Source organism: Clinocottus analis, unplaced genomic scaffold (genome assembly GCF_023055335.1).
Source record: "Clinocottus analis isolate CAN_PGR_092001 unplaced genomic scaffold, fCliAna1.0.p SCAF_12, whole genome shotgun sequence".
NCBI classification, from domain to species: Eukaryota; Metazoa; Chordata; class Actinopteri; order Perciformes; family Cottidae; genus Clinocottus; species Clinocottus analis.
The window spans coordinates 6626525-6770703 of record NW_027175843.1 but is presented as its reverse complement, the minus strand read 5'-3'; the positions used below and the strand labels follow the sequence as shown (position 1 = coordinate 6770703).

Below are 144179 nucleotides of genomic sequence, written 5' to 3'. Positions count from 1 at the left end.
CTGCACTTAAGTCACTCATAACAACTCCTACAATCAGAATGGCTTCTGTTGATTTCAGCTCTGCTTTCAACACAATCTACGTCATGAGACTGTTGGTAAATTTAGCACTCTGTGCTCGGGTTGCTGTGCTTGATTACCTCACTCTGTCATTGGTTATTAGTCTTCCTCACAAACAGGCTCCAGACAGCTATGGCGTTGAAACACCGGAGCCCCCCAGGGCTGTGAGCTCAGCCCCCTACGGTTTACACCAGAGAACTCTCTTGTGAAGTTTGCAGATGACACTGCGTCATTGTTCGGATTACACACTGCGATGACACTTCCCGTAGAGAGGAAATCAACAATGTTGCAGAGTGGTGCTCAGAGAACAATCTACTGCTCAACGTGAGTAAAATCAATGAGCTGATTGTTGATTTTAGAAACAAGGAAAGTGCGATCAATGGAGCTGAAGTGGAGCAAGTGAACTGTTTTTAGTTTAAAGGCAAAACCCACACAGACAAAACGTCTTCACCCTGCTGCTGTCTTACAAGAGATAGAGAAGAATCAGCTGCCGAACCATCAGACTTCATTCAAGATATCTTTATTGTCATATGCACAGAAAACAGACAGTTACTCCGTACAAAGAAACACTTTTTTTAATAGGTGATCCCTACACACACACAATTACAATAAATTTAAGGAAAAAGATTATAATTAGAATTAAGAATACAAAAAAACATTGCTATAAATCATAGCAGCTTCTTGAATGAAAACAATCCGACCTTGAAAAAAATCAAAGTCTAAAAGATGTTTTATTTAAAAAAAAAATCATCGGATACACCCGTCTGTGTTTAAAAATGTCATTTATGGGGTAACGTATCACGTAACATTGTGACATGTCACAATGTTACGTGATACGTTACCTCAAAAATGACATTTTTAAATCTGTTTGAACTCTGACTGTGTTCTGGAATTAAATCATGGCAGAATATCCTGAGATCGCTAAAAAGCTCTGAAAACCTGCTTCTATTTCCAACATCCTGTCTTTGTGAAGCAGGGTTTAAGTTAAGCAGTATACTGCATATAAAGGTTTAAGTTACGGAGTAGACAGGACGAGCCCCAGAGCCCCTAAAAATAGGGGCTCAGCTCTTCGTTGAAAATAGGCCAAATCATATTGATAGCATGAAGCTACACAGGATTACCGTCCCGTTTTGGAATTCTTAGAGCCTACTGAATGCACCAATAATGCCGCTGAAAAACCAAACTTTACCAAGACACGCACAACATTTCCATTTATGTCCTGCAAAAAAAGGAAAAATGGCTGAAATAAGATTCATCAGGCCTTGTTTATATTCTTCTGCTTCCTCTCATGCTGCGTTCACACCAAAAGAGTCGCAACACTTTTTCGCCTGAGTTTACTCACTCGCTTTTTCGCGGCGGACAGGGGTCGCGGCTTTACTCCACTAATTTGGCGTAATGGTGAGTTGGTATTTTTATGCATTTTATAATTGTCTTTATGCTAGTGATATCATTTAATTACATCATATTTATCGCCCACACTGTGAAGAAAATATTGTTGTGAAGACAAAACTGGTCTGTGGCGCAGGAATGGTTGGGGACCGCTGGAGTAACTGACTTCAGTTTCAACCGACAACCCAGAAGCGACCACTCAGGTCCTTATATCCAATCTTCAACATGTCACATCAGGCACAGTTGAGCCACGAGACAAAAGGCCATGAAGGAATTTGGAATCGGAAAGTGAGCAGGAAAGAGGGAGAAAGCCCTATTTTTCTCTGTATGGTTTTCATAAAGGCGAGCTCTCTGATTGCCTGCGTCAAAGTGACAGGGTCTTTTATGAGTACTTGGTGGGTCCCCGCCCTGGTTTGTGTAGCCGGGCAGTGATAGCAGTGCCCATTGTTGGGCTACGGGGAGGGGAGCGGCCCTGCGCTATTGAGTGGGGAGGGGCCCGGCCCCAGCTTGCCCGCCCTGTGCAGTGTGTTGGCTGAATAGGCAGCTAAGGTGTCCATGCCCCCCAGTGCCCTTCGGTGTGGGAAAGCTGCTGCAGGAAGCACCTGCAGCATCTCGACAGCGGCTGACACAGGATCGCGTGCTAGCTCGGGGTGCACAGGGCACAGACGGGTACAGGAGGAGTGCCGCACTCCCATGCCGTTTTAATATCTCCTGTCAGAGATCAAATGGATCATGCACCGTAACGTACAGTCAATGCCGCATTGTGCACGCTCGCGTCAGGTACACAGACATGGTATAAAGCACGCTGACCGTGCAATACGATGCTCTGTGCAGCGCAATACGTAAACACTTGCCACACATGCACTCACTTACACAATCACATCAGCTCACGTGCGAACATGATTTATGGGACATAATGCAACAAGCCTCTAATGGTTTACGAGGCGATCACACGCACGCATGTCAGATAAGATGATACTTGTTTTGAAACTCTTGGGAACCACATAAACTACATTGGTATTCCTCTTGTATTTTTTCTAATGTATCTGGTTTTAATAGATTTTCCTGTTTGTATTTGAACCGGACTTGCAATACATGTAAGTATTGAAAAATGATTGGCAATATTGCCTTTTCCTCATACATGTATGATGATACAATATAATGTAAAAGATATTTCTTTTTTTCCTTTTTTTTCAATTAGCACCTTAATTCCTGTAATTAAAACACTTCCTATTTTACAACTGAATGTTATACTCTAAAAACCCCAATAAAAATAGTAAAAAACAACAACATCTGGACTGCACAGTGACAGAAAACACATGTCAGCATAAATTGTCCCTAATCTTACCAATATGTCTCAATAAAGTAGTAACCAGGGTCAATATATTAACACTCTTTAATAGTGACTTTGGTGCAACAATCAGTCTCTTATTTATTGTCTGGCATGTCCCATGTGATGTGTCTGTGTTGCAACGCTGCCATTCCTGCCATTCCTCCCTGGAATGCACAAATAGGACCCCACAGAATGGGATCAAGACAGCAAAACAAGACAACATTCCTGAGGCAAGCTTTAATAAAAAAAAGACTGTGCTGCTTTATATACTGTAAGGTACATGGATGGGAAACATGTAATATACAGTGCCAGCAAAGTAAACAAGATTAAGAATTTCAACTTGAGGTTTTTAGCGCTGAAGGGTGTATATGCAGTTCTTTAACGTCTGACCTGCTCTTGGTGCAGATTTTTATTTTTATAAGCGGAAGAACGTTGTCTTTGTTTTCTTTTTTCTAATATTCCTTGCAAGCAACATCTATTCCTTGTTCTCCTCGCATTCCCAATGCAGACTGGAATATTTCAGTTGACATATTAAAATGTCTGCTGTTCAGAAAATGAATGCTTTCTGTACGTCAAACATGCTGAAAAGACCCCTGATTTCACTGATTGGTCGCTGCTGTTTCCCGGGACTGATAAGTGAGTGGCATGACAAGCAGCTTGAACTTACTTGTTTTCGGCGAAGGTGGGGAGGGGGAGCTCAACTGGGTTCACCACAGTGTGGCTGTTGTTCCAGCGCCCAAGGATTACAATTAACCAGCCACTCCTGTTGGGGCTTAATGACCGAACACTGCAAAAGCCAGCAGCAGGGACACTTCCTGAACAGCGCCGGGTTAGCCCTAATTGGTTCTGGCACAGCAATCCTTACTGCTTATCTCATAGCCAGCTGAGAAAAATCACCAGTGAAGTGTAAATGAAAACATGTTGATTGCATGAAATTCAGATTGAGCAACATTCCTGATCAAAAAGTCTTTTCTTCATGCTCGGTCACAGTTCCTTGATATTGTATTGTGCTGTTCTTCTCAACGTCAAAACGTTAGATTAATGATGTGATTTATCAGCTGCATGGCTATATTCCAGTCTTACTGGACAGATCACTCACTCCATATGCGTATATATGTGAAGGTTTGGAAATGAATAAATAGGAGGGAATCATGGAATCTCCTATTTTTATATAATAGGACCCAGTCAACACATGTCCAAGCTCACAGTCAGTGGAGCGGGGAGGGGGGGTTTGATGGGAGGTCCAGGGGATTTGGGTAAACCATCTGTTGACCAAAGCTTTTGGGAAAGAGCACTAATATGGATTTAGGATATTATTCTCTCTGCAGGTGGGATGGTCAAAACCCCTGTGGATTTCTCTGCGAGGAGGGGCGAGCCTTAAGAATAGAAAAAAAAAATAATTCAAAAGAGGAACAAGGCAAAATAGACGGAACAAAGATTCTGCATTATTAAGCTTTTCCCTAATCTCCACGACTCAATCGCAATCGAGTCAGGTATGAGGGTTCCACAATGGGACGGAGCAGAAAAGGGAAAAACTCATCAGAGGATCAATAAAACATTTCACCGCCAATATCTAGAAGTATTTGAGTTGGCATTTCCTTCCTCCAACATTCCTAGCACAGAACAGCCACAATAAGAGCGGGAGGACCTGGGTGGCTCGCCACATGAACTCAGACACCATGCAGGGTGGACTTAGGGTAAACCCAGACATTGACCTTGTGTCAGTTAGAGAAAGAGGGACTCTGGGAGTAAGAGCACACTCTGGCTCTCGAGCCGCCAGGGTTTATTCCAACAGCAGCCGTCTTTACTGGGCTTAACAGTGATTTGCCCCCTTTTGCTTACTTGTTTGTTTATCAGGATTGTACAATAGAGCCTTAAGCTGCCAGGTGCTTTCACTGTATCACTGGGGGAAGATGCACAGCTGCTCGAGTCCGCATCAGGACATTAAGAGGGCTATACCCTCTGTGGCAACAAGCAGGCTGGATGGCTGTTACAAGTTTTTAATAAAATTCTAATCTGCTTAAACCCCCAGACTAGAGTAAACTGACTTCTCTGTGACTGGCAAAACATTGATTCAGTCTGGAACCTGCAGTATACAGTCTATGCCAAAATAAACCATTCGAGGTATTTGACAAAAGTCTCTCCAGGAATTTTACTCAGTCTCTCGAGAATAATGCATATTGTATGATCCAGATTCTCAGTTTTTCAGGCCACATGATGCCCAACAACAGCAGCTGGACTTTGTATGTATTCAGGTTAGAAGTGCTTAGACGGGCAGTCAAAACATATTGAAGAATACGGTATATAACAAGCCCTGTTTCCTTTTATTATTGTGAGACAGATGTTCAGTTACTGAATGTATATTGACCGCTACAGCAACTTTGTTCCATCAAAACAGGCCTAGCCTTAAGTAGGTCTAAAGCACTGCATTTCTATGAATTCAAAACCACAGGAAAAGCACTGAGACGACAGAGGTGGACGTCCAGAGAAAGCGGTAGTGATGAGAGGAAGCTCTTTCTCAGCTCCCAGTCACTAAATTACAGCTTCCCTCTAATCCGGCTCTGATCCCCACCACTCCATTCCCCAATCTGAGATACTGAGTGAATTTATTCCAGGAAACGTCTATTTTGAGGAACAGATTGTGGCATCGCTGTTGACTCGGCGGTAATAGGGACAACTAACTCACTGTATTATGTTAGCTACTGTGTACATCAGCGAGCAACACATGTTGCCTTTCCTATCCGGACATGACATGTTTCAATGCAGAATGTCTTTCGCCCACATCTGCATAGAAACAGATGTCAAAACAAAGCTTTACTTAGGCAGCAGTGCTTTCAGTGTAATGCTAACATCAGGATGTTAACTTGCTCACATTGACACTGCTAGGCAGCTATGTTTACCATGTCGACTATCGTAGTTTGGTGTGTCAGAATGCTAACATTTGCTAATTTGCACAAAACACAAAGTACAGCTGAGGCTGATGAAATGATTTTATGCAATGTGATTTGGTTAAAATCCAAATTACAGGACAAATATAAGTAACACAACAGTGTTTAACACATTTGATGGCAAAAGCTTTCAGGATATTTTCCTTAAAACCCACATCTCAACATCATGGTGGCGCTACAGGAAAGGTCAGGGGAACCATGAAAAGTCCCAAACAAATTCGATTTCGATCCATCCAGTGAATATTTCACCAGCATTGGACCAGCTGGTGGCACGAGAGGAAGGGATCTCTAAAGTCAGTATGCCAGTTTGTAACAGTTGTAGATCATTTTATCTGCACCAAGGTGGTGGGACAGAGCAACTGATGGACCATTATTGCCATCCCTTGAGCCATAGTGCTAGTGTGATAAAATATACAGAAATAATCAAATAAAAACCTTGTTCCAATGTTGGTTATGTTCAGGGCTGGAGAAAGAAAGCTCTTAGACAGATTAATTATTCCATCATTAAGCCATTACATGTCCATCTCAGTCAAGTTATTTGTGGGGGGTCTTTGGAATTAATTCATGGTCAATAAAGACGACTTAAAGCCTGATTAGTGGACTTTGCCCCTATTAGATACAGGATCTGGCTGGGGTGATCCCATGCGTAAGGATATGTGAATCCGGCCACTTAAGGGGCTCTGTGGTTTTGGCTTGATTAGTTTCACGGATGTCCTTCCTGATGCTGTTGGGATATCCTGCTGCGTTCCAGTAAACTTAACATCCCTGCTCTTGTGCTGAAAGAAAAAAAAAAAAAAACATTTCCCAGCAAGCGGTATAATCAGAACAGATTATGATTAAACAACTTAGATTTGAAAAGATTTTGCAGCTCAACAGGATGAGATAACCTCTCGATATGATTCATTTGGAACTTTGGCAAATTACCAGATTTCTATTGAGGAAGGAAGAACAGTAGAACGCAAGCTTGATTAACGAAGAGAGGCGTGTTGATCAGGGACACATGGGACACAAGTCCTACCAAGCATGTAGCTCTCAACAAGTCAAGGAAATGCAATCCCTCAAACTGTAATTCAAAATAATAGGCCAGCTTCCTCCAGGAATGGTTCTTTTGATTGTTTAATTGTTTGCAGGCATGCGGGTGAACTAACTGGAATCTGGTTAGATTTTTCTCCCGGGGATTAATGAGGCGCACGTTGGGAGGAAACCCAAGAAGGGTTTTACTACCTGGACTAAGGAACAGCACAACAATAATTGGCATAATTTTCAACTGAAGCTTGCGGGAATTATGTTTGTGACTAATTTACTTTAATTTGTATCCACTCTTAATTATCAAGATAAATGCACTTTTTTTATTGGGACATGTAGACAGCACAGATTTAGCCTCTGCATTTAACCCATCCTAGCTTTAGGAGCAGTGGGCAGCTTATACTCAGGAAGAAGTTTGGGGGTCCGGTTCCTTGCTCAAGAGAACTTTGGTATTGCCTAGGAAGAAAATTGGCTCCAGCTACCAGTGCACCCTACGAGCTCGCTGCCACCATCCACTAAGACTTCCTCTTATTCAGATGCATTATATAATGATGCATTATATAATGCATCTGATTTGAACTGGACTTACTTATTTCCTTCTTTTACAACAAACCTTTTCAACTTGCGTGGACCCGGTTAGTGCCGGCTGCAGCCCTCACTAATGTCTTTCCATTGACTTTGCATGCAATCCTGCTGGATCTAAAATGTACTTTGCTCTCTGTCTGATCAGGCCTTCAGTCTGTTACCTTGTTCATTCTGTACACATGACATCCATTGTACTTCTGTCCATCCTGATAGAGGGATCCTCCTTTATTGCTCTCCCGAAGGTTTCTTGCCTTTTTCTCCCTGTGAAAGCGTTTTTCTGAACCGCTGTGAGGTCCCGGGACATAGGTCGTGAACAGATTGTAAAGCCCTCTCAGGTCAATTTTTAATTTGTGATTTTGGGCTATACAAAATAAATTGAATTGGATAGCTCTTTACAAGGACTGGAAATATATATATATATATATATATATATATATATATATATATATATATATATATATATATATATATATATATGTATATATATATATATGTATATATATATATATATATATATATATATATATATATATATACACTTTAATATTTAAAAAAGTAATTCCCCAAAAAACAACGAAATTAATTTCCTAAAACAAATTACATTTAATTGAATTGAATGATAAAGTATCTGAATGAAGAAAATAAGGTTGAATTGTATTTTAATTTACCATATTATGAAGTTGACTCTTGTCTGGTTAAAATCTAACCAGATACCAGTTAGTCAAAGTCACACAGTCCATGGTTCATATGATCTCTCTTATTTATAATGTGATAGGTTCCATGGAAGTTGGAGTCACAGCAATTAAAGTTAATCAATCCACCATTATCCGAACCTCTTATCCTGTTTTAGGGTCGAGAGGCGCTGGAGCCGATCCCAGCTGTCAATGGGCGAAGGCAGGGTACACCCAGGACAAGTCGCCAGTCCGTCGCAGGGAAGACATGGAGCAAACAACCATTCACGCTCACAATTGCCCGTAGGTGTGAACAAAAAGAAATTAAAGTGTTAATTGAAACTGCCTGGGAGGAATGCAGCCAAAACTGGAAAGCTTTACATACAGCACTACTGTCTTAGATCAAGCAAAAACTAATTTACATTACTATTCTTGAAACTGATGTATGATCGCTGGCCTTGGATTGGACTCGGTCATTTTGCAGCTGTGTTCAGCTACGTACAGCCACATGTTCTCAAAGAACAGAGTGACATCATGTTGCCGATTCAGCTCAGAACAGCACCTGCGATGAGGTTGCCCTCCTCTGAGCCATGAATAAAAACACCTGGACTACATCTGTTCTGAATAACATCAATGCACTGTGAATGGTGTCACTTGACTGCATCAGGTCAACATAAGGGTCAATGTACAGAATTCAAATTGGGGAACAAAGTTATAAAATGCCATGTAAACTATCCATTGTTTGCTTTGATAGGCCAGTTAAAGTTTTAGATGGAAACAATGAGGACGCATTCACACCAGCCCTGTGTCATCCGATTAAATATGCTGGAGTGTTAAACCCCTTTAGTGTGAATCATTTGGGTTGGTGTCAATGCGAGACGCGGTCCGCCCGTCGATTCTGGTGCAGTTTAATTCTTCTGTAAAAGCCATTCGACCCAATCACAGGAAGTGTACCCTTCATGTGTCATTTTATTGGTTTAACAAAAGATTTGCTTCCGTGAGTAGCAATCAAGTAATCGAATTTACACATTTGCTATTACTGAATTTGATGAATTAACTGTTTAACAGACCACAAATGAGAAAATAATTAGTTAGCTCGTGCATCGTCCCTCTACCTTACTCCCCAGGGCACTGGATTGATATATCTGTCTTATCATCATTTAACTGCAGGGAACTTTGGAACCTGTGATTGTTGGAGGGGGTCTCAGCTTCAATAGATCTGAGGTTTCCTAGGTTGAGCACGTAAATGAAAAAGAGATCCGGGCCCTGACAGATCCTTGGGGCACTCCACAGTGAACACCTGTTGAAAATAAACTGGCATCAGCAATACCAACACAGAACCACATGTCTTTTAGGTAGGACCCAAACCATTGTAGTGCCACTGACACCCACCCACCCTCAAGACAATCCAAGAGGATATTATGCTCAATTAGTGATGGTTGAAGAGATGTTTATCTGGAGTGGCCCGGGGGTCGTAAAGGGATGTCTGGGGGTGACTACTAGGGAGTCAAAAATAATTGCATTATGAAAACCCTCCAAATTAACTCAAAATGACTAAAGTGCTTCTTATGATATTCATGATAGCATGTGCTGATATAATAAGACCTGGATGTCTTTGGATGAAGAAGAAAGAAAAGTTTCTGACTAAATTTGTTTTGAAGAACATGAAGTAACTTAATAGTAACATGGATCACAACAGAGTAGGCAAACATTTAGGACACAGCTACAAAGTATTACCATCTTCAGGTCCCTGAGCTTTATAAAGCTTTACATAATATCATTAATACTATCATGAATAAAGCTCTGACCTGTATCTAAACCTGTGCAAGTGTTTGGGGTAATGGATCTATAACAAGCCATTCAAAGGACAGATGGGGCATTTTACAAAGAGGCAGGCTACCTTAAAATAATAATAATTTAAAAGTTACTTAAAGGTGAAGGCCAGTGTGAAATTGAGTTGACATTTAAATTTGTATTTACTTTACTAGAACATAACGTGTAGAATTTAAAATAATTTCAATCAATGATTGGAGGTTAAGCTGATACATAAGTTCTGTGTTTGTGTGTTGCAGGATACATTGGTTGGATATTGTATGTAGGCTATTTTTGGTTGCTTGTTATGTTATGTGGTGACTCACCATGTTTTTGTGAATACAACAAAGTTGTAACAGTGTATAATCGAACATAGAACATCACTCACAGGCATTTGCACTCTTACATTGAATTATTTACTCGTTGATTTAATTATTATTTGTGCATTGGGACATATATTACATGGAGTGAGTCATGTATTTGTCCATGAGGACATCACCTGGGATCTCGTTGTTCTCTGACAGGACGTGTTCACACACGTCAGCTATCCCCTGAGTTTTGGTTACGCCCATACAGCTCTATCTGGTGGAGTTTCCTTGCTTTGAGTTCTCTGGGAGTAAACAGTTTGTGGAAAAAAGACAGCAAAACACAGTGCTGGGAGATTATTTTGTTTTAGGATGAAATGAGAGCACTCAGCCCACAGGCCCCACATTCTGGTCAGGGAAAAATATGTCTAAACTGTAAATGCTGCTGCTTGACTACAGACAACCACACTTCCAAATAGACCAGGCTTCCACCTAGCAACAATGACCTAGAAGCATATTGCTATGAGCAAGTTTTTTGTGTACATACTGCTGAACTTAAGCCGACAGAAATGGCAAATGCCATCTTGACATTTTGCCATAAACTATAGCAGGGGCGGGCAATGCATTTTCCCAAGGGGCCACTTGAGAAATTGGGACCGGTGTGGAGGGCCGAATCAATAGGCTGAACTTTTTCTGCTCAATGTTAATTGTATTACTTCAATAGACAGTTAATTATATGTTTTTGAGCTACATGTTACAATAAGGCGATGAGAATAGTTTTTAACATACCTTTAAACTTTCACAAAATAAATACACCTACTGTTTATAACTTCAGGCTGCCTTCAGACATCTGGCCAGGGACAGCAGATGATAATGAGCCTTTTTGGCTAACTCTGCCTCAGTTACAGTTTTACTGTGCATTGTCTCTGCAAAATAAACACATGAATAAAATAAGATGTATGTTAAAGACCAACAACTGATTCACTTTGTACAAAAGCAAAAAGTATGTTTTATGTTTTCCAGTTCAGTTTTTCTTACTTAGTGAGAAAAAAACAGTCTGTGTTGGGCTTAAATAAGTGCATTGAAGTCTGGTTAAATGTCGGAGGTGAAGATGCGAAGGACATCTGACAGGTGATGATCAGTAAGAGGGGATCTGTATCTGGATTTGTTGAACTTCATCACTGAGAATGCTTGCTCACATCACAAAGAGAACCAACATCTTCTGAGCATGCCTCCTCATGTGTGGAAAGTTCTCTTCTTGAGAGAAGAGTAAAGATTCAGACGTGATACTGACTTTAAGTGCTCTGCCATAGAGTATCTGGCTGCCGGTCAATGAGTTCAAGCTGAACATCTCTGGGTGTGTGATCCACACTGCAGGTAAAGGGAGAAGAGATCGTGGGCCTACTGTCCGACTGTTTGGAAGTCTTGAAATCGCCTCGTAAACTCTCCATGCAGTGCTCCTAACGTGGATGAGTGCCCGTGGAGGTGATCAGCTGAGAGTGAGCCTTCCTTCAGTTTTGGCAAGTGGGTGAAAAATGTTCTCCAACTGGGCTGAAAGAAACTGCAGCTTTCTCATGAAAGCCTTCACCAAGTGTACATGTCGTGTACAAAAAGGTCTTTGCCTTGAAGCTTAATATTTAGTTAATTCAATAGTGCAGTCACATCAACAATAAATGTGAAATCTGCCATCCAGTCTGCATCTGAGAGCTCTGGGATGTCTTTACCTTTCTTTTCACAGAACTCTTTTCATCACTTTGTCCAGGCTGAGACATTTGACAGCTGTGTGGTAGCCAATGTCACGATGCTCAGTCTCACACTTCTCAAACTGTCTGTGATTTAATGCTTATGCCTTGATGAAGTTAACTATTTTAGTCACAATCAATAACATGGTTAACTTTTAGCACTGACTTAAACAACACCTCTTGATGTATAATGCAATGAAAAAAGAGCAATTTCTGGTCAAGGTTTGTTTCAGTCACTTTATTCTGCATTCGCTTCAGAAGTCCAACATTTTCCTCATCAGATTTAAACAACCATCAATTGTAACACCTGCCAGTTTGTCACAACACTCTGTGATGAACTCCCCTTCAAAAAATGTCTTACTGTTTTGGGGGATTTTGTGGGCTAGCACATGATTTGGGAAGCAGCTTAACTAGAAAACCATCAGCGGCCTGTGCACGCTCTGCATCAATCAACTTCTTGTATTTGTCTGTGTGTTTAGTCCCGTAGTGCCGATTCAAATTGTAATCCTAACACAGCGACAAGTTCTCCACAAACTAAGCACACAGCTTTACCTTTGACTTCAGTAAACAGATACCATGTGTCACGACCCGGGTCAATGAACGGGAGACACAGCGTTCCAAACAAAAGAGGATTTGTTAACAAACTAAGGCGGCTGGCAAAGCCCTAAAACAGCCAAAAATCTCGACAGACATAGACAAACATAGACCGCTGTCGCCTGTCAGGCGACATTCACGCAGCTACGGGGAGAGAGAGAGAGAGAGAGAGAGAGAGAGAGAGAGAGAGAGAGAGAGAGCTGGCCATCACCGAGGCGGAGCTTTATGCCTGGAGAGCACCGGGCCCAGGTGCTTCTCATCAGGGGGGAGGGGGGTCCTGCCGGAGACAGAGACAGACAGACAGACAGACAGACAGATAGACAGGCAGACAAACAAACTGACAGACAGACAACGACAGACTCGTGGACCGTCACACCAAGTTTTGTGAAAAAGTGTACATTCTGTATCAACCTTTAGTTTTCCCTCTTCTGACAGTAAGGCTGCGTAAGCCCGTGCACATACGTAAATCACCTTCAAAGTAAAAGCAGTGTCGTTATATTGCATTTATGGCATGCAGTTATTTATTTTTAATTTAATCTCTTACAGGCTGGACTGGGACAGCCATAAAATCCCCAGCTCTGGTTTACAGTCTGCTTTTTCATTGATGTCTTTCCCCACATGCCAACACAACACACACGATCGAAACAATCATGACATACTGCACAAGCCCAGTCGCCAGAAATTATATGATACATTTTTGCAACAGCCAAGTAAGTTGAAAGTGGACCTTTTTGGCATTCACTCGGCGCAAGTAATGTACTACAGCCAGCAAAAAGTAGTGCATTGTCGTAATAACTTCTCAACACTGCTGTGACACTTTTTGCACTTTTACTATCACTCTCCATCTTACATGTTTTAACAAATGTATTGTCAAAGTTTGCTGAGCGGCAATGGTAGGAGAGGGTGGACTTTGACCAATACAGCAGCTGAAACCTGCTACAAAATGGAAACATTTACGGTTAAAAATCTGGGTAAAGTAAAATTTGAGATATTGTATTATTAAATACAGTATACATGTTAAATTGTGAAAAGATTGGACTTTAATGTATTGAATTGTGGAGTAAGAACATAACAACTGTTTTTCACCATTTTGATTTCCAGGCATACACCAACACCACCTGCTGCTCAATTGAGTTGCACACTACCACAGCCTAGCAATCTATGCCTTCCTCAACTTCCTGAAATGCATTTAAAAGTATGACATGAAGAAGAGACGGATCCAGTTGTGAAGCGCTAACTTTATGGAGAGCTGAAGATCACAAACAGCTGCCCTGATGATTTTGGGTGGCTAAAAATCAAGTTGATCCAAACTATGCACTCACTTTTAATGCACATGTGCTGAGAAGAGGAAACTTCTCTCTGCTGACAACAAAAGTTATTGTGTCTTGACCTGGCTTTCAGCTCTGTCACTTTGTATATCACCCATCTTCACGTCTACTCCACCTGGCAAAGCAAATGCTTTCTGGAATTTGACTGCAACCTCTGTCTCAATAGGCAGGAATGGGTTTGAAACAAATGCAGCGATCCCGTCTATGACGTCTAACTCACCAAAACGTAGACTAAACTCTGCTGCCAGTTTGTCCAGGTGCAAACAGTACTGCTCAGGGTGACGTTCAGGTCAACCCTACAGACATCCTCAGATTTAAATAATTCTAATAATAAACACGAGAATATTTGTATCACTAACAAGTATGTTTCGCTTTTATAGTCATGATTCTACGAGGCATCATGAGATAAACAAAAGCACAACATGAACACTGCAAATGTGAGTGAATAAATAAGAAAGCACTAAACTCAGTCATGTGGCTATAGCCACAGCAGAATAGAATGGACACATCTACATTCTGCAACAGTATCTGCACCTCTGCACCGGTAAAGTTCAGTCTCAGTTTACTCGACCGGTGCTCGCTTTCCACTTTGACATGATTTTAATCAGTCTGAAGTTGCTTTCACGTTGCCTGTGAAGTGTGTCAATTGTGCACACGTCTCTTCAGTTGCATGTCTTTATAAGGAGCTACCGGGGCGTTTCTGCATGCAAATCCAGGTGCACGAGAACACATGTGCAATTTAAGAATCCTCATTCAGCAGAGCATAGATAAGAACACTTAAGCTGTGTAAGAACCCAAAGGATACACAAACAAGGACTTGACAATAAAACAGGAAACAAGACGAACCAACACCATGACAGGCACTGTGTCTGCAAAAACTACTTGAGGGCTGTCTGGGTGTAGTCATCCCCTGGCAGCTCTGGAGCATCCTGGGTAACTGCTGAATGAGACATATTAATAAGCTGAAGCACACAGTTCACCACCAACCACTTTGTGTTTGAATCAGTTTCTCCCCACTCAGCAACACACCCGCTGAGACACCAAGTCTGATTATTAGTATGAGAGTATGATGTGAGCTTTGTACAAAATTGTCAGACTTTCGAGGGAAGACCTGGTCCAGAAATGGTCTTCATCTGGTCCAGAAATGGTTTTCATCCCACTGTGGAGCGATAAGATTTAATATCTAGAGACCTAAATGAGTTTATTGGTGGTTTATTAGTAATCCATGACAACCCAGAAGAAGTCCAAGTTGAGGAAAGATTTCCAGTCATATATGCTCCTTGTGCCTCCATTACAGCAGCCACCTGCCTGACCTTCATTATCCTGCGTCACCATCATAATGAATGCCGATGAATACATCGCTTCCGCCGTACTGAGGGACCTCATGAGGGAGATGCGCATGGCCCAGGTTGAGCACCAAAAGCTCAGGATCAAGTCCAGGTTTATCCTTGTTAAGGTGTTCACAATGACTGACTAGAGGCTGAACAACTCCCTTCAGGGGTGGATGGTAGCCAAGCTGAAGGAATCTGCCAACTCCCCACCTAATAAAAAGCCAAGGGAGGAAGCCCAAGATCAGCTGTACAAGGACGTGCAGTCTGTGGAGGATGAGCTGGACCAAGTTGTCACCGACCATTCCAGAAACCACTATCTATCCCGCCTACAAGACAAAGACTTGGACACCTGATGACCTTCGTAGATGTCAACCCAGCAACCAAGATGCGTGCTGATTACGGACACTGTGTCGAGAACTGCAAAGAACACTTCAAAAGAGGCCTTTTGGTTTGCTTTTAATCATGGTTTCACTAGCCATTATAAGAAGATCCTACATTTGTATTTGTATTTCTTCATTCATTGATCTCTCGGATGTTTTTAGTTGTTTTCCCTTTTCATCATGTGTCCAGAAGAAGACACAACTTGTCTTTCTTTATTTTTCAGTAATTAAAATGATGCATGTTTCACAAGAGACAATTTGCTTTACATTTATTTATTGAGAAATGTATGTATGAAAAAGATCCAAATGAACCCAAAAAAATAATTAAGTTTCATATGAATTATCATAATCATCAAGCTACCAGTCGAGGAGGTGGAGTAGCAGCCATTTTTGACTCGTGCCTTTTAATCAACCCTAAATCATAAATTCAATTGAATCCTGAATTCATCCAATTATATGTGTTATAGTGTGCTGCACTGCAGCTCCTTATTTTAAATTTAGTCTGAATTTTCAGTTTTACCAAGTTGAGTTCTTAAAACAGATTTAGTAATTATTGTATTTTATTATTCATGCGGAGGTTGATATTACTGCGTTTAACACATTATTAGATTTGCTTGTTTTCTGTCAGACTGTAGAGAAAACCCACACACTGTTTTAATCACACCCTCAAACTTGTTCTACCTCATGGCATTGATGGTGAACATGGAACAGTCCTTCCACAGAACATTCTTTTATTTAATAGATTTAGACTTTTTACTACTGGATTACACACCATTTCACAATAGTGCTGCTGGATCACTAAAAGGCTCATGCTCCATCCTCCATCTCCCCCCCCACATTTTTTTTTAAACAGGTAGTTAGCTGTTTTAACCCTCAAACCTACCAAGTAAAGCAAATGGTGCAAAATCTTAAAAAGGATTTGTCATTCCACCAATTTGGAATAATCTCGGTTAGTCCGAATAGATAGTCTTAAATTGTATCCCATAATGCCATAGGAGAATATTACTTTGCTGAGTAATTTAAAGCCAGAACATTTTAATAATTAAAGCCACAATTAATCAATTGATTTATTCTCAAACATCGGGACCTAAGAAACAGTTGTAAAACCTGAACCATATTAAGAGTGCTGGACTCTCACCAGTTGCCAGCAATGATTTCTTAATCTAAACCACCTATAATCTCGTAGACCCCCATCTCGAGTAGACTGCTTAAAGGCGTTGTACCCTTAGGTAGCACCTCTTCACTCGTTATAATCTGTGTTTACTAGCAAGTTATGTGCCAAAATCATTTAAAATCATTCTGACCTACAAAGCCCGACTGAGTACCCTTTGACCCCAACAGAACTCTGCACTCCCAGAATGCATCTTTGTGGTTCCTTGAGTCTCCAATAGTAGGATGGGAGCCAGAGCTTTCAGCTATCAAGTTCCTTGGGAACCAGCTTCCAGTTTCAGTCTGTGTGTCAGTGGTACACATGATATCTATCGCTCTATCATTTCTGTCTATCAGGGGCTCTCTTTGAAGTATCTTCTCTTTATTTTACATATTAAATGTTTTTTGAGGGAAGTTGTTCCATATTTGATTTTGAGGGTCAAAGGACAGAGGATGTTGTAAAGTGTCCTCTGAGGCAATTTGGGATTTGTGGCATTGAGATGAAAAATAGATCTAGTAACACCATGGAGTGGGCTGCGAATATACTGCAAAATTAATTTTGTTAATTTACATATTTTAAAAAAGTAATAAGAATAATAATTTCAATGACAATGTAGAGACAAACATGTGTGCCACAGTTAGCTAGCTACTTTGCTCTCTAAGGCTATATAACACAAAATCTATGAATTTTTTAAAACAGAGTTATGAATGCTGTGCCAGTAAGTTTCAAATCATGTGGTGAGAAAATATAAATACATTAAATGTGTGTTGACAATAACAGGCAGAAATTGGGGTAAGCAAAATATTTAGTTTGGTCACTACCAGTGACAGTGCATACCTACAGCCCAGTTTGTTTTTAGAGCTGGGCAAAGTTGAAAAAATGTAATCGATTAATTGCAGGATTTTTCTGTGATTAACTGCGAATAATCACATCCTGCGCAAAATTCAATAATAAATGAAAAACTAGTGTATTGCACACTTTCATTTTGAAGTAATTAGTTGAAGCAATCAGGGTCCTTTGAGGAGCTACAGGTATGACGTAGTTCAGGTGATTGTGAGAGGACATAGAGAGACAAGTGTGTTTCAAAAGAACAATGGCAGCTCCTGAAAGAGTAAACGTAAAGGCTGCAACAGCATCAGCTCTATAAGAACTGGGGAGTATTTCTTCAGTAAGATCTCGCAATTGGCTGAAGTAAGAGGATGTTTTTTCCAAACAGTTTGCAAAGATGGCTTCTCAGATGGTTCTGTGTAACAGCTTACTGATATTTGGACTTTATTTTTTGTAAACACAAAAAAGTGTCTTGTTGCCACCTGAGCAGATTAACTCGCACCTGGAGAGAGGAAGGGTGGGATCCATGACACCTGCTCACACCTGGATATATTGTCCCATTATTAACAGCAAAGAGCACAGAGCATATTTCTTGAGTCAGCCATCAGATGAGATCCCCATCTCATCACATTGACAGAGCAGCGAGTAGGGTGGGCTACCAGATATTATGATGTCTAAATTCTCCACAAATCTACATATATATATATATATATATATATATATATATATATATTTGTGGAATCATGGGCTCTTTAGCACCTCTGACGCTAAGATGTCAGAACACTAAAATTGAAATAGAATATGTGTGAGTAAAGTGCAGTGCAACCTATAACAAAGCGATGTATGCAGGTGGCTCAACAAGTGGCTCAAACGCTGGCTCGCCGTACAAATCAAGGCTAATCATGTTCAAAAGCAAAGTGTGGAGCAGCGTTTTACATGTGTAAGATAACACTTCCCTCAAGCCACCAAAACAATGAGCATTTAGATTAGAACCCGGTGGGCAGGTGGCAATTTGCATGCTCGCCCTTGCCATCGGTGTATGAAAGGATGCGTGAATGTTGAAATGAAATATACAGCGCTTTCAGTGGTCACTATATAAATCGTCAATATGCCAAATACTTTCTGTACAGGCAACGTTTTACATTTGTTTTGCCTTCCCCTTTGTTTTGAATGTGCAAAGTCATAAACACAAGCTTGCTCACTTATACTCACTCTAAGCCTTCATTTATGACCGCAATCCATTTCCTCAGTGCAGATTTTCCCTCTGCTTTGAGCTATGTATTCTTAATACATCACTTCTAGTTTGGTGATTACAAAGAAAAGGCGTTTGTCTAAACAGCACGGGGCAGTACAGTTTGTTTTAAGGTGGAATAAAACAACTTAGGTCTTCATGTTTTTTAACAGCTGAGGAGGCTGATCCTGAACCCATGTTTAAAAGGATCTTGAGCTCTTCACAATCCTCTACCCTGCAAAATACTCTTCCCCCGCTCCTCCGCAGAGTTGCTTACAATAGGCCTTCATTCCTCGCATCTTCTTTTAAACACCAATAAAATCTTTTACATTTCCTCAGCAGGCAGTTAACATTGGGCTGACTACCGTGCATTCCCCCTGTGCTCTGCAGGATCTCTCCATGTCAAGTCCTAGTTTGGTTTTTCTATTGTTCTCTTCTTTAATTCATTTACAAAAGCTGTTATGAGCACACTTCCCGACTGCCTGAAAGTGTGCTGATCACACCAGTCCTCTCTACTGGTGTCTTCCTTGTTTCCTTGCCTCCATTCTATCTCTCCTTCCCAAATGTTCGGTCCCCTCTCTCCCTGGTCTGTTTTGCTGTTCTTTCCCTGGCTCAATGGCCTTTCTTTTCTGTATTTCGTCCTTTCCAAATCTAATTCCCATCCTTAGTTGTGTCTTTTTTTTCAGAGACATTAATTTCCTTATTCCTTTTCAACATTCTTGATTGGATGTGGTTGATCATCACCTCCAGTACAATCCTCCCTTCTTTCCTAAGTTTTCTCCTTTGATTCCTCCCTCCGCACCCACATGACCAACATCATGCGAAAACGCTTATGACAGTACGCTCTGCCAGCTCTGCAATGCAGACAGTTACGAGCCAGGAGTGAGGAACTGTTATAGCACTAAACCCCTCAGCAGGCCTCGTCTCATAACCCCAGTCAACTCTGGACAATTTATAGCTCAGTTACTCTGCCGGAACTTTTCCAAAAAACCCAAGAAACTTTTCTAGGACTCAAGGAACCTTAGCTGCACTTCGACCAAAGAAGCCAGGATATAGATTTAGCTTTTCATAGTTCCTGTCTTTGGGGGTCCGATGTTTCATTAGCCCAGGAACTATCGGGGTGGAGTTTGGTAAACACTTGAATGTGTTTCCACTGTAAAGCAGGAATACATGAGTGGACAACAGTTGCTTTTCTGGTGTTCCAAAATATAAATATAACAAAAAAAACTTTCCCAACCCCAGAATTTGGGCTTCACTTTCCAATGTTTTTTTTTTTCTAAAATCAGCATGAGCGAGGATAATGTTTGCAGGTGAAGTAGCACTTATTCATCAAATGCTTTAGTTCAATACAGCTTGTTGAAAAGAAAACAATAGACAGGACTGGAAAGGACTTCAATTATGGGTAACACACTTACACAACTACATGCTATTTAGCATTAGTTAAGTATGAGTAAACGCTTAATTCATCATTTATAAAGCATTGTTCCAACATGAACACTCATTAGTATCCAATTCATAAACACAGTTATAAATGTTATATTCTTGATTAATAAGTTTGACTATTATGCGTTTCACGGTTGGGTTTTCATACTTTATAAATGATGCATTCCCCATTTGTAAATTAAGAAATATATATTACAAACCAATTATTAAGGACTTAAAGATGATAAATGAGATAATTTATAAAGTGTTAGTAAATGATTAAAAGATGATTAAAAAGAAAATGTGACGTATTCAAGTATTTATTGACATTTTTAGATATTTTTAGATTTAGATATGTACGAATGGTTGGGGACATGTTAACATGTGCTTGATAAACGTGTTTTAAAACTGCTATTCATGATTCATTCAGGTAGTTACTAGTCGTTAGTTAAAGAGTGCTGAAGTGAGGGCTATCTAAATAAATCTAAAATATATATTTGTTCTATATATGATGTGGGTCTTCACACTGATAGATATGATGTAAGTGGCCACAAGTGATTTAGACAAAGATTGCTTTGTGAACGTGTTTTAATCCTGCAAATCATGATCAATTTAGCTTGGACTTGAAATATTGAATATAACAAAACTAAATTGAAATCCAATTCAACAGTGCAATCAAATATTTAACCGTCTAAATGATCACCAGGCCCGCCATGAATTTGACATTATCAGGTAAGAGATTGAACATTCTTTTACCTCGCAATTTGGGCCCAAGTTTTAAGTGTGTAAGCATCACTTAAATGCACAATTAACATAACGAGTTATACTTAATGTAATTGTTTAGTTCACACTTCTTCACTTGTCCGGGAACGTAAGCTGAAATGCATGAACAGAACTCTTAGTTATTTGGTTTGACACCAACCTGGTGCCCCTTACTTTCTGAAACTATTTGTTGAACAAACAGCTTCGGGATAATCTCCGTATTCTGTCACACTCTGTGCACCTGTGAGCCAGTGGTTGTGTTTTGCAGCATGCTTTGAAGGTAACTGGAATGTGACTTTTAAGCCCTTCAGCGAGGGAAAACCAAGCAGAGACGATGTCGAGACACAGTTGGCAAGTTAAATTGCTCCATATCACACCGATATACACACACATATATTTATGAGGCAGTTGTCCCTGGTTACAGAGTCGTTGCCATGTTTTATTTATCATGATCCTCACTCCATTTACAGCCCAGTTATGATAAAGACAACAATTAGTAAGGGTATAAAGGGTGTTAAGAGTGCAAGCATGGACAATAGTTTCCTCAATGACCCAGCAGAACTTGATACAGCACTGCTCCGAGGTGTGGGTGTTAACCACTACACACTGTGAGGCATTTCTAACATGAATGCAGCCTGCCATTAGCTTAGCAGTGAAGATAATACAACTTCCTCTTTCCACATGTTAGAACCTGACAGCCAATTGGAGCCATAAAAGTCCAGAAGGTTCCCATAGCCAGCAGTTCACACCAGGCAGACTGTTGTTAACGTTAATGAGGTGTGATGGCAGGCTGCTTGGTTGTCAAGGTCAAGGCTAGCGCTGCTGACAACACAGAGAAGAGGCCGAGCACCTCAACGCTGTTGTTAGAAAACAAGGAGGAAGCAGCGTTTAAGAACGCGACCAAGGACGCACACACTGTACTGTTCTGTGTCCATTTACACTCACAAACAGACAGACACACAGACATGATTCACTGACACGTTGAGGAGTAAAATGTTCTGGTTTTAAACAGAATGTTCTTGGACACTTTGATGATCAGAAAAACTACATCATAATTGTTTCTCGTTTATAAAAAAAATGTTTTGTTGCAAAGGATTATTTGTTTGAGTCAAAGGTAGATGTACGAAAATATAGCCACTCCTTGTTTTGTATACACAAGTTGTCAGTAACATTTTGTAATATTGTATTTAAGATATTATGTTTTCCACTTTGTGACGATATTCTCACCATTTGCACCCCAGGAGGCCGGCATAATAAATCACACATCATGTTACGCCTGTGTTTTTCCGATTTTTAAGAAGTTTGGCCTTCCACAACCAACCAAAGACAAAGTGGTAGTCAGGAGGATCTTTCACGTGGTCTCGGTCAACCCGTGCATCAACTTTGGAAAGTCCCACTCTGGAAGCAGGCTCCACCTGCAGCAACATGACCTGAGGCTCAACACTCACTTCCTGGTGAGCCAACACTTGTCCGCATTGCTGGGCCCGCTGGAAGGGATGGAGGCACAGTAGAATCAGAACCAGGTCTGCGCTTGGTAGACTCTCCGCCTCTGCTGCAGTAAAATGAAAGATGTTCTCAAGGGAATCTGCTCTGACTAGCTGCTAATAGCCAGCCACCATGAATATCCCTCACCATATGAATAAGAGTTTGGACTGTGAACCATGAAGTATTTCAACTGCTGTTTACAATACCTCCAGGGAGCTAACAGGCACACTTTCTGACACACCACACATACTCACACTAGCTATATATCCACGATGTAGAGAGGAATAGTGTGGGAGTTATGTGTATAAATACTCACACATCCTACACAGTCCAGGTTCTATACATGTTTCCTTTGTATTACACGCAGTCAGCAACAGGCAGAGTCTTATCTTTAGTCATGAAATACCCGCAGCAGATCCTGACATGGTCAGGTCACATATTTAACCTTTGACCCTAGCCCCGCCGCTGACAGGTCTACCAGGAGAAGCGACCGTGTTTGCTGCAGAAGGGAGGAGAGCGAGAGGCACACAGGCTAAGAGGGGTGGAGAAAGAGGGGATAACACGAAGTGAGTGTATGTGTTTATCTCAGACTCGGCCCAATGTAAACAGCTTGGATGCTGTCTGTCACCATAGCCCAGTAACATGGTTGTCCCATTTTAACTGTCCCATTTCCAGTTGTTATGAAAGTACTTGTAGGGGCTGGAGTTATGGAAGCACACCATGTATTGAAGTTGCACCCAACAGTTTTATAGTGCTCTGAGGAGAGTGAGGTAGTTTGCTGCTATACCTCTGTTTGTAAAGTAGAACAAACTGTGCATGGCTGTGTTGAGGTTTGCCAGAGGTCAGATAATCTCCAGACCAATGAGGTATGCTCTCATTCATCCCATTTGATGGTCCTTGAGCAAGGCACTAATCCCTGGTTCTTCAATTGCTGGTCACTATATACTTTATACGAGCACAGTGTCAAGTTTTATGGACCAGTTCTCAAATAGTCTGAATGTCGTACGTGAAAGACAACAACACTGACAAACAAGGTAAATCACACTTTGGCCTATATTAACACTAGAATGACTTGTGGATTCTGTGTGTCTATAAAATAAGGCCAACAAGCGACCAAATCCAGAGATGAATTTATTCCAATTCAATTTATTTTGTATCGCTCGAAATCACAATTTATCAATTTGCTTCAGAGGGCTTCACAAGCTGCATAGATATGAGTTTCTTTTCCGGGGCCCTAAATAACACACTCTATTTAAAAAGTGGACATTGTCGCTGTGACGTCACCAATTGGTTTGTGAACTGTGGTTTTTGTCATTGCCATTTAGTTTCTTGGTCGTTTTTTTGTCTCGTTTTTTTTTTAAATCACAAAGTGAAGTTTTTTGAAGTGATGACACACTGTGAAAGGGTTCAAATTCTTTGACAAAACCGCTTATAATTGCCTTAATGTTGTAATTGCAACCTGTCAATCACAACGTGGCCCTGCCTGAAAGCATACCCTGTTTATAATCTGTTTGATTCCAAATGGAGTATAATTTACTAAACAAATAACATGCTGTATTGAAGAAGACTTGAAACTAGAGATAGAAATACATAAACTCATGTTTACAAGATTTACTGAGGGAATACATTAAGAGAGCAGAGTCATTTTCTTATAGACTTCTATACAGCCAGAGAAGTCGCCCCCTGCTGCCGATTATAAATAATTCAGGTTTAATTCAGAATTTGCGTCACTTTTTAGAACTGTAGGCTGCCTCTTGGCGTCATTATAAATAATACAACTATGTGAATCACAAATAGCATGAATAATCAAACAATGCAGACGTGAATACATTCTGACAAACCCTAAAAGAATACACCAACCATTTTATTATTCAACTTCCATGTCATTGAATGGAACCAAAAGAATCGTTAAAATCGAACCAGCAAAGGCCAAGATGCTGACTTTAAGTCCCTCTAAGTCAAGCTCAGAAACGAGTGGATCCTAAAATCAACTCAAAATTTAAAAAATGTTAATCTGTTAAACACTTATTTCACATGAACAAACTATCTGGTGAAGATTTGTAGTTTCCAAGCCCTAAATGGAGTGAATTCTGCCAGCAGGTTCAGGGAGTCCGTTGCTACTACCACGTTGTTAAAGGGGATCACTGATCTTAGACATCAAAGTCTAAAGGTTTTGGGGAGGACTATGGAATATATGGGGGGACGTTTTACAAGACATTTTGTGGCTCCAGAGGGAGCTGCGTGAAATCTAATAGATTGCCTCCAATACATCTGCTTCTGCTGCTTAGATTCGCTTTTTGAAAAAAGCTTTCCAGGTAGAGCTAGGCAGTGTAGCCCACGTTAGCGAAAAATGGTTTCACCGGATGGAAATTTCCCAAATATTTTGCATGTAAAGCAGAGAAGGGGGACAACATCACAGTACCGCATATTATCACAAAGCAGGATGCTTGAACTTTCCTGTTCATCAAGATCGTTCATTTTGTCGAGAGGCGTGAAAACAAGGTTTATGTACCAAATATATTTAACCTTCATAACGTTACCATTTTATTATCATTGTTACTATTAACACCATACACCTTATCTCCTCTTCCTCACAACACATATGAAATTGTCTAAGTCTTCAGCCAAAATGTATTGAAAAAGGATAGATGTAACAATTTCTAAAATTCACAATATGTTGTATTGCGTCTGCTTTGTTGGCATTCAGCCGTTCAATATGATATTTTTACTGCGTTTATAGGATACAAAGGGAGGCCCCCTCCTCCTGCCTATCCACTCGCAGCTTCTACGTGTTTTATAAACCACCATACTTAGCATTTAGATGACGAGAAATTAGACGCAGGGAACACGGTAACTGCACATATATTCATTCGTCTGAACTCAGGTTACATGGTATGAGAAAAAAAAGCTCTGCATCTCTCTTCATCAACTTAAATCTCGCTCTGGTCACGGTGCCAAAGAATGTTCACTTGTTTACATGATCCATCATTCCTAAGTGATGAAACGTGTAAACCGAAACATTCTTTGGCAACTTTGTCGGTTTCAGGAGTAATATTATGGGAATATATTCTCCGTCAAGAGACTGCATGTTCCTTGAGATACAACAAAGTACTGCAGATGTAAAGTGATTACAAAGAAATATACCTACTTTAAAACTCCTAAATACCAGAAACAGCCTGCATGTCACATGTTTTACAGTAGCAACTGCTGTTATGATGTCCTGCTCAACGCCCCTTTGGGATGATTCATAGTTTCACCCTTTCATTTCCAGTGTTATGCAATTTATATATAGAGTGTATGCATATAGGAACATGACGATCACTACCGTAAAATGTGGGTTATAAGGCGCATCCTTTTACAGGTCTGCTCTACTAAATTTAAATAAAAAGTTGTATTTAATCATAAACAAGGCAGTTTACAAGCCGCTGATGATGCTGATATTGCTGCTACCGCTGCGTCCTCGCTGCCCGCGTCGGTGGTGCCGCTACATTGCAGACCTGTTTTCCATTGCGACCACTTGGGTGAGCGTGGTGGGATCGTGAATTGTGTCCACAAATCAGCCACACCGATATTTAAGCCGCACGAGCCAAAGTTGAGAAGAAAAAAAATAATAGCGGCTTATACCCCGAATATTACGGTACACCAAGGTCTGACTTACAAAGCACTTTACCAGAATATTAAAACTACTTTATTTGGAGATAAAATTGAGGGGACTTGAAATATAAAAAGTCCAAGGTGCACCAGGTGATGTTTACAATAAACAGTTGGGGTAATAATTCTACCTTTGCTTTTTCTTGAACATAAGTGGCTTTAAAACTTGTCTCGACAAGTTGCTGGCTTCACACGCTAACCTAACAGTGGACAAAACCCTGGTGGCTCTCTGACGTTCTTGCGGCTAGATAACAAACAAACAAAATACAACCCAAAACTCATAGTGGTTGTTGGATTTTTTAATTTTTTTTTAATCCATTGTCGGAAAATAGCTGTTTTACCCCATTTCACATCTTTAATCTAAGGCAATGCTAAGCTAAACATCTCTAAAGTGATCATCTTATCCAACTACGTTTTTCCAAACCTAAGATGCTGAACTGTTCCGGTCACAACCGAGTTATTTTGAAGCTTGACAGGATGGATTTACATGTGATCTCATGAGCCCTGGATTCTCGCATGATCTTGGGATATTGTGAAAACCCGACTGCTGTGCTCGGTCACCATTTTCCGTTACCACCTGAAGAAGCAAACAAGGTTATTTGCTGAAATACTGAGTCACAATGCACTGCTTGGATGAGTAACAGGGATGCATGGCCTAACGCCGTGTTCACACCAAACGTGGCGCAAATTATTCGCGCCAGTAGATTACATGCAAAGTCAACACACGATTGGTTGCGAAGACGCACATTTACCGCCGGGCAGCGCGAATGACACGTGTGAGATGGCGTGAATTGCGCGTTTGCGTCAGCCAGTCAGCGTTGTGAAGCTCAGCCTGTCATGAATCAAACTTTTGCCAGTCCTCCTGAAGTGCCGCTGATAGCGGCCGTCTTTCAGACGCTGTTGTGGGACTACGGATAATATAGGGCCGGCTGTAGCTCAGGGGATGTGTTGTCGGTTTGATCCCCAGTCCCCCCATAGTTCACACGTTGAAGTGTCTCTGAGCAAGACACCTAACCTCTGGTTGCTCCCCGGGCGCCTCACAGGGCAGCCCACTGCTCCTTAATCAAGGATGGGTCTAATGCAGAGAAGAATTTCCCCAAGGGGATTACAAAGTGCATGTTTCTTCTTCCTGAGATTTCCCCACTGAGGGACTAATAAAGGATTATCTTATCTTATATTATGAACCAAGACATGATGGAGTTTGATGTTCCAACATATGTGGAATTTACACAACAGGTATAAAGCAGAACTAGTGATTATTTCCATGGCGGATGGCAGAAACGGTAACGTAGCGATAAGCCAGACGCAGTTCCTAAAGGATTCGGTGAAATTCACCGAGCTGTGTGCGGCTGCGTGATGGTGTTATAAACCCAAACACGAGGGCGTTTGATGTTCTGACGTTTTTGTGACTTCCACAACAAGTATAAAGCAGAACTCGTGGTTATTTCTTCCGTAGTCAAGAGCAGAAAGGATTGTTCTTTTCACGGAGAGAAGCGACGGAGATATGAAAACATTCAAGCAATTAGCCACCCGGGAAAGTCTACTTATCCATCATTGAAGCAATTGAGAAGCTAATCAAAGCAACCGGCATCTGCAGAGGACTGGAGTGGAGTGCCATGCAGACTCAAACCGAGCTGAATGTCAACACAGTTCTTCCCCACTGCACATTCCAGCTTAAAGTCCAGGCAACAGTCAAAGGAGCCAGGCAATTACAGTGCCGCCGCCTGCGTCACTTTTTTGTTTACCTTTCGAAATGTTCAGAAGCCTCTGAGCCTTTTGAAGTCAGTTCCTTGTGTTCGGGGAGGAGGGGGCTTCTCATTCTCTCCAAGGGGAAGAAAGTAAGCATGAGTTATGTGTTCAGTTCCAGATGTGTTCCATGTTACCAACTCTGTTCTCACTTACTAACAGTGTCCTTTTTGTCACCTTTACAGAAGGATCAAATAATGGTCTCGCGTGCTTTTTTTTGTATATAACTTTTACTTCCAAATGAGATAAGATTTCTTAGTGTTCAGATTGACTTTAAAGCTGTACGGTTGGTAGTCTTCTTCAAAAACCTGTGTTTTTAAAATATTTTTCGGTTTCATAACATCTCAAAATCATAGAAGTAGGTTAGCAACATACCGATCCATGTTCCCTTCACCACAACAAATGTGGGTTGCAGTGTTCGCAGGTTCATCACGCTAGCCTATAGATGTCCCTCTCCCCGTCAATATCTCCCAGTTCATTGTGGGTGATCTTGGGGCTATCCTGGGACAGGCAGGCCATGTGAGTCCTAAAGCACATTTTGGATCTGCACTGGACGTCCTCACGCTAGGAGGCCTCCTGATGGGACGACCAAACCACCTACACTGGTATCTATCTACACAGAACACAAGATGAACCCAAGATCCTACCCTGATGTAGATAGAGATGTAGAGAGAGACGGAGAGAGTGACATAGAGAGACCAGAGAGAGACGGAAAGAATGACATAAAGAGTGACTTAGAGGGTGACGTAGAGAGACGTAGAGTGTGACGTAGGGAGTGATGTAGAGAATGACATAGAATGACGTAGTGAGAGACGTAGAGAGAGAGGTGGAGAGATGTAGAGAGTGATGTAGAGAAGTGACATAGAGAGACGTAGAGAGTGATGTAGAGAATGACGTAGAGAGAGACGTAGAGAGTGATGTAGAGAATGACGTAGAGAGAGAGACGTGGATAGACGAAGAGAGTAACATAGAGAATGAAGTAGAGTGGCATAGTAAATGACGTATAGAGAGACGTATGGGCTCTCTGACTCTAAATGGAGCATCATTTACTAAATGAACATCAAACTGTATTGAAGAAGACTTGGAACTAGAGATTGAGACGATAGACTCGTGTTTACAATGTGTACTGAGGTGATAAATCAAAAGAGAAGTACAGTAATTTTCTCATAGACTTCTATACAATCAGACTTCTTTTTGCAACAATGAGGAGTTGCCACCTGCTGCCAATTAGAAATAATTTGGGTTTAAGGCTGCCTCTTTTTGAAACTGGATGAGTCATCCCCTGCTGGTCAGTAGAGAGGATGCAGGTTTGAAGACATCCGCATTGGCATCACTTGGCAGAACCGGACGTTGCTACCTGGTAAATACATACAGTGAAAACTTTAGTGATGTCACAAAAAGCCTGAGGTGCCCTTGAAATGACGTTTCCCTACCGATGAGCAGCACAGTAACTGGACAAGAAAAGGAGACTTTCAAGTGGATCTGTTACTGAAACAAACACACTCTCTGTGCAGCGACTGAAACTGCCTGTCATAAAGGCTTTGTTGAGTTTAGGGCCTGTGGGAAGCCCCGGGCCCCCGACCAATTCAAGCAAGCTGCTCTCAGCCAGTGAAACCAGAGAAATGGCAATGCTCACGGGAGCAGGGATAGTGACTCAAAGACACCCATTCAGCAGCCAAACTCCCTTCCCAGGGGTGTATGCACTACAAGCACAACTACACAAGGATCACACACTCTCGGTTGTCACCTTAATGGAGGTATTATATTATATGAATAAATACATCATATATATATATATATATATATATATATATATATATATATATATATATATATATAGATATATGTATAAAATATTATATTTTAGTGTCTTTAATCATTCAGAAAAGCGCAATATCAAATTAAAGTATTATAATAATATATATCATCTATATTTGTCATTATAGCATGTGCGCTAAACAATCTCTGACTTGTATAGACACAGGATATGTATCCTGTGCTGACGTTACATTTCATTCAGCTGACACTTTTATCTAAAGCAACTTACATTTTTGCTCTGACACAGAAGTAGGGAGCAATTCAGGGTTAAGTTTCTTGCTCAAGGACGCAAAGACATGGACTAGCTGATTGAAAGACGGGCATGCTAACCACTGAGCCACAGTTGCCCCACAGCTGATCTGTGGCTTTTCCTCGAGGGCCTTTATGAGTTTGATACTGATGGTTCAAATTGAAATATCTTTAAAACTGAGGGAGAGAATCTCATAAAATATGCCACAGATACAGATTTTGGTACAGAGTGAAATATCTGAAACTGGGAAACAATTAGATTTATTGCCAACACATTTGGTACACACTTTTACAATCCGTGGACTGTAGGGGAACAGTTAGCAGGAAAGGTCATGCATATCCTCGTGACGACAATGGTGATTCCCTGAAAGAAACATTACTCCACATCAGTGCTAACGGTACTTTAAAGTTCAACAGGGTCCTTTTTAGATTTCAGTGTGTTATTTGATGTGTTCACAGGAGTTATTGGCATACAGGACTTTAAGCAGGGATGACAATCAGGAGTGAAAAAGCAAAGAAAGACTCCCCTTCGGGTTTTTTGAATGGGGTTTTACAGTCCATTTTAATCATGAGTATGAATAGGAAAAACCTTGAAGACACACCTTAATGCTACGAAAGTAATGTAAGGGGGCTCTTGAAGAGCCTTTTACATCCAAACTAACCTCGGGCCTATTAGATCCATAGGGTCTATTTGTTCTTATGTGGGCCTGCATTGTTCCTCCAGCTCCCTTTTGCTTGATATACAGAATATGAGTCCTATACAGAAAAGGTGGACTGTGTCAATAACAGAAAAGCTATTACACAGTTTAAACACATTCAAAGTTTAAGACGATACAACTCCTAAAGTTTCCTAAACCCTCAATTGTTCTATTACGATCCTATTTCTTGCCTCCATGCGTCCCTGTGGATCATAAGTGAACTATTGTTGGGCTTATTGCAAATCATGAAAACGTCTTTATGGTAATTATTACCATAATCTGGATGTTCACAGTAATTGAGTTGTTTGTGAATGTTCTGTGTGAAAATTGCCTTCAAGTCATGTGTGACTCATGTTTGCCTAAAATAACTCCACCGCCTGCTTCCCATCCCGCACAGCCCTTCCAACACAACATCACACACTAATCAATAGGAATATTAAGACCATTATCTGTGTGTGTGTATGTGCGTGTGTGTGTGTGTGTGTGTGTGTGCGTGTGTGTGTGTGTAAAAGTCCAAAGCCCAACTGCCCCATACTTCTCACAGTCCCTTAGCACACTTTTAGCACATTAAACAATTAGACTGAAAGGGCCGCCCTCCCCCTTTCGTGTCCCCCACATGTACAACAAAAGGACCACACATAAGGGAGTAAAAATGTGTTGCACATAACCATCCACAAATTAAAATGTGCAGATTAACTGTAGTCCACATGCCAAAACAGTCATACGGCACACAACTTGTGTTTAATTAAGTGTGCAGAGTGGTCAAAGGTTACAATGGGCCTTAGTGCATGCTATTAAGGCAGATCCTGCTATCCACACACACAAACACACAAGTATGGTAACACATGATCTATTAGACTATTTTAAAGAAAAAGGCGTATCTGTCTATTTAATGTGAATGCCTCTTTGAACACTATAAAATAAGCTCAACCGTCTCCCTCATGGGTCACTTGTGAGGCTCTCTTCGGGCCCCCCACCACCACACAGGCTCCAATGCAGCCTCACTGCCTGCACTGTCTTCATCTACACCCCTGAGTGTGTACATTAAATGTTAAGTGGGAACAGTGGGGGGGAGTAAGGGGGGCTACGCAGCAGCTGCCCAGAGAGTGAGGACCGTAGGAGAGGGAGGTGGAGGAATAAAGAGCACGGGAGGGAGGATGGAGAGAGGGAAACTCAAAACTGGAACAGGAGGAATTAAGGATAAGAGATGCAGTTGTCTACGGAGAAAAGCAGATGAGGCGGGAGGATTTTAATTACCTTCATATTTTTGTGAAAAAAAATAGATAGATTATTGAAGGAGCAATGTGTCTATGAATCTACTGTATAATACCAGCTGTGAGTGCCAGTGTTGTTTCCAGTTTGTGCTTATTTCGAGTGGAAATCTGAAATACATGTTGTATGACCAAATAACCAATTAATATGCCTCTTTTTTTTGCAGTGCGGATGGCTTCCGTGCCGCCGGTCCCACCAGCTGCCAGGAGTGTCACAGAGTTAGTGAGGCCTTGAGCCACTCAGATAATCAGCTTTATTAGTGCTGCCGCTAAAACCGATTTAAGAGCAGACTAGAGGGATCAGACGGGCCAGCTGTCCACACCAGCGCCTCGGCAGGCACCCTGGCCCCAGCCCACACAAAACACCAAAACAACAACGAGCCAACTGTGTGCCCTGCCAACTCAACTGTGTGAGCAGGCTTATTACCATATCTAAACACACTGGCTCAGAATGTACATAACAAAATATATAAAACACATTTCCAAAATATATGTTCATTGATACATTTGAGATTTATATGATATATTTCGAGATTGTAAAAATATTGAACGGTTATTATTAATCTAAAGTAGTATTTTTCATAATTCTATTTTTTGTGAGCTCCAGGTTGTCAAAGCACTGACCCATGACTTCTTCCCACAAGGCCAACTAACTCATCAGCGCAGTCAAAACAGCCTCACCCTCGTTAACAAGTCTATGACCCTGACAGTGACCCAGCGCCGGCCTCATGACCTCATGGTGTTTCCTCTTCACCTTTACAGTTCATCTCCCTACTGACCTCTGCTGCTAATTACAGAGCAGCGAAAAAGGAGGCTAACTCCATATTAGCTGGGGTGCAACACTCAGCTCCAGGCCAGACGTCAACATTACGTCACATTTCAGTCTGGGTTGAGAAGGAGACAGCGGGGAAGGACCGGCAAAGATAATCTGTTCTGGTCACATCCTTTACAGAGGGCCAGGTCTGGCCCATACAGACAGAGGTTTCAGGGGCAGATTAGCCAGGTAAAGAGAAAGTAATAAACAGGATGCGCTCCGATACCGGGTCAAATTACATAAATACACAATCACAAACAAATTACTCCATGGCTTTTTTGATATACTGTGCATTGAATGACATTTATTTGTACAATAATGCGAGCTCCAGATCCAGATCAACCATGTGCATATGAGGATCGCTTGGTGTAAAGCGGTTGGCACATGTTGAGCTAACAACTGGTTGATACGTACATTGTATACAATGCACTGGGCTGGGTCAAAAAGTGGCTGCTGACAAAAGAGCCCAACCTAAATATCAAACAATTTTCTTTGTTTAACTCTACAAAAAATTGAGAATGTGTTTCCCAGGGAAAGTAATGCTAGCCGGATCCATGAACGTTCTTTTAAAAGATCTTAGCCTGTAAATCCACTTACAACAACCTGCACGGTTATGTCAATCTTAGACAAATTTTTCTGATACTATTGTTCATGACTGGAGCTAAGTGGATAAATAATATTCTAATAAAAAAAAAAAGATTTTTTTTGTGGTCCTTTGTGTAGAAGAGTTTAGGAAAGTATGCAAAGTACTGATAGTTCAATCAATCAATCAAAACTAGCGTGGAATTCATGAAAGTCCTTTTAGGATAACAGGCAAAATAATATGTTTGTATATGAGGTGAAAACCAGACAAAACAAAGTAACTCTAAGCCTTAAATATCCTCATAATGCTAAATATGTTCACACCTAATAGATACATGTACGATCCATCAGGGAACCATTAGAATGTAAACCCCAGCAATGCCTGAGAGGAAGGCAGCGGTGTGGGGCATGAATGACCATTGTGTGTACGGCTTGTATTTCAGACATCTATGTGGGATTATATATGTACATGCCATGGTTTCATGTGTGTGTGTGTGAGCGGGATCTGAACGGCAGATTCTTCCAAACCAGGAGCAGATCTTACTTAATCTGCAGTTAACGCCTGTTTAAACAACCTCTATAAATGTTTAACGGCGCTGCCCATGTCCTATTGAATGGGAGGCATTTTACTTCATGCAAAAACAGGCCGCCAGGGGCCTCGAGGGCCCCCCTGACTTGCATTTAATGTGTTTAAGAAGGCAGCCATTATCAGCCTCACAATGACACAATTCACTGTGGCTGTGTGTCTGCTATCCCATTTGGTTTGGATCAGGGCCTCAGTCCTGCTGATGGCTATCTAGTTGGAAGAGTTAATCAAGAGCTAATGCCTGAAGAATTGATGCGTTCACGCTTTTTAGTCTAGACTGTGCAGACAATGTGTTTCCTCTGGTAATGTTTCAAGTGAAGGATTCAATAGAGCAGTCAGATGGGTGAGATTATGTTATGTTGACCTTTAGGATAGGATATATACTTTATTCATCTCCAAGGGGACATTTGGTTGTGGCAGCAGCAAACAAAGTTACATATAAGATATTTAAGAAAATTAAATAATAAAAGTGCACAAATGCAAAGTATATGACGTGTATAAATAAATAAATATTTACAATGAAAGCGGTGCTCGGGATGTTGATGTTGACGATTCATTTCACAGAGTATCTGGCCAGGGGTCATTTATTATATGTCTTATTGCAGTCTGCAGGAATGTTCTACTGTATCTGTCCTTGTGACAGCAGTAGGCGGTGGAGCGGGTGGTCCGGATTATCCAATTTGCACAATAATTTCTTTAGTGTCATCCTCTACCTGTACTCCGGTTTGCAGCCATCGATGGAGCCTTCTTCACCAGTTTACTGAGTCTGTTGGTGTCACCGGCTCCAATGCTGCTGCCCCAGCAGACTGTGGAGAAGAACAGACTGGTAGAACGTCTCCAACATCTTAATGCATACATTGTAGGATCGAGGTTTCCTCAAGAAAAAGAGTCAACTCATCCCCTTCTTGTAGACAGTTTTGATGTTGTCCTTCTCGTCCAGTGTGCTTATTTGGTGCAAGCTGAATTTACATTTTATTACAGACTTTGTGTTTTACATTTTTTACTCCATCACTACTCAGAACTAGTCGTTTTGCATGTTTGAAGTTCAAAGAAGCATACATTATCTAAGTAAAGACGTTAGAAGTGAGTAAATCTTTTTTTCTTTTACATAAGGGGAATAGTTTGACATTTGATGCTAATTCTTGTCAAGAGTTAGATGAGGCGACCTAGACAACTCTTATATCTGACTGCTAAATATGGAGCTATGGAGTCAAAATGCTGCAATGAATTGTATCCTCCATCCTCCATACACGGGAAGTATTTTATTTTCAGGTTTGGAAAAATGTATTAAAACAATGACCTGAAATATCTTAAATAGCTCAGCACTCACTCACACACACGTATCAAACTTAAAGGCACACATTAATAGTTTGTATGTCATCATCTTTGGAGACCTTATAGGAACAGTGGGAAAGCGTGCCCGCACTCACATACACAGCCAGCGGTGTGTGCAGATTGATGACGAGTGCGTTTAACAGGGCAGGACTCCCTCCACTCGGCGCTCTGGGGGAGCACAGTGATTCACTGTTTCTCTTATAAACGCTGCAGCACTCCTTAATGAGCCTCTGACATGCTGCATGTTTCTAGCGTGTTTTCCTTTGGCTCGGCGGCGACGGCTGCCTGATTGCTGCCCCCATTAGGAGGGCATTCAGCATTGACACCAGTGTGCGCCTTCAGCCAAACGCACTCAGGCATAACAAGCAATCAACCAAGGCTAGGTAATAAGGGGGTGTGCAGCACCTGCTGTGCGATTGGTGAAAAACAAGCACATCGTCACAGAGCCAAGAGGATATGAGTGAAGAATAAGAAAACCTTTTCCATGTTTATCTTCTTTCTTACAGTTCAGTGTTTTAATCCACAGTAGCATCTGTATGGATGGCCTCTCTCACATTTTGTGTATGTTCCATCACAAAAGAGGCCAGAAACGTCTCTGTAACCGGTTTATATCTCCCATGTGATTATTTATCCTCTCATTCCTGTGTGTTCCCTGCAGGCTCTGTCAGCACTTACCCATGCAAACACACTGAAGCCCGGGTATCAAAACATTGACTTCTATTTAATGCCACAGCAAGTACAAACAACAAATTAAGTGCAAATCCTCAGTCAGGAGAGTCGTATCAGGTAAGTCTATGAGACAATCTACTGGGATACTTTCACGTTCACCTTAAAGGCTTTCAGATTGGACTAGTTTTTCTAGCAAACACTTGGCTCAGACTGGACATGAAGCACACTCACCCCAGTTACGAGCTCAACATGCACATGCTGCTGCTCAAAGATTCTCCTAATCCATGGCCGTTGAAAAACACGTCCAAAACCCTCCTTGTGAAGTGTCCCAGTCATACACGCAGTCCAAAGACATGACCACACAGCTAGTCTAGAAGCCAATCCAGCCCAAAAGGCAAGTGGTGGCTGACTGACAGCTGCCAGCACAACAGCTGACACCCAATATATGCCTTGCCACCAGTTGCATCTGGACCAATGGGATGTGACGGCAACTGTCGCCGGGATTGACCCAGGACTCCACTCTGAGGACCACAGATCACAGTGTGCCCCAGTTTCCCACTTCTGCGTGACCAAATCCGTCTTCTAGGTGTGCCTGGACCTGCCGTGCAGAGCCGCCAGGCGCAAGGATGCTTTTCCAGACGTCATGCGACGCTCACACTCTCGCTCCTGGCAAGGCTGGATTATTCTTTAACCACATTGACCTCAGGACAAAGGCAGGGTGAGCGAGTTTGGAATCACTTCCTTACGAATAAAATCAATTCCCCCTTCACAAATTTTAAGTGCATGATGTATACTGTGCACAAATTGTGTTATATGCACATACACAAGTATTACTTCACTTTTGCTGGACACTTTTAACTAATGTGTGAAGCTTCTATCCTGCATGAAAAGACCATTTAAATGCATTTACTTTGTGCACATGTGACAAAAGGGGTCTTGTCAAAATGCTACCTGTGCTAATGCATAATAATCTGTCTGAGCATGTGCGTGTGTGTTATGAGGAGTCACTGACTAGAGGCAGAGACCGCTTAATAAGCATTAAGGAACGGGCAGTAGAGGGTTCTCTGGCTTAGCCTGCACAGCACATGAGCTAATCCACCTCCAACCCCCGCCAATTTTTGCAGGTTGGGCGATGTGGATTGGCTCTCATAACAGGCACACATCTAATTACATCCGACAGTACTCAATAAATAAAATGCTCTGACCAAAAAGGTAAAAAAACAAAAAAGGTATGTGTGGCCGATGCCGGACTATAATAAGCCCAATAAGTACCTGTTTACCTGTTTGCTCTCTGCCCATACACCTCAAGGAGCTGCTAGCTTGACAGCTGTGAGTTAACAATAGTCATGTTGGTTGTTTTACCTTCATGATGATCCTTTTTGGGGGAGTGGCTTTAAAAGAAGGCCTGAAGGTACTCAGTATTGCCGGCTTGGTAACTTTCTCGCTAGATTTATCCATTTTTTAATAAACTAGCATTGCTCACTACTTTCATGTTGGATCATTTTCTAAATCTAATTTACTCTTGCTGGCTTTTCAGGATTTCCAAACCCTAACTGTAAAACGCCCAAACCGACGTATCATTACGTGATCATCTTTGAATCTGAGTGTATCAGAAATATAATTTATCAATATAATGTATTTTACCGAGCCTGATAGTTTTGTTTATAATATAACTGCAAGCACTACAGGAGTTTAAGGACTGGTTCTATGTACATATGGGCAGGCCTGCTGGTTGGCTCAAGCCTGCTGTTTAGTCAATTATAAAATAATTAAGTTAAAAATAACTTAATCTGCTGAAAATAGCTTTTTATTATTATTTATAACTAATGTTACCATAGTGCAGCCCTTTAAAACCTCTCAAGTGTCCAGTTGAAAGTTTCCATTTAAAGCAGCCTACAGTCCCAACCTGAATGTCTGTTTGAGCTCATGGATACAGTACATGTAGGTGTGTATGGGTGCATACAATAAAAGTGTGTATGCATGAGTTGTCCGTGTGTGTAAACCTATACCTGCATATCCTCCAGGGGTAACACACACCTCCTTGATTCTTCTTTTTGAGGAGTCGGTGTACATTGAGATCTGAAATATGTGTTGTATCGTAACTAAAACATAGAAGAACAGTAGCTTGATAATTCACACGTTATTGATACTAAAAGAGGACACAAAGGAACAAGGAGGGGACTAATCACACTTTAGGTGATTGTAAGCTGGGCACAGTTTCACAACAAAGACATGTATGGCCTTTCACACCATCGGAAAATAGTCGAAGAATGTATGTAATGTTTTTGTCATACCAGTTGGCGAACATTTAAAATGTAACACTCTTTTATTGGCTCTGGGTAAACGAAAAGCCTTGTATCCATAATGGGTATTCGCGATCACATATACCAGGAGGGCCCCCCACGCTATTTTTCCACCAATCTCCACAAATGACTCCAATGAAGAAACAACGTAGCGCTGCCCCAGTATCACCAGCACACAGCTAATAGATAGCAGGTGAAGGATGAGAAAGAGAAACGTCAACACTGCAATCAAAGCTCCCCTTTGGCAGGACTCCAGACCTGCTTAGCTCTTCAAATCAAGTGGTGCTTTAGTGCTCTGCAAATGCCGACATGTGCATTGTGTGAGGAGGGAAGTCCAAGCCCATCATCTCGCTTTCAGTTCCAATTCATTTGCAACGCATTATTATGTAAAGTATATGCTTTGACTTTGTCACTCGCTGCAAGTAAACCCCCTAACTCAGTTCAACAAACGTTGAGCAGTGACGACAAAGAATTAGAGACTATACTGTGCGCGTTCCGAATGGTAAAACATGGCCTTACTGCACTGGTAGGTCTGGACCGAGACACCATATGCGCATGTGTGCGCATTGAATGTGAACTTTCAGATCGTGAGTGAGACCGGATGGCCAGGGCCCTGCGAAGCTTTCCTTTGATTGATTTTAGTTTAACACACAAATCGATAACGTTCCAACAAAAACGGTCTTGTTACATAAATAGATAGATATATAATTTATTAATCCCCAAGGGAAAATATATTGTCAGAGTAAGACATTGGCAAGACAATCCAATCCAGTAAAAGATTAAGCCCAAACAACTGATTACATCCATAAATACCTACGGACTGCTGTTGCATCATTTCAAATCAGTCGGCAACTGTGCCTCATTACTTATGTATTTTCTGTCATAACTCTACAATGTCCGCTGCACTCTGACCTTTCGATTGACACCTCACTTGACCCATTAGGAGCAGCAGGTCCTCTTCACAGCCTTAACAAACAACTGCGGTCAAGTCGGACAGTTTTCAGCTGCCTTCAAATATTACAGGAAGTCAGAAGAAATTACTTCCTGTTAGTTCTGATCTGTAGGCTACTTGTAGTTTACAGATCACGTTTAGATTTATTCTTTTGTGTTTATAAATATATATGTATGTATAAATGTGTGTGTAGCTGCATCCTTTGTTCTTTTTATGTCTGCCAGTGAAATACATTACTACTGGTTTTGATATGGAGGGTAGAGTTTCATGCAGATCGTATTGTGTTGTTTGAGTCACCTTAGCATGCTGTGAGTATAGGTACAAGTCTTTTTAGTCATGTATTGTCAATAACATTTAAACGATCTGTATAGCGGTCTCCAGCTCCAGTTTTTTATTTTGGGTCTATGGGTTATTTGGCGATTTAAATGCCTGTTTCAGGTTGGTAAGGAAGGAATGAAGAGTGAATGAGTTTGTTGGGATTAGGAGACCGTGTTGTTAGCTAGTGAGCAAGGACATGAATGTCTGTAAATGCGTATATGAGTGGGTTTGTCTCGGTTTGATTGTCCGGTGTGCTGCGCGCGGGAAAATGGCGCCACATTGGAACGTTATGAATGTTTATTGTGTCGTATGATTTAAGGAATGTGATTTACCATTTGCTGTAGGCTAAATAAACGGTTGATTCTGGAAAGTTGCAGCAGAGTGACCATACGTAAAAGTTGTGTTGTCGTCTGTGTGTCGTGTTTCAGAACCACCAAATCCGCACATCAGGTACCAATCCTGGTACCTGTGACATCAACACTGCTCAGTTCAGTTTCCATTTCCCTCAGTGGAGGAAGTGGACCTTTTTGAGGAACAGCTTAAAGATTCCTCCAACTGTCAGCTGAAGAAGAGTGTGGTACGTTTTTTGATTTATTAAGCATCTCAAGCAAATCTGATATAAAATCAATTAAGCTTCAGAGTGTTACCTTTAAAAAGAAACCAAAACCATGCATTTACTCCAAAACAAAGTATAGCTTACTTTGGGTATGCCTTGTATAGACATTTTAGGCAAATTTGACAGAGAATACCACGGCCCAAGAAGCATGCTGCTTGCCCATTCTGCTTGGTGGAGTCCGGCAGAATTGGCCCTACAGCACTGGTAGCTCTGGATCGAGAAATACATAATAATCAATAATTCAACCATGAGTGGTTTAAGCTTTTTTTCCAACCAAAAGAAAACGGGGTTGATTTCTTTTTTTAAAGTTTTGCTTTCTATGTCTTCTTTTCGGAGTATAAACTGTCAGGACAGCAAGTGGATCAATAGACTTGAAACAGCTTTGAGAAAGGCTGATGAAAAAAGAGTTGTACATCGCTTGTGGAATCACATCATCAAGTTAAGCTTACTGGGAACATTGACTGTTCAACTCAACTCAATTTATTTTGTACAGCCCAAAGTCACAAATTACAAATTATCCTCAGAGATCTTTACGATCTGTAATCCTCTGTCCCGGGACCTCACATCGGTTCAGGAAGAACTCCCCCTAAAAAACCTTTCACAAAAAAAGGGAAGAAACCTTCAGGAGTGCAAACCTGAGCCAGCCCTTAGTACAAGCACTATCACAGGGGGATTTACACGGAGCCAGTGCAGAGCAACTAAAACAGGAGTAATGTGATCTCTTTTCTTAGCTTTTTTGTACACCAGCTGCAGCATTCTGGATCAACTCGAGCAATTCAAGAGACCTCTCAGCTTGACGGTGTGTACAGACATTGGCATTGAACAATACAACCATCTAACTGAAGAAAACAGGTCTGTTCTTGGTAGAATTATAACATTGCCTTGCGTGGACATGATGAGTCTGCTGGCTCGGTGAACCCTGGCCCCTTTAGATGCATATTTGAGATTATGTGCGAGGGAGACTAAGGAACCATTAGGATGATTCTAAATGCACATTTAGCCATTATTCAAAACTAACTCTTGGATGTACAATTTGTACTCAACAGCTGGCAAATGCAAATACTATAGGAGGGGCAGGCCTGTGTGTGCCAGTGCAAACCAATGAGTCCAATGAGTCTGTGGCACACAGCAGAAAGTGTCCAAGTGATGCTATCTCATCCACATGTCAAATGACCTCTTTCCCATTCACAGTTGCCTGTTATTTAAAGTAGTTTGATTTGTTTCCCCCCCCCTCCCCCAGCTGCATTTCTTGAAGTCCCGCCCTACTCTTCCTCTAATTGGCTAGCACTCTTTGCCTTCTTTGCTAAATTGTAAAGTCAATTGCTGATGAATAAGATTGGTTGAAGGTTGGGAGGACACACAGACCACCCGTATTTTTAACTGTACACTGTACGTTGTACACTTCAGACAATCACTATTTATAGAACAATACGCTTCTTGGGATTCTAATTCTTTCAAAGGTTGCAAGATCAGACGACCCCAGCAGCTGGAGTCAACGTTAATGTCAGACATCAACAAGCAAACAAACAATATCAAAATCTAGACAATTCCCCGTGATGCCTCATATTGATCCATAAATCGATAAGATTCCAACAACAACGGTTTTGTTAGGTCGTAAAAAGGTCCAGACGATCCTGAAAAAAGAATTAGTCCAAAACACATGACTACATCCATAAACCATAAATAACCATGAATATCATGATGTCCGCTGAACTCTGACCTTTCGATTGAAACCTCACTTGAACCAACATGAGCTTCTTGTCCTCTTCACAGGCTACACTAGCCAATGAGAGTCCACGTTGAAGAAAAGTGTCTGCCCCTCTTCTTCCATATGGAGGCCGAGTCCACCGGGCCCGGGAGTTCAGATGACGGACGTTTCGTAAAACCAATGCAATGAAGCAAAAAACGCAATGCAACATGAAGGAGTGGAGATATGCAGAACATGGTCAGACTAAGTGAGGAGCAAACAACTGCTGACATATGCAGCTGTTTGTCATTGAATAACAATGTATAGCTGGGAATATAGTCATATACATATATACATATACTCATGAAGTTAATCAACATTGTAGTTCCAGAGATCCTGTAGGAAACGTCGCTTGACGTTTTTATCATTTCCTTGTCTGATAATGAGCGCTGCGTGCCTTGGGGTGCTCGGGGCTCAATAGGTTAATTTTAAATATGACACTGCATCACATATTTGCTCTCCAACGGATCTGCCATTTCATTCAATCCATACATAGGCAACATGTAACTTTCTCAAAAGGTAATTTTCTTATATAATCAGGACGTTGTGATTACATATGAGAGCACTATACAAGAAGGCTGCAATCTTTATGAAACCTTTATTAAAACTTGTTAGCATACCTGTCAAATTTGCCAAAAATGCTTATCCAGTACTACCCAAAGTAAGTTGCAAGCTGTACTTGAACCGTTTGGAGTGAATGCATGGTCTTGGTCTCTTTTGAAAGTTAAAACTCTGAAGCTTTTCTCCATCAATAGTCAAAATCACTGTTAAGTGCTGCTGACACTGAGTTATATAAGTTTGAACACACTAAAGTATCAGGTTTTTATTTCTGCCTGAACAACATTTTTTTTGCAAATAGATGCCTGCAGATGAGTGTGTATATATATATATATTTAAATTGCTGAAATACAGTAAAGCCTTGTGGGAAGAGTTCTATCCGAACAGAAAAAAATAAACTTACCGTTAAGATTATGGAACTACATAAACCCCGTAACCTCAAAAACACTCTTCGCACAGCCGTAACTTTTCACTATTTTGTTAATAAATACAATTTCCAAAGTCAGAAAAATCCTAATGCCGCCGGCCTGTCTTTTTCCTACGCCTTCGTATTTTCAAACTGCGACAGCTTTCGTGGTCGGCGGAGGTTTCTTCGAACACTTCACACATCTTAAGCAGAAATTTATCAGAATCAGAATTTAGAAACCGTTTATTTGTCAGGAATGTTTTCACAAACAATGCATTTACGTTGGTGGAAGGTGAAACATTAGACATGAGACGTTAGACGAGATAAACAACAGTCAATGCCAACAACAGTGCAATGTGTATTTAATCATTAAACTCTAAAAGGCATTGTTGGAAATTATTGCTTAGATCATGCTGGATGTTCATAGTAATGATCAAAATATGGTATAAACGTATCAGTATTATTATAAAAAAAAAATTCCACGAGTAGATTCTGAAAGAAATGATATAAAATCACACAGGTATTAGAACTCATTTGGGGTTCATATGACTACTTGAACAAACTTGGCATACTCAACCATACTGCTGAGTATGGCACACTTATTAAGGTGAACATTATCAAATGGCATTCAAGAGGTTACCGACTGCAGTAATGACAAGAACAGAGGAGATAATGCAGATGCAGTGTCATAATACATTAAATATCATTGTTTGAAAGTACAGATAAAAGCACCATTAGCATTGGAGCTTGTCAAAACTGCTGTCTTTAATAATTTAGCCCTGGGGCTTGATTAATACCAGATATTGATGTCTATCCCTGAACACCACAAGTCATACTAATTTCATATTGACATTTTTACCTCGTGGTGTTTAAGGAGACATCAAAATATCAAGAATTGTCTCTACGGACTGTCAACGCACAAATGTAGCCAGTAGCTGCGGAGATATCGTCCCCTGGACCAAAGTCACAAGACAATCCTCCCACCAGCAGAAGGGCAAAACATCCACCTCATAAACAATTCTCCAAGCACTGGTAAGGAGGACACCGTCACTGTTTCATCGTCAGGGTGCCGATGCCCTCCATTTAAGGACAGCAGCATCATTGCTATGAGGGAAAGAACAAAAGGACACGTGGTCTCATGCTCATGTGGACGGTTAACTCCAGCTTGGCAGATGAAATCCAGAACAACATTTTCATCTGCCTGTGCTCAGGTTACAATGTGTCCCCGTGCTCTCTGTAATCCACATGTTCGTCTGGAACATGTCCCGCCTTATGAAGCAGACTACTAAGCATCTACTTTGCTCATGGACCAGAGGACATACTGATTAACTGATAGGAGATGAAGGGGGAAAGTTGGTAAATGAGCGTGTGCGTACACAAATGTATAATGGAGCTTAGTGCGACGGATTCCACTCATTAGTCTCTTATGCTGTATTTTTAGAAAGAAGGCAAATCCTCTGTCCCTCTGTCATATCATGCGGGGTTATGGTGTGTGTGTGTGTGTGTGTGTGTGTGTGTGTGTGTGTGTGTGTGTGTGTGTGTGTGTTTTGGAGGCAAGCTCTGAGCTTCTGTGTCTGTATGTGTAGCAGTTTGTAATGGTATAAAATTCACTGATGTCATTCATGGGTAGAGAGTTTAGAGCACTGCAGAGATCACGCTGTCTAGACTCTGGTAGTGCTATAATGGGATTCAGCCAGATTACTGTGATTACACTTGTAGTTGTAATACGGGGCAGCTCTCTTCATTCACTGATGTGCGAGGTACTCATACTCATACTACATGCAGCGAGGATTTTGTCTTTTCTCCTTCTATTAAAAAAAAGGGAAAATTCCAGATGCAAGCATGTGACTGAAAGATCACAAGTTTAATGAGCTAGTTTAGTTTATTAAATGTATTTGTCAGGGACCATATACAACAACATTAATCTCATATAAGGAGAAGAGATGCATTGTAGCAGCCAATTACCTCTGTGTTTTTGGGGCGGTTTCATTGTCAGCAGTATAACGGAAAACGTAGCGACCCAATTATTATGAAACCTGGTGGGAGGGGGTAGCACGGGGCCAAGGGAGAATCCAATATATTTTGGAGCGGATACACAAATCAGTTTTCACTTTCTCGGAAAGACAGATGTGAGATAGGGCATGGCCTTGGCCGAGGTCATCGCATGTTCTCTCCCAAATTCTGTCTGCTGTCCCTGTTGTGCTCTGTGTCAAATTAATATAGTCAAGACTGGTTGCTCAAAAAACTAAATTTGACAATTTTTCTCAAGGAGAAAGATATGGAAGTATATATATATATTCAAACTGTTAGCTCGATCTATTCTTTCATGGCTTTAAAAGAAAAAGCAGACTGTGCAAAGACAGAGCTTCGAAGAATTCAAACATTTTTTGAAAACAGCCTGGGTGCATACAGTCATGGTCGGCTTTGTTTCTGACTAGTTATGTGTTTTATGCTTTAATATGCTGAGCATATCGCCATGGGGCACCTGTTTACCGGTACAATTACGTCATCATTTATAGTGTTTTGCTGAATATATGCACACCACTTGGCCATTCAAACAAATAAAAAATGATTACAGTGAAACAATCTTGCCCGCAGCAATCACACAGAAGATGACATCAACTCAGTTTCCTTTTAAAAAAAAAAAAAAAGTGTTGTTTGTCTGCTTTTGATCCTTTTACGCAAAAATAGAAATTGGTATTTGAAAAGACATATTGCTGTTGGTTTATTTTAATCAAATTATCTAAATGCCTTTGAGCCAAACAGGTGGCATCACGTCACCAACACATGATGCTCAGGAGCGCGACTTGAGGTGAATCCTGCCAAGCGAAGGAGTTTAGATTCTTAAAAGAGGACATCCAGCTTCCCATGACCCTCCTGCATGGATTCCCTCTCTAGCGCCTGCACAGACCAGGAAACCGGGGCTTAAGACAGTCGAGACGGTCACTTGGGCAATAAACGTGAAGTCCCAGATCAGTGCCCCAGTCTGGCTGATTCACCTCAGAGATGACCTATGCCATGCTGCGAGACCTGTTTAACTCCGTCTCAATAGCTCTGGCTTTGTTCCTTAAGGGGAACGGCAAGTCTTTGCCGTTCAAAGCAAAAGCTGAAACACACAGCACAGTGTACGTGGGCCTATAGGTAATGTGAGAGGAGGCTTGTGTTTGCTCTGTGGATATGTATCAGATACCAGGGACGCTTCAGTCACTGCATGCTGATCCCTTTCAGCTGTCAATCACGATGGGCCCTCAACATGTTTTTCACACCTACCAACTCTGAATGTAAAAAGTCAGTGTCCTGTATCGAGGACACTGAGTGACACAAAGCGTGGTCATTTGGGACTCTGACTTTAAGTGCCCTCTTGAAGCAAATCACCTTTGTGACATGTTCAGATACTAAAAGGTGTTTTTACAGTAGGTCTGAGACTGTCGACAACACAATGGCTGTTGTCTGTCATCATCACCCACCTGTATTAGAGAGACCTCCCTCCCCTGTCACTTGCAAGCTCGTCTAATGGTACATCAAAGCATCTTAACTTAATCGCCAAAGCTGCAGCCAGAGAACACAACAAAAGCGAGAAACAGTGGGGAAACTCCACAACCTCTGACCTTTTTTTCCCCTCATAAGACTTCCCGTGAGGAATCAAAGCGCTCAGATGTGGCACACATGAACCCCCAATTGCAGTGCCCAGCTCCCCTCCGGCCCCAGGAGCGTCGGGTGCATGGTTTAACTGTAGCTGCACAGCAGAAGAGGAGCCCCGCTGGGGTCAGATACTGGATCATATCGCAGGGAGAACAAGTGGATCCTCTGGAGACTACACCATGCAGATCTTCAGAGAGAAGTGGGAGGCAGGGAGTCTAAGTCCAGTTTCCGTGTCTGTCTCCACGCCCGAGGTTCCCAGACATTTGGTCATGTGTGGGGTGGGGGGGGGTCCTTCAGTTGAGAGGAAGCATCAAGCCGGCCAATCATCTACCGCGTAATATACCGCAGGCGGACTATAATAAAAACAGAGGGAGGAGGGCATGTCGGAAAAGAATGGCCTTGATCTCGTACATCTGCAGAGCGTTTAGGCAACACCATTATGACAGGTGTGTGAAAGCTCTGAGATGAAGTTCAGGCCGTAAAGGTAGACACTAACGGGAACGCAGAGCTACAAGAATCCACAGAGTGAAGGAAGCGGCGAGGTTTTACTGCTGTATGCAAATCATAAACATAAACCAGTGGTGGGAGGTTACTGGATACATTCACTGAAGCAATGGACCATTTAGAGACAGAGTTTATTCCATTGCATATTGGATTTTACATTTATATTTCACTGGTAAATATTGTTCTTAACTCACGATACATTTAACAATTATTTCCTCCTCAGAAAGTTACAAATTAATAAAATGTTATATAATGTCAAATATATAAAACAATTGAACATTCTATCAGGGCCATTTTACATAATGAGCACCGTTACTTTTCATACTGTATGTACATTTTGTTTTTTTACATTTAAGTAACAAGATTACTTCTACTGACTTAAAACAAAGTGTTGATATAATGAGGAATTATTATCTTTCCTTACGTGTACAATCTGAGTGTCTGGAACAATTAGTCTATTATTAGGTCAGAAGAAAATCATTTTTTAATATGTTTTTTTGACCATAACCCTGCAAAATGTACAATTTGTATTATGGATGTCTTACTGGTATACTCAAATAAGTATGATAAGAATACAGCATTTTATTATTATTATTTTACAATGAACACACATTAAGTTATTTTTCCAGAAAAAAGACAAAATATTTATTAGATTTGACTCACTTGCTACATTAATCTGTTTTCTATTACTGTAAATTGAGATTCTTTGGGTTTTGGATTGGTTGCTACCTAACAGTCAGTCTGATGTCATTGTGGGCCCGGGGAACTTGAAATATGGCAAAGCTTGGACGCGTTCAACCTTGTTGAGGAGACAGAAAGTAGACAACATCAAGAGATGAGGTCTCCAGTGGGACATGAACTGCGCACCTGGCAACAAGGCCTGTGTCCTGAACCCTGATGAGCTCATTGGGACTTCTGAACGTTTCCGTTTTTTGTACAGACCAAATAAAGAATTGATGAATTGAAAAACAATCCATTGTTCTGTGTCAAAAAAGAATGAAGAGTTCCAAAAGTCAGAATGAAGAATGTCTCGGCGGAGAAGTCACGGGGAAGTGAAGGAGTTACAAAAAGGTGGACCGAATGCAGACAACGTGGGAGCGAGATGGAGAGATGAGGGAGAGTTTATTCCTTCCCCCTCATCTGCTGTCCTTTTCTTCTCCTGTATCTAGATCTGGGCTGCATATCTTGGAGCGATCCCTCCCTGGGGTTCCTCAAACTGCCCCTCTGTGTTTGGGCGAGCTTGAAAGAGAGCTGATAGTATTCAAAGTACCACGACAAGCAAGTGACGCACGCGGTCGCTGGGTTTTATCTCGCCATCGGCAGCTGGGAGCGCGGCTCGAACGCCTGTCCCTGTCGGCTCACGTTTCGGCAGCGGCGGGCCCAGATGCAAGGCGGGCCACGAGAGGTGCTTCATAGGTCAGCGACTTGGTGATTTATGAAGTACCACGCAATAACAATGCACCACAGGGTGCCACCTGGTGTCACCTGAAGAGATGCATTGAAGGTCTTGAAATTTCATCAGCTGGATGTCTGTTAGACCTCCCGTAAGATGAACTACAAATCGTTAACTCTTGCAGAACACCTCCAGGGCCAGTCAGCTGATAACTTAATTATGTCAATGTGCCAAAGCGGTTGGTCTAATTTCAAACAGCCTGTTGGAGGCAGAGAACAACAGGATGTATGTTGTGCCTCAGACCAACCAGGGTGTTTTCCTGCATTGCTGTCAGGAAAACTGGCAAACGAAACCCACCACAAACTGAGCGGATGTCACCGAAACGGCCTTCGGTGAAGATGTGTGTCTAACTCTTTCTCGTTCCTATCAGCGCCTGAAATTGCTGGAGATTGTTGCAAGGAACTTCACATACAAGGCAGGGCAATGCTTCACATGATGCAGTTCTGATGAATAATGATTGGGTTTGTTTGATCTGCAGCAATTTTTCTCTTTCTAGACAAAAATACCACCTTTAGTCAGATTTGCTCTACTTCGAGAGTCTTTCTCGTTGAATGTGACCAAAGAGGTGGTTTATAAATACAGATGGTTGCTTAGTTGTATTCCCACAGTGGATGATTTCACAGAGGCTTTCAAGGACAGTGTGGTTTAGTGTTGGGAGTATGCTGGTTTGATGTCTGTGTGCAACATCGGGTTGGCTGTGTTTCCAAATGAATGCAGTCTAGGGTTGGTTAACAAGGATGGTTTACCAACGCGGCAACGTGGCCGAGAGGGCCCAGTCTCTCAAGGGCAACAGGTTTTCTGAGTACAACTTGTTTTAGACTCAGTGATTAATCGCAGTTTTGTTTGAATATGCACCTCTAAAGGCATTGATGGATTCTGACACAATGGGCCCCTGAGCCCAGGCATGTGGAAAGCCACCGTGCCTACACACAAGATCAGGACACCAAGATGAATTTCATGTTCATGCATATTTCATTCCTTTGTTTTAATTTTGCGTCTCTTCTTAGTCAAATTGTAGTCAAATTGTCTATATTTATTGTTTTTCCATCTCTTTGCAGCAGTTTTGCATTAAAGTTTACATCCCTCTGTGGTTCTTGTGTCTCCTTGTAGTTGTTTTGCAATCTATTTTTAAATGTTTCCATGTGGTTGATTTGTGTCTCTTTATGGTCGTTCTACATCTATTTTTAGTCGTTTTGCACCTCCCTGTGTTTGACTTTTCATGTCAATTTGCATGTCTTTGTAGTTGTTTTTCATCAATTTGTTTTTCATTTCTTTGGCTTTCTTTCAGTTGGTTTACAGTCATGTGTATGTTTGCGGTTGTTTGTATCTATTTTCTATAATGTAGCATCTTTTCGCGGTTGATTTACATCTGTGTAGTCATTGTGTTCCTCTTGTAAGTCATTTGGCGTGGTGTTTGTGGTCACTTATCATCTCTTTGTGATGGTTTCGTGTTTTTCAGGCAGGATCCCTGACCCCTTAGACGATCATAGAGAGGGCTGGGATGTGACGATAGCTCAACCATACATCAACCATACATCAAGTCGTATTGTTGTGAACATACGGGTCGGTTTCTAGGGGCTGTAGGCAAAATAAAGTGAAGCTGCCCGCTGTGTGCACTTAATGCATAAGACAACGGGGTACACCTCACAGACAGTAGAAACAACAGGGTCCAATGTGTAGGCTAATCCTGGCCATTCACACACCATCATCAGCAAAGAGTGAAATTGTGTCCTGATTGACGTCACAGACACAATTTAAAGACTCGACCCGTTTCAAGGATTTGTGAACAGAAATCCAACTTGAATCTGCTGCAACTGAATGACCGTAACTACTCACCTCCATTAGCGGAGCCGTTTCTTCAACGATGATCTCATCAAGGGAAAAAATACTGATGGAATCGGCCACATGTCACATCACAGGGACTCTCTGTAGAAAAGTACATATCCAAGGAGAGAGCCATCCAATGATTGATTTGGTGACTTTAAAATCACATTTAAGTTTCGGTTTATTTTATTATTCTTTGATTCACATGTTTTTATTGTTATGTCTGGCTTATGGCAATCAAATGCAAGGTTTTCTGTCTTCACTCATTTGGAAGAAGCATGTCCTTCATGCTGCCTCTGGCCAAAGTGAAGTTAGTCTGTGTCTCCTGGTTGGAAACAAATGAATATTGGCCTCTAAATGATCAAAGCTAAAAGCAGTTAAGAATTTCCATTCTTAAAAGTAAAAAAAAAAAAGAAACAAAAACAGATCACTGGTTCCTCCTAGTGTTCACTACAGGTACTTCACCTGGCACTTGCATACAACACTGGGTGAGAGTCTGAACTCAGCACAAACAGAGAGCACTTCACAGCTGGACCCACTGTTTTCTTTTATAGAAGTAATAAATGTGCTTTTACTAACGTGTGATTTTGTTTCTCCCTTTTTACCGTAACAGCGGGGAAAACTTTTTACTGGATCATTTGGAGACCTCACAGAACTCTCTCACTGATTCCTCCCCTGAGAGAAGCCGTTAATGTGTGATTAGTGGTCGTGGTGCGTGTTGACGTCTGGTGCTCTCCCATACGCTACCGTGACTCCCAAAAGCCAGACTGAGCCGTGAGTCAGAGAGGACGGGGTGCTCACTCTGCCAGCTGTGAGGCTACTGTATCTGCAGCCGTCTGCGGTCAGAACTACGTTCTCGCGGTCCCGGGAGGGCAGATGAAGGAAAGTCCCAAACGGAGTCATATCCGAGAGAAGCAGCCTCGTAATTCTTCCTGTGGACGAAAGGAAAATTAATCTGAAGTCTTAAAACTTCAAAATGACTTGTTCCCACCTGCTGGATCCTTAAAACCTCAAACAATGACAACTTCTTGACCACTTTTCCCAGTTAGGCCAACAAAGTGCCTGGACCGGATGTTATAGACCGGATCCTTTGAGGTTGACATGAGTCACTGAAAGGGGACAACACCCTCCCTCCCTCCCCTCTCTTTCGGTCCCCTCCCTCAGCTTTGAAGTGGTGGCAGATTGTGCACAAACAACATAAACCTTCCCCGCGACAAACGCTGTGATTTACCACCCAAGGCAAGGAAATGGCCAGTAAGACAGTTCCATTCAGTTTATAGGGCTGTTTTGTAGCCTTCGTGCCTCCGGACGGACGCTCTTTTGTGACGGCCACTTTGAGAATGCTGGAAATGAGGATTCCCAAAGCGAGCCTGAACAAATGTCTGGCCAGGCGCCTCACCGAGGCTTACAAGCCAAAGACAATTTTGTCCCAACAAAACTGCCGTGTGCTGTGCCAGTGCTGTGGTGAAGAGGTTCTCTTTCAGGCTCAGCATTCACACTTTACCTGTTATCCAACCACGCTGGACAGCTGGTTATGGTTATTGCACATATTTTGAGTCAACTACAACAAGAAGTAGAACTGAAGGATGCAGATATCATAATCTCACAAATAAGAATTTGATTGATTTGAAAAGTATACTGTTTTTGTTCTTATATATGCATACTATTTACATATTGATTTGAGAGCATAATAATTAGACATCACTAACTTTGTAAAACAGACGTGTCACATACACAGTTCTTTTTGGAAAGTAGGAGTACCCACCTACTTACTCAAGAACCACATTTTGGGTATTTGTACTTTACATGTGTACTTCTGTTTGGTGCTATAACATTTCAGAGGGATACATTTAACTTTAATTGTTCTAATGTTGCCCACTACATTTACGTACATTTATATTAGAAAGACTTGTCAGTGTAATGCAGTATCGTACTACAACCTCAATACAAAACTGAACTGAATACCTCTATGAAGCATTGTTGTATTGGATTGCAACACATTTTGTGATGTTAGTATTGGAAGTATATTTCTTTATACACAGATGTTGAAACAGCATGTGTCTTCATGAATATATTCATATGCTTGGTACCTGCTTACACTTATCAGTCACAATAAAGATGTATGTCAACGTTATTGCACAAAGTGTCTACTACATCATAGAAATGTTATGTATGTACAGTGAGATGATTTGGTGTGACGGGGTTGTTGCACAACTATTGTTTTCTGATATCAACGGTAAACCAAAGGGTGATGTCACTCTCACTTATGGTCTTGCATTACTATCAGCATGAAAGGTCCTGCACAGCCACACTTGGGTCAGTCAGGATGGAGCTCTGCTGGAACAACGTGAGCTCACCAAACCACAGAAACACAAAACAATGATTATCTTACCAGAACAGCAACAAAACCAATAGGACGAGGTCAGAGAGATGTCAATCAACCACAACGGGCTCTTCTCATCTCTCCTCTTATCAAATGCCTGTTGCCTGGACTCCTCTCCCCTCGTGCCGCATCCTTGCATCCTCTCTTGCATCTCCTGAGGGAAGGCTCGAAAGGCCCAAGTTTACTGAGCCGAGAGAGGGAGTCTAATTATGTGTGGGCGGACTATGGGTCTGTTGGGCCTTTAAACTCTCTAAATGTAGGATCTGACTAATTCATTGAAGAGGTTTGTAAACACATTAGCAAACAGGCAGGAATACACTTTTTTGTTCATCATTTTTATATAGAAGCAAAACTGTTTAAATATTTACATTGGAATAAATGTGTCATTTATATGGTAATAATTTTTAGGATTGAGCCTCAAGTGAGAAACAAGCTGTAATATTTCAAGTAATCACTAGAGGGCAGCATTTTCTAAGAAATCCATCCAGAGGATTCATCTCAATGGTAAATGGACTTGTACTTCTATAGCTCTTTTCTATTCTTTCCACCTCTCAAAGCACTGTAATACTCACATGTGATCATTCACAGACTGATGGCGTGGGCTACCATGCAAAATGCCACACAACTAATTCACAGGAACAAGGGAGCAAATTTGGGGTTATGTGTCTGACCCATTGACACGGACTCGCGGAGCCGGGGTTCCAACCGCCAATCTTCTGATTGAAGGACAATCCTGCTCGACGGTTTATCCATCGTCCCCTCTATGTATGAGACTAACCCCGACCTATAGCTAATGTGTTCTGTGATACTGGCTAAATGCATTCTTTTCTAAGATATTTGTCATACTTCGTTAAATCTAGCCCTATAGCATAATAAACAAAATAATACTTTAGTGACAGAAATAATGGTTACTTTGCCCTAATTTTGGTGCAAAGAGCCCCAGCTCCGCTAGCCCATGTCAATGTGTCCTTGGGCAAGACACTTAACCCCAATTTGCTCCTGTGGCGGTTCCTGCTGTGTGTGCATCTGTGTGAACGTTAGTTACTCCTGATGGGCAGGTGGAACCTTAGCCCCTCCCATCACTGTATGAATTAGTGTGAATGGGTTAATGATGACAAGGTGTGTGAAAGTGCTTTGAGTGGTCGGAAGACTAGAAAAGTACAGGTCCATTAACAACCAGAAGGGACTTGAGACTTAACCTGGCTCTAGCTCAAAGTCTTGAGACTTGTCTCAGCCTCTAGCGCAAAGACTTCAGACTTGACTTGGATTTACAAAATGTTCTTGTGATTATCTCTGACAAGTAAATATGAACTTATTCTAAAGGGTCACAAGTCAAAAAAAAGGAAAAAGGGGCCATATTTTAGTATAATATGTGTAAAGTAAACTTGAAGAAATGTCCATGAAGAAAGTAAACATATACATATGCGTAATTACTTTAACTATTCAGCACATGTCAAGTGTTTAATATATGTTAAGCTCCTGCCTGGACACTCACAGACGGGTGTGGGCCAGTTTGCTGCCCTGATGAGAAAACAGTGGTGTGCTGTCGAGGCCACAGTGAGTCTGGTTGAATGGACTGTCAGGGGCTCAGTGATGGGCCGATAAGAGGACAAAGTCTCCACTGTGCTCCAGCCTCACTTATCCACTCTACATGGATGTGAATGAAGTCAACCTTATTTATCCAGCCTGAAGAAGGAGAGGCCTTTATGTCGTGCAGATTGTAAAACCCTCTGAGGCAAAGTTGTGATTCAGGTCTTCGTGACTAAAACTGTACTTGTATAGCGCTTTTCTAGTCTTCCAACCACTCAAAGCGCCTTAACACTGCATGACATCATTCACCCGTTCACACACTGATGGGAGGGGCTAAGGTGCCACCTGCCCATCAGGAGTAACTAACAATTCATACACATTCACACTACAGACACAGCTACAGGAGCAATTTGAGGTTAAGTGTTTTGTTCAAGGACACATCGACATGGGCTAGCGGAGCCGGGGATCGAAACGCCGATTGAAGGACGACCCTGCTCACCACTGAGCCACAGCCACCCGCCATGGAGAAAGCCGGTTGCTCAAAACAGCTCAAAGGAACACACCACTACATGTTTTGGGTATGAATTGATATGTTTAGTTAGTCCAGATGGGCAGGTGGCACCTTGCATGGCAGCGCTACTGAAGCGCTTTGAGTGGTCGGAAGACTAGAAAAGAGAAATATAAGTACAGTGCATTTATTATTTAGCAAATATGATACAGTAAGGCCACTTCTGTGGACTGTGTTTCAGTAATAGTGAAGAATGCATTGTGACATCTAACAGCAAAATAAAGCTTAAGTACCTGAAAGATAGTAATACCTGTATCCTGCACTTTGCGAGATTATGAAAAGGTTTTTAATATATTTTTTTAGTCAGTAAAATTGTGTCATTATCTCTGTTCACTTAAAAAAAAATGCTTAAAAAAAGCAGCATTTCATTTATAGACCTGTATTAATCATTACACTATTTTGCATTGAAGGTCTGGAATAACCTCTGAAAAAAATATATGGAAACAGATGCCCGTAAAATGAGAAATACATTGATCCCCATAAACTAAATGAATACATACTCTCAATTATCCTAAACAACTAAATGAGCAAAGATACTTGTCTTGGTTACACATGTGCTGATACATTCATATCAACATGACTCAACAGTGCACTGCAGTATAATGATCATATTCAGATTGGTTTTGGATTATCCACTAAAATGGCCGATGAGTTCATTCAAACATCAGGTACCCCATAAACATGTGGATAAATAATGAGTTGCACCATCACAGCCTGCACATGTTATCCCAGAGGAATGCATGAGGTAATGTGATCACACCATCATCTTATGGCCTCCCTATCAAACTCCTCAATTTGAAACCCTTTTTTTTTCCCCTCCTCCTCCTGCCCCTGTGGACATTTTATTTAATTGTCAGCAATTATTTCTATTTCAATCAGAAAAGCTCATTAAAATTGCTGCTGGTAAGAACCAAAGAGAGGAGAGAGGAGCGGGAGAGGAGGCCAGCGAGCCTGACGCTGGCACCGGCCCTCTTCTGGAAGGATGTGCACACAGGCTCTTTCAGAGTGGCAAACCCAGACACCATGATGCAAGCGCACAGAGGGACAGTAGGTGGCAGCACCTGGGGGCCCGAGACCAAGCAGCCCGACCAGCCGTCCATCTGTGGGTTTCATTCTCTCCATCCGCCTGGTTTTGTCTGAGCAACGACCCGAGGTACTGTGTGAGGCCCTCATTTCATCACATAACTACATATTGTACGGTACTTTTAATTTGCTCATGTTTTTTTTCCGCTCATTTCATTCTAAGTTAATCTTCCACTCCACTAGACTCCATGTGGAAGTGTTTAACTTTTTGCGCCGAGACATTCATCACACAAAATATACATTTTATCAGATATGATCTGACCAACAAGGATACACTGATGCAATATCAATATTGATATGAGGTCGACTGACTCAAAACGCTGGCCTGGATACAAAGCCAAGGGGCTGATCTATTTAATTCAGTTCTATGTTGATATACTTTACACATTACATACTGCAGTTGTAATTGCTGTTTAAGTTTTGAACAATATGTTGCTGCATTTATAAAGATGTTTATATTTCACAGTAGTTCGCTAGTGTATATTTTTAAATCTTAATTAAAAATAAAAATGTACTTAATGTATATCTATTTATTTATTATTTACAATTTGTTTTACAAAGTTAGGAAAGCAATGTATAAATCAAACCTTAAAGAACGAACGGCCCGCTCCTTTCACACTGAGACACATGAAGAGAACACGGATCCGCTACAGGAACATGTTATTAACCCCTTATGACAATAATCCAGTAATATAATATATATATAACATGTGATATGTGCTCATACACTATTTTTATACTTTTGATAACAACTTAAAAATAATTTATACTGCGTCAGTTATGTTATTTAAATCTTTTGTAAATATATATTGTAATACATTTTCATGGGGTGATACAGTAGTTTGCTTGGTCAGAATATGTTGACGAAAAACAAGCCACTAGTTTATTATATTACATTTGTATTACATATTTATACATGATGTATTCCTGCCATTGCTTTTCCATACAAATGATGTTTAGTGTGCGTCGTGCAGCAATGATTCATCTATTTTGTGTCATGTGGAATGAACTATTTCAATATCATACAGGTGTGAAAAAATAAAAACAAAATAAGGTGAAAAATGAGGGTGATTAGCATATTAGCACATGAGGATCAGTCTCCTCCAGAAGACGGACAGGCCGGCCCACCCTGACAGGGTGAGATGCTTAAGGACCCATGGCAACATGTGGCCTGTCTGTTCTATTTCATCTATTGAAACTGCTGAGGCTGCAAAAGGGTCTTTTGACTGGAGTCCCCAAGGACCCACAATACATTACAATCAAATACAATGTTTTAAAACAAACACAGAAAACAATGATATGAAGTTATTAGAAACACATTGATTGACAACGTCGTGAGAAGTTGGAACGACAGAATAAAGCAGTGAGGTTCATTTTAGGACCTCTCTTTACTCCACTCTCCTTTCAAAATAACAATGAATTTAAAACAACAAAAAACGAGCATATAAATGCACAGCGTGGCACGAACAGGGTTGCTCTGGATGAAATCTAGATGAATGGCATCATAAATGCTGTTTGTCCACATCACATGATGAGAAAGCATGGGAATAAACAAAGCGTGAATTATGAAGATTGTTTTTTTTAAACCAACGGGCTGTAACTATAAGGTCTGGATGTGCTTGTTGGGGAATGTGCTGGGTGGTTCTGTTGGTCTCAGAGAGCCTTGATGATCTGTCCACCCACTCAATCACTCAAGAAAAACAACACAATTAGAGCTCCACGGGCACTTATTTTTTTTTTTTTTTTTAATCTACAAAGATCTTCATGCAACTCTTCGCGTCAACAGCAGCGTTTCCTGTCTGGAGCGGTGCAACGGATGCAAACGCGAAGCGGGATCATTCCCGTGAAGTGTGAGCCAACTTGTGTGAAGCAGAAAAAAAAGAAGAATCGAACAATAAATGAAACTTCATCTAACTTTTTGTTTTACCCCCACCAGTCTGCAACTGCTGGATAGAGTTAGCCCGGCCCATCTGGTGCAGCAAATGGCCCAACTCACCAGGGAGCAAGGGGAGTGAGAGAGAGGGGGGGGGGGATGTAAAGAGGGGGGAGGAGAGAGAGAGAGAGAGAGAGAGAGAGAGAGAGAGAGAGAGAGAGAGAGAGAAAGGGGGGGATTGAAAACAGATCAGCAGCCTGGAGATCTCAACACCACCGCATGTCTCTGCAACAACTGTCGAGTGAAGCCAAACCGCTTTCTACTTCCAAACTTTTACGCGAGCGAGCGAGAGAGGGAAAGAGAAAATCCTACAACGACAACAACGCGTGAACGCATCATGTTAGTTTACTGAAAAGCGCGAAAAGCACGCACGCGCCAGCGCACCTCTCGGGAGAAGATGGATTGTAAGAAAAAGTTGGACTCGACTTGCGCCGCGCACTGAAGTGTCTCTCCGGGACGGAGAGGTGGTGGTAATGCCGGCCGAACTTTGAGCGTCTCCACAACTTTTGGTTATTGTTTCTAAGTCGGTTCATGGAGTCCGGGGAGGCTCGTCTGCCAGCCCGGTCCTAGTTTACGGGAAGCAGACTCCAGGGCAAAGTTTTTCTCGGACAAAAAAATATATATAACTATATAAAGAGGGAGCGCGAGAGCCTCGGGAGGTTTCGGAGTGAAAAAAGAGAGAGAGAAAGCTGCAAAAAAGGTAAGGCCACTTTTGCGGTGATGCTGACAGCAGCGCTTTGCTTTGCGCGGTGTGCTCCTCTGCTCTTATCTTCACTTTGAGTGTATTTATCTGTGTTTTACCGCTGGACTTCCTCTCCTTTTCCTCTCTCTCTCTCTCTCTCTCTCTCTCTCTCTCTCTCTCTCTCTCTCTCTCTCTCTCTCTCTCTCTCTCTTTTCTTTCTTCTTCTTTTTTCCCCCTGTCGCCCTGCGTGTCAGCGGCGGACGGAGGGCTTAATGTGGCTACTCCACATCTCATTTGCACTTTGAACTTATCTGACACAGGAATCCCAAAAATGTTTCTTCCTGCAACCTGACCCATCACGGGAGGAGATGTGATCGAGAAGCTCGGCGCCGATCCCTCCCGCATTCAGCTTTTAATAGTTCAACACTTGTTCTAATTGTTTTCCACTCAAGTCTCCAGACAGAGACTCTGCTGTAGGGTTCCACCTAAAGATGAAAAGCTATGAAAATAATAACGAGGAACGCTTTTCAAGCATCACGAAAACCACGTCACCTTTGTGAGACTTGAATGGAAAACTAATAAAACAATTAGGCGTTTGGAGCCCTTCACTTTGTTTTAATCTCTTAATGCCACAAAGCAAAGGAACACACAGATCAGGCGTAACGTGTGTGGAATGCAGTAGCAGTGGGGACATGGCCTGTGACAGGCTGTGGGAGATGTGTACTTATTGTTGAAAGATTCAAAGTTTGCTGTTTGCTCTGCAGCCTGAGCAGTCAACAAACACTTGACGCCTTTGTGGGGCCCTTAAGCAGCGATATTTGCTGTTGGCTTTTCCTCCCATCTAACAGCGCTGCTAATGATCTCCAAACTCATGTGTGCACTCTCGAGTCCCACTTTTTTCTGTTAGTTCTTTTGGCCTACATATAAATGAAGAAAGAAAGTGTTTTCTTAAAGCTTTTCCCAAATAATTCTTTCCTTGGATGACTTTTTTCTTTTCCTTCTGATGAGGAAAAAGTTGAAACAGGATTTGGGTTTAAGACTGAGAAGAGCATGTTTTCAAAAAGGAGAGTTAGGATAGAATTCAAGTTAATTTAAAAGTTTCAAATATATATATATATATATATATATATATATATATATATATATATATATATATGTATATATATATATATATATATATATATATATATATATATATATATTTTAAATCCTCCCAGAATACGCTTCATGTGTGTTTTCCGCTTCACATGATGACAACCCCGGTCGGGGCCGAGGTGATTTGCATGAGAAAAAAAAAGAAAAAGTTTTAGTGCATTTGGCCATTGTGAGGAATGAAGAGTTCCAACAGTTAGGGCCGACGGAGAGTGAAAGGAGCGAAGAATGGATGAGCCTATTCAGCTCATTCAGCCTCAGTTCAGGGGGAGACCCATAGTGGCCATGTCACTTTCATCTCCACAGCCCGGCCCCTGCTCTGTTGTATGTCCGCTGCGTTAGCCCCGTTTCACACACCGCCTCTGAGCACAGGCCCCACTTTATTGATCTGCCTCCCTTTTTTTGCTTCTTTTCTGGAAGTCCGCAGAAAATTGAATGAACCAAATACTGGAAAAGGAGTGAACGTGTGTGTGTGTGTGTGTGTGTGTGTGTGTGTTGGAAGGGTATAGGCCAAGGAGGAGGAGTTGAGGGGGTTGGGATTGGGGGGGTACAGCTCTTTTTTGAAAGCAAATACCGATGAAGTCTAGCGTACAGGGACAGAGAGGAGGGTTGGAGGAGCGGGTGAAGAGGGTGAAGTCTGAGTGACTCTGAGGAGGGGGAGGAGCACACCCCACCACCCTCCTCCTCCTCCTCCTCCTCCTCCTCCTCCTCGTCCTCCTCCCTACACCACAACCATCCACTCCTGCTGAGTAAACCCAGAAAAGTTGGAGAAAAAAGAAAGAGCGAAGACCTTTGACCCCGACCCACTGCACCCCTCGTTCCCCTGATCTGAGCCGCCGTGTGCTGAACCCATGAAGCCGTTTGGCAGCCCGTCCCATCATGACGGCAGAGAACCCGGGGTGGTTGCCTCTGTGGTTCGGCTGAAAAATGTTTGCACTGGAGTTTAGTGGCTGTAGATGAAGAGGAGATGTGGCCTTTTCCCTTGATACCACTGTGTAAACCTGCCCCTAGACGTACTGTAGTTATTTATTATTAATCTAATAGGGAAGTCTTCTCATCAACGTGTGCTGTCATGTGGTTTCTGTGGATATTTGGTGACAGTCGGTTGTGTTAGTGCGCCACCCTTCTTCTCATTTTGTCTCATTTGTTTTAGTTAGCTCATTTCTTACGTTAATAATGGAGTTTTTTTGTGTTTTTTTTAAAACATAGATTCCTAGGTGGTTGAGTAGTATAACTATAGTTATCACAAGTTTTTCTAAATCTGAAAAAGCTGCAACATGTCTTGTGGCTGCAGTGCAGTGCATTCTGGTCGACTGAGGATGAAATAAGATAATCTCTGCTTGTATCATGATGAATTAACCCGTCGGTCAGCGTCTGGAACCTACTCACTCTTTCGCTTCAGCCAACTCCAGAGTAAAGCCGTCTTCTTCATGAGGATGGATGGGTCAAACCAACACAGGACGTTTTACCCAGGAGACCGCTGATGGTGTCCCTTGTGAAACCAGCTCAACGCTGACTTACATTACCGTCATTTTGTGACGTAACTGTTACGCCAGTTAAGTCACAGATTAGCAGTTATTTTACGCAACAATTTGAACACAAGCACTTATTTGAACCCATAACCACGTAGTTTTGTTGGGAAAGTAAACCTAAAAACTCCTTCAATTATATGTTTATCTTGAAAAGACGTTGAGCAATAAGGAGCAGAAACTTGGCCACGAGAGCGGTCGATGTGACGGTTTGAAGCGCCGGTCTTTGTCGAGTTGGGAGTGAGAATGCCATGCGGCGAACACATGCAGGTGTGAAATGGCAAATGTTGCTCTTTGATTCCGATTTATCAAATATGGATGAATAAAACTGCGAAATTCTGCTTCAGTTCTATCAAGAATGTCTTGCAGGAAACCGGAAAGATATTTTCTCCCGCAGTCATATCAGTATTCACAACTGAGAATCTGTGAGCAGCAAATGTTTGATGTTTCTTACTGAATAATTCACTTTAACAAATACTAAGCCATGGATCTGAATATCATTTTAGAATCCGTGATCAGAGCGGGACTTTGTGGTCTGTCGTGGTGTCTCCTTCACACAGAGGAGGGGTGTGTCGCGGTTTGAAACCGACCCATGTGCAGGGATCAATTGATGAGACTTTAATGGCCATTTAGGGGGCTGTAAAAGGCAGCTATGTGTCGGGCGATGCCACAGCCATCTCTCACAGTCAGCCTCCACTTCAGACGGAGGGAGGAGTGGAAGAGCTGGAGAAAGAGAGAGAGATGGCTGCTCACACTCATCTGTAGAGCCCTTCACTGAATCCCATCTCCTTTGCCTTTGGCACGGGGGACGGCGCCGGACAATCCCCGCTTGTTTTAGCGTCCGTTGTTTCACTCCCCTCGAGGCATCCTGTTCATTCTCCCTCAAGTGTGTGAGGTTAAATAGGCTCACATCATATCTGGGTTGGGGTTGCACTTTTCCAACCCCCCTACTTGCCCTCCCTCCCCACTTTACACTACAGCAGCTATGAGTGGGCACTCCAAATCCCAGAACAGAAAGTGAGGTCACGCTGAATTGTCCCGCTGCCGCCAAAAGAACACGTTCGTGCCGCAAGGCCCCTAAAAACACACGACGGGCACAGAGCCCGATGTGCATTTAACAAGCTATTTTAACGGCTGTACGGTAAAATAACTGACAAGCTCATTACAGGCCGATCGACCTCATCAATCACTGCGGAGTTGCAGCGGAAAGTGGTTGTCTCAGGACAACTGTACTTCCAAGTCGTGCAGCAGGGTCATAACAACCGGAGCCTCTGTACTTCTCAATCTGTAGAAGAAGAGGAAGCACAAGCACCTCAGCCGGCTCCAATATCTCCGAAAGGGAGGAGAGCTTAAGCAGATTGAGTCTTGTATACAGTGTACTCCGTGTGATGCATGACGTGTCATCATCAGCACGCCACACAGAGATCTTCCCGTTGCATTCTGGCCGAACTCTTCACACACTCCCGGACTCGCATACTGACTCATCGGAAACCAAGTTTCCCAAAAGCATTTCAGCAGGAACCTCATCATTGTCTATCGGCTTACAAAAGGAACAATGGCGGTGGCGGCTCAGGGGTCTTCAGGGGGAACCCGGCCCAGGTCACAGGAGGTCACTTCATTTGTAGAGGGGGGGAGAAGCTAATTTCATTATCTCAACACAAGATAAACTCCACACACAATGGAAAGGGACAGGTTTTTTTTTTTTTTAACCCTAACTCGTCTTTTTACACATCACTTCTCACAGTTGTAGAGCTTCATTTATTAGTAGATTCATGTTGCAGCTGTTTTAACAATCTTTGCTGATATTCCGTCGTCACCATAGTCAACGTTTCACCATTTTCTTTTATTTAATAGACCAAACTAATAATTGATTGGTCAAGAAAATACTTGACAGGTTTATTGATAATGGAGACAAGAGCGGGTTGCAGCTCTACTTAGTTTACTCTTTTGCTTTGACAAAGTTTCATATCACAATTATCACGACCAAAATCACAGATTCAGTTTATTTGATAGCACACATATCTTGTTTTAGCAAACATCCTCTTCAGGTAAAACAATGAAACAATAAATAAAATCATAAGATCCACCTGCATGAATAAATAATTAATATAAATGATTTGAATAAATAACAAAGACACATACGTTTTTTCTGTCCTAAATTAAAATCATGCTCTATTTTGCACCTCTTTACTATGATAGCAAGCTCAATCAAGTAAACAGAGCAAACAGTTATGATATGATTGATTTTCTTTCCTTATTTAAGCTGAATAGTAGTTTGGAATCTGTAGTTTGTGTTGATCCTGTTGGCCCAGGATCAGCATACATAGGATCATTACTGGATGGCCAATCTCTCAGAACCTGCACCTTTCAGTCTTTTAGACGTAACTCAATCAAACTTCAGTCTGACTCATCTTTTAAATAACTTTCTAGTTTCAAGTTGGGAAAAACTAATTCCAGTCAGATGTGAAGCAAAAACCAGAAAACAGGGTGTGCTCCTGTCACATGAAGCCATCTTTGTTTGTATTGACTCCTTCATGTTTGCATTGTATAGATAGATAGATAGATAGATAGATGGATAGATGGATAGATAGATAGATAGATAGATAGATAGATAGATAGATAGATAGAAGGGGAAATTTGTTGTCAGAGTAGTGCCCAACACTTTAAAGACAACAAATGGAATAAACTAAAGACACAAAATAAAATGAAATACAAGAACAGGGAGGACAGATGAAATAAAAATAATATATATATGCACAATAGAATAGTGTGTTTTCTTACTTTACAGCAGGCGTACATGATCCGCCTACAGTTGCCCAGCATCCTGTGAGTTTGAATGTTTCATGCTCTTTAACAAAATGAATGAAAGTGACTAAGACTGAAGGTGACTTAAATGAACTGCCTGGCTGGCGGTTGTAAAAAGCTGATCAGCTGTTAGCAGACTGTACTGAGAAGAATCACAAGTCCCCGCCCCCACCCCCTTACTGTATCATTAACCCTTCCTCATCAAACACCCCAACAGGCTCTGCAATGCGACTGTGAGCTCTGGAGATAGAGTAACACAGGCCCGCAGACAATGGCATATTGTCTGCGATGTTTGCCGCGGGCCTTAATCTGATGCAGAGGCCGGGTCTGTGCTGAGGCCACTGACAAAAACATGCAGCCAGCACAGAAATAAATGAGAGAGAGGAGGGAGGCGGGATCTGTTTGTGCGCCTAACTCTGAGGGTTTGTGTTGGGAGGGGAGAGGGTAAGGAGTTATGATTTACGCTAGGCCCTCCCATAGCTACAAAGTCAACGCAGCCTCAAGGGCAAGGGCGGCTGGGCTTCCTTTCTTACGTTTCCACATGATGGGAGATATTAGATTCCAAAATTGTGCTGACTCAGTGCCAGGCCACAGTCTCCTCTCAGATAGAAGCCGGAGACAAGAGACGGAGAGACGGAGTTGAGCTTGGATATAGAGACATGTGGTTGTCTTTACCAACGAGCCCCGTAACCCTCACAACACGTCTGTTGCGGCCATCATCATCTCCTCTCTTTCCATCTCTCGTTCTCTCTCTCTCTCTCCCTCTGCCTCTTTCTCAGGCCCCGGGCCAAAAGGAGGTTCGCTCATGTTTTGTAATCAGCTCATTAGAGGGAAAGTGGCATGAAAACCGCACCGGTTACGTGCTGGGCCGTCTTTTTGCGCTCGGGCTGTTTCACATGCGAGGGTCGGTAATGTGAGGCTGCTCTCAGACTGAACTCAGCGGCGTCAACAGGTGGTCGTAGCTTAGCAAGGCATTCCAGGAAAAGGAAAGGTGATGAGGACAGCAGAAAATCAACATTATACTTATCATTCTGTTTCTAAGTTTGGAAGGCTGCACGCAAAGCAGTAAAGCTCACATTACTGGACAAACGGGAGGGAAGTTTGAAAGTTGCACGTTTAGGCAACAATATTACAATGGTGTACATGTGGTCGAATACTGACTCACTAAACTAGATCAATCAAAACCTGCAGATTTTACCAGCCTCCAAATCTAAAAAGTGAAGCTACAGCGGACGTGCCTTAAACTTCCTTTTGTTCAGGTTGCGACTAAAACACTACAACCAAAACTACATTTTACAAGACAACATTAAAACACATCATGATCACGTTAAAAATCAGCGTTTGAGCTTGAATTATGTAAGTGAAATTTAGTAATAATGCAATGGACTTCCCCTATGATATGTGAAACGTATGAATGTGCTCCATCCTCACTAACAATGCAAACAGGGTCAAAGCTCCTTTTCTTTGTCCTCCTGCAGTCGGTTCATCGATCAAGGAGTGAGACAGACTTGTTACTTTGTTGAATCTCAGCTGGATAAAAACCTCACTGCTGCCCCCTCTTGCTTTTCTTGAACACGATCAACCGCCAACACAACCAAACACTGGATTGAGTTGCTCTCATTTACAGCAGGACCATGAAGTAGTAATTTAATATTACAGCAGGCTTAGTGTGAGCAACGGCCTGAAATGGTGAGAAAAAGATACACAGCCAGTAATTACCACAGGATCTCACCTGGTGACGCGCTCTGACAGCTGCTAATGGCAGGTCCTGGCCCAACACTAACACACACACATACACTGACAACCCCCAACTTCAAGGGGAGTCCCCCTCCCGGCACCAAACGCCTGAGATCCGACTTGGGCGTAAGAGCAGCTGGCTTGTATGGGCTCAGCAATGCACAACCACAGACTGTCAACGATCACAAGCACTTCTCCTGGAGTGCTGAATCCACCGCAACAATGTGGAAGTCGCACCGCGCGAAACCCGAGAGCAACAAATGCCAACTTTGATTTGGCCAAATCTTTACTCAGTGACTTATAGGCATATCCGCTGTGGTTCTGTGGCAGAACACACACACACACACACACACACACACACACACACACACACACACACACACACGCACACAAACAAAGACAGCTTGGCTTAAGTAGTTGCAAGGTTATTGACAGCTGAAGCAGTCAAAGAGTGAGTGATAACACAACACGTTTAGGTTGAACGGCCCAGTTCAAATGCTTCAGAGAGGAAGCTGGCTCGACTCACAGCGTGCAATGTGGCACCAGTGACAGCTGTGACTTTTACACACCACACACACCTTCATTACATGTGTCAGTTTAGTGTCCATTCAGCTGTGACATGTCAGCAATAAAAACATCACAGTTTTAAACTTTGTTAAATAGTTTAGAATCTGAAATGTTCAAAGACAAAGTTAAAAATAAATGACTTTTTTTTATTTTTTTTTACCTGTTTTCATTTTTTTTGCATAGAAAATTGCATTTATATAGATTCCTTCCTGCCTGAACTGTGTGCAGGCCCTGAACTCCACATCTGTTTTCTGTTGGTTGAGGGAGACGAAGAGATCAACCACAGGATATTGCCTTTACTAGCAGGAAAGGTCAGGTTCAGGGGTGGGGTAAGAACTCATCCACAGGGCTTTTCTCTCCTGTTTTAGATGCCTTTCATATTACATCAGTTGTAAGCTGCTCATTACTCTCCATCTTCTGTAATTCACTGGATGATTGGGTTTTGGTAAGGGATTTGAGTTTGTGTGGAATGGTCAATGGAGAAGATCTATTTTTGAAAGGCCTTAATTTACATGATTAAAAACAAGATTGACATGTATGAACAATCCAGCTTTTAGGTCAATCTGATCAACTATTTTGATTTTGAATCAAATCCCTTACGAGAGTTTAAATGTCCCTTCCTTTCTAATGTCCTCAGTTACTGAGCCATGTAAAGCACTTAAACAGCCTGCCTATAGAAAACCTGCACCCTGGTTTGAGAAAAGCATATTATGGCAATACTTTGCTTCCCGCTTGAGTGACCTGAATAAATACGTGTGCAACTGCCTGTAGGGATGTTGTTTCAACCTCTGAATCAGACTAATGGCTAATGTGTTGCTGTCAGACCTCTCACATCTACTTCATGACCTTTAAGACCTGAGCTTCAAATCCTCACAGGGAGACGTTTCTCTAAAGAGTGATTCACTCGTGGAGAATGTGCTCTGTCCCAGTCCTGACTTGTCTTCCCCCACAAGTCTCTGAAAACTCTCTGTCCGATGCGGTGTATCGTCTGTCGACGTGCAGATTCTCAGTCTGATAAGAATTGCGATTGTGTCATAAAAATGCTGCTGGATATTCTTTATTTGAAAATGTTTTTGAAAGTGCAAAGGTAAACACATATCAGGGTGAAAGTTTGTGTTTTCTGGAAGAACCACAAATATAGCAGTCAAATAGTGTAATTTTACATTAATATTCTTTCTTAAATATTTAATTCATGTTTTGTTTTCAAACCTAAAATCACTACTTGGCCACTTGGGGTCGTCGGGAACAAGCTGTACATACAATAACTTACCTTTTAACTTTCAAGCATTCAGCTCAATCTTTGCTAAACCACTTCTCCTGCTGCTCCTCCGTCAAGCTGTTAGTGTACACAGAGCCCGTACTGCACTCACCGTTATGTATTGTGTATGTTTGTGTGCTGACTTTGTCTGCCATTTGGTGCTGTGCAGGTAGTGCATTGTGGGTTTCAAGTGCTTTTTCGGTGACAACAGCTGCCTTGTGGGCTGTAAAACCCCCAAACACTAGCAGAAAGATGCTTAAACGCTACGTAGATCTTAGGGGGACTGCATAGTTGGGTAATAATTCGTGGTGAGTTTCGTTTCATTTCTTTGTTTTTTACTATCACAAAATGTTGATTTTATTTAAATGTTTATTACTTCTTTAATAACTGGATTTTGGCAAAAAAAATCGAAAGGTTCTACAAAGCACATTTGGTAAACTTCTGGGATTAAGCTCAATGTATGAGTGCTGTAACATAAATCATAATGTATAGGTGAAGAGAAACGGCAGACCAATTTGACCTTACTCTATAAGTTCACCTCAATATGACCCGAAGGGCGTGTTAATATTTTTTCTCTTCATCCTGACCCAAAAGAATGCAGAAATCAAGCAGTTGAAACGAATCGAGTTGGCAGGAAGACAGTTTCAAATGTGGTAAACCAAAAGTCAATTTTTTAGAGTGTGGTTTATGAACTAAAGTCGCTGGCTGCTGGAAACTGGACTGCATTGCTTCATGTTTAGCTGGGAGCTGAACAGCATTGCTGGCTTAACTTTATATTACATATTTTGGAACAGTTTGAGGGAAAAATGAAATGAGTTCCATTTGACGGCGTTAACTAAAGAAAAGAGTCTTTGGTGAGCTCTCATGGAGAGAACAGTTGGTGAGTTAAATTGAAGGTTTCTCATGAAACTGTCGCAGACTACAAGAGAGAGTGACCTTCCCCAAGGTGGTTTGAGGGAGAAACAGCTGTGTTTTGTATGAATTATGGAAGGAGTTCTCTGGATCTGGGTATAGTGAAGGTATAGCTGATGCACACTGAAACAAGAAGCCAGTGTGGAGTCACCACCAACACCTCTCCTGGCTCCTCAGGAAGGGTGGAGAGTCTCTTGGAGTTCCTTAAGTTAGCCTTAAGTGTGATAAGTCATTGGAGTCGTTCTGTCCTCCTTTACGTATTCCGAGAAAAACTATACAATACTAGATCGATACAATACTCACAAATACTAAAAGCAGCCCGAAAAATTCTGAATCAGTATTTGAAAATACCACGTCAACATCACGACGCGCGTGAAGCCAAATCAAAGTTAGGCTTTTGATGGTTGTTATGTTACGCTGCACGCGTTCCTCCATCAGAAACCTGAGTAGAGAGGTCTGCAGGTGGCGGAGAGGCAGGAGACCTCACCTATACTGTGTCTGCCAAGTGAGCAGAGTGTGGGACAGCAGTTGGTGAGCCCGTTATTGTGTATGTGCAAATTCACTGTGTGCACCCATGTAAATGTGTGTGTGTGTGTGTGTGTGTATGTGTGTGCTGCCAGGAAAATATATCCTACCAGCATTTGGATAACAATGACTGTAAGATAGGAAGGAAGAAGGAAAGAAGAGCAAAGCCTGGAAGTCTTCAAAACGAGAGGGCCTCTTTTGATGTGTGTTTGCATTCCTTTCAGTGTTGGTGAAAGGGGAGCTGTTGAACGGTAGTGGAGGAGAGGAACACTTGAAACTGACCGAGACACTAAGAAAAACACACACCAGGGCTCATAACAAAAGTCCTGGCAGAGCGGGGGGTGAAGGTATGAAGAGAGACAGAGACAGAGAGAGAGAGAGAGAGAGAGAGAGAGAGAGAGAGAGAGAGAGAGAGAGAGAGAGAGAGAGAGCAAGTGGAGTTCAGAGAAGACGAGGCGCGGGTACTGTCAGAGACACGACAGGAGGTCGAATAGGGTAACACGATGAACTAAGAAATTATCACCATGAAACTTCTCCAGTTTATTACTTACATTGAGACAGTTCTTTTTTGTATCACAAGTTTTCTGAAATGTTAGGTAAAAATGCACAAATGAGGCGTTGTCTTTTTAAATATGTGCTAATTTGCATATAACTCAATAAATCAGAAAATACTGCCAAAATAAATCATGTTCTCCATGTTTTGTGGAAGAATACCTGATATAAATCAGGCTCTGAATGGTATATGAACAAAAAAACCTCCTGGATATAGAGAGGAGTGAAACTGGAACGTTTGCTGTCTGATAGTTCTACTGAAGTGTCAGAGTCTGAGAACCAACTAATGTCCTTCAAAAACATGTTTTATAAAATTCCTTACAGACTAAAGACACTTCAGGTGAATATGGTAGAAAAAAATAACTACTTGATATCACCATAATACTTCCTTAGTGTACATTAAGACTCAAGTTTTCTGAAATGTTATTTTATATGCAAATTAAGCATAATCTAATGCCACATTTTGGTGAATTTAGGAGAAATTTACAGATGCAAAGAGACAAATTAGTAAGATAAAAACCTTAATGTGTATTTTGGATGAATATCTCGAAATTAAATAGTGCATGAAAATCCATTTTTTTCTCACCAATCACAGAAAATCTGCAAATGGAGCAAGATAATTGCTGAACTGAGTTGAATTGATAATTCGGACTTTGTTGTTACAAGATATCGACATTTTCTCTTATTTTTTAGAAACACACACCAGTGATTCTGCACTGGAAACAAGTGAATCTGAACCTCTTATGATTTCAAGGCTGACCTTGGCAGAAGCAAACATAACAGTGACTTTCCCCATTACCTCAGTCTTTTCAGTCTTTCCATTCTGTGCACTTATCCCGCTCCAAAAAACTGACGTTTTCTTTTACCCATTTTATTTATGATTCATAAAATACATATTCATAACCTTCCTGGTGAGGATGGACTTTAATCATTTGTTAAATTGAATTCACAAGCCATATCTCTTGGCATTTGTGATCATTAACAACAGATACACCTTGTCAAGCGTTTCTTTAAATAAAAAAACAGACAGATTCATAATCAAACCTCACTTTGAATGCTTGTAAGTGAATTCTCTGAAGCGAAGACGTTTCTTTATGGAAAAAAACATCCCGCTTTGTGGCGCCGTGCGGCAGGAAGGAACGAGAACAAAGCAGCCTCACCGTAAAACTCAGGGTTAAGGTTTCGGATATGGTTAGTCTTGAAATAAAATAAAAGAAGCGGCTTTGAAATAAATCACTTCGAGCTGTAATCTGTAAATTCTTGTTTTGGGAATTGGCTGCTAGGCAGACACTGCTATGGATGCTTTTTGCATTTACCAGACAGTCGATCCTTGGGGCATCTTTTTCCTCAATTTAAAAATGGTTTAAGGTTCGTTCAGCATCACTTCCTATGACAGCTCCTCAAGATACCGCATGCAGAAGTTTACATGATGTAAAGACGTGATATGTAAATCAGACAGGACATCAAATGGAAGACTTATCTCTGGAACGTCCATTAGAAAAGTGTAGAAGTTGAGGCACTGAGTGTTCCTGCCCTGCTATCTGAAGGCCCCGGCCTGTGGTCACATGGGTAAGGGCGGGGAAAAGACAAGGTGTGTGTGTGTGTGTGTGTGTGTGTGTGTGTGTGTGTGTGTGTGTGTGTGTGTGTTGGGGATGGGGGGCTGCCCAGCCAACCAGAAGATGAGAAAAGAAGTGCACCCTTGTTGTTTGTTCGCCTTTGGCCCCTGCCATCTGTCCGCTTGGTTCCTGACACCTGTACCAGCCTGTCAGAGCTGGGCTTCCCTGTCAGCGGGGACAACGCGGGCCGGCCTGGAGGGAGACACCAAGGTGGGGGGGGTGGTGGTGGTGGTGGTAATGTAACAGCTCTGCAGAATTAGTGAAAGAGGTGGGGGGATCAGGGTGAAGTTGGGGCCACTTTTTGAGAAATGAACTCAAATCCGTCAGTTTAATCTAAGACAGGTGCACACCACAAGTATTTCAAATGTGGGACGACGTGGGAGGACATGGACAGATTAAACCATTTTTTCGTCTTTCAATCGTGAGAATGCACACACACAAGACACAGGAGCACACACATGGTATTTATACAAAACTATTTCAGTGTGGAGATTCCAGGGAATCACTGAAACTTGCGTGACCACGCAGACATGGAGGCTGACTGTCTCTGTCACATTTATGTCCTTGTGTGTGCTATGTTTTGCATCAAAAACAAAAAAGGATGAAGTCATGGCATTTCTCCGCTCGCTTGTCCTTTTTTTCCGACCGCCCTTTCTGGCTCGAGAAACACAAGTTCTATTTGTGCCATTGGCAGCCGCGTTTCTGTTCTAAACAAATACGCAACATCCTGTTGGTGACACTACCTGGTCAACTCTCTCTCTCATTGGCTGTGGTTCCTGCTCAATATTTCATCACTTTCAGAAAACAGGATTTTGAATCACGAAGATTCTGATCCAGTTGGTGCTAAATTCAATATTCCTCTGTGTGTCTTGTTATCAGAGCTTCTCTTTGCTTCGGTGACATGCTTTTACTGGCACTGGCTCAGCCATCGCCATGTTGAGAGCTGCTGAGAGGCATGAGAACTGCTCCAAACCTGGTATTTAGCACCTTTAATTAAGATTGGATCCATAAACCTCTCACACTGAAGGATCCTTAGAGCAGATAATCTTTTCGGACTAGCCCTGAATCAGCAACATCCCTAATTGTTTCGAGTAGTGAATGTTAGCCAACATTTTAGGGGTTTTAGATCTTTTTTTATTTTCAAGTAAATTACCTTTACAGGTGCTTGTACCCCAAACCTCTCCTCATCAAAATATTGGCTCGAGGTTCAAAAGGCAATTGGAAAGCAAATAGTTGGCGTGCTGTAAAAGCGCAGAAAGAGCTATTAATGCGGTGCCAGATGTTGATCAGACGGAGATGTTAAGGGGAAGATTCTCAGTTATTTTTAAGGGGCAGGCTGCTTGAAAGGCAAACTCTGTTGCTGCGAGCACTGGTGTGTTCACGGGCACGTCTTATCTCTGCCAAGAGGGTCCACCGCCGAAAAGGAGCCTGCTTTCTGGCCAACTGTGAATTCGATAAAAGCCCATGAAAGAGCACATTAAATTCTAGCACAAAGGTGATGTCAGAGTGACGGAGTTCTCTCCTAAGACAAGACTGGAGGACGTTTTGGCACCAAGAAAAAACAGATGCAGCCTAAACCTGTTAGTCACCCACCTCTAATCGGCTTACACTGGCCCGGTGACAGGCGACTGGCACCTCCGAAGGGTCACAGACACGGCTGCTAATACACACACGTCACAATGAAGGATGACATGTTGGATATCCACATGAAACCGACAACAGCACACGTTCAGCTCGGGTAACCAGATCACTGAACAATGACTTTTTTCAGTTCAAATGACAGCATCACTCTCATGATTATGTATTTGCGTTTCCATGTTCTCAGACCCTCTAGTGTTACAAAGACTCTGTTCTTAATGTCTTTTGATCCCTCTGAGTTTTTTTATGGTCGTTCTCTTTGCCAAAAAATCCCATTTGTTTTCCTGAGTTGAGTGAAAATTAATTGCTGTTTCAGGGTGTTGTTTGGGTCTTTTGGACACAAGTCAAGTCGTAAACACTTTTGTTTTACAAGACTGGAGACTGCGAAATGATTTTGTGTAAAACAAAATGTAATCAGCCGGCTTCCCGTAGCGGCCAACAGGTGTGAGGAGCTGAACTAAAAACACATCGCTCAGATGCCCCACAGCACTCAGATGCATGCTAAAAATGTGTTTCAAACTTCCAAACATGGAAAGAAGTCCTTCTCCTTTGCACCTGTGAAACATGAAGTAACCCCCGTCTGATCACATCCACGTTGCTCGTAATGTTGTCTCAGCGCTCTGTCAAAGCGCGCCGACACGTTCTCGCAAGCGTCTCGAGAGCAGATGGAAAAAGCGATGACCGCAAGCGAGATGGAGGGTGAGGAATGACCTCTCCCTCCCCGGGCGGGAGCTGCAGTCTTGTTTGTTCTCGGCAGAGGATGATCTTGTAGGTCCCACCAAGTCAAACAAGTGGCGTGTTGCCAAGTCATCGGGCCATTCACACTGACATGAGGAGGTATTGACACAGTGCGAGTGGCTAAAAAACCTCAGCGCTAAAGGGCCACTCACATTTACAATTGGAACAGAAGAGGACTGTGGAGTCATTACATCTAACAGAGACATGCATCTGTGTGTTTAGGGCTTGACCTGACATACGTTACACTGACAGAATACATACATAAAGCACAGTGTACACATTGAAATGCACCTCAGCTTGTGTTACTACATTGGAGAAGAAAATACTTGATTTTATGATGGTCTGGAAGTTGACAAAAAAGTGAAACAATTACGAATATTTTGTTCTATAGTTAAAGGTGCATTAGATCATTTTTCAACAACTGTCGTATTTTTTTGTGATGTGTTTTTTTTATGTAAAGCAACAGTGCACCAAATACAAATTTCCCTTTTTGGAACAGTAAAGCTCAACTAGAAACGATCAATTGGATTATTTAACAAAGTTTCGGTCATCACTTTTTGAGGGAAAAAAATTTGAAAAAAACTTGTTTTCGGGGTCACAATCCATGTTTTAGGGTGAATTTGTATCTATGAGCATGTATGAAATCAAAAGGCAAACAAGGACAACAAAACTACAGGTTCCGTTAACCTTTTCTTTTTCTGTAATGCATTACCTTCCTGTCGCGCGTTCACAGCCAAGAGCAAATATTTTAACCTCACACTTGTGCCTCTTGCCTTTCCAGGTGGTGACGGAAATCAAAGGGCAGCATGGAGACTTCAGCTCCAACAGCCACTGAGAAGAAGGAGTGTAAGGGTTCAGGTCTGGACGGGAGCAGCTTCTCAGAAATCCCAAAGAAGCCCTTACCCACCACTCTGACCAGAGGTACAGCTTTTTAATACGCACCATTTTCCCTTTATACTAGATCATGTGCTGATGAACCAATAATACCTCAGCTATTCTAATATTGCACTCTAGTATCCTTTTGTTTGCTGTAGCATAATATACTCATACAGTGAACAGAAACATGATGGCCAGTCACATAAGTAGCTGGTTGCACATGAAAAGAGGAAGACCAAGAGATGGGGCGCGCATGTTTTAGAGATGTCAGAGAATGGGTGATGAAAAAGTGTTATAATGAGGTCGAAAGACCTTGTTCTCACCTCCCAAGTGTAAATTTCATGAATTACTAAAGAAGGCTGGCAAAATAGTGGACGACATAGTGTACCAGAGTCCTCGGATAAAGGCCGGGCGGAGGGAACACCTTTGAAATGCTAAGGAGATATCGGATGACATTGTGGCGTTAGCGGTATTTCTGCTTAATGATGGGCTTGGTGGCCTGCCACGAGAGGAGCCATTAATTGTTTAGGGATGTGGGGTGAGAAACTAGGACGTTTCAGCGTTGCCCTCCCTGGCACCTCCACAAAGAGGACACAAGTTTTTCATACCAGCAAAGAAGAAAAAAGTAGTGCGCTTGCCATGATATGAATTATTTAGTCAATTACACTGTTATGATCATTGTGTATTATGTAGACTGCAGTGGTTGGATTTTCATAACCTTGCACCAGTAAAAAATAAATAAAGGAGTCTGCAGCACCCAGCCGGGCTTATTTGTGCTTGTGTGGTACCACAGAGGTTGCAGGGTGTGCAAGATTCCCACTATAAAGGGGTCATAATTAAAAGATGAGCGCTCATGTTTTCATTAGTGGATGTGTGATGAAAACTCCTCCTAACGAGGTCTGAGGACCTTGTTCGGGCCTCTGAGGTACCAGTGTTATAAATTACTAACGCCTGCTGGTGGAGCTGGCTGGTGGACACTGAACCCCCTCAGGAAGACACACTGGCATCATCTGAGGGGCCACTGCAGGAACATGTCATTCAAGTTGCTTTACTGTTTAATGAAGGGCCTGGTGGCCTGCCATCACAAAGCTCACCATGTCACACGGGGGAGCGGTGAAAGTAGGACGTTAATGTGCCATTAGATAGTTTTAAGGCTCTGCTTTTGTTTCCAATTGGATTATTCTTTTCTTTTTGTATTGGTTCTAAATTAGAATCATGTGGAAACCAAAATGTGGGGCAAATGTGAATAAATCAAGTAGCTTGGAATTTATTTTTGTAAGATGTCTTACTGAAAAGGTCCTCTTTCAGGCAGCTTATATTTGAAACGGAATTGCAAAGTACTCCAAACCATGCGGACTACATTATAGGTCCTCTGTAAACTGGAAAATGAAACCACACAATACAGTCGTGTAACTTAAGCAGAAACATCCTGAGAACATCTTGTTCACCCTGATGTGCTGTGTCAGCCGGCAACAAATCTCATAACTTGTTTGATGAGCGCTCACTTTGCTCGTGTTTCATAGAGACATGCTTTGCCCTGTTGGACATCATGGAGTCAGAGGTCCAAAGGGTAAAGCAAAGGAAAGACAATAAGAGGCCAGGGATGCTGGCACTGGAGTGCAGGTCGGGTTCGGTCCTCATGATAGGAGTTGGGCTTCTTTCCCTGGGCCTTGTTAATGGTTTTAAATGGGCACCCACATTTCGTGTGACGGCCTGCATCCGTCTCGCAGCTACAGGGCATGCTTCCACAGGCAACGGCACTTGGAACCTGACTCCCAGGCCTCTGGGATTTACGAGGCTGTGTCAGCTTGTGCTTCTCCATGTCAGAGTAACATGTGTCCCGATTAGGTACCAGGACTGTAAAACATCTCCTGGTTTCAAAGGAATACCTGTGATGGATGCCCCCCCTACTTCACAAAATGAGACTGGCACATGGACGCTCGGATGCTCTGTGTGCCGAGGATGACCGACAGTTTGCAACGCAGATCTGCCAACTTGTTATTTTACAGCCCTTGTTATATCCCGAGAAAGTTTGCGGAATAGAATTTTTCCATCATCCCTCACTCCGGTGTTGACTGTACGAGGCCAGTGGAGCAGACAAGCTCGCTAACACTGATTATTTCTGCCTAAGCAGTGTGTTATATTCATCTTTCTTAGAGTTCAGCCGTAGCTTGCGAACGCCCGACAGAGATTGATGTTCTTCAGCATATGAAACACATTGTCCGCAGATAATTATTCACAGCTTTGATGTATGTAAGGACGCCAATGAGAGGCGGCACAAAAAAAAGAAATGTCCTTACCTTTGTCTACACTTGCCGTATTACTTGTACTCAAACAAGAATACGGCATTAAATCACCCGACATTCAGTTTTTCTTCATGAAAATGGATTGGCCAAGTCTGACTTGGAGTGGTCACTGGAGCACAGATGGATGCAGAAGAGAAGTCTGGTGTAATTAGTCTTGCAGGGGAGTAGAGCACTGGCTTTGCGATAAGGAGCCGTGTGTTAATCATGGCTATCACAGGGGGGTCTGAGATGGAGCAAGACTCTGAAGGGTCTCCACCGGGGTCTCCGCACCGGCCACAAGGGCTTTCTGTGGAGGGTGCTCTGAAGCGGGTCACCCCCTCCTCCCTCCTCCCCCGTCAGAGAAAAATGTCCCAGAGCAAAATAGACCCCCTCCTCCCCCAGCTCTCTCCCTCCCCGTCCACAGGCCTACTCCAAAGGGACAGCCACTAATCTTCCTGAGAAAGAGATTTCTGCCTTTCTTTCTGTGCTCCTAAATGAGGCTCTTACGCTGCTGTGGTTCCACAGACCGGGTGAGAGGTGGAGGCGAGGGGGTTGGCAGGGGATTCAGATTCAGTGACCAGGGTTATGCAGGGATGACCGCATCTAAGCCAGACCCTTTGCCCCCTTTGGTTTAACTCCTTGGCCCTCCACCTTAGTTGAAAGAGTCAGAGGATCCATCTCCTAATGCCTGAAGTATTCTACTTACAAAAAAGAAGGAAAAAAATGCAGTTCTTCACAATGGCCATGACATCCGGACCAGTTCATTATTCTTTTTTGACCAAGGAACAAACCTGTGGGTTAAGTTTCAGTGCAATGCAACTTTATGTATCTATTCTGGGAATGTCAATACTAGAAATTTAGAAGTTGGCACCACGACCAGGGAAATTCGTACGATACTTGATACTCAATTTGACACAAGTAACCATAAACCATCAAAAAAGACCAAACACACTACACTATACTACAAGAATATAAATATGATGTACTTCAACATACACTCATTTAATATCGATTGCATACTGTTTTTGTAAATGTATGATGATTTGTCCTTGAACGCACCATAATGTAACTCAGCGTAACCTCTGTTTGCTGTTTTTTCATTTAGCCAGGCAGAAATGTTCTGTCCCAACGACCGCTAACAGCTAACATTAGCTAGCTCTCCTCTATTTGATTTTAACAGAGACGTGTTGGTCATGAATGTAGCATTATCAGGGTACTGTTCTATCGCCCCCGGCGCTCAAACCCAGATCTCTGATACCTGCGGTTTCAGAATTGTGGCATCGACTTGGCATCAAAGTATACGTTCTCTTGACACTCCCTAATCTTTGCTGTTTAAGGAAATACTGCAGATCGAGTTACGAGGCTGTGCATACAAAAAACACTTCCCCGGCTCTATAGGCCTTCAAAAATGTCATGGATTTCATTTTAACAGCCAAAGTCCATATTTTCATCCTCAGTGTTGAGAAAGCATCAGCTCTATCAGGTGTCATCTACAGTAACATTTTGTAACAGCATCAATAATGCCTCTGCTGATATTTGAGATGACCTGCACGCAACAAGCTTACAGGAAGGCCTATTGACCAAGTCCCAGTGTTGTTTATTTTCCTGTCAGCGTCTATAGCCACACACTATCAGGAACTCACTGCTGTCCTCCAAGAATGACTTTAAGAGAGACCGATATTGTTTCTGTCCCGGAATGACTTTCAATTTGGGGCCTTCATCATCTGCAGAGTCAGTTTACACTATGTGCCTGATATGTCCAGTATGTGCCCTTACTTTGGACCGCACACAAGTCATGGGGAAAAAACCCTGCTGAAATACTTGAATAGCTGACAGTTGGGGTAACAGATGACTTAATGTGGCTCTTATAAAAAGTTAACGTGGTCCTTTTTCAAGTGACTCCTCATCCCCATTCAGGATTCCATCCTCACCTTTCTGTCTGTCTCTGCTTTATCTTGTGTTTCATTTTGTTTACCAGCTGGCCAAGACTGGATTGTAGGATTAGATTTGCTAAGCTATGTTTTTTTGTATGCACTTTGACGTCACCCATTGGTTTGTGGACTATGGTTTTGTATTATTAAGTTCAGCATTTTGGCCATTGCCATCTTAGTTTTTTCCGTGAACTGAAAACACTGAAAACCCTGTGAAAGGGTTAAAGGTCTTAGACAAAAACATGAAACGCTGTAGCAGCAACCTGTCAATCAGCTTGTAGCCCCGCCCTAAAGCCTACCTTGCTTTATGATCTACTTGACTTTAAATGACCATAATTTACTAAATTAACATCATGCTGTATAGGACAAGACTTGAAACTAGAGATTGAAACATAAACTCATGTTTACAATATTTACTGAGGGAATAAATCAAGAGAGAAGTAGAGTCATTTTCTCAGAGACTTCTATACAATCTGACTTCTCTTTGCAACCAGAGCAGGCTTCACTTTTCAGAACCAGATGTTGCTGCCTGGTAAAAGCCTAAAACAGGGTTTGAGCCCTGAGTACGAGTTGCAGCTTTTATCATCACCCGACACAGAGTTTCTGGCCGTCATACTAAGAGAGATACTGGGATTGTTAGCAATTGTTCACAATGGGTTTGAAGCTGTACATACTACACATACGATTATTATTATTACTTGATGTTTTATTTATTATAAAGCTAAATTATACATATATATGTTGCACTAAGAAGGCAAAGAAACCACAAGATGAATCCAACCATGGGGTTCAGAGGAGATCTTAACAACTCTCAAGCACTTTCAAGACTCAGTTTCGTAGTTTTGAAAATAAACACCTCAAGACAAATGTGTATTTAGTGAATGCTTACAAGACAGTCATTAAGGCAAATATTAGGAAGCCTATTTTCTGAGCAAATGCCTTTCATCTGTTATCTGAATGGAACACTGACAGCCTTCGGAAGCTCTATAATGTGGTTATGAGACATAAATCAGGCTCAAATGAGAGGACATTTCTGATATTGGTTGTTTCTTCGGAGTGCTCCGCCTCTGCTTCAAAGCAGCCAGAGTTAAAAAAGCAACGTGGTATGCTTTGGGCAATGTCTGAGAATATAAATCTCTCTGTACCAGAGGCGTCTACACACACACACACACGCACACACACGCACACACACACACACACACACACACACACACACACACACACACACACACACACAAAGGACCCAAAGACAACATGTTACATTCCTTGCCGTTTACAAGCAGTGGGAGAGGAGGTAGAGGCAATATATGGATGCTTTAGGGGATTAACCAACACCCGTCTGCCAGCTTTCTCTCCCCATCCCTCGAGTCTCTTCCTTCTCCCTCGTACATACTTCCCTTTTTCTTTTTGTGCTTCATCCGCTCTTAAACAGAAAGCTCTTTCCCAGCATGCAGAGTGTAATCCATGCCCCTGCCACTAAGACACTTCCTGCCTGTTTTGTTTGTTAGGCTGAAGGGAATCAGCCCAATAAGGTCTAGCTCTCTCCTCTTCTCTGAGGTGTCGCCTGAAGCAACCGCTTTCTTTCGACGGGTTATCAAGGAAGCTGTTGGTTCAAAGCCCATGCCCACGCATTTTTACCTCGTCAACTCCACGACCCGGTGTGACCCTCTGTGTCCGTCAGACTTGAGCCACCAGCCTGCCAGCCTCGGCTACTTTCATCCACTAATGTAGCCCCAACACTCACAGTTCAAGTGAAACAAAATAAACGTCCGAGGAGTTTAGACGTGGTAAAACAAAAATGTGTGCTAGCTGTAAACACGGACGGGAGGCGCTTGTGTAAACAGGCCTGGTTCCTACGGCTGAGTAGGTCTAGAGACAGACGGTTTGTGGTCGGACGCTTCCGGTTCGTACCCCCGCACACACCCCACCAGCCCCCCCTCCCCTCCTCGCCTCGCCTGCGGACACAGCTGTGGTCCGCCCTCGCTGGAACGCTGCTGGAGTAAAAGAATCAATCACAGCGCTGCACGGAGCAAAGAGAAGCCCACTCACCCATGATGAGAAGTGCATGTCTGCAGTTGCTGAGGCATCAGCCGAGAATATATAAAACAATAAACACCTTCGAAGTTTGCATCAAGATACGTCTCTCCAGGGAGAACGTTTTATTACGTTGGTGTTCCAGACTTCCAGACAGTGGAAAATAGGTGTCTTTACAATTAATATCTGCTGTAATTGTACTGCAGCTTCTTCCCAAGAAAGCAAGAGCAGGAAATGGATTTTTGCCATCAGTAAAATTCCTCCTGAGGGAAGCGCTGCTTCTTGTAATTACAGATCTAAAGTTTCACTGCTGCTGCTCTCCAGTCTCTGCTAGCATTTAGCAATTAGCCAACTGTACAATAGCAAACCATCCTGCTCAGTCAGCGGCTACGTTTGCAGCAGGGGCGGAGGAATTCCATAAACATTTATGAAAAAATAAACTTTTACAATGTATCTTCGTGGTCACAGCCCCAGGAGGGGGAATGTTTCTCCACATGGAGCGTGCGGCTGTGACACCGGTCATCCCCAATGGACTCATTCCGAGGAGAGGACGCAGACGAGTCACAGTAAACTGTGCAACCAGCAAAATAAGCAGATGAGGTTGCTTCAGTAAATACAGGGGACTGCTGTCCCTTCCCACAATTCATTGGCACTGGGATCATCGTCCTGAAACCTGGATCAGAGGAGAAAGACTGAGATGTTTCTTAAAAAAAAAAGAGTCACGTATCAAATTTAGCTCTGTTTTCGCTTCCTGCAATTTCTTATCGATTTTAATGATTTGATATTGAGGCACAACTTGAACTGCATTTTAAGGTTATTATAAAGTATTTTTTCATGAATAATTTACATGCAAGGTTTTGGGGTACACAGTTTTTCAGATTGCATCACAAGTAGTGCTGATTTATGACGCTGGACCGTTCTGATTGCATACAAAAGTCAAGACAAATACTCATATTACGGATATGGTGGTGTGTGCTTTATACTATAGCAGTTTCACAAATATTAGTTTTTTTTATTAAGTCACATTAAATCCCAATAAATTCAATGGTAACATAAAGCTCTAATTGTATCACATGACTGGCGACACATTTATCACACCTAATGAGGACTGAGATGTGTTTGCATCTCTCATTAAACTAGTAAGTAGGCATTGAATATACGTTATTTTAATTGGTATAGAATAAAGAAGGAATTCCAAATGCTGGTTTTCCTGCAATTCTTTCCTGCTTGTTAAAAAGGGACTTTCTGCCAGCCATGAGCTCCAGTGTCATATTCTTTGTGAGAAAGTGGTTCTGGACTGGGCTACTATTAGTTGCACTGCTCTGTAATCACAGCAAAGCCTGTCATAAGGCCATTGTATGGTTGTCATGGTCCTTTGAAAAAAAAAAGGAAACAAATTGCTGTGAATATGGAAAACTGATTTGTATGCCATTCATCATACAGCTGCAGGAAACAAGAATAAAGACAGTGGGTCTGTAACAGCTGGGTAGCGACAGATGATTGAGGGCTAACCCTGACTGGGGTTGCCATTGTAGCTTCTTTTTTTCTCTCCAGAAACAGGATGTCTGAGATTTAAATCTGAAATTCTTACCCTAACATTACTTGTGCCCTTTGGACGACACTTTTGCCCAGTGTGCTTCTTGTGCTTCGTGTGTTTTTTTTTTTGCTTCTTTTGAGGACCGCTCAAGATATAGTTTCAGCATTGACCGATTAGTCATCACCATTCATATCTATACAGCTTTTGTGTTTGTGATTGCAAATTTACTATAGCACAAAATCCAGCCTCTTAATTTTGTTCTCAAAGTGCACCGCATTGACGCATTTAACTTTATAATATACACAATCTTCTTTGTATCATGAAATAGGACCAAAGAAATGTTGCAATGTCAGTTTCGTAAATATATTTTCAAACTTCAATTAAAACAGTTTCATTGAGGTTCTCTTAGTTTTGGGGGGAAACCTGTAAGTATGTCAGAATTTAAAGAAATAGAAACTCATGAAATCATACATAGCATAAAATGTTACCGATAGAAAATGTGAAGCGTGCGATAAAAAACAGGAAGGAGAAGTCTCTTCACAAGGCATCACGTGATGTTTTAGTCCAGCTACAGATAAACAAAAACGGTCCACCGTCAAAGCCTATAGTGTTCAAAGTCATCCATTCAGAAAGTACCAACAATGAAAATACCCTCAAAATCTTTTCTGTCAACTAAACTTTCGTAAATGCTAATTTCAAGTTTTGTTCCGTGAAGATATAATCACACTCATTTTGCAATTACTGCGACGAGCTTCATCACTCTGCTTCAGCAGCATTACGTAAGCTGAAGGAGGCGTCTGTCTCACAAACAGTCTGCGAATGAAAAGGGCTCGTTGAATGAGAGTCTGTGTGTTAGTATAGCGTGTAAGCCTGTTGTGTTTTGTTTGCCAGGTGATTTCCCCGACGGTGTTAGCTAAGCCTGAGAATTTTTGGCGCTGGCTTCAAAGAGCAGCAGGGTCATTCCCTGGCAGCGGCGGATACAGACATGTTCACGGCAGACGTGGAGCTGACATGCACAGTACTGCAGGCAGACTGTTTGTCAGCTTGACCACCTCCATCCTACATGTTGAAGTTTGTCTAAGGATTAGTACAGCTAGCTCACACTTCAGTAGAAATGAAAATCATCCATTATTGCACACTCAACCTATGTTTTCCCGCAGTGGTGAAACAATTAGTCAAGTGACAGAAGAACTGTTCTTCTATTGGTGTACATTGAATACTTTTTGGTTTTAGACTCAAAACAAAAGAGGCAATATGAGGACACCTTGTCTCTGAGGAATTGTGTTGGTAATTTTCAGATTAGACCTTCAGATGAGCAGTTTTCAGAACAGATCACTCCTATAAAGAAAACTATCATTAGTGCCAGCCCTATACTTACATTCACACACATTCATATTGTGAAAGTTAATATCCTCTCTAAGAGTGTGTCCACCCTACGCATGGAGTCAACTATGGTGCTGCCTCAGACACCAACTGGGTCGGGGTTGATTTATAATTCGTTGAGTTGATCGCACCGCCACAGGACTGAATGGATGTCATTCAGCTGTATTGAGCTTTAATTGTACTTCGCACAGTAACTGGGTATCTATTCTTTTACCACCTGCGCCATGCTTTCACTTTGGTTTGTCATAGATAGAAAAACTACCCGCGGATTTCCAAGCAACTTGATTGAAGGGTGTCACATATATTTTGGAAGGATCTGAATCACAGGGAAGATCCACACATTGTCTTTCACTTATGGAAAACTTAACTTAGTGGGTGATGCAGTGACTCTTTTTGAATATGAGTTACAATGTGCACTGTGACTGCAGCACAAAGTTAACCAGGTGTCAGGTTAACCGCAAAAGTCTTCATATTGTCCAGGCCTTTCACTCTGGACAAAAAGCTCAATCAAAACAAGCAACATTTTTTTTAGCATGGAAGGCATTTTTTTTTGCTTCCAGCCGGCTTAGTGTGAATATTTTGTCTCACAATCACCTTTGGACCCCGATGCCTTTAAGCAGCCTGTCTCCAGATTGTAATCTTATCAGAGATTATAAAGTAAACTGTCCTGGAAAAAGATTGTACTGTCGAGCATGTTGTGGCAAGGTGCTTTTTCAGCAATCACACTAGACACCTCCCCAGGGCTCTTTTCCAAAAGCTTCTAAAGTTTGTGGGCCCATTGATAGAGCATTTGTGCATTTTGCAAATCATATTTATTTGTCACCATCTTGACTTTATAATAAATGCCAGGTTTTTTAGCATCTGCTCAGCTTGAACAAATGAAAAGACAAATTGTATAAACATGTGTACTAGCAGTGTGTGTGTGTGTGTGTGTGTGTGTGTGTGTGTGTGTGTGTGTGTGTGTGTGTGTGTGTGTGTGTGTGTGTGTGTGTGTGTGTTTCTGGGTATGCTTTCTCCATGAGCGCACATTCTCTGAGTGTTAGCTTTGGCAAAACAGTTTTGAGATGCTTAAACGATAAAGGTACTGTAAATCCTCTTTATTCAACAAAGTTGTAGTCTCAGAGAGAATCTGGCCCATCCAAAATTCCCACGGAACAAAGAAGGGGAGGAAAGAGGGGGGTGACCGAGAGGAAGAAAGGGAGAGGGTACTCAGCTGAAGAGGGGGTATTGTTTACATATCAAGACACTTCCTCTTACTCCCAGGAAAAGCAGTAATTTACCTAGCAAGGTTTTACAGTTTAATTTCTCCATTGTGCGGGGGGATAACGCCTTAATTATAGAGGAGGAAGTGGCCCTAAGCCCGGGACAGAGGGCGAGGGCTCACAGCCTCAGTGATTTTTGGACCCCCACTTCTCCAGCCTCAATCTCACTCCCACTTTGCTGCGGCCATTTTGCCTGTTCATTAGCACTTGTGGGGTGTCTGGGCGCTTGCCAATTAGTGCTCTGCTCCAAGTAATATTTCCTTCCGTGAGGCCAGAGCAGCTCTACTGGTGGAGACTTTCAGGCGTCTGGGCCCAAAGGATGAGGAGGGGGAGCACATTGTGCCAGAGTTTCGCCACCCTTACCCTCTCCAGGCTGGAAATCATTTCACACAATCACACCGACTTTTGGAACATTTAATGCAAAAGCCATCGAGTAACAACTTGGGTAATATCCCATCCAGACTGGGCCTCTTCTCTTGCACAGTAAGTCATGACAGACATCTGCAAATATTGACCAAAGCTATAAAGGTTCAAGGTATACAGGGTCAAATATATGGTTACTGCAAAACTATCCATCAACAATGTATTAAGTTGTGTATTCAGTTTGAAGAAATGTGCTGAGTGTTGGGGTTTCATGTCTTTTAAACGCAGTTTAACTTCTGAAGAGTGGCAAAAACAAAATGGAAGTCAAATTTTTCTTCAGTCGTTTTCACATAATTTAGGAAATCTCAGTTTTACCTGGTCACTTTGATAAAATAACTTGCCATATGTATTTGCCCAAACATTCACTGTGTAGGCGACTGAGCTGAGGCCCTCGTGATGCCATTATTAATATTGTTTGGACTACACAGTGAACCGAGAAATTATTCTACAAATGGGACCGTCACAAAGTCAATACTGGACAACTTGGGATTTGGTAAAATGAGCCTTGTGCATATATCACGCGTGTGTATGTATATGTGTGTGTGTGTGTGTGTGTCTGTGTGTTTGTTACCCTTACTCGTTGGCTTCGGCAGCTCGTCAAATCTGTAGAGGGTTCATGCCCCATAACTTGGCCACAATAATACAAGCAATACATTTTGTCTGACCTCACAAATAGGACAGCTAACAAAACTAGCATAGTTATGAATATTTGTTCATATTTCTTTGTGATATTTGTCTTGTATATGTAGATTAATTAAAGCTCAACTCTTGCCTTTGTTACACAGTGGTAGCCCAACACCTGTTACACTCTGGTAGTTTGTGTTGCCCTTGCCACACAAGATCGTCTGATCAATGTCTTTCCTTCAGAAAATGATTGTAGACTTTAGATATTCAGGGCTGCAAGTCGTATTCTCGTTTCACTGCCAAAACACTTTTAGGGTTCAGAGGCCTGTGTTGTCCAATCTTGATAGTACTTTAAGATATTCTTGGAACGTATTTGATAAAACCTTTCCAACGCATTTAATGCTAATACATCTTTGTTTCTTTAATAGCTATTTATGTAACACTATCTGACCTCCATTCATGCTTGATACTGGCGTCGTTGCACCTCTGGTCTTTGTGAAAGACAAGCATCTGTAAGCTTACTATGCTCTGTCTTTCTCTCCCACTCTCTAACTTTCTCTCTCTCTCCCTCCTCCCTTCTGGCACTCTACTGCCACACAGTTACTAGCACCATTAGGCTGTCATAACACGGCACATATAACCTGAGGTGATCCCAGGACTGAGTGAACCGAGCGTCCCCGGGGGCGAGGCGCTGCGGCAGCCAAACAGGATTGCTACCTCATGGTCTGGGGTGATGGGTACCACATGTAAGCGGCGGCAACCGCCGGGCCTAATAGGAGCGGACATGAGGCGGTCTGACAGGCGGGAGATCAGATGGTTAGGACTGGCCTATCGCTATAGTAACAGGGCTCTGTGTCTATAGGCCCTATGTTAGCGTGGGTTGCTTCAAATAGAGTCTTTGTACAGAAGAAACACTCCCTCATGGCTCCCCATCTGCCTTGGTCTTGGCCTCATTCTAGAGCTACACTGGCTTGTTAGAATTCATATGTTCAAGTCAGCCCTTTTGTTTCACCCTGCTCCACTGTAACGTGCCAAGAAGCAGTGCACCTAAAAGTAAAAAGTAATCCTAAACTTAATTACAGTCCATACAGTAAATACAATATTAATGCAGACAAATGGCTCAGCTTTCATCCGTTTACTGGCCAGTCTATATCAGTTGTGGCTTAAGTTGACATGTACATCGACAAACCAGAGTGCATCTCTATTGAGATTATTTTTGTACCATCTTATCTCTAGCAGTTTATTATCAAATTCAAAGTCCATGGTTCTCCTACCTCCTTGTCTTTCCGCCATTGTCCTCTGCTTCAGAAGCTCTTAAGACTCCTAAAAGTCCTCCCCACTACTCCTAACAGTTCTTCACCTCAGAATCAGCTTTGGGAGTAACTTTTATCTTTATGTTGCTGGGACTGGGACTCGTCAACGTCCGCGGAACTCAGAAAAGATAAATGTTTCTCCTCGCCCACTATGACACTTACAACACCACACAAGAAGACATGCTATCACCAGCCCGTGGGGGAATGTGAAAGAATCACAGTTTTTCTGGAGTGTCAACTGGTATTAATGGCAGGAAAGTAGGACAGTGGCGTTTCTCGACATGCAATGACTACATTGAAAACAGCAGAATCTACCAAAAACAGGCTACGCCTGACACAGCTGGTGTGTTTCACTTTAAGTACCACAGATCTTTTGCTACTACGCAGGTGAATGATGGAAAAGATCTCAGGGGCTACCTGACACATGCAAGTGTTGGTGGATTTTCTCTTTGCTGAAAACAGCTGAAACCATCAAAAATCATAACAGATTTTAACGCCCCTCTCCTAAACCACAGCATACAGTGTGACTTCACATAATGTGTGCTCTAACTGCCTAATGTGGTTCATTTAAAGTGAAGATTAAGAATAATACAGTGGCAGCATGTGGCACCCTTTCCCCACGGAAAGAACAAGAGTTGGTTGATGAAGGTCACGACTGTGCCACATGTGGATCATTATCAAGAGCCAGGCAGCAACAGTTAAAACTTCAATGTGTTCTTAGATTGGGGCTTTGAAGCAGGGAAAAGGAAAAAAAAAAGCTTTCTAATCAAGGCCTTACAAAAACAAAAGCCACAATGCCTAAACTGTAAGACGAGCATCTCCAACCTGAGGAGCCAGATGGTTTCTGTTTGTTTGTTTCTATTGAAGGGAAAACCAAATGAAATAGTGGAGGAATTATATGATAAGTCAGGCTTTAGTCATTTGTCTGTTTACTACATAAAGGCTGAGCAAAATGTCCCTTTGGGGATTCTGTAAGATGTATAAAACAACAACCTTTTCTAGGTTTAGTAAATTAAACTTTGCACTTGAAAGAGACTGTAAAGAGAATTTACCATGTTTTTTTTGTTTTTTTTCCCCTCATTGAATCGAATCAAGATAAGCGTACATGTCTTTACCCAGGATTTGCTCTGGAGCCTGGAGTTTGGCTCGACTCCACACTGTAATTGCTTCACCATGTCACCGCTCAATTGCACAATCACTAAGACTCATATCATATGGAACTCCCATTTTCGGTTTTCCTTTTTCAGCCCTCCAAAATCTCAAGGTTTGAAGAAATCCCACTGTTATCATCGCCGTTGTGGTCCAAGAAAGAAATTCTTAACTCACTTTGTATGTTGATAGAAACTCTCTGGAAGTAATTCAGTCTAGGAATGGACTCAATGACAGAGTAAGATGTTTTTTAGTCATAATAGTTAAGTATGGGTCACCAAACGTGGGTATGTTATAATACAGGACGGATTGTATAATTAGAGTGTGAAATGTTTAGTTTTGATTGTCTAGGGTATGACGGCAAGGATTCACATTATTCATCATCTCTCAGATACTGATGCAGTTGGTCACAACAGGCGTAAAGACACCCACCAAGGGTTTACGTTGATTAAAGGTTGAGTACTCACAGGAGGAAAATTAAACAAAGAAAAGGGAAAAGTCCATCACGCAGGAGAGGCCGAGTCATTCTAACTTTTCATTTCTCATATGGACGAAGCGGCAAAAAATGCATCCTTGGTTCCTGTAATGAAATGGAATAAACCATTTTTGGTAGATAGCACCTGCCCACACCATTGGAACTTTATGACCCCAAATGTCTGGAAACCGAGCATGTTTAACATCAGTGCAGTGCCCTTTAAGAAAAAAAAATGTAAAAAGATACTTTGATAGTTAACAAATAGTATTTAAAATACATTTTAGTTTTTGAACAGTTGTTTCATGAATGCTCTCATGCAGATCGCAAATATTCCGTGACGGAAAGGGAAACGACGTACGTTCTTCGGCCAATGGTGTGCGGAATTATTTGAATTGTTTAAAATGACAACACAGGTCATTTGTAGTGCTGCAAATTTAATTACTCCTTTCAACCTTTCCCATCACAATAAAAGCCTTTAATGGCAAGCTATATTTGGCATGTTGTGTCATTTATTCATAACACCCCGTGTGTCAAAGCCTTCTTACTGGAAGTTACACATCCGTCACTCACTGACTCTGAGATTGAGTTCAGTCTTCCAAGAGGTAGCACACAAATTGTGCTTTCAACTCTTGTACAATGAGGGCCTCAGCTCAGTCGCCTACTTCTCTCTTAGTTTCAGGTTGCATGAAGACCAGGGATACTGGGAGTTCAGGCTTTAATCAGAACCTGCATGCTTTAGCTACGTTTTCAACTACTTGATTGTATCGCTGTCATCACCATTTCCATTCTCTTTTTCATTTGCTCGAACCTCCCCGAAGCGGCCTTAAAAGGTTTTGATCATATGCCTCAATGTGGAATTGGATTCTTGTATTTTGAGATTTTCATGTTTTGACATGTTCGTTGAAACATTGTGAGGGTATATCTGAGTAGTTTTGAGCAAATTAACACAAAATGCATTCCAGATGCAGAGCATAAGTATACTGTGAGTCAAAGGGGGATCCAATGGTTTAAACTAAGAACCAGTCCCTTTGTTCTGGTTCCAGATGAACACAGGAAGCTTTGAAGCTGGATGTAAACCTTAGGTTCAAGTCCACATTGAAAAAATTCACAGGACTAATTTCCAAATTTCAATCACCAAATGAAAGTATACCATTTGACAAACACATCTTTTGTGATCACGAATGGCCTTGCGTAGCTTCGCCTGTTGAGCAATATGAATGACTTATTGCCACTCCATATTCTTTCTATAATCTTCTTTGGAAACTTGATGTAAACATGGTTTACACCACAATGTCCTGACCTGTTAATCATTATTAATTGTATAACAATGCTTATTTGGTTATATTGTGGCACATATATCTGAAGCATAACTAGTAACTACTGGATAGCTGTCAAATTAATGGACTGGAGTGACAGTTGTAGCGGAGTAGGGGGACACAGAGTTTCGGATTTAGATTTTGGCGGTCCCTGTGGACAAAAACGATGTTTCTGAGCACTAAAGTCCTTTAAGAAAGACTGCAGTCAGTAACTTTAAGTCGTACTTAAGTCGAGGGACTTTACTTAAAACCACTGCCCATTGAGTATTTGAACAAACTAAATGGATTGCAAGGGGAAATAGAGGAAAGAAAGAGATGCTGAGATGTGTATGAGTATAAACTTGGACCCATGTAAGGTTAGACTGCCCAGCCTGTCTTAAACTAATACTACCCCTTGCCACAATAGGTTTATTTTTAGGGAAGACAGACATGGATGCCAGTATGCTCTCCCTCCGTCCTCTGACACTGAGATTGTGCCAGGGTTTGTGTGAAGACAATTTAGCAGTAGAAGTCTCATGGGCGTTACTCCAAACATGGCGAGCATGTGCAATTCTATTACCAATATCAGCTTGACTTTGGATGCTGCTGCCTGTTTCTCTGTTTTTGTTTTTCTCACACAGTAATACATAAGGATTTAAGATGAAAGCGCGGCCATAATTAATATGTTTGATATGTTTTACAAAGTCTTTTAAAGGTTGCTAGTTTGAATCCTGAGGCCTTTTGGGAGACTATTTACTCAACAGCTATAAAAGCCCAAATGCGGTGGAGATGTGCGGTGGTCATCAGCAGAGGTCTATTGTTGAGTGAATGTGTGTCATTGTGTAAACGCTGAACTGAGGGAAGTGTGAAAACACTTTGAAGACACATTCAATTGACGAATTCAATTTCTCCTCTTGTTTGTCACATTTTGTGTCTTTATGTAATTATAAAGCAGGGCCATTATTTAGCAGATCAAACCAAGCCCTCATGAATAAAAGTTGCATTACCAAACTGCAGAGCAACTTCCTGATGATTGAGAGCCCTTCCCCACCATATCCACGAGAGTGTTTGTCAGATAAAGGAGATTCCCCCACAGGCTTACCCCGAGGTGACCCGACTCTCTCAGTGTCACACAAGGAAGCGGCGTGTTGGCTAATTTTATCGCACAATGCGTGCTGTTTGTCAGCACGGCTCCGGTGACGAATGATTCCTTATCTTGAGGGCTGTTGTTTGTTGTTGCTGAGTAATGTCCTGGCCGCTTGCTGCTGTCTCTGGAGCCTTCAGGGGCTTCAGCTGCCCCGCTGTCAACTGTCAGGGGCCACACTCGCGTTACAGTCATGCGTGCACGTGTACTCACCTGAGCACACACCATCCAAGACGCACAAGTTTTCAATTGCAGCTCTGCGGGAAAGCAAAAGTTTATTCAAACACAAACTCAAGTCGTTTACCCGCGTAGGCCAATCCGTTTTTACTCCCCACTCGTTACAGAGCGCTGCTTGGTCAGAGGCCCTCGCTACCTGATAACCGGCACACTGAGGCACCCTTAAGCAATTTATTTTACTGTCTTGTCACATAACTTGCCCCAAACGTATAGTTATTTTAAACAAAAAAAACACAATATTTTCCTCAACCTAACTAAGTAGTTTTGATGCACGAGTGAACCTAAAAACAACATTTTTTCAAACCAAATATTTAAAGGCACAGTATGCGTGTGACCATGTCGTCCCTGACCAGTCCAAATCTGACCTAGTTTGAAGCTCAGGTGCCACTGACCAAGCTGTATTCAGCGAATATGCAGAATAACTGTTTTCTGTTTTTCCGTTTCGTCTCTGACCTCAGCTTTCCACCACTCAGCTTGATGGCCTTTCCATTTGCCCGCATATAATCTAATGAAGACAGACATGTCGACTAACACGGAGCAAGCCCCCTTCTTTCTTCCAATGTCCCGAGTCCCTCTCCTTTATAAACGGTTCGACCCTATTGCCAGCAAGGGACTGATGAAAGCAACATGTGTTACTCGTAGGGCCCCTTGTTTATTTGACTTCCATACTTGCATTAAGGCACGGCATACACATCAAGTGCCCTCCAGGCTGCAGGCAGGGCAGCCAGAGAGATGCAAGTGTTTTAATCCTTCTCACAGCGCTACCCTTCCTGCCAGAGGTCGCTGCAGGGAGGAGGCTGACGTCTCACCTGGTGGTGAAACTGAATGAACTGCTGGATCAATGCCATTCAGCGCTGAGGGTAAAGTTTGTGTGCACTTTCTTATTCCAGTGTAATACGTCTTTGAGTCTGGACAATTGACAAGATATATTGTCACACGAAATCAAGTCAGGAAGAGGGACATTTTTTATATTTTTTGTAATCCTGGTAGCCCACGGCGGAGAAAAAAAATCAATTCACATGTTTTGTGACCTGGCAGATCCCAGATCTGTCCTCTAACAATTCATGCCCTCTTTTTCTTATTATTTTCTTTGCTTTTTGCTTATCGATGACTCCTCACTTCTTCTTTCAACTCTTGTCTGAAGCAAGGCAGTCTGTTTGTCCACCAGAGACAGGTAGGAGACAGGTAGGACAACCGATGATGTTTAAATTGAGCAATAACCGGTAGCACGCCACTGAACAGTTCTGAGTCCACGGAACATTCACAAAATGTAGCTCGCCTGTCCTCCGTCTCTGCACTCATTCAGCACGTCAGGCTTTCTACGCTGAACCATGGGACTACTTTCTTTCACTGATTATGTATAAAACAACCCGGGTGCTTTGAAAAAGAGCCTTGTGTCAAAGAGGTAGAGGGAGAAGGGGGTGCTGAAAGGGAAATGTCTCTCCACAGGTCTTCATCAGTATGGCCGCGCAGGGTTTGAAGCCAGCGACGCAGTTAAAGTTCTGTAAGTCGGCTCATAAATCAGTCCTCTGTCGTCACTGTGATAGGTTAAGAGTTGTCCTTTTTCGGGTTCCTCTGGCAACAGAGTCCAGCTAGCTGAAACAACAACAGATGGAAAACAAGTCAGCAAGCATGCCATAGTTTACTGCTCAAGACAGCAGGAGTTTTGGGTCGGCTTAGACTTTGTCTGCTTTAACCACCAATTTAATTTACATTCAGAAAAAGATTTTTAATAATAATAATATTTTCCTTTCAAAACACAGACTCTAAAATGCGGGCCGCTTCATAAACAGAGAAAGAGCAGGGAAGCACTGTCAGACCGGGAGGGGGATCACCTGACAGCCAATCCAGTTGGTCGTAGGCCCTCTGACCTGCTTCACAGCTGTTTCTTGTTAGTGCTTTAAAACAAATTCCCAGAGCGAGATGGTTTCCTCGCTCAATCCTGCCCTGCAGAAAGAGGCCAGACAAGAAGGGGGTTTATAAGACCCCGCTGCTGTGCATGTGTGTGTGTGTGTGTGTGTGTGTGTGTGTGTGTGTTATCTTATCGGGATAGATGAGCTGAGAGCCCAGGGGTCCACACTGAAGATGCTCTGCCCTGTGTTCTGAACGCCACCAACAGTCAGCTAAGCTGGTCTTGATCTCCTCAAAATCTATTTCCAGCTTTAAGAGTATCAACCCTTAACTGAGCTTCAGTAACACTCAAAGGATGTTTACAGTTATTTAGTGAGAGTCGACCTTCTAATTCAACTGTTGCCAAACATAAACAAGTGTAAGTAAGTCTCATCTTAGATGGCACAAATGGATGGTACCAAATGTTTTTGACAGTTTATTCCCACCTGTCGCCGGACTTTTAAAATCCGTAGAATTGGTCAGCTTTGTAATGCAAACAGACATGAAGAGAAAGTGGAGGGGTGTTCGCCGTGTCCTCCAGTTAAGTCTGAAATGGGCCACATGTTTTTAGAGTAAACGCGGCTGCTATTAATGTCATCACTGAACTAATGGATATCAGTCGTTTATTTAATAAAAACCTCCATGCTGACGGGTATAAACATTCTCAGGGGCATGAATCATTTTAAACATGAATGATTTTTCCCTCAAGAAGAATTCACCTCTGGCCTTTTTTAAAGCCTAAATCCATGTGTGTCTTAAATATAAATTTGGTGTCTTTGCTGTTTAAAAGGGGAAAATGTTGTGCCTCATTCTGTAAGAAAGCCCATAGACGTAGCAGACAGTTTGATGGAGACCAGGCCGGGTCCATCCAGTATACTCCCCGGCCTCCTGCTTGGGCTTGGAGAGCAGTTTCCCCATGGTGGGGGGCGGGGCCTCACCTCGCGGTGACCCCCAGCTGAGACGGCTTTTAGATTGATGTGTTCTGCCTCCCTCTCCCTCACATTGTGTGCTGTTTGGGGGTATTTCCTTTGCCTTACCCTCAAGAAAAAAGCCCTGTTCACAAGTTGCGGATTGGGAATGCTAAGCTAGTGCTGACGATGCCGTCACAGGGCGCTGAGGACGCTCTTTGTGTGAACTGGCAGCTTCTCTGTCAGCTGTGTCTCAGAGGTCAAAGGGCTCACGGAAGACAGAGGAGGGCTCTGAGTTCCCGCCGTTTGAAGTGACTTGGCTTGTTGGTGCGTTTACACTTGCCAGAAACTGGCAAGCAAATGCTTTTTTCTGAAAGAATGAGGAACAGATTGATGAAGTCACACATACACTGATGCTGTATGTGTTGTTTTGATGAATAGGAAAAGCATACGATAGTGCCTATGTATTTCAAGTATCACTCCACTCTGTGGAGCGCGATGGGCCCCCTCACCAAGGTTTTATCTTGTTTTAACTTGCATCCTCCTGAATTGAAATTACCAGCGTTGCAACAGCAACAAACCCAATGCATTAATTACTTGATCGGCCCTACACCTGTGCTCTAAAGGGGCCAGGCGATAAATCAGAAGTCTGCACGGGAAGCTGATTATCCTGACACCTCATCAGTCTTCACAGAGAGGCTCGCTGCCTGCCACAAGGAGAGGCTTGCTAGGCCAGGCCGTAGGCTAGCATCTCATGCACATACACATACGCAAAGGGTACACTCAGCCCTACTAAATGCCTACCACTCTGGCAGAGTGATGCATGGTCATCATAAGGCAATGATTCCCAAGCTGGACATTCTCACTTCCAAGATGAAATCTTTGGAACTCAGATTTTAGTTTTTTTTGTCGACTAATAGGTGTCAAGGGGATGAGATCATAGAAATTTGGTGAGCTTTTTGGAAAAGGCCTTTAAAAAAAAATCCTGTAAAGGAAAAGAAAATGGTGCAAGCATCTCTTTGTGTCATGCTACTTCCCTGGGTACCTCTTTCACACTGAATGGACTTTAGTACCACCAGTTGAAGCGACCCAGGTGAGATATGGTCTTGGTAGCACTCAGTCTTTAGAACAATTAGGAGAGGCGGTGCAGCACCTTGTAGCCCAGGTGATGGATCATACTGGTGGTGGGTTTGTGGGGTTGACGCTGAGACCAGTGATTGGTCGAGGCCGGCGTGCAGATTTGACAGAGACTGATCGCAGAGGAGAGAGGCCAGCTGGGTCTGAGTGGGATCTGTAAACATGCTGGGACGAGAGCGGAATGAGTAAAGGCCTGAGCAGCTACACAACAGCCCCTATGAGGTGATACAACACATCTAGGGGGGGAGGATGAGGGCGTCATGGCAACGCAATATAAACACGTGCACAAGGCCAGCATAGTATCTCATTCAGATTGTAATCTCTAGTTTGCTCACAAACGCCCAACTCATCAGAAAACACTCATTGATAAATGTGAACATAGAGGAACTTTGCCTTAACGAAACAGTCACAAGCCCCGGCACCCGCTACTAATCACTAGCTTTCAGAACTACCTTGCAGCCCACACTGTCAGTGCACTCCCTGTATAAATATTAGCTTGTAGTTTTTTTAAACAACAAAGTAAGAGAGAAATACCAACAGAAGGGTTGACGACATGTGTTTCAAGGATATACTCATAATGTCAAACTGATTCAGCAGCAAAAAAAGTGAAAAGATGAAAGCTACAGATCACCTGGTGATTGTGACAGAATACAATGAGATGAAGCAACAACAGTGTTCCTGTCTTTATTCACTGTTTCAATCATTAAAAAGCAAAAGCAGCATGTTTATAAATTCAGTAGCTAGCATGGCTAACACTAGTTAATGATGTGCAAACTTATCTGCTAATGTCAGCTACACCGGTTTTTACGTAGAAACGTAAAGTTTTTAAAAACATCTATCTCCTTCCAATCTCTCTAGGTAACGAGTATCTCTATTACAATACATGAGAGTCTGAGAAGCAAAGACGGATATTTGACCCTGGTCCGGGCCGGCTGAGGCTGCACTGTGTTGGGCCAGGCCGCGTTCGAGTTGCTAATCTGAGGCAGAATTCCATGTCAGTTTTGAATACCATGTACTATGGACACATTTCAGTCTGCTCCATAAGTGTTGAAGTTCAATACCCAGACTGAGCCACAACGACTGACTAATGGACATGTGTTATATTTAAAATATAAACATCTGATGTCATGATGTGCTATAAAACAGTTACAAGCTTCCAGCACTGTACTCGCTTCACAGCGCTGACTCAAAACCTCTGGAAAACAACAGCGTTAGTCTGCAGGGAGAGTGTTTGATGTGTACATCACAACATATACAGACTTTGCACGGGTTCACAGGGACTAATGAATTTCCGCTCAAACCATCTCAAGTCATTACAGGGACCACTGGCCTAATCCACTTACCTTCTGCCCAAAATCCCCCTATCAATAAAAAAGGTATCATTTTACCCTCCCTGAGGGCTGTTAAAAGTAAAGAGCCACTCTGTTAAGACTTCCTTTCATAGATGGCAGTGGTTCCGTGCTCTCCTGTAAGCCTCTAATCCCTCTGTCGCCATCACTCGCCCATGCACTGCCCTAGAGGAAGCGACGTCTTGCGAACTAAACCTGTAGGTTTCATGTTGTGTGTGCAGTGCAGGATTCCCGGATTAGGCTAAACATACACTTTTTATTAACCTTAGGCATAACACTTGCTTCAGTGTGTTTTGTGTGCGTGTGTATGTGTATCTGTGTTTCAGAAAGACATGTCTGTTGAAGCTCAAAGTAACACATTTGTGTTTGTCTTCGTCACTCCTGATGGTTGCTTACGAAGAGTGAACTGCAGAACAAATCAGTATCTGTGTGTGTAATTGCGAGTTAGTGAGTGTGTGAGTGTGTGAGCATGCACATGAGCGTTTGTGTATAGCCGTTGGCACGGCGCTGTGTAGTTAGGACCTAGGCCAACTTTTTCTGCTGGAATTTCCTGTCTGAATTGAGCACCCCCACCTCTCCTAGTCCTCTGCTCTGCTCTTCACTTTTCTCTCTCTCTTTTTTTCTCTCTCTCTTTCTCTCTCTCTCTCTGCCCCTTTCTCTCAAAGCACGACAAAGGCTTTTTTTTTTTTTCCTCCCAAAATTATTCCTGGCCTGGCCTCTCAGGGCATTATTATTTTCGTTGAGTACTTCCTCCAAGACATGAGCCCACTCCACTCTCCACTTCAGCATGGTCCTGATCTGGGGCTTCATTTGGACGTAATGAGAGAGTGCGTTTCCGTCTTCTGTCTCTGAGTCATGAGACTCGACGGGGCCTTTCTTAACATCGAACACCTGGCATTGTCTTTAGTGAGAGATCAAACCGGGTCTTTGAGATGAGAAGCTAAAAAGGAGGAGAAGATGTGACAGGATGTTTGGGTTGGGGGGGGGGGGGGGGCAGAGACATGTTCAGTCTTAAAACAAGTTATGAGAAATCGGAGCAGATATATAGTGGCGGAAACCGACCACAAGTTAAAAGTCCCTGTGGCCTGGATTGATTTATGATTTAAGTTTACGTCAACACAAGTGTGCACCTTAGGATTTGTAATGTAGTTTAGAAACGTTTGTTGTCATATTTGTTAAAATTCTACAGTAAAAAAGGGGGTTTTTAGTTTGAAAACCTTTAAAATCCAACTTGCTCTTGCTGGTTTCTCCAATGTTACGGACCCAAGCTTTAACCCAAGATTTTGCATTTTCAGCCCTTTCCCTATTTCATCAAAATGACCCGAAACAGTAAAACACAGCCCCATCTGAAAAGGACATAATACCAGTGGACCTTACGTAATAGTTTTACCTGTCTCGGTTGATTACCTTTAACGACCCACAGTTATAATATCAAGCTTATGCTCAGCATTTTTCATCTCCGAAATAGCTCTGCCTTGAAAAGGGCTCCATCAATGAAGGAGTGCGGTGAGAGGATGGAGTATGTTTCAGGAAGTCCGGTTTGAGCGGTAGACCCACGCTTTCATGTTTTGGCATCATATCTGATGCCAAAACTTTGCACAGGGGTCGACAACTCTTGACAGTCATCACTGGGACCATTTCATCCTCCAGCTCAAATGTCACATTGTGTGAACGTCGGTCTGAACAGTCCTCTCCATAGCTAGAGCGCATGAGGCTCAGGCTGGAGTAACTCTGCATGCCAGCACACCCAAAGGGGATGGACGGGCGGTAAATCAAGAAGCTGAGCCGCATCGTCCAGGCCATGTACCTGTCGGTAGTTGTCCCTGCAGTCCGGGAAACAATGCAGCTGTCTGGGTGATGGAAGGGCCTGTTCAGCCCTTATCGCCCCCACATTCAGCAGCCCCAAACTGGGGAGGACAGCAGCCTTTGGGGATTCTGCTTGGTTATTTGTGTGTTTGTGCATGTGGTTCAATAATGGACATCATGTCTTACTGGGAACTAAAAACAAAAATCATCTCACCATGCTCCAACAGTTTTCATTGATGCCAGTACTTCTCAGTTCGTAAAAGCTTTTACATGTGCTATTCTAAGTATCTGATGCTGCGTGTCACGGAAGACTTACCTTAATAAGCGCTTTCCCGGCTGGAAAAGGGTTAAGAACCTGTTGAAAACCAAAATTTATCAAAGGGAAATACATTACATCAAAAGTCCAATCCAAAGTAATAAATTACAGAAAAAAAAGAAAAGGGTCCTTCAGGTCGACAGTTTAATTGATCAGCTTTCCAGTAGGTGTAAAAGAAGCTACCAGCCGTGCTGTCTTTGTCTTAGTCTAGTCTCCTCGGCCCCCTCTCCACCGGAGATGTGCCAGGCAGCACAAGCAGGGGGCACCTCTCAGACAAAGCCCGAACTTCTGGCTCCACTTGTGAAACAAAGCCCAAACTCCTTTTCCCAGCTCCCACTCCCTCTCGCTCATTTACCGGGTGCCTCTTTTGGCTTTGTAATGCACAAGTTGACTCGGAATTGGCCGCCCGTCCCGCGCACAAAGGCAAGGGAGGGTTGCTGGCTGAGGTCCAGCGGCGTAGATCTTGATAGAAGCACAGAGCCCTTGGCCTTCTGAGCTCAAAGAGGAGAGGAGACAAGGAACGCAGGGAACCAGACAGATTTTTACAACTCTCTTTGCCTTCATACGCAATTTGTATACATTGTGTGGGAGTGCAGTGGAACATTTTGAGTTTGAAACGTATCTTACCGGCATGCAGGCAGTGCTGCTGTGCATACCTGCCTGCCTTTTTGTAATTTCTGAAGGAGAAATGGAACTCCATGTTTCAAAGACATACGTCCTCTGGGAATACTAATCAGTTTATGTAAACTGGACTTGGATTTTCCAGAAAGTTTTGACTATTTTGGCAAAACTTTCATGTTTTGTTTTCGCAAAAATAGGAATTAACCGGTTGTTTTAAAATCTCATTTGAGTCAAATGCCTCTTCAGTAATGTCATAAAGGCAGTGTTACCAAATGAAAAAACTGTTATTGCTGGGGAGCGCTTGCTCTTAAATAAATTCCACACCAGTAAATGCCTCACGATTCAGGGCGGCCCTCAGGGAAACTCCTCTCCTTGTCGCGTGTAATCCCATCAGAATTAACAAAGAACAAGATGGTACAACGTCATGATGACTACCTCATTCACAGTAACAAAAGGCTCAATCAAGATTTAAGTAGCAGTAATGTCTGTCTTTGTAATTGGCATCACCTAAACACAACATTAAGTGTGGTGGTAGCCTGGAGGCACAGATTCCTGTTACACCTTGTCTTCACCGCGCTGGCTGCGGCCCGTTCGAACCCCTGAGGCTCAGCTCAAACGGGGAGGTGTTTAGAATATGCAGATCTTGACAAGAAAATACACAGGATGTTATAATTGCTAGATTTGAAATCACTGGGCTACAGATGCAAATTCCATGTGTCCAAAACATGAAGTTTCATGCAGTAAAACAGCAAGCAGATGAAGAAGAAAAAAATCAATGTCAGAGAACCAGTTATTTACTTGAATTAAGCTTATATTAGCTTGATAGGTAGAAAGCTTATGTAGCTAATATAATGCTAAGCTTATATTAGTGAGAGTCTTTGCATCAAATTTCTCCTCTTTTCCAATAATATATACTCAAAAATCCTCCGTATGTAACTGTTGTCTTGATAAGGTCAAGATCTCCACACAGACTCATACTCATCTCTCATCATGTTTTACAATATTGCTGTTTCTATATACTAATTGTACTGATGTGCTTTCCAATTTGTTAACAATAAATTGAAATACCATTAATGGATCACTCACTGAACACTTCCTGTTTCACATTAAAAGCCATCTGGTGGCTGAAAGTGTACAATTCATTTCTTTCCTGGCAGACCTGTAGTGTGAAAAATAAACAGGAAGAAAAATGTACATTTTTCTTTTTGTCTTTTTTAATTCTGACAGCCACGTCCTCAATAGCGCCCTCGTGGCAAATTGGCATTGCATTGGTGTGAAAGGATGCGCCCATTTCCCCCCTCGTCAGCCAGTCCCAGTGGTCCTCTCCGGTAGAGATAATGATCTGCGCTCACTGAGCTTTGACCTTTAACCCTGGTGGTCTCTGCTCCCAGGTCATCCCAGGTTTACTGGACCGTACAGCCAAAGAATCCTAATAGCAACGAGAGATCATCTCAAGGGAGCTGCATTTCACTATGCGCTCAGACACACACACACACACACACACACACACACACACACACACACACACATGCACACATATGAATGCGCTGTCTGTTTTTTTTTCTTTCTGCATCAAACATGCGGAACTTTAACATATGTTACTGGAGATAATTAGTAGACTTTTTTTCTATGATTAGAGCTCTACTCCTCCTTCAATCAAGACAGTAATGTTTCCAACTCAGCCATTATACTCACAGTAATTAATGAAGATCGGCTGTGTTATCCTAATGAGACTTCCCTCCAGCCATCAGACCCTTTATGGCAGGAAATGGTGGATGTGTGCATTCTTTGTCTGACACATAAAAACACATTCATTGTTGTGTAAACCCTGCTTTGGTCTCAGTGGATAGAGAGGGCCATTAATGAACACGCAGTTCTCGGGGCAAAAGCCTCAGACAGTGTAGAAGGTTTCAATTACTGCTGGATTACAGGAACTGTAAAAGGCTACAGTTGCATCTCACGCTGCGTTGCAGGCATTAGTCAGGACCTGTACACCAGCCTAATATTTCTTCAGTACTTTAAGTAGTGTGTAATGACTCGCTCCATTTGTTTCACTGTATTAATATTATCATTATTATTTTTGATGTGTGATCGTTTCCTCTCTTTCTATCACTCGCAGGTCCACACCACCTCTTCCCCACGTTTCACACGCCCATCCCCATCGACATGAGACACCACGAAGGACGATACCATTACGAGCCACACCCACTCCACGCCATGCATGGGTAAGTATTCTTAGACGTCGCCGGTCATTGTGAAATTAATAATCAAGGTGACATCCACCGTATGTCTTCCATAACAAACAGCGACCCACAAGGGGGCCGCTCATTGACCCCTTTCCAATATCAGCTGATTAAATCGCCATCATAAGTTCTTACGACTACATAGAAGCGCTTCAGACAGGACAAACGGCACATACCAGCACTGAAAGTAATTATGTTTGCAATGCGACACACAAAAGTTCTCCATGTTAAGTTAAGCTACATAAAGTTACGTTACGGAACGTTACGTTACGGAACGTTACGTTACGTTATGTTACGTTATGTTACGTTATGTTACGTTATGTTACGTTACGTTACGTTACGTTATGTTACGTTATGTTACGTTACGTTACTTTACGTTACGTTACATTATGTTACATTACGTTACATTACATTACATTACGTTACATTACATTATGTTACATTACATTATGTTACATTACGTTACATTACATTACATTACGTTACATTACATTATGTTACATTACATTATGTTACATTACGTTACATTACTCATGTGTTATTCACATCAGTGATCAACCATGTAAATAGATTAGAACAGCCTTCTGAACCTCCAAGGAGGTGAGCAGGTATCTCCTCTCCCATGTTTATGAGGCCGATAACACCCTGTCAATCGGGACCATTTGAATCGGGTGGCCAATAAAACATCCTGCTGCGTAACCGAACATCATTCAAATTCAATGGAGTCCTTGGCTTGAATACTTCACTGAGTGTTAACATCATACAGCTTGAATGTAGAGCGGAAGCAAGTGGATTCATATGATCCTGTAAGTATCTAAGGATTTACCAACATTTATAACTGTATATTTACTAGTTAATGAAACAAAAAAACGAATTCATTTCACAGCAATTAGCAATGTTGAAAAACATCAATACTGAAATCAAAAGATAATTTGTCAGTAAATTGACCACATTGCTATTTTCATTCCTACTGACCAACATATGGGCTTATTGTCAGTAGCAGGGATGCTCTGTGATAAAACCTATTTTTTATATACATCCAAATGTTTTACAGAGGTCGATAGAGTCTGAAAAGCAGTTGTCACTATTGGCTGCTTTCTCTCTCTACTCCTATCTATTTGTTAGCACCCGTGCTGGAATATAAACTACCCTTCTTTCTCAGCTTCATTGACAGAGCCAAGTTCAAATACACCAAGGCCAGACGCCATACACAGAGCAAAAGACTGTTGACATGTCCTCCTCTGTCCTCTCCTTACATATCTTGTTGTGGGACTTCTCGCAGTCTCCAGGAGAAAAGCTGTGCTGGGATAACATCCAGTGAAAGACAATGTTGGAAGAAGTACATGTATTTTAAGCTACTACGAGGATTTCACTGTCCCTTGATTTTGGTGCTCCCTGTGGTAGTGGTAGTGTTTCCCAACAACTCTATGAAAAGCATTCCATTTTAGAACATGAAGTCAGAGTTTATTGAAGAGCATAGATAGTCCAGTTGTGTGCTTGGATTTGAAACTTGTATCCTAACCTGACCTACAAAGAAACAACAACTTATTTTCTGACTTTATTACCATAAAAGTCTGGCCTTCCTAACATTGCGAGGCCTCCTTATGCTTATCTAAGATATTCGAATCCAGGAAGGGAAGTAAGGAGTAAGATCAATAGAGGTTTTGTTAGAACTGTGCAGTTACATTTAAATTCAGCGAGATCAGGTGATACACAGTGTAGGCAGAGCTATTCATCACCTGCAAAGCGAGGGGAAGGGAGGAGGGAACAGTGTGGCTACGCACCGGGTTTTGTTTTGATTAATGTGATGGGACTCTGACAGAGTGCTCCCACTAATTCATCAACATCTTGATCTGGCTGTCTTTTCCCCAGCATGCGCCAAACTCACCTAATTACTGTTGTCCCGGCGAAATGGAGCAGGGCGTCGGCACGGGGCGCTTGGTGGCAGAGTTTTGTCGTGGCTGGTTGTGTTTGTCAGGGTTGTACTTCCTGTCTAACTCCATACGGAGCACCCTTCATCACTGTTTGCATGTTACTTAATGAGGGCTGCGGGTCACAGTGTCACAGTTGTCATGGGGCAGATGCTGCAGTGCTCACTGCTTTGGTACCTGCTTTGTTCCCTGGCTGACACTGCAAAGGAACAGGTATCGATGTCACTCAGAGGGCCCATGCTCGTCCCCATGCGTGCAGCAGCTTCGAGCCCAAGTCCAACTCTTCATTTCCTGATCTTTTATGTTTCTCATCAACATATGCTGTGTAATTCATTTGGAAGACAAAAGTTGGATTTGTTTGGCATTAGTGGTGTTTAAAGAGCAATCCACTGATTTAGCTGTGCACTCATTGATTGAGTGTTAGTTTGTCTTTAGGCCTTTTAAAATCTTTCTCTATTCAAAAGGATTGAACACACATTGGACGCATGTATTTGCATTGCAACAAGCACCTATATGTGCCATCTGTCTTTCACATGTTACTTGATTCCGGATTTAAAAGCAGCAACCTTTCACAGACTGAGCAACTATCAAAGAGAAGAAACATGCCACATCCAAACTGTCTCATGGGATGACAGTAGAACATGAACTTACAGTAGAGACCGCTCTTCCGAGCTCTTTCTGCACATTTTGTAGTCAGGCATCTTCTGTGCGAAACCACAATCCAGCAAAGCCAGCCATCGTGCCGGTACGTTTGACCGGGTAATTAGCAATCCAAAATCCAGCCTTCCGTTCCCGGAAACTCAGCGACAATGCAAAGGATGAGAAATACAGATCCCACGCTTATTCCATAGCCCATATTTATGCTTTTTGGGAAGCTGTCGGGGGGCAAATTGCAGCGCTGAAAAGTTGAAATATGTCCAAGGTTTTTGTGTGGCAGGGCTGCGGCCTACACCGCCCCTGTACACAAACAGATGTGGTCCAACTCACAAGGCAATCAGCCTGCTCAAGGCCCACAGAGTGGAATGTGTTGATTAAATACAGTTTACAGATCAGCCATTCGGGCCCGTGTTGTTTTTTCCCTTCTTTGTTTTGTGTGGTTAACATGGAAAAGGGGGAGGGTGGGGAGATGAGCACGGAGGGAGACAGATTTTGGAGCCTGGCTGTCAGTGGTTGCGACAGACGTATCGCTATGTTACGTTGTTGCTTGTTGGCTCCAGCTCATCGTCACGGCTAATGTTTGAATTTGGATCCCCTGAGTTACAGCCAGGAATGTGCTGCTGGAAAGACAAGGGGCCCGTCAATCAAAAGGCTGGGAAGTTGCAAATCAATAGCCGGAAATTTTCACGGCTTATCACACGCTCTCAGCATAATTTTCTCGCACTCACTAAAGACTAAATGGTATGTGACAGCAACAGAGCCGAATAATGGATAATTACCCGTCTGTAAAATCCCTTCTCAATTAAGTGTATTATCCCATCGACTGACATAGTTCTACTGGGCCCCTCCTTTGTACACAGACCTCTCTTTTTAGGGAGTACAGTATCAAGTTGTGTCCAAATCCTCTGCATCCTGATGAGGGCCCCAAAAACAACTAAGGCAGGATCTTAGCATGTCCCTTGTGGGCCAGTGTGGTGATTTATCTTGATCGCCTTGGCTGCCCAGAAGTACATAAGGGAGTGTGTCACATCATAATTCATCCCACCCCGAGCCAGTAGGGAAAATGCCAGAGAGGCAAATTCTAACTTGTTGGTCAGCCGGGATGGCAGGGAGGCAGGCGGACAGACAGAAAGAGAATTTGAAGTTCAAAGTATGGCTTTAACATCTGACCTTGAAAACAGGTTGCATTGGCAGCATCCTCTGGCAGTGAAGATGGAGGATTTTCAAAAGCATCACTGACAGAACAACCTTGTCGCGAAAAAAGAATTGTTTTTGTATGTTTTGCAGGAAACGTATTTTCTATGGTTTTAATGGTCAGTTTCAAACTGGTTGGTTAAGTTAGGTAACAAAAAGACCCATTCAAACGTTAACGCTATCATGAACCTACATTGGTTGAATTTGCTTTTGGAAAAAGACCTTGAGTCGTCCTTCACCAGTTTGTATGAAGTTAGCCGATCCTCACCGCAGGTATGTTTTTCTCTACTCCACTACACTCTGGTATGTACTTACTCGCAGGGTTACTCATGTGCTCTATAAGCTGTACCATATCCAAATAACTTTTTCTCACAGCAGACTTGTAACAATGGAACAACAGAGAGCAGGGAATCACACAGGACAGAACACAGGGACAAATAGCAATTACCTAGTCGAAAGCATGTCATCTGTTGACTCACATTGGCCTCCTCTCCCTCCTTTCGTGGTTCTCTTCAAGTATCATCCTCACGAGGACAGATTCCTGCCACTTATGTTTGGCAGCAAGGAAGAATTTAGATTTGAGTGTGTTTCCACCAGGCCAGCCACCCATCGTGTTCAGGTATGATGGAAGTTACTTTAAATGGCAGCCATAATTAAGAGACAGGGCTCTCCCAGTGCTCTGAGGCCCTCAAAGAGCTTCCCATTCAACCTCTGTGACTGACGCTTCTGGAAAACACACAGACTTCAAGTAACATCTTGTCAGAAAAAGGGTGGATCGACAAAGCTTCAATAATGGTACCTGCCAGGCGGGACTATTATTTGCAGCCTCCTGACAGGCAACAGCAGTAAATTTCACCTTATTATCAAGCCCTCATACACACTCTTGGTCGTTTGAATGATTTACTGCACCTAGAGTGATGTGTGTGGACACGTTGGTTTGCTATCGGCTAAAACAAATAACTGTTGTTGGCGATCCAGGTTTAAAGTCAAATGTTGCAAACTGGTTCTGGTAGGTGGAACATAGAGAGAGGGTGTGTTGATTGTAATGGATTTATTTTTCAAAGCGAGTTCACGCTTGCATTTCTGATCATATTTTTCCTTAATTACGATAAAGATTTTTATATTTCATATCATCATTGTTTTGTGTTTAATTGTGTTTAAATGAGCTTTTTTGTTGATGAGACTACAATAAAAGGCATTGCCTATGTAGCGAAGGCTCGATTCATCGGTGCCATTGAGTCCACATTGTTGTGAATGCATGTCAATGGGCCACATACATCAAATGTGGATTGAATAATAAATTAAACTATACTTTTGTGACTAGTTATTACAGAACTAAACCATCAATAGGAACCGATGGGATCGAGACACCGACAGTGGAGAGAACCCAAACCGTTACCAGCTGTGAATGATGACTCCCACTTGATCATGAATTGGAGGCGTGTGGCAGATTTTTTATTAGCGTAGCTAACGCCCACTAAACACTATATATTTCTTCAGAGAGAAGCAAGAATAACAAGAACATAATGGATCCCAGATATCAATGTGTACTAACTAAGAACATTTGTGGATACAAATACAAACAAAAACAAGATATTAATGTTATTGCTGCATGAGGCTCAATGTTTGTTTGCTTTTGGTGATGGTCAATCAGAGATGGAGGTAATTGATGAAGCATGTTAAACATTAGGTTGCCATTTCCATTCTCGAAACAAATTGGACGATGTTGCATTAGAGCTTTCAGCGTTAGCTAAATGCTGGGAATCCCAGTGTGTGATTGCTTTGATAACCTTTGAGTCACCCAGTCTGATAAGAAAAGAGCCAGCAACAGTGCCAGCTTGCCCAGGTAGTCCTTCAGTGAAGCACCCGGGCACTAATCTGAGGCGGCACTGCCAAGCTCTCTGTATGCTGCATCGAGGCGGACTGATGGAAGCGTGTTTTTGTGTATGGAGCGTCTGTTTCTTCTCACTTCTCCCCTCCCGCCCAGAACAGAGGGCTCTTTATGGTTGTTTGTAGGGGAAGACTGGGCTTGACGGCAGAAAGTTGGCCCTCGGACAAGGCCAGCAGTCTGCAGGCGCTTACTGGAAATGGAGCGAGGGCCGAGGCTCTGGGTTGGTTGGCTCGGGCCTGAGTTGGGGCAGGGCCGGGCTCCGGGCGCAGGCTGGCATCTGCACAGAGACAGTGAATGAGAGACTGAGCAGGGTAACTCTGAAGAGACGGGGGAGGGGGTTCTGCCAAGCATGCATGCTAGGTCTGAGGCCCACCTTTCATAGCAACGGCCATATAACTGCAACCTGGACCAGTCACACTCATTTCAGTGAGTCATTTCATTAAGTGATTCGACACCCCTGACCGATGTTTTTTCAGATGTATAATGAAATATTCAAGCTTCTCCAAAATGATGACCAACATTACTAATTACTGGCATTGAGGCATATCAGTCCACAGAGGGATACAAAACATAGATGTAACATAGTACCTCAGAAAGTCTAATCTCCATATTTAATTGAATAACATTAATGAATCATGTTACTAGTTAGAGGGATGCAGGCAAACTTTTAGGTGAACCATTCCTTAAACCCCACTCTTAAGCATGCAGTTGATTCTGCCAAGAATTAAAACCACACATATAAACACTCATGTGTTCACCGCAGCCGACAGGCTGCCTAACTGTCAGATTAAACAGCGTTTGTTCTCAAGCCCTCATAAAGACAGCTATTCTGTTGTTTTCATTACGTTGTATTGTTCTCTGTGAATATCACTGCGGTCACATTTTACACATGAATCACTCCTGCTCTGCTTGTTTACTGGCCGAGACTAGAAGTTCTCCTCTTGCGTTAGTTTTTGTTGTGTCAGGGATGGCGTGTCCATTTCCACTCATTGCATGCAGTGTCTTTTCAAAATAATCTTCTGTGTTTAAAGGAAACATACAGATTCTACTTGTCTCTTTTCAATATAAACTTTAAATGTAGGGTTACTTTGTTTTTAGGTTTACAGAGTTTTTAGGTTCACTTTTGCAATAAAACTACTCGGTTAGATGTAATTAAAGATAGTGGTTTGGGTTCAAATAAGTATGTTTGTTACGTAACTTGCGTTATGAAGTAGAGGAAGTCAACGTTTGTTTGACAGATGTAACCTTCCCTCCCTACCACCCTACTCTGACTTTCTCCCACTTCATACTACGTCATTTGCTCTCAACGTCTAATAATAGCTCCAATGTTTACATTGGAGTTAATAAAGGGTGCTATAGTGTGTCGGTATCGGACACCGGGGTCCACCGTACTTTATGAATTGGGAGTGAGAACGGTTAGCCCGGTTATGTGACAGATTGAAGTGGAGCAAATGGTGTGTGATCTTTGACACTTGACAACAGGGCCGGCATGAAATCCCTCACTTTTCTCAAATTTAAAACATGACATTGAGATAAACAATATGACCAACGAATATAAACACTCTGAATAAAAATGTTGAACTGACTAATGTGACCTCCGAACTGTATTCCATTTTGAAAGAAGGCTACGATGCCTAAAGTGTTACTCATTTGTTACACAGGCTCATTGTGTGACACCCTCCTCTAAGCCCATGATATAATTACAATGAGTCATGAGTCTGCTCATTCCCCTTCAGGTTCATTACCCTTAACATTGTCTTTTCTTCCTCCTTTTGGCTTCAGAGTGATTGACTGATGTTAGTACTTGTTGTATTCTCGGTATGCTTTCTTTCTCCGCACTGTGATCTACTGGTCTGTTCAACCATAGTGCAGTTTCCACCTAAACGTCCACTCAAATTTGAATCCTTGCAACAGCATCAATTGACAATGTAGTAGTTGCAGTTAAACCAGCAATATAACCAGTCAATCAGCCATTTCATCTGCTAGTCATCCTACCCCAAGCTTAATAGTCATTCTTGAGAGCTGAATTTCTACCAGGTGTTCTCACCGCACACTGATGGAGTGGCGGGCCTCTTATCAGAGCTGAAGCATGCTCGGTTCAACATAAGTACCAATGCCCCTTCAAAGGGTTGTGCCACTGCCAGCGCCCAGCAGACATTTTTATCTACAGTTCAGCCCCTCGGGGCTGTTGAGAATTACAACACCCACTTGTCTGTGTTCCTGCAAGCAGAGCTGCCAATTACATGTCAGAGATGACAAATTTACTGTAGAGCCTGATGTGACCGACAGGCTGTCGGACAACTTCTGACTTTTGCTGCCAAAGGTGGCTATCGGCAGCTACTTAAGGCGTTGAGCATCCAGTTGCGCTCTCTTATCATCCAACATGTAATAGCTCATGTGAGAGACGCTTTAGTTTCGCCCACCCAAACAGATAGAGACGCTTCCTGGGAGCCTCGCAGTGGAAAGCCCTTGGTCTCGACTTGTCTGTAGCTCGAGGGCTTAATAGGAGAAGGCGAACAAGAGCGGATTATTTTGTATTAGCTGTGGGACTGGAAAGGGGAAAGGGTGGAAGTGGATTGAAACAGCAGACACTTTGGTGGAACAACAGAAGTTTAGGCTTGTCTCTGAACATACCAATGAAGATCACTCAAGATGATAACGGAGCACAATACAAGTAATCACATCAGTGCAGGAGGTCTTTTCCTCCCCTCCATTTCCCACTATCTGCTTTCTGTCTTTCTATATATCCATGACCAGTCTCCTCGATTTCTTCCTGAGTGCGCAACTTCTTTCTCGGTGTCATTCATTTATATTGGTCTAATTTAGAATTCCTCTTTGCAGACCTCCTGGACTTTCGGGTAGTCCAGTCATCTCAGACATTTCCCTGATCCGTCTATCTCCTCATACGATGCCCGGTGAGTCACCGTTCAGCCCTCCACATCCTTACGTCAGCCCCCACATGGAGCACTACCTACGCTCGGTACACGGCAGCCCCACCCTCTCCATGATCTCAGCAGCACGAGGACTGAGCCCCGCTGAAGGTAAGATTTACCCCACGTGCCACCAAAATATTGACTATGATATTGATCTTATCACTACAAGTATATGTTGCTCAGAACATCACAATACCGTATAACAACCTCAACCATTATCCTACGAAACAAATACACAGCAGCATCACACAAAGTGTCACAGGCCTTGAGATAAGTTTGCAGCTGTCAAACAAATTCCTCTTTTTTTCTTATCCTACTGGACTGAGTTGTCTGGTAAATGTGGAGAATCACCTCCTCAGAATCACTTGTCAGTTCACATGAGCTCGTATAGATGGTTAATGTGTGGACGAGTTACAGTGCCCAGGCACACATGTTTCATTCATCCAGCCATTTTCATCAGCTTCATCCGGGATCCGGTCGCAATGGCAGCACGTCTAGCAGCCTGACCCGGGCTTCCCTCTCACCTGCAACATTTTCCAGCTCATTCTTGGGGATCCCAAGGCGTTCCAAGGCCAGCTGGAAGTTATAATACCTCCAGCGTGTCCTGAGTCTTCCCCGGGGCCTCCTACCAGTTGAACGTGCCTGGGAAAACCTCTAATGGGAGGCTTCCAGGAGGCATCCTGATTAGATGCCCGAAACTCATCTCCTTACTCTATCTCTAAGGCTGAGCCTGTGACCTTGTATCCGATACCTCGTTCTTTCGGTCACAACCCAGAGTTCGTGACCATAGGTGAGGGTTGGAAGGTAGACCGACCAGTAAATTGAGAGTTTCTCCTTCCAGCTCAGCTCCCTCTTCATCAAGACGCGTTATGTGCAACTTCCCTGCATGTCTTTATATATGTCTGGGCAGGAGAAACCATGTAAATTAGCACAGGGGAAGAAAAAAAACATGCGTCACCCGTGAACTATTGAGTTCACATGATGACAGAGCTGTCCTCGGTACCGTTGCTCAAACAACAGGTCGGAGAAGTGAGGAGCCACAGGCCCGCACTCAGCTTCCGTAAATCACCAGGCACACGCTGGGGCCAGTAATGCCTCGCCGCTTTTCAAGAGGAGCAATGCGGAAGAGATGCTGTCACTGATAAAGTGGCAAGAAAGTATGGCACCAAATGGAGGGCACACTACAGCTCTGCAGAACATAAATAAAGTCTGCGGAACCACGGAGCTCAGTTGAGCATGTGTAAACCCTCTGATATGGATATCTGGGTGTCAAGCATGCTTTGAAGGTTCTTTGTGAACCATACCCGCTTATGGTATACTCACAAGTAAAGAGACTATTACAATATTGTACTCTTGTAGAAGTAAAGAAAATGTGCTTGAATAAATGAGTTAAAATGTGCTCTGTATGTTACAGTAATAAATACAAATAGGGAATGAGAGACTGCTGTACAATAGAACACTATAAACTCAGCAGCAGCCACAAAGACACGTTACAGCAAAGGAGATTCTGCACCGCTTCTCTGCTCGCTCATTTTCCAAAGCAAATTAATTTAACCAGTCCTTTCAGCCTCTCTGTCCCACTATAACCGGTCCACTCTCTGTCCCACTATAACCAGTCCACTCAGCCTCTCTGTCCCACTATAACCGGTCCACTCAGCCTCTCTGTCCCACTATAACCAGCCAAACGAGTCCACTCAGCCTCTCTGTCCCAGTATAACCGGTCCACTCTCTGTCCCACTATAACCAGTCCACTCAGCCTCTCTGTCCCACTATAACCGGTCCACTCAGCCTCTCTGTCCCACTATAACCGGTCCACTCTCTGTCCCACTATAACCAGTCCACTCAGCCTCTCTGTCCCACTATAACCGGTCCACTCAGCCTCTCTGAGCAGAGGTACAATAATGATTCTGCACCTGCAAAAAGCAACTAGCATTACCATCTGTGAAGCTGGTAAACATTATACCTGCCAAACACTAGCATCTTTGCATAATCACTCATGTTAGCATAGGCTCAAAGCCTGTAACTACGAACAGTGCCACATAGCCACGAGCATGGTTACAGACTCAATAGCTGCATCTGAAATCCTGTCCAATTTGAACCTTTTACCTGTGTTACGATGGTCTGATTTAATTTGGACCAGTGGTGCTGCTATCTCTCATCATCTGTGTTCATAAGTGAGGTCACACACACTCAGTCTCCAAATGCTACTCCGCAGAGTTGCTAATGTGATCTGGCAGCCGTGGAGGAACCAAAGGTATATGCCCGGGTCGCTGCTGCTGGAGCACAGACTAGAAGTGCATACTGCCTGTGCACTGTTACTACAGCCATGGCCTGATGAGTTCGGATGGATCCAGATTTTTTTGGTTTATATGCACGCTTATGTTTCAGAGGGTGGGGGAAGCTGTGATTTTTGCTCCCCCAATATCCCACTTGGCCCCCACCTAGTGATCCCAACCCCCACATCCTCCTTTTTCCACCAGCATGCATATTAATCCACCATCGGCCTAGACCCCGGTCCCTTCCGCAATCCACTGGGGGAGGTTATGGGGCAGCAGGAAGTGGAGGAAAGGGGGACACAGGCACATGTAGGAAAAAGGAAAACCAATCCACCTCTCACACTTATAGTTCCTAACACTTCAGCGGCTTTACTAGGAGCAGGTGTTAACACATTTTTACGTCAACATTACCTTTGCACATGCAGCATGTGAGGCTTCCTCTGCATTATGAGCGTGTGTGTGTTTGCACCTGCAGTGTATGACTTCAGCCTGTCCAACTCAGTGCATACACAACAGTAAAGAAGTGCAGGAATGTGGTGTTCTTTCCCTTCATAGCCTCCCCCCCCTTGCCCTGCTCCAGCTCTCCCTCTGCTTCCTTTACTCCCTTGAGATATTTTCTCTTAGCCCAGCGAGCCTCAAAGACATCAGACATCTTTTATCAAAAGGCTCATGCCCCGCGGCATGCACGCAAGCACAAATTCTCAAATCTGAAAAGCAGACCCCTCGACTGCTCTGTCGAGTCCTTCTTGCAGTCTTTTTCTGTTCTTGTCTCTGTTTTGTCATTCTGTCAAGGGGTTTGTCAAATGACAAAATCTAAATGGGATTTTTCAGGCCCTTTGAATTGTCAAAATGTGTTTAGGATCACTTCGTGGGTTATGACCACTGTGCTGTAGAACAGAAACCTCGACCGAACTTACCTCCTGATGAATTCGTTCTACAGTATTGTATCTAATACCGTCCCATCCCATTTTGTTGACATGGTGACATGATGAATGTTTAAAAATGATAACAGAGGGATGAGAAAGTGACAATCTTTTAATGTTTTTTTTTATTTATTTAAAAAAAAAGGAAATATAAAAACCTGTGTGTACATTTTCTATTTCTTCCTCCTATTTCTGCTGCAGTGACCCACGAACACCTGAAGGAAAGAGCCCTTTTTGGTTTCCCTCCTCCACCACCAGGGGCCAACCCAACAGAGTACTACCACCTGATGGCCAGTGCCAGCCAGCGGACCCCCTACGGGGACCTGCTGATGCAGAGCAGTGCGGCGGCGGCGGCGGCTGCAGCAGCAGCTCATCTCCCAGAATATATCAGCCCGGTGGATGGTAAGGATAAACTGACAGCTTGTGATATGTTGCCTTTTGACAGAAATACAACTTGAGATGTTTTTCTGCACCTAAGCAATTCATGAATATTTAGTCAAGTGAAGCAGCACAGCCACAGTTACAACTTGCTATTCATGAAATTATAATCACACAATGTACATCAATTGCTCATCAGATTATAAAACTGTTGGATTTCAATGGTATTTTATCCAATCTTCATCTCGTAACAAATGTATCTATATCTAATCATTTCAAATCCGTTCCAGTCTCGCATTATGAAACACATTTTTCTTCCTGTGAAATGCAACATATTTGGGTTTCACTGGGAGATTCCAACTTCTGAAATTGACAAGATTTTTTTACGACGAAACTTAACACTCCGTTCAATGTGATCTCTCTACCCTTCACATGTTGCTGCTTGGGCAGCGTTTTGCATAGTATCTTGAAGCAGAGGGTTTGCACATTGTTAATGTTGTGTAGCGGTGGCAGTTAACACTATAACACAAGGTTGACATTGTGAAATGCGGTGTTTTTGAGTGGTGTTTTTGAGTGGTGCGTTTTCTTCTACTTAACGATCTTTGGAAAACAGGTGATGGCTTTTAAATAGTTTTGGCTGAACTGCACTCAAGCTGCTTTATTCTGGCGTTTTGGCAAGCTATGTTTCTGTATCAATGTTAAATAACTACACCTGATATGATCTGCCACTGCTGGTGACATTTGAAATTGCAACGATGACGGTCATGGCCTGATGATTTGCACATCTCCCATCAGAGGGAGAAGCCAACCTGTACTGGAAAGCCTACTGAATCACCAACATTATATTTCCATGTCAAAAAGTATTACTTATCTCTAATAACTGCCATCCCAGTAACACTAAAGCCTTTCATACCTGGTACAGCCAGACTTAACAGCCCTCTTGCCTTTTGTTCTCAGCACCAGGCATGTTGATACCATCCTCTTGTTCTTTCTCCTGAGGCTTTTTCATGGAAGAGTTCACCACATCAAAGCTGGTGGAGCTCTTTAGACTTACACGTAGCATGGGGGCCGCGGCTAGTTGAGGGTTGAGGGTGCATAAACACTAAAAGCCCAAAGGCCAGGAGCTCGTAAATACAAGTATTCACCAAGAGTCTCTCATTCTGATGGTGTTTTAGGTGTGCTTCCACTGAGTAACATCCTACAAAACAAATCCAGGGTAACGGCAAAAAAAAAGAGCAGCATGAGGAGAATTTGGACGTTTGAGATGGAGGAGACCTTTGCGTCTGCTCTCTCTTTTGTCAGGCAGTTAAGGCAGAGATTAACCTTGTGGGCTGCATGGCTGTCCACTGAACGACGGGGATGAGGCAGCTTAGACACACACAGTGGTGCACAAAAAAATTTAACGGCCAGGCAAATAAGCAAGCAAATGCTCACACGGGTTTGCACACAAGCTTACAGAGGCCAGCCTGTTCGCTCATGCCGGTCAGAACCCCGGCCCTCTATCAAGATGACGGTCCAGCACCAGAACAGGCGTTTGATCTCAGCAGCGAAATGCATCCAAGAAACCTTCAGGCCTTATGAATGGGGAACAGAAAGCAAACAGAGTGGAAATTTGTCTGTGAAAGTCAGCCTTTTCGATGCCTGATAATCAAATACTCCACTTGGCTCTGACGGCCGTCTGGCTCCAGGAGCCCCGTCGCTCTTTCTTTCGTCCCGTCCAACCACCCACCCAAAGAAAAGAGAAAAAAAAAATGCTTTCACTATTACACACGGTCACACTGCCTGACACTGCAGGCAGGCATCCTCACACACGGGTAGGAAAGATTTGATTCTGATGCGGCAGCGCTTTTGCAATTCATCTTTAAAATAAACTCAATCACTTAGTTAACCGTAGTAGTACTGAAATGGACGAGCTACGGGCCTTGTAGAATCTGTAGACCACCTCTCCGTCCTCCTCCACCTTTTACTTCTGGAGCTCCAGCCACCTCAGTGACCGCCGCTGTCCTGACTCGCCCGCACTTGTTTGGCGAGGCTGTTTGCTCAAATAGCCGCAACCCCCTCCGCTCTACGCAGCGTCCACACTTGCTGCCACCGTCCCGGCTGCTTTTATTTAGTGTTGGACCGTGTTAGGAGTGATGTGGTCAGGTTTAGGCCACTCTGCCAGCCTGGAGGCTCTTCCATTGCGGCCTCGAGACACAAGGCCCGTATTGACCAGGACGGCCAGCTAATGGTCACGGCGGGCAGCCTTGGACTGAATCAAAGGCCTCATTTACTGCCAGAGCGTGGGAGGAGGAGTAGTGGCAGAGGTGGCAAATATGTGCTTCATCCCTCAGCGTTAGTTTTGGAAGGCAGCGCAGATAAAACCCATATTAAAAATCAATTTATGCACTAATATTCAGCAGACCCACCGCAAAAACTGGGAGCCCTCAGTGAACCCGCTTACGGTTGAGACATGAGACACTGAATGCTGCTGTGTGCTGGTGGAAATGTTGGGACACATGTGTCAGGGTGGAGGGCGGAGGCTTGTCGGAGCTACAGGTCCCACTTATGAATTTTTGGGATTTACTGTTGGGTTTGCCTTAAGTCAGACACTTAAACACAGGAATTTCTCTCCTCTTATATGAGGAATATGTTGTTTGAAGTGCCACAACTACAGACTGCCACAGACTTTGGGGGAATTCTTTTCATGTTCCCAGTTAAAACAGAAAACCTACGCGGCAGAATGGTTGTTTGATTGCATTCTTACTGTTTCAAGATCCACACGCCGCTTGCTGGGATTTGCTCCCACAGAATTGCTGCAGTGTGATGGACAGAACTGCTAGGCAAACATGGCGTCTGAAAAGGCCTCGCTGAAACGCTTAGCTGCGTTTGTAAGCCACTGTTGAAGTCTGCGGTGTGTTTTCTTACACATTAATCATCTTCTGTTCTTATCTGATCAGAGTGACATGGAGTCTGATATAAACAAACTGGACTAAAGCAACAAAAATACTTTTTCGTTATGAATGAACGTTACTAAATCAAATAGTGCCATCTTGTCTTGATTAAAAAAAAAGAAAACTCTGGTTCAAATCTTCTTGAATCACACATGCTTGAGCCTTGTTTCAAATGGAAACCTAAAAACAAGCTGATTTCCTTTAGACTTGACAAAATTGACAAAATGTTCATTTGAGGAAGATCTTTTCCCTCGTAAAACAATTGGAGGATTGAGTCCAGGATCACACATATAATTCCTGCAATTCTGAGAAACATTGGAGACACTTTGGATCCTGACCAATCATACTTTGTAGTGAGGTGAAGTAAAAAAATGTGACAACTTCAACGTTCCACTGACATTTCCCTCTCAATGCCATGTGGGCCCAAAAAATAACATTCTAATGGGGACACCTAAATTAAGATTTCCTACATTTTATTTACATGGCCTCGGAAAGTCAGACCATTTTTTATGAACATGAGCTATTTTCTCTCAAAAAAGGAAGTCTTAAACTTGTGACACTTTTCTTTTTTATGCCCGAAAGAGATTCATCCTATTGCTGGCGGTAGTGAAATAGAATATCACCCAAATACTCCGAGATCCTCCTGTGTGCTCTCAGTATCATCTAGAACATGTTTCACTATTCATCGAGTGTGTAGCAGTTCCACACTTTATACTTAATGACATCACTTGAGTAGTAGTAGCTCAATCCATTGTTAGCAATACTTGGGAAGTAAACGACTTCCGAAAGGTGAAAGAGAACGATCATTCAAATAGGAATTCCAACTTGGAAGTTTGTGCAAGAACCATCTAGTCCGAGTTAGCCGCCTTCGATACATTTCAAGTCACAGCAACATGGCAGTGCGTACAGTGAACTGTTAGCATAAAAACCTTTCTGTAGGGTTTTATTTAGGGTTTATGTTGTGAAAAGTGCCTGGGCAAATTGAATGTTGTGATTTCCATGTAGTTGATTTGTGCTTGAAGGTGGCCCCTAGTTGCATGAGACTTGCAATGGATCGCAGCATTAGCCCTCTAGTTTGGAGGTTTTGAAAGTTGTTTATGTTTTCTAACACCGTAAGACCATAGGAATAACTTGTATGAATTTTGAAAATGGGCGTAGTTGTAATTTAAGACTACATAGGAGAAGAAATGACTCATACAGATGCCATTAGTTTTAGTCAGAGACGTCTTTCCACCTTCAATTAATGCATATTAATATTCCGGTTTCTGAACCTTAATAGAAGAACATTTAAAGTTAAACATGTTTAGCATTAGCATTGGTACTGATGTAAGTATCAATAAAGTCCCATTGTGGTGTTCACATTGGGAGGCATTCAGAAGACTGTTTGTACATGAGCGAGCGGGTGTGGAAGGGGTGGGTGGGCAGAGAAATATCAGAGCGTCTTGCGGGAAAACGCTGAAGCTCCCACGACAAAAGCAGCGGCCAAAGTCAATGTGTGCCATCCCGAGGAAAAAGGCTTTAGTGTTGATGCAGCGGAGGGAGTGAGGGAGATAGATTTGTGTACTGATGTGGTGGTGAGGAGTGAGGGGGTCCGGAGGTGGGGGAGGGCGGTCCCCCCAGACTGCACACACAAGCACTTAACTATATGTTAGTTCATGAGCACATGGCTGGAAGTGTGTGCTTAAACACACTGGCAAACACAACGGCGGCTTTGGGCTGGACACTGGGGGCTCATAGAGGATTCAGCGCGAGCCGCCTCGCTAATAAAATTCACAGTGTTAGTATTAGTGAGATTTAGCAGGGAAAATAAACATTTTTCCCACTCAGACCGGCCTGTGGGGTGGCTAGGCTGGCTCAGGATGTGGAGGCCTGGGGCCCTGCTGGCACGGACTCAAGCTGCAGTGAGGTGGCGGGGCAGGGGGGCTCTCCCATTCATGCTAGAGGGGGACTTTGCTAATGCCTGCTTCACCTGCAAACATGTTCAAGGTAGAAAGTCAAAAGCCAACTGCAAGCAACCCAAGGTTTCTGCTTGCGTAATGACTTTTTTGGGAATAAATTTGATCGTAAAAGGTATTTATACGACAATATAAGTCACACATATTCCTGAAAAAAAACTCTGACTCCATACGTTAACTTCACCTCTGAAGATTTCCCCCAGTGGTTCAGTGGTGTCTTGGTAAGACGGTTTGCTGAACTGTGTGCACACAAACCTGTGCTTGGAGACCACAAAAACCCAGCAGTGCACCGATCACAGCCCTTACCGATATCAGATATCAGGATAACTAACACTGGGGACCGTCTATCCAATTCAATTCTATGTTTATAAACATTATACACTGGAATTTGCTGAATTTAAAATATGTCCTCTTAAATTGTAATAACTGTTCATTTTGAAGATTTTCTACCAAATTACTGGTATACATTTTTTTTTTTTAATGATGGACAGACAGTTCATTTATACCTCTGCATACATTATACATTAGCATCTACGCACTCTGTCTTTTCGACAGCCATTAGATACCCCTCCACACAGCGTATTAGGGAAGCAGTTGCATTTCCTGCAAGGAGGGGCTCCGTGTGCCCAGACCAGGATGACACTGCCCTTCAATTAAAGTGTTTTCATTTTCCACAAAGCCATTGCTGTTGAAACAGCAAAGGGCAAATGCTTAAAATAATCACACACACATACACTCTCTTCACTCCCATCCGTTTTGATATATATATATTTTTTGACTTGACAGTATCGATGTGCACTGGAGCGCCTGTAATTATGACTCTATATAAATCCATATCCCACAATTACAACCAGCCGACGATGCAGTAACACACATAGACACACACTCCAATATTACACGTACACACGCACGCCATGTAACCACATACTGCCGCGCCGCCATGGCCTGTGTAACATCTGTTTTCTCACTCCCTGCCGGAACCTGCTCACCCTTTCAATTATAAGAGCCACCTATAAAACACTCCTTTACCAAGTGGTGAGAGTTGTGTGCGCACATTTGTGTCAACATTTGTTCCAGGTAAAAGTAACAACAACGCTAAGCAAAAACAAAGTTAACTTGTTCGCACCTGGGGTTTTGAAGAACGGACATTATAGGCATATAGGCGTTGGGAATTCTTTCGGGCTGAGGTGGATTTATAGATTGAGGGGGTGGTTTTGACGACGGAGGCCGAGGGCGACATTTGGGCACAGTGCCCAGAAGCGTGAGGCAGGCGCCACGCTGCCAGGGTACCAGGCCACCAGGCGGTGAGGCCTGTTTCCTGCTTAATAAACAGGGAATATTAATACACGTACCCCCCATAAAATCTGTTGGCAAGACGACAAACGCGCCTCACTATTGAAATAAAATTTAAAAAATGGCAAATCCTTGCTCTTGCACGACCCGTATGCAATACATTGGTCATCAGAATGACGGGCCAAGTGGAGAATTGCCTGCCTCTGTTCCTCCTCTCCCATCGCCGTCCTTTCCTCCGTCCTTACACCTCTACGTATCTAAACAAAGATGCCACATTTATTTATTAGCCCGAAAGAGGCACATTCCTGAGGAACGTTTGTTGTTCCTGCCAACTCCTTCATACACGTCCCTATCATCTCCAGCAGTCTTTTTTTTTTTCAGACCCCGAACTACTGTCGTCCGCCGCCTGTCGTCCCGGGGGCTTTTTTAACTAAGTGCATATGCCTCCGCTTTACGACTCGCCACCTCCAAACATAATAGTTTTGGAAGTAAGATCTTGGTTTATGGCTGTAGGTCTGGCGCGGTGATTATGGCGGTGCCTGGACTCATTTTGCTCGAGGGTTTGTGAGTTCCACCAGCTAAGAGCCGAGTGTGGGCTACACATTGACAGCACCGAAGCTGACGTGCAGAAAATGTGTGCGTAGGTGAGTTGTGATGGACCCATTATGAGTTTCCTGCCTCTCGCGCCTCTGATGATGTCTGCTGTAAGACCTAATTACACGTGCGCACAAAGAACCACATGCCGGCCCTGCTTTCAAAGCAGCACCTGTTGGTCCCAAGCAAGATATCTGTGTCCGTGGGAGTGGGAGAGACGTATTCCCCTGTAAAAGAAATAAACACACATGAATTATGGACGATCAGTATGAATGGAAAAACAAATAGCCTTATCTTCAAGTTCATGGGAAAGTATTTCCCCCCGTCGTTTTCTTGTGTTCTTTTTCTGAGAATGAGAAAATAGTGCAACGGCCAGGTCCAGCGGAAGGCCGTGAACGCTACCTTTGTGAGTCAGCCTTGTTCTTTTATTTTTTAATGGTATTCCGAGATCAATTTGTTTAAATTGCCTCCATTTAACTTGCCCAAGTACAGCGGTTTGAAAGAGATTGCTATCGCGGCAATTACTGAGAATGATTGGGAGCGATTCATTATGCATAAGAGGACGCGAATGTTAAATAGGGGAGCTGTGTGTGTGTGAGAGAGAGATGCAGGAGATAGAGTGTGGCTTAGCATGGCTGTGACCTCTACTAGAAGGCTTGAGAATGTTTCTTCTAACATGGTCCAGGGTAAATGCTGGTCTCTATTGAGGCCAGGCAGAGGTTTAGTGAAAGTACGAGGAGTTCACACGTTCGCTCTCCAACCTGCTGACTGTGAGCCCTGTCCGCATTAGTAGACATCATGTGGTCATCCGTCAGCACGCAGTCGATTCATTTTGAAGTCGTCCATCGAAGTAGCAACGCCAAGATGGCTGACCGTGTCTCTATTGTGTCTCCTTGCGTCTATGTCCAGTTTCCCGTTTCTCCAGCCCCCGGCTGACACCCCGACTGAGCAGGAAGAGGGCTCTGTCTATCTCCCCGCTGTCAGACGCCAGCATTGACCTGCAGACCATGATCCGCACCTCGCCCAACTCCCTGGTGGCCTACATCAACAACTCCCGCTCCAGCTCGGCCGCCAGCAGCTCGTATGGGCATCTTTCAGTCGGAGGGATCAGGTATTCAGATGTGCATGCATATCTAGCAATTTTCCAACATGCATATACGCACAGTTACAGCATGTACCCTTTCCATTATAGATACCGGTAAAAAAGCTTTTTATTACTAGTCCAAACTATTCAATTAAGCAAATATCCTCACAATCTAGCTACGAGCATCCTATTTGCAGTTTTCAGTTGGAATTCTTTCCAATCTGATCTTAGCTTATTAGCCACAAGACAAAATGATCCATTCATATTTACCATAAGATACATTTTTCTCTCTTTTTCTCTTGCTCAGTCCCTCGTTCAGCTTCCCTCATCCCATCAACCCTGTTGCGTACCAGCAGCTGTTGTCCCAGCAGAGGAGTCTCAACGCCTTCGGACACACACCTCCTCTCATTCAACCGCCGTCCTCTTTCCCTGCCCGCCAACACCCCCTCACTGCTTCACCGATGACCACCTCCCACAACAGCTCCAACTCTGAAGCAAACCAGGTAGGAATGGGAGGATTTAAATCTTTGGTTGTAACACTTGTAAACCAATAGAATGTGCACAGATTCAAGAGCATATACATTCAATCTTTCTTTCTTACATGTATTTGGATGACTAATTAATGTTAGATTGAGGCTTTCATTGAACATATCAAATTTCTGATCAGTGTGTTAAAAGCATGTTCGTAATACCCATTCCGACACCTCCGAACTTGCATTGGGCCGATACCGAGTGCCACATGTGCATCCTTCAACAGATATGGGGAAGAAGAGAGCAAGCTCTATTGTTAGCTTCGGGGTGAAAAAAACAATTGTTGTGGTCAAAATTGATGATGAAAGTATCTAAGGAGTGAGCCATCTTGCTTCTTTCATCTTTTGGTGAGAGCTGCACATGTGCAATAGCAATCGGGGCAGGTAGCGTAAATGAGTTGATGAATGATGTGGTAACGTGATATCGGATCGGGGCACAGACTCAAGTACTCATCAATACCCAATCCAGCATTCTTGTATCGGAGGCTAGAATGCTAGCATTGTACCCAGGTACAAGTCCAAGTGGCTCTGTGTTTTTCAACCGTGGAAAAACAAGTCTCATTGACAAATGTAAAGAGATGTGGACGGCGATTCAGTAGTTTTGACAACCTTGGCTAAGTTTGCAATGGAAAACAATGAGACCATGACCTGTCCTTGTTGAATGACAAGAAATGTCTTCATTAGAAAATGCCCATCATAAGCTCACAGAGCCAACGAGTGATATCTTTGAATAAATACTTTCCTCCAACAAATAGGCCTAAAAACAATATATTTAACTGACTTGGAATCAGGCGTGTCGGGCTGCATAACTTGGCAATAGAATGACGGTCAGAGGTGTTGACGGATCAACCAATTGTCCTTGTTTAGAACTGCGGATGAAGGCTAGCACTGAATGCAGCCTAAATTTACAAGTAGTCATGAATGAAGTATTCTTTGTAAATTGTCTCAAGTCAGAAATATGCATGAGGCTCCCACCCAGTGTCATCTGTCTTACTTCCTACTGTCTCCCCGGTCTCTTTATCAGCCCTCTGTATACACCACAGCGTAACGTAATGTAAACTTCCCACTCAGTGAATCACTCTGCCTCACACTGCTATCAGCTGCCTCCAGCTCCGTGTCAGCCCGGTGTCTACTGACACACAAAAGAGTATCGGAGAGTGTATGTTTGCACCTTGTTGCGTACTCTCACACACACACACACACACATACGCACACAAGCACTTACACACGAACAAGACACACACACACACCCCGGGTTCACACACATGTACTGACACACATTCAGCAGAGATCAGAACCATATTTCCCTCTTGGTTTTCAGCCAACTGAATGAATCATGGAGGCCCCCAGAAATGCCAAAGTGCACTGCAGCGTCTGGGTGGGATTAGGACACCCCCTTTTATATTGGACCCCCTCCAATGAACCTTAATACACACACGCACACACGCAGAATCATTTATCAGCTGCTTTACGTTTGATAACTTTCTTTTTGTGTCCATTAGAGCTTTAACAGGCCTTTTGTGTTGTCGTCTGAGAATCTGTTGGCAGATCAAAGCCCCCCTCCCCCTTCCCACCACACAATTCCCGACCCTGCTGCCTTCCCCCTCTTTACCGAGGGCAATAACTCCTCTTCTTTCATATTTCCTTGTGGCTTTGGCGATCATAAAGCAGTCTAAATTGTTTAGTCTCGGCGGCAGGTCCCAGTCTGACTTATGGACCGCTGTGCCTGGCGCAAGGACTCCACACATCTCATCGCGGCCGGCTAGCGAGCCAAAAAACAAAACAATTGCGTGGTATCTTGTTGATTCTGTTATCTGATTCCCATCTGCCACTGGTGACTGTGTGGAGACAGTCCACAAAGTCATAATGGTAAAATGAATAGGAGAATGAGTGGGAGGGCGAATGGACACACACAGAAAGAAGGTTGGAATGTGTTACGATCGATGGAATGATTCACTGATTGACTATGAATGAGTGAGCTTTTTGCGTCTGTGATTGGTTGTTGTTGGTTTCCTTCAATTTATATGCACGTATGACAAAAGGAACATGGTTGAAAACTCTGTCATTCTGCCTCCTTTCCTGCATCAAAATACAGTACACAAAATGTAAACCCTGTCTCTCTTCTTCAGAATGCCAGTGGAGACCCAGCAGTGAGTAGCACCGTCAACCCATTGACCACCAAGAGGTCAAAGGTTAAGACGGAGGCAGAGGGTCCGCTGCCCATCTCACCATCCTCTCAGGTATGACAATCAAACAATAGTAGTAAAAAAATGTGAAAACTAAAATCGATTGCCTCATAAGTAGAACTTCTCCAGGTTGCACATTCCAAACTATGATTGAGTTCCTTTTCCTGGAGAATTTACTTAATGACCTTGATATGCATAGATTCTTTAATTTGGTACCTTAGCTATCTCTATCACATCTTCAGCCATTTACAGTGACACAAATAGCCATCTCCTTAACTGCAATTTGGCTTTTATTGATGATAGGTAGCAAATAAGAATGCAGCTTTAATCAATGACAAAAGGAGTCACGCATCGAGATCAGGCACCAACTCATTAGGATCAAGTACCAGATAAGATAAGAGAAATGCGAAACCGTACAGAATGCTTCTGTGACATATCGAACACAGTCCCAGGTGAAAGTTGCAGACTGTGTCTGTATCTTTTTATTTAATTCATTCATACTATATGCACACATCTGTGCTGTCTGTTCTGACAAAGCTCGGTCCTCTTTCTCCAGGACCACTGCGGGGGGATCTTGGACTTGAGTGAGGATCTGGATAAAGACGAGTGCAAACAGGAGCCCGAGGCCATTTACGAGACCAACTGCCACTGGGAGGGCTGTACCAAGGAGTATGACACCCAGGACCAACTTGTTCATGTGAGTGGTTTGAATGACACACTCGCTCGCTCTGTTTTATTGCAGCCCTTTGAACTAAACAGCGAGAGGTCGACTGTGAAAACGGTCCAACGCCAAGTCTTTCACGGGCATGTTTCATTGTGCTATTCTTGGTTCCGTCATCGACATTCCATACGTTTTTCCAGAGCGAAATTAAATTCCGAACTCTGCCATTAGAACCATTGTGTTTTGTGTGTGTAAAAAGTTTTGGAGTTCAAACAACTCTCCGGCTCCTCGTTAAATCCATGGCGATCAAGCCCCAATCAGAAAGCTCTCCAGTAACTGATCCTTTCCTGTTGTGTTGACACGCGCAACGTTAATGAGTCTGCCGGCTCTTGCCACCTTCAAGCCCGAGCCCTGCAGCTGTGCCCCCACGTCCCACCCGCTAAACCCTCAGCCCCACGACCCCACACCCCTAACCTCTTAGTCTGAGCAACACCCCACACATCCCCACCCCTGAAGCCCAGAGGACCGGCCGTAAATCCATCGTCATGCCAGAAGCTCTGGAGTTACGGAACATCACGCTCCCACTCTTTTCCAATCATGTCAGAGCGGCGGGCATGTGTCAGGTCCGCAGACCCACAGGCGGATGGGAACGTGTTGCCATGGGCGGCTGCAAGTCATGGCCAGAGTTACCTTTCAGAACTTTTGCCCCAACTCCAGCTCCTGAGCCAAAAGTAAAAGAGCGCTTGTCAGGATTAGTGAGTAGGCTAGCAGAAGATCCTCGGTTTAATCTTGGACAATTTGAGGCCAACACATTTTTTTATCCTCGCTACAATGTTTTTTTTTGTTTTTTTTTAAAGGCCTCTGCTTTCTATCAACTTAAAAAAAGAAATCCAGGTTTGGAATCTATTTTTTTTTCTACAAAAACTCTTGACAGCTTCTCCCGAAGCGCACCCAGGGTTTCACACAACTTTAATATCAGAAACAAAAACCACACACACACCTGCGGGTTGTTCTGGCTTCTGCTTAACTAAAGTAATCCTGTCAAAAGCCCCCAAATGATGGATTTACAGCAGTGAGTAACCTGAAAATAGAGGCCTCCACTTGTTTCCATTCCTCCTCCTTCACTCAAAATAGATCTCAGCAGAATCGACAACCACTGAGCCTTTGCGCTGGAGGAGAAGTGGCCACATAAGTGGAGCGTTGTGGGTCTGGATGTCCTCAGGAAATGAAGTGGTTCCTCTGGGTGTGTGGATATTTGCGTGTGGTGCACGGGATCAGTTTTTTGTGTGTGTCTGTTCAGAACTGTGTGTGTATAGTGCAGTGGTTCCTTTGCAGTGTTTTGAGTTTGATAAAAACCTGTTGTGTCTGAGGTCATAATTAGTAAGATAACTGTGAAGGTACCGGGGTTTACTGGAGCATGTTGCCACATTGCAGTAGGGGTAACTAACTTCTTCTTCCCCAGCAGTGCAAATTATACATTTTAAAAGGACAAAAAGAAAGGTGTGTAATTTTGCAGTGTAGATGAACATTTTAAAAGAGAATTCCCTGAGATTTTGCAAGGTTTGCAGTGTAATTTGTCTGAAACTACTTCAATAGCTGGGCCAAAAGTTTTATGTGTGAGCATCGCACAGGAAACTTTGTGTCCCTCACTAACTTCCTGATCCATTAAAAGTAAGGAGGATGGAGTCAGTTATCCTCTTCCTGATCACTTTTACTGGGATCTGAGGAAGTTCCACACACACAGACACACACACACACACACAGAGCCTGAAAAAACAAAACAAGCTTTTATAGTTTTTGTTTCCTGTTGACAGATGCATAATAACTGTCAGGCATAATGGATGGCATCTTCACCCACAGTGTGTGTGTGTGTGTGTGTGTGTGAGCGTGTGCGTGTGTGCGTGGATACAGAAACATTGGACAAGTGAAAGAGCGAGACTCTTTTGGTGGAAAAAGACAAGAATTTCGGTTTCATTAATACCTAAAGATGCTCTCACACACATGGTGTCATGCCACCATTTTGACAACTTATGTCAACGTCTGTATCACTGTTATGATTTACTTGAATTCAAATTGTCTCCTCAGCACATCAACAACGACCACATCCACGGGGAGAAGAAGGAGTTTGTGTGCCGCTGGGAGGAGTGTTCACGGGAGCAGAAGCCCTTCAAGGCTCAGTACATGCTGGTGGTCCACATGAGGCGGCACACAGGGGAGAAGCCGCACAAATGCACCGTAAGAACCTCATATTCCTGCAAAACACCGTGATGAAATGTTAAATGACTCACTGATTGGCTGCTGTATTCTAGCAATTTGAGGGCTAACTTTATTAGAGAATTGTCAAAATGTAAGCAGCTTAGGCCGAAATATCCTAATTTTTATTTTAAAAAATCTGCGATTTACTGAAAGGGCCGGTTGTAAGCAGGGTGGAGGATGACACTAAGTCACCCATGTAAAGAAGTGCTCTCGCTGCTTCTGTCCATCTTTTCTCCATCATTTTCCCCTCCATGATATTTAGAGAACTTGCCTCACGTCGGGAAATTACAAACATTATACAACTGTCTTGACAAAAATAGCTTTTGTGTGCTTGTTCTGTTAATATGATTTTTCAAAAATGTCTTTACCAGTAATATGATTTTTTTTTCATAAATGCTGGGTCATTAGAGACCTGAGGTATGCAGGATCGTTTGAAAGAACAGCCATGCATTTAAGGGTTAACCGTCCGGTTGACCAACCACTGGCACTAGAACTTAGGTTTTGCCCAAAGAACATGTTCCATGTGATTTTCTTTGTGCTTAGAATCAGAGTTTTTTTTGAAGCCTTCATTTTCTGTGTGAAGATCAAATTGAGGGCATGTTTGCTTGGCTTCAAAGCTTGCTCTTGTGAATGCATTAAAACAGATGACTTGTGAAGGAGAGAGTGAAGAAAGCTGATTGACAGCGTGGGCGTGTAATTAAAATCTGCAGACAAGCAGGGGGCCGTGGGTTCTTATTAATAAGACCAGGCTGTGTATTCTTTACACAAATCCCACGTGCATCTTCTCACAACACTCTAACTCTGCTTTAGTCTCATCTTTTAATGGAGAATCTTCTGACTTTCATAACCCATTTCTGAGCTAGTCTTGTTTGATTCTCTTTTAATTTCAAAGCCAATTACATTCACAATGACTGCTCAGAATGAATACCAAATTATAGCTTGTACAGCACAAGTGAACACAAAGGCTGAACACAGACTTCTCTTTGTCTCAACAAAGCACACCAGCCAAAGAGCTCTGCCGCACTTCACACTCAGTTTAGATATTTCACATAATAGCCCTTTTTACCAAACTGTAGCACTGCTTTGCTTTTGTGTGGCATGCCACAGTAGGCGGGCACCAGTCCAAGAGTAGATTACATTTAAAAACTGAAACACACAGAGTTATTTTGGAGGTTTATTTTTCTGGCCAGCTGCTGACAAAACAGCACAGCACTCAGACATTACATCTCATTCTCTGCCCGTTTATCTCCATCTCTCTGCAGTTTGAGGGCTGCGCGAAGGCTTACTCCCGCCTGGAGAACCTCAAGACCCACCTCAGGTCTCACACCGGGGAGAAGCCGTATGTGTGTGAACACGAGAGCTGCAACAAGGCCTTCTCCAACGCCTCGGACCGCGCCAAGCACCAGAACCGCACACACTCCAATGAGGTATGTTCACTCACACGCATCGATCAGCTGATTTACTCTGTGGAGTTTCATGCACTCGTGTCTAGTGCTTAGTCAACTATGAAACCCAAAAATGATTATGCTTTCTTGTTTGTTTTGTATTTATTTCTCAAAGGAGGACAGAGATATGTGTGCTGTAACAGACCAAATTAGAATATAATTTAACTTTAAATCCTTTTTTTTGTCAGAAACCATATGTGTGTAAGATTCCGGGCTGTACCAAGCGCTACACAGACCCCAGCTCTCTCAGGAAGCACGTTAAGACCGTTCACGGACCCGATGCCCACGTCACCAAGAAACAACGAAGCGACATACCACCGAGACCGCAGCCGCCCAAAGGCAACGGCGAGAACGAGGCCAATTCTAAGATTGGTGCAAGAGGCGGGGACGGCAAAATTGAGGCTAACAGCACCTCTCGAGGAGTGGACGACTGCCTACAAGTCAAATCTATCAAGACTGAGAACTCTATGGTGGGTCCCGATCACATGAATTAGGAAATCCATCCCATACAAATCTCTCTATTAATTCATGAAGATATTTGTATGCGGAACATTGATTGTTTTATTCATACTTGTGAAGGAAGTGTACCACTTTGTGCACACCAAATGATCAGTGCACCTGTTGGACACAATTATTTTTTCTGTTTTTCACTAACTCCTAACATTGCTCTGAGGTTCAATGTTTACCGCTTGGTTTTGCCTGCTTCCTTCCTAACTCACCTCTCTGGTTGTTGCTTGAACTTGCTTCTCTCAAGTTAACCTTTCTAATGGACAGACTTCACTGAGGTGAGCACTCAAACTGTCTCTCTGACTGGTTGCAACTCAGCATGGGAAGATGTGTGAATGTTTCGTGCTACATCGATGCACCCTTACATGATGTAAATTATTATTTTTGCATGATTATCCATTTTCACAAACGTAAAATATGCTTCTTTGTATGTGGGATGCCCATATATGCATGTCTGGAGACACACACATTACCATAAAACTATATTTTTCTGCCCACAAGACTTCTGGCAGTAGCCTCTGTGGTCGGCTGATGATAAAAGTCATTGTCACATTAATATGCAGAGGCTGGGACTGTTTTAGCATGTGTGTTGAACAAATAGTGCCAGCATCAAGCTGTGATCAAGACTAGTTCATTTTTGTCCAGTTTGAATTTCTGTCACTGCTGGTTTGTTGCTCTCAGAACTCATCTTTTATCCATTTATATTCTTGTTGTAAATAAATAAAATGCATCTATGATTAATGAGATTATGGAACGATAGACCAATATTAGTTATTAAAACACCATTACAATCAGAATTTCTTAAATGTGGTGATTATTTAATATCGAAGAATACGTGATGGAGTTCTCTGAACTTGGCATTTCTCAATAGAATCAATTATTTCACTTTCTATTTTTAAATGTAAAAAAGATCTCACTAAATTTTGTGATAAGAAAATCATTATAATCTGTGTAACCAAAGTTTGGTATTTACTAGTTTAACATTTAACAATGTAGCTCTGTCATTTACAATATACTCTAGCTCCTATAATTTCATTTGTTCCACTTACATCAAATCCTTGGTATCTTCCATCAGACATATCAGTCCAGTCCTGGTGGCCACTCGTCATGCAGCAGTGAGCCGTCGCCTCTCAGCAGTGCCAACAACAACGACAGTGGAGTAGAGATGGCCCTGCACAGCGGGGGCAGCTTCGGGGACCTCAGCGCACAGGACGATGGCCCCATGGTTGACTCCACTGTTACCGCTGGGGGACAGCAGGCTGGGGTGGGGCTACAGTTGAGGAAAGCCGTGGGTCATGGTGGCGGGGTCACCATCAAGCTGGAGAACATCAAAAAGGAAAGGCTGAAGACTGTGAGGGACTCCTGCCCATGGGTCAACTCTGCACCACAACCACCGCAGGGCCAACGCAACACCATGAAGCTGCCTCCCATACCTGCAGTCGGTAAGTGTGGGTTGAGGAAACGTAAAGATGCAAGATGACAAGATGTAGAATGAATCCATAACTATGTACAGTAATACTCAGTCTATACAATGTTGTAAAGTTAAACAATCATAAATGTGTTGTTCTTTGTGTCTGCTAGGTTCCCTGCTGGAGAACTCCAACGTGATCAGCAACTTAAGCGGTTCGTACCCTGGCCAACGCATGGGTGACCTGTCCTCATGTGAAGTAACACTGCTGAACCAGCTGAATGAGCGGCGTGACAGCACCACCAGCACCATGAGCTCAGCTTACACCATGAGCCGCCGCTCCTCCGGTATTTCACCGTGCTACTCCAGCCGCCGCTCCAGTGAGACGTCCCAGTTTGGTGGTAACCGTCACAACAATATCAGTTCGGCTGACTCCTATGACCCAATCTCCACTGACCTGTCTCGCCGCTCCAGCGAGGCCAGCCACTGTGGAGGTGGTGGTGTCAGTGGAGGAGGAGGAGGAGGTCTCCCCAGCGTCCTTAGTCTGACACCAGCTCAGCATTATCGACTTAAGGCAAAGTATGCTGCTGCCATTGGTGGAGCTCCACCTACTCCTCTCCCCAATATGGATCGAATGAGCTTGAGGACACGCATGGCACTCTACAGCGACTCCCAGGAAGGCATGTCGCACCCGTTCCATCAGCCACACCCTGGAACTGTGCCTCGACGATGCAGTGATATAGGATATGGCACACGGAGCATGATGCCCCATGAGGTACCCAGCAGCCTTCCACGTCGTGCCAGTGATCCAGTGCGTCGTCCGACTCTGGACCCTGTGTCCTTTCCAAGGGTTCAGCGCTATAACAGCACGAACAGCATGAACCCCACAAATGTTCCTTCAGCTGAACGCCACCAAGCATTGGCTATGCAGGGCTACACTCGCTCAGATGGCAGCCTGCAACGCTACCCATTTGCCCCCAGACCACCCAGCATTTCTGAGAATGTGGCCATGGAGAACATGGCAGTGGATGGTATGATGATCGGGGGGGAGCAGGGTGGAGAGGAGGACATGGTGCTTCCAGATGATGTAGTGCAGTACCTTCGGTGCCAGAATTCTGGCCCTTCAGGTCACAATTTGGGGCAAGTGGACTACCATTCCAACAATCAGGCTAAGGGCTATCAGACAAGCATGGCCCCACCAGCATCATTTTATGCTCAGAGGAGGATGGGCATGGTGGATGCAACCATGGCTCAGTCTGGCCAGGACATGCAATCCTGCCAGATGGGAACCAGTGGCTCCCATCAGTCCTTCTCAGCACCCAGCAATATGAATAAGAATAACATGCCGGTGCAATGGAACGAAGTGAGCTCAGGCACTGTGGATACCACAAACAAGCTCTCCAAACAACAACAGCATCCTCTGAGAGGGAACCTAGCTGTTGTTCAGCAGAGGCATAATTTTGGTTCCCTCCAGGGACAAGGTCAAGGCTTGGGCAGCAATCAGCAGGTAGTGCCTATGAGTCAGAATATGTCTATGCAGGGGTATGCGAACCACAACAACCAGAGGCCGATGAACATTTCCCACCAGCAGCATCAGCAACAGAGGCAATGCAACACTGCAAACTTTAGTGAGCAAATGAGTCCTCAGCAAGGGTTTGGCCAAGAGACAATCCCAAATTCTATATCTGGGAGCACTAGCGTGAGGCCTACCCAGAACAATATGGCAGTTCCAGAACTGCAAAGTTGCAGAGCAAGGACACAAGCTGATGGGTATTCTCATGTGAACCAAGTGGATCAGCAGCAAAATTACAGTGTTGCCTCTCAGCAGCACAATATCCATAATGGAGCTAGAGGAATGTTTCAACCAAGGCCTCCCATAGAACCCAAGTCTTTTATCAGACAACAGACTGGGTCTAGCATGATGCAACCAAGCCGAATACCCAAGTCATCTGATTTGAACCCCAGTTGTGGTACTAACACATCTGAGGCGAGCCCAAAGAGGCCCAGTGGCTCAGCAGCTCACAACAGCAACTCCGCAAATCCGAACTCTGCTGTACTCTACACGGGTCAGATTCATATGTTTGAGACCACTTCAGCCAGCTTTGATGCCCCTATGTCCCCCAGTGCTAGTCAGGCTCCTGCCAGCAACACCACTGCTGCAGCCAACATGGCCTCGCCTGGAGTCAACCACGTCTCCAGCAGTACTGTGGATTCTTCCACTAGCCGATCCGGTGGCACGGAGCATGCCCAGATTGACTTTGACACCATGCTAGATGATGGGGACCACTCCAGCCTAATGTCGGGCACTCTGAGTCCTGGCCTCCTCTCTCAGAGTTCCTCACGTCTCACCACCCCCCGCAACTCTGTCACCCTTGCGTCTGTACCGACGGGGATCGGCAACATGGCAATCGGTGACATGAACTCTATGCTCACAGCCTTGGCTGAAGAAAGCAAGTTCCTCAACATGATAAGCTGAGAGCAATCAAACACCTCATCATCCATCCAGTCTTAACTCGTTCTACATCAGGAATATATGGACTACACAAAGCACTGATTGAATAATGCAATACTGGCTATTTCATTAATTGTTTCTTCATTGTCTATAGTAATATGCTTGCCTTGTAATATTTGCTTCAGAATATAATATGTTACTTTGACATAATAATAATAGTACGTATAGCTAGGCTTTAGGACAATTTCTATTGTTATGTGTTACAAGCCATACGTTTTACCTACAAATATATGGGTATATAAATGCATTTACAGACAATTGCCATTCAGTATTTGATGGTCTAATAGCCCTTTACAGAGTGGTGCAGTGAAAGCAGTTCACATCAACTGTACGACAGGAAAACAGAGTTATGGACATGTAGATAACAGATCATATTTTCTCATGAAGACTTGTATGTGTATAGATTATACTGTATGGTACTTGCTTTAAGTTGTGCTTTATACTTGTGATGTTTAAACTAGGGCTGTCAAAGGTAAAGTAACATATGGACTCCTACTATATATTTACAATGAAAAATGAATGAATTTTGAACTCGATTTTTTTTTTTAGATCAGTTATTTATTTTCTTTTTTTTCTTTTGCTAAACATGTGGATTGCAAAAGAATTTTCTCACAAGATTGAACTGTAGTTTGTTACGATACGTGAGAAAAGTAAAGATTTTGCAGTTTAACCTGACAAGAACACAGTGTTGTAAAAATGAATGAGGAAGCCAAAAAGAAAATGTGACAAGGTTTATAAGTATCACATGACTCAGAAGGACAAACATAGCAATTCATGTCGTTTTCATGCAGGTAAATTATCCCAGACTGACAGTATATTTAGCTTTTCACTTTACCACCATACATGCGGGTAGTTAAAGCACTAAGATTAATGAAGAGTCAGCACCCATCAAGAAAATATGACTAAGTATGCACTTAATTCAATCTTGCAGAAGAATAAATAAGCATAGAAGTGCCATAACAGTGACCTGTCTTTGTATTGCTGAGTCTAAATTACACATAGATTTTGGATTAAAGGTTGTGTGTGCAATCCCGAGCAAATTGTGCTTTCATTAAACATTTCCATGAAATTCAATACGTAATTTATACTTTTCAACTAGGAAGTCAAAACTAATTGTGAGTCACAAAAATAAGTATTTGACAGCCTTAGCTTGAACACATGGTTGTACAACATTATGATCCACAGATATTAAGTGCTTTTTGATCATGGCTTGAGCTCTTGGGGATGGCACTGTAACATCAGATTTCTTCTTTGCCCTCTGGATCAGAAGCATTAACTCCCTATGGTCCCATCTCACAAGGGTAAATGATTGAACAGGACAAGGATATGTCTCTGTGTTAGTCTATCAGGGCCTATGAACCCCTGTGTCTGAAGAGTATTCTCTAAAAGAATATACAAGTACCTCTGTGTGTTCTCAGTAGTGATCCAATCCTAATTAACACATTCATACCACCCCCCTTCGCTGCACCACATCCTTCCCCTGGGCTGTGGATGAACTGCAGAGAGTCCAGGAAGGGACACAGACTTTGATAAAGAAATCCTGTTCTGGACTAGATTGGCAAACCCGCCCTGCAAATCCCTGTTTTATTATGTTTGCTGAATTTCTAAGTAGCCTTTAAAATGTTTGCGCGTATGCTTCCATTCACTTTTACTATGCTCTGTGTGTGTGGTTTGTGTGAGTGTGTGTGTATATAGCTTTTGTACATTTCAAATAAACTATCTCCTTTTTTCTGTTTAAATCCCTGTGTTGTGTCTTCTTTCATGATATAGCATGGAAGTAGGGCCAGCGTGCTACAAGTGAATACATTTGGCATGTATCAGACCAGTGTGGAGTACACTTAGCCATATGTATGAACACATGAAAAGTATTCTGAGCTTCTGATGTTGAGCTGCACAAACCAATTCATACGTAAGAAGTATTATTATTATTGTTCCTATTCTAGCACTTTAGTGACTAGTAATTGTGGCTTATGTGTCATCCATAACTGGCAATTGTTGGTTTGGCATTGTCATTAAACATCTTTAAATCGTCATAGCTATGCACACAACACTGATTTATAACTACATTTAAATGGCAAACATGTTATTATAAACAGCAATGGGGCAACATTATTATTCTGTATGTTCAATCGTTTCTCTTTTTGCTCTGCTTTGGTCTCTACCAATTCCTGAAGGAAATGTAAAAGGGTAATCTGGCTGTTAGCTGCTACATGCTCCACGATGTGCACCGGCAGGTAGCTCTGTGGAGGGCTATAAATACAGATAATCATTTGGATCATCAATAGGACGACCCCTTTAACAGTATCACAGTTTTATAAGTTAAAAGCATCAGTTAATGTAATAAATTAGTATCATTATTATTACTGAAATAGGCATAGTGGCTTTTAAGAACATGTTAGACCTTTTGGGAAACGTGTTTTCTGGCAGACAGTCAGGGCAAAGCACTGCTGCTGACGGGGAAGCAGCAAAAGACACCTAAAGGAAAAGCTCAACTAAAGAAGAATCAATGGATTTCCCAGCCAGCACATGCTGTCACATTGTGGAGTCTGTAAATAGTCCAGCATGAAACCAGTCACTTCACAGCTTGTCATTTTTACACTTCTGATCTTCCCATTAGCAGACAGGTCTGAGATTGGTATTGAGTGTGTCCTCTAATGGTATCTGTCGTTAGAATATTCCTTTAAAGATGTATAATGACTACAAGTCATCAAACAGATTATTTAGACCAGATTTAGGGGGTTTGACATCTTATACTTGTTTACATTATGAGGACAAGCATCTTGGAGCAATTATTTTCTTTCTTTTTTTTTTGGTTGGTTTCTTTTCCACAAGTTTAGTTTAATGTCTATCTATGTTTCATATAAAGGGCTGATTGATTTGCAGCATGAATGCTGCTGTGTTGTTCCTCCTTGCGTCCGTGCATCCAAACCATAAATGTTCCACTGAAATCGTGCATCTTATTCTCTTTTGCATACTTTGGCTCAATCCGGGTTTTGTTGACAGGCCTTCGGAAATGTTTCTCTAGAGTTATGAGGACATTAATTGAGTCGAGCAGGGCAGCAATATGATAGGCGACATCATTCAGACGGAATGTAAACAAATTCCACTTCTAACCTGATTCATCCAAACAGCTTTATTAGAGGATAAATGAAAGAAAAATGTGAAAATAATTCCTCAAACGTCTGTTTGCAGGGATGTATTTTACTGTTGCCAAGTATAAAAAGGGCTGGGGCACGATAATGCGTTACACAAGATTAATCTGGCAATCCTTTCACGGCGTTAACTATTTGATCATGCGTTAACTGCATGTTGTTGTTTTTTTTGTGCATGTTTTTAGTTGGGTTTTTTTGCATTGAGTTTATCGCTTTAAATCTCTCCAGGCGGCGTAATTCAGACTTGGCGTCTTACGGCTCTCACAATCCAGCCCGAGTGAGGTCAATTAAACATGAAAAATGAATAAATAAGATAAACGCCATGAACGCATTGCAGGAGTGGTTTGTCCCTCACAGGGACCCTTACTACTGAACAGTACCTGTTAATATATATATATATATATATATATATATATATATATATATATATATATATATATATATATATATATATTATATTTATAAACTTTATATGTATGTATGTTAACTTGCTGTTGCTCCAGAGTGCTGTTATATTGTTCAAATAACATTACTTTAAAATAAAAGCTGCAATACACTAGTTTTTTACTTCATTGTTGAATTTGGCGCATAATGCGATTAATGGCAATTAATCGCCGAATTAATCATGCGATTAATCAGTGAATTTTTTTCAACTTTGCCCAGTCCTAAAAAAAAAACATATTTCACTTAGGTTGCTTTAACATACACACTATATAACATCAGATTTGACAGGTTGTCAAATTAAACCAATTTCTTAGCACACACCTTTCTCTTGTCTCAGAGTCAGGTCTCTTTAGATTGCTCTTTGATTCCTGCGGTGCATATGTTTCAATAATAGAGGAGCAACATTTGTAATGCTTTGAAGTCCTGTCTCGCCTCTGCATGCATCTGCGTATCTTTCTATTGAAAAGATAATGTACTAGCTGTGTGTTTTACTTGATTCTTCATTCTGCATACGAGAGCAAAAAGAAACAAAACTCCAGTTTGAAAACCCAGGTGAAAAAGGACACTCCTAGACACAAAATGCATACAGAGCAGTTTCTAAAGTTAGATGGCATGTTGTCCAAAATGAACAGTGGACCCTGAAGAAATGGGTCTGAGAGCAACATAAAACAGGAAAGAAGAGAGAGGAGAGGTGGAAGAGAACGAGAGAGCTGCTGTCAAGTTGAACAGAGCAAAGTGAGTAGCAGGAGAGAGACGATAGATAAGGGAAGAGGATATGGCTAACAGAAAAGATGCTAGAGTGCTAAAAGAAAGAGAACAAATCCCTTTTAATTTGACAGCAAATGCAGCTGGGGACTGGTTCGAAGCGGAGCCCACTGATTGCTTTTGCCACTGGAATTCCTTATTCTCTTAGAGAGAGGATGGGAGAAAAATAGCCCCAGGGTAAGGAGTCTCTCCAGAGGAGAGAACAAGAGGTTAGTGAGGCAGAAATGGATGATTAGACAAAGCACACAGATGAGGAGAGATGGTGTGCTTCATACTGTAAACAGGACACAGACATACGGTACTGTGTGTCCATACGCAACCACTGTTTCCCTGACAATGCTGAACACAACATGGAGACTTTAAAAGTTCAATACACGGGACATAGAGCATTATTATGGCAGCAAACAAGTGAAGATGTCGTGGAGTAATGTCTACCAGAGCAGGTAATGAGGTGACTACCTCTCTGTGTGTTGTAATCCAAGCATCTCTTTGTGCTCAAGCTATTATTTTTTGTTTTAAACAAGCTACAGGCAACATGCTATGGCCTTAATACATATTATTGTTAACAAGTAAGCAAATCATTGCCTGTTCATACATCTAGCAGAATATTTGGAATGTTTTTTAGCAACTTGATGAATAAAAATCCAATATTTGTAGGTTTTGTTGTCGACTGACTTTCTCTTTAGCTGCTAAAAGCTCAACCAAGCCACCAGGTTGACTGTAAACCATGGGATGCAATGAAATTCTTGGTTTATGTCCCAAAAATTAGTTTCATAATAAGTTGTATATCAGTGACACAAGGTTAACGTTGTGAATGACCGAGGTGTAGTCAACAAAACTTGGTTGCAGTCAGAAAACAGAAAGAAAATGTTGAGAGGCGGCGGGATGAAGGGAAACATCTCTTTCTATTGGCTCAGCTGTTGTCAAACATCTCACTGCAGGGCTGCTGTCCGTTAAGTAGTAGGCATTCTGACAAAGTCAGCTGTTGTTGGGGATATTCACACCCTGCACCTCGGTGTACCAGACAAAACAACGTGCATCAGAGGGGCACGGGGTCGAGTGGATGAAAGACCGCTATCCTCAGCTGACCCCCAATGGAACAAATGCAAGCTCCAAAGCATTAAAATAGATTCTCATAAACAATAATGTGCTCATAGCTTGAGCGTGAAAGTAGTAGGATATCCATGGGCCCCCAGTAGCAGACCACCTGCAGTCTTAAAAAGGTTATTGATGAGCAGCAATGACTCAGCAACGACTTTTCTGGAAAAAAAAGTTTACAATCCTGCAATCAAGTAATACCTAAAATACCTTTGTATTAAAGTATGATTAAATAGTGTCTCCTTACTACTGTTGTATGTGATGATCTCTGCTTTGATAATCGTATTTGTCTCTCTTTAGCTATACTAGCTGCATGACTCTAGGACAATGTTGGTTGGATCCATTGACCGTATACAATATGGACGTAGTCACAGAGACTTCACCTGTCAGTGAACCCAAAGTGAAGCTCAAAGTAGTTGGCTCTGGCTGTCGGCACCTTGTAAGAAGTGATCTTATTTAGACAAGTGGATGGAGCTGGGAAAGAGCGTAGGCGGCTACCGTTAGCATAGCGAACACTAAAGTTATCAGCTAACAGCTTGTTCGTAATGGACCTTCCAGAAAAACATGAACAGCTGACTCCTTAATGTCTTTTAGTGCTAAGCTACGATGCCAGGTATGGTGAGCACAGACGAGATACTTTTTAGTGCCGTAACATTGTCGAAATGAAATAATACTCGAATTTCCCTCAGCTAAAAAACTGGAGCACAGACGTCTTGAATTAATCAATCATTTATTTGTCATAACTGTACAAGGCACAACTCCAGTAAAATGCAATCTAGACTTCTTTCAGATCTCAATATAAGTTGGAATAGAGTCGAATAGCACTGTAAAGTTATTCAAGGATTTTTAGTTTCAGTGAAATAAGGATGGTACAGTCCATAATAGCCTGTTGGAAACTGAGCAATTTAACATGAGGGTCTATCAGGATTTACTCCCTTCATGAACTGCACTTGTTGGCACTTCCGCATTCTTCATATTTCAGCTCCAGAGGTTGCTGTTGGAGTGTTATTCCCACATTGGATGGATTTCCAGGGTATTTTGCATGGAATTTCGAGATCCTTCAAGCATGAATTCGAATTACTTTGCAGATTAAAATTTGGACCTGATCCTGTGAAATATCTGGACATCCACTGGATGGATTTGGCACATAATCCTGTTCAGACGTTCATGGATGATGCATTATGACAACGTTGGTGAGGGCCTGACTTTTCAAACAGCCCCACCAGCAGGTTGACAGACATTCATGTTTGCCACAGGATGAATTGTAATAGCTTTGGTGATCCACTTACTTTGAATCATGTCATCAGGTCCAACCTGCAACTTGTCCAATACTTTAGTGTTTACATGACTGATTAATGACATCCCATCAGCCTCAGCAATCCTGTGTACTAAACTTAATGCAATTCTTTCTTTCTCGTTTTTATGTAACATCATTTGTTCATCCATTTCTTTAATATATACATAATACATATTTCATTTGAAAACAAAACATGTTGTAATGGTAATGTTTTATTTCCACACATCCCCTGAAGCTGGATCTGCAGTATGAAGTCATTTCTCAGTCCAATTTTTATCATTTTGGTGAAAAAAAGTGTGACAGACAACATTTCTCCTAAAAAAAAAACGCTAAACGCTAAAGTTTTAGTTAGCTAGTTTTAGACATTTATTTACATATATGTACCATTTTATTCATTTATTTCACTGCTTTTGAGAACCTAAAAAATCCTTTGGTAAACTAATTTCCATCACCAAAACAGTTTGTCCACATGAGTAAAGTTATGTTTTCACATGAGATATGAAGATTTTTCAACAATCAAGATTCCTTTAGTCATAACTTCTCATTACACTTTTGCCTTATGACAATGGTGCCTCATTATATAGAATAGATAAGATTGTTCTGCAATTGATGATGTAAAACATGGGTATGTATCTTATATGCAAGTGCCTTAAAAGATGAATTTTAAGAAATGATGTCAAATCGAGAAAATCAACTGAAAATGTGTTGAAAGGGTTAATCCTCCTGATCCATCAGGTTCCCAAAAGTATTCTTCGCCACTGAAGAGAGAATGTAGTTTCTTAGCAGCTCACTAGTTCCCAGCGGTGTGTGAACAGTAGTTCATTGTTTGATTTGACCAGCTGCTATTGGCACTTCTCAAATCTTTTCCCTTGTGGAAATGAACCATACTTATTAATTTTAACTGTATTGAAACGGGCCAAAATTCAGTTTGAAATGTATCCTCAATGTATCGGAGGGTATTTGAAGAAGTATCGGAGTGTGTCGCATCTTGCTCTTTGACCTTTGAGGTCGGGTCATCATAATAAAGCTATTCACTGGCTGGCTCTGTTGTGCCTTTCTCCCCAGGCTTGGCTCAGTTTCTCATCAAAGGCTTCCTGCATCGAGCTCTGTGCCTACCGAGATCAGAGGGACGTGACCCGTGTCTGAGTCAGGGTTACCTACTGCTCCAATAGAGCTTTTGGCCATCCTGCTGCTGCTGCTGGCCCGAGGGCAGAGCGTGCCCCGCTAAACTCTGGAAGTGCAAGAATTATGATCAACCCGCACAGAGCCTCGGGGATGTTTGTGATGAAGGCCAGCATTGTGGCCTTCCGCGGGGGAGTGAGAGTACAGGGTCAGTCAATGACCCGGATGATGACCCCTCCTAGGTTATCCTCCATTGCCAGCCGGACTGGAGGTCAGATGCTCTGAGAGCTTCGTCATGAGTAGGCCGTTGAGGAATGCCATCATTTGATTGAAGTCAGAGGGATCTTCTGATTAAAGGCTTATGTGAGTGAGAGTGCGTGTTGTGAGGGGATGACCTCCTCTTAGCTCTTTGTCAGCAACGTTTTCAACTTCTATTTCATGCTTTTTAGACTTCTCCTTTTCCTGTTGTAACTGGCACAAAGACTGTACACCCACTCAACTGCTGCACTTTCCCTTTGACACCACTGGTGTAACAGAGCTCCCAAAGTCATTCTGATTGTTGAGGCGTCATTTACTTTTTGTCTGCCAAATACAATACTATTGGAATAAAACATTTAAAAAATCTTTAATATTTCTAGATGCATTTAAAAGTAAAGCTATAACTGTTACAGTGGCAAAGAAAAATGCACTGGCTTAAGACCACAGGCAGTATGGGCAGTTTGGTTTTTGCTAATGTTCCTTTGGTTTGGCTCACTCACATATTTCTCCGAGCCACATTGACCGAAGCACCTCCCCAACTCTGTGAAAACACTGATCGTAGCAGTTTTGCTTCTTCTGGAGCACAGCCTTTAATGGGCCAAAGGAGGTTTCCCACCCTGGACCTGAACCCTTGACCTGGTACAGAGGTTGGGAGACCTGGGCTGAGGCTAATGTTGCTACATAAAAGCTGTTGTGGATGAACTAGTTTGTTCACATCCATAACACTGTAATTATGTCGTAGAAATGCCAACTGGAACTACAGTTTGAGTAGCTGAGTACAGCTAAGAGACGGTGGAAGGACCGGGCTTAAAAAAAATTGCAAACAGATATTTTAGTGTGTTTGTTTTCCTTAATCATACGGGCCTGCAATCATATAGAAGCATTCCTTACTGATATAATCTTCATACGACCATCAATCAATGGCACGAGGAGGATGTTGGTGCCATACAGCATTTTAAAGAAACTAACCACAGCACGTTCGGCTCTGGGGTCAGTTACTTTCAACTGAAGCAAGAGTCCCAGCTGGCGACTTGAGTTTAACATAAGGCCGTACCATCTCACAAGTATCATATATTCACCCTTCTTCCCCCCAAGGGCTGGAGGCAGGAAAGGGGGTCTGATGCAACAAAAAGCATCATTCCAGACAACACACAGATTGTTTCCTTCCATACAATGCACAATGGGCCACTTGCCAAATAAAGTACCTCTTTTTAGCAAACACAGCAGGTCTATGTAGAATGTCAAACCAGTGTGGCGCAGTTAGAGGGAAGGAACAAGTGTTGCATATACTCTTGACAATCCCAGCATGCAGGATGTTTGCTATGTTGAGAAACTACTGTTTTCCTCTTTTATTCTCTGTCATCTACTTGAATCAATTTGAACTGCTGGAATTTGGTCAAACTATATCTGAAAATGCATAGAAAGTTGCTCATTACTGCTCAACGTTCTTTAACTATTGCCTGATAGCTAAGTTATTTAGCATAGTAAAAGCCTCTCACACTAAAGGATGGCTGCTCCTAAAGTCCACTGCCGTCTCCACAGTTTGGAGCTTGTTCAGCTCCAGGTTGTTCTGACCACACCAGAGAGTCAGTTGTACGCGGGCTCATCACCGCCTCCGATGAGGCTAATGACTGAAGAGATGCTTCACAACAAAAAAATGTTACACAACACCAGAAAATAACAATAATAACAACACTGAATGTAACACTGAAATATGGCGGTCACTAGGATGATGGACAAGTCAAGAGTTTCAAGAATCTGATCATTGCTTTTGACGGAAATGAATGGAAATAATGCCTGGAGCTGCAGCATTGGTATTAATATTAATAACAATAATAATCAAAAAATATTTATTTTAACTTTGTATGAGGAGTATAGAGCGAGAGTGTAACTGGAGTTTAGCGTCAACCCACAATAAAACGTGGAACCTCAATATTCTGGTGCTTTATTTGGGTTCAAAGTATGAAAAGATCATACGGAGATGCATTTTTGATGCACATTTGATATCCATGTGCATACAGTTAAGACATAATTGTAGGGCGAGAGCTTGTTGGCATCTTTGTGACACAAATAATACTTATTGAATCAAATGAGAAAACACTAATGTATAAATGATGTTGGCCTCCATGGATGAATACCATACATGTATTTTGTTCTGTGTAGCATCTTTATCAAATGCCTGAAGGAAAACACTCAGTACTTGGCTTTTAGTGGGACTCAGGTACAGTGCTAAAGTCCTCTCTGATATTCCTGCTTTTAGCACCCCAAAGTGTCAAAACGTCCCATTTTAGGTGACAACGCATTATCACACATCTAATCTGCGGCTGCATGGGTGGGGGCGACTAAGAGCATCCTTCTGACTGACAGCAGGACACTCTGCTATGTGCTGGTATAGATGCCGACATGCCTCACACAGCTGGACAGCTTTGATCACCAACAGATGTACAGATGGACAATGATTTAAGTATGAAACAATTCTGCAAACACACTTAGCTGTCTACTTATGGAAAACCCATCATGATCATTTTGATCATTAGATATCCCGGAAACCAGCAGGGTTGGAAGGGTGATGCCTACTTTATGAATGTGTTCGAATACAAACACTAATAATGTGTCAAACAACATTTTAAACCTAATCTAAGTATCAGAATATTAAGGTAACTTTTAGTTACCTGCATATTTGTCCCCTGCATAACCACCAACAGTCCAAAACATTTGTTCTGTATCGGTAGTGTTAGCAGGTTAGCTTGGCTAGCTAACTGTGAGCTTCAGTTGATTTGTGTCTCCATGCGGTTGTTTTGCCCCTTTTTATAGTCGTTGTGTGTCTCTTTGCAGCTATGGTGCATCTACTTTGTCATCTTTTCTTTGTTTTGTTATATGTTTATTCGTGGTCATTTGGAGTCTACTCTTGGTTGGGAGATGGTTTGTG

General features: G+C 42.6%; 1 protein-coding gene across 1 annotated transcript; it reads left to right on the top strand.

Moving 5' to 3' along the window:
* The first annotated feature begins 57864 nt into the window (after positions 1-57864).
* On the top strand, positions 57865-134812 carry gli2a (GLI family zinc finger 2a). The gene is made up of 14 exons (XM_068573077.1): positions 57865-58318; positions 74111-74250; positions 101444-101549; positions 110082-110281; positions 113574-113774; positions 121435-121636; positions 121917-122112; positions 124269-124379; positions 124882-125022; positions 127072-127221; positions 128505-128669; positions 128876-129157; positions 130270-130636; positions 130776-134812. The coding sequence occupies exons 2-14, from the start codon at positions 74136-74138 to the stop codon at positions 133076-133078; spliced, it is 4539 nt and encodes a 1512-aa protein (XP_068429178.1). The 5' UTR covers positions 57865-58318; positions 74111-74135; the 3' UTR covers positions 133079-134812.
* Positions 134813-144179: the final 9367 nt, after the last annotated feature.

Excerpts from the sequence above, each read along its gene's own strand:
- gli2a (XM_068573077.1), top strand. The coding sequence starts at position 74,136 with ATGGAGACTTCAGCTCCAACAGCCACTGAGAAGAAGGAGTGTAAGGGT. Across the intron at positions 124,380-124,881 it reads CCATCTCACCATCCTCTCAG|GACCACTGCGGGGGGATCTT; the intron begins GTATGACAATCA and ends CTCTTTCTCCAG. Across the intron at positions 127,222-128,504 it reads AGAAGCCGCACAAATGCACC|TTTGAGGGCTGCGCGAAGGC; the intron begins GTAAGAACCTCA and ends ATCTCTCTGCAG.